The sequence below is a fragment of the Oreochromis niloticus genome, linkage group LG5 (assembly GCF_001858045.2).
Source record: "Oreochromis niloticus isolate F11D_XX linkage group LG5, O_niloticus_UMD_NMBU, whole genome shotgun sequence".
Lineage (NCBI taxonomy): Eukaryota > Metazoa > Chordata > Actinopteri > Cichliformes > Cichlidae > Oreochromis > Oreochromis niloticus.
The window spans coordinates 14,827,956-14,972,134 of NC_031970.2; the positions used below are offsets into that span (position 1 = coordinate 14,827,956).

Genomic DNA, 144,179 nt, shown 5'->3' on the forward strand with positions numbered 1-144,179 from the left:
CACTACAGGACTTTTGGCCCTAAGACCATCCTCATGAAGTCTGTCTCTGATGTTTGGTCAGAGACACTCACACCAGTCCTTTAAGGATACAGGACCTTTTTTTTTTACAGAGTATGTTTAAAACATAACTGAGCAATTAAAACATGATTACAGCCACAGGAGGAACAGCCTTCTTTCATACTGTTGACTGCCCCGATTTAATGGTAAATGGTCTACATTTTAACATCTTAACATTTTAACCGTTGTGGTCCTACAAAAGGTTTTCCAATGTGTTTTTCATTTACATTTTCTCTCTTTCCCTCTCTCTCTCTCTCACACACACACACACACACACACACACACACACACACACACACAAAATACCAGCGGAACCAGAGCATAAAATTAAAATCATGAAGATTACGTGATTGCCAATTTCATGTACATTTGAAAGATTATCTCAAAAGGGAAGACAATAACAGATCTTAAACTAGCATATTGATGATGGACTGAAAATAAACTAGCTCTCAGATACTTTGTGGGCTTTTGTCAGGATCTAGGCGTAATGTCAAGTAGTCAATTGAACTAGTTGCCAAGTGAGAAATGCATTAAAGGTCAGACATAACAACCAGTATGTTGGTCTAAAGCTCTTGCCAGAGCTTGAATATATGACTGTACTAACAATAAATCAACATGAAAACAGATCCAAAAATGACTGGTTTTTTTTTTCCTGGCGTAGTCAAACCAAAACATCCTGTTAAAATCCTGCAGCACTGCCTATTCACCCTGATGCTAACCTTTTGTGATCACGTACATTGAAAACACCGGCCCTGATTATCACCAAGCTGAAAACATAATTTGACAATGCAACTAAATACAAATACAATTTGCCAGATTCAGCAAAGCATGGAGATCAAATTATTCCCACTGGGCTTTAATTAGAAAAACATTCACCATGTGTAAAAATTCAGAATCTAATACACGAGGAGCTTACAGAGAAAACTCTTTCCAGATCAATCGTCACGTGTCAGGTCGTCACAGATATATCCCTTCTGATCGGCTGCACAAAGTTGTTTCTGGTCCATGAAAAACAACCTGAACTACAACACAGCTTGCAATAGTCAGACCGTGACTGTGACATCTTTGTCCTAGTTTAGATTATCTGACGATTGGTGTCATGGGAGATGGAATGAGTCACACTCTTGCTGTGAGAAGCAGCAGGTGCAAAGAGTTAAGCAGATGAACAGGCAACAGATGTTCTCAAGTTTAAAAAATATTACTGTGGGTCAAAACAAATATGGCTGGAGTAATGCTAAAACTGTATTAGCAATTAAAATGAAAGTTTAACAATAATAAGTATGATAGGGTACAGCCAATCTTCCAAGGAAAACACACACACACACACACCTCAGAGCAAGAAGGTCCTGGGTTTGAATCCACTTTGTGAGTTTAAATTGTCTGAAAGATATCATTGGCAGAAAAATGCTGATTATATTGATTGTCTCTCTGTCTCCATGTTATAGCAGCTTGTTCAGGATGTACCCTACCGCTCACCATATGACAACTGGGATAGACTCCAACCCCTGGATCAGACCCAGAAGACTGCGATTCTGCAGACACATTTTGAGATAGTCGTCATAAATTTCTGAAACTGTGATTATCCCTGGGTATCTTTGGTTTCAAGATCATTACAAAGCCCAACTCTTTCACAGTGCAATAAGAGAACCACCAGTTTGCAGGCACAACCAATATAATTTATTTGCACTGGTCACAAGGTGTTTCGTATGGGACACCGCAAACTACATACTATATAAATAGTATCAGGTCCAACATTGTACATTCATAAATGAACAATAAGTTGTATAACTGGGTAGTATTTCAAAAAGATCAAAAAGAGATCCTCAGAAGGAACTGAACATGGTTTATTGATGTGCAGAATTCAATTTAGGGTATTTGGCGTTTAGACTCTGATGGCCCATCAAAGCAGAACAGAATCCCAGTGGTGATAGGGATTAGGGCAGGACCCCCTGGAGTCTAGATGCTAGTGGTGGAGGTGAAGATGGAAGCTTGAATGGAGCCTGAATGACGAACGAGAGGTTGTGGTGGGGAGGAGGTGAGTCTTACGAAGGTAAGGGAGAATTACAGAAGATTTAAAGTATGTGTTGTGATTGGCCTGAAGAAGGCCAGCATTGATGTGACAATCAGCTTGACAGCGTGGGAAAGTGGAAGTGACATAAAGCTTAGATTAGCCACAAATACTTGGGAAGCAAAGATGTTTCAATACAGATCTTCCTTATTGAACTTACACATAAGTTCCTTTAATAATGAGTAAGGGCAGCAATATGTAACCATCGTGTAGAATTTTTGCTTGAAAGTTGAAAGTTGTGAACATTTTATCTGCTGCTGTAAATGTTGGGGCAGGGGATACATTTTCGTACCCATGAATCCAGAGTAGACAGTCGACTCCTTGCACAAACCTGAGAATAGAGTCAGTTATCAGCCATTGTTTTGTTTTTTTTCAGGACTTCTACCTTGCACTTCAGCTTCCTTTGGTTTGTTTGTATTTTTTCAGCATCACGTAACAGTTTATATGTACTCTCCCTGACATTAGAAATACAAAATTCTTTGGAATTTTTTTTCTCTCAAGGGATCTGTCTCTGGTCTGTTACTGTGTAACAAAAGTTGGTGCTTTTGCTGTGATGGATGAAGTGTCACTCAGATATAGAGACGCAAAATATTGCATCGTTAAATGTTTTTGTTTAATGAGTAAGCTGGCAGCCAGAGCAACAAGGGATAACAGAGACTAGGCTTAAGCCATTAATCCCCAGGGCTTTGTTGTTAAGTAATGAGATCAAGTTATGAAATTAACATTTTTCAGTTTCAGGTAAAGACAGCATGCAGATAAAAGTGAAACTCTCTAAGTGGGTCAAAAGGACAAAACACCTAGAAAATCAGACATGGTGAGGGTTGTGACTTCAAAGCCTGCCTCCAATTTGAACTGCTTTCCAAAAGCCAATTAAAACCTTCACTCACTATACTCTAACAAGTACAGTATATCAAATTAGTTGAAATGGCATCATTAAAACCTGAATTATTTAAGTGTTGCACACTCTCAAAAACTGCCAGCAAATCATTCATTTTAAAAGCGTGAGAAGGTCATTTAGAAACATAGAAAGGTTTCACACGTGCAAAGGTTGTACATGACTTACAATGTCACCTTGGGGGAAACACAGACAGCCACAGACAAACCTCATATATATATATATATATATATATATATATATATATATGTATGTTGGCTTTAGCTTTATTCTCGCCTAAAAAGCAGTGTGGACCCACTGGCTAACATTTTCTCCACAAAAATCTGTTTCAGATGTGAACAATGAGTATTTGCTTTTAATAATTTCGATGGATAAGTACGGTGTGAAATGTTATGTTTAAGGAACTCTGGTTGAATAAAATTTGACTTGATTGGTATACATTCAGTTTTTAACCACCACATTTTCCTTTATGATTAATTATTTGAATCATATATATACAGAAGAGGATTAGGACCATGGGAAAAAAAAATGTGGGGACAACTTTTTTCTCAGAATTCTGAGATTAAACTCTGAATTATTTATTTAATTGTTTTTTTTTTAATGTACAATTGACATGTTCTCTAAATGCATCACATGTATGCAATGATTTCCCAAATTTAGTGTCGAGTTAGGTGAAGAACAGATGCAAAGTGTGAGAGAGAATGGAGAGAATAGCACTGAGGAAAAAAAGCACTGCTTCACGGGGAATGTTAAGAATGTTAACTTCAGCTTATAAGACTCTGATCACAAAAGTCCTCAGACAACAATCACAAGTTCCAACCCTTTTATTTACATGTGTTGTAAAGGCCTCCAGCACCCTCAGTGCTGATGGAGTATTCAGTATCATCATACACAAGTCATTAAAAATAACAGCAAAGCCAACATCAGCATGTAGAAATCAGACTGGGATGGACTTGACTTTAGGGGCAGATAGAGGTGGGGAAAACGGGGGAGTGGGGGGAGGAGAGAAGAGAGCCTGAAACAAGAGCCATATACCATTTAAAACACTTTCAATTCATAGTCAGTTTTCATTCTAGGATGAGAAGTAAAGTCAGAGATCATTTTATAGTCAAACATAGCTCAATTTTACATGACGTGATGGGCAAAAATCTGCAGTAAGGCCTGATTATTCAAGGGTGTTTAATAACCATAAAAATGTAAATAACACCTTAACAATCAATACGGATCAAACATCAACTGGCTTCCCAATTTACACAATGAACTGGATATAAATAATATTGTTCTGTTACTTAAAATAAATACTGTCTCTTCATACATGAAATTTAAAGAAGAAGGAGAGGACATTCAGAATGGAAAAAATAAATAAAAATAAAGAGTAGAATGTCCAACAAGAAAAGAGGAAAAAGTTACAAATTAAATTAAAAGTAACAGATAAATATTTACACTAGATTTGGAAATATGAAAGTAAATATTAAAAAAGAATTTAACAGAAGACAAAATATGTTAACACATGAATTAAGTGAAGAAAGCAAAAAAAAGATATCATCAATCAAAATGGAAAAAAGAAAAGAAAATTGAAAAAAGCCATCATAAAGGTTCAGAAAGTGAAAGTACAGTGATGAGGCAGTACGGTCATTCAGAGACAAATTTACACCACCAATAAAGAGTGAAAAAAAATCAATGTTCCACCTTTTTATGACCTCTTTCCCCATTTTTCTCTTTACTATAGACACAGACAAAACATCCCAAATACTTCAAACTTTCAAGATGTCTTTGCTACCAGGCAACAGTAATACACTTCCACAATGGAGCTTCTCAAAGCAAAAATGACCAAGTTCTTGAACAGTTACATGACTGTGTCCCCACATCATTTTAGTTAGGTTATTCCTGAAACTGGTCCAAAATGAATGACTTACCATAAACACACACACAAAAAAACAGGTTTTCAGTAATTGTGTAAATGAATGTTGCTTCTTTTAAACAAAACACAGAGCAGCAAAAATATTCTCAGTCCACTCAAATACATGTTATAAAAACAATGATCCTTTAATAAATCTATGTAATCAAACTTTTTTTTCTTGTTTCTGGGTAATAAATGATGTTTTTCCTGACTGTTTCCTGTTGATGTCTCAGTGGTAGAGACAATGTGCACTGTACTTTTCAACCTTGGCGTTTTTCACCAAAAATCATTTTATGTAATTACTATTTTATAACCAATTAATTACTAGTTAATAGACAGGATCAAAAACAATCTTATAGTGTATATAGTATAATAGACAATAATGTTTAAGATTATATCAACTGGTGTCTGAGACCAGTTTATTGCTGCAGTGTAGGGTTGTTAAGGACTCATTCTGGGCCTCCAACCTCTTGATTTAAATGACGTCACCATCCAACTTCTACAGTGGGATTATTACTTTATTCATTGTATAAATTTACTCAGTATTAATAACAAATTTATATCAACTGAGCAATGTGATTAAAATAGTTTTTTTATTCCATAAATGTCAAATTTTAATATTCTACACTATGTCATTACTCAGTATGAATAAATATGTATTCACTTTAAATAGAAGAGTTTATGGTGGCCTAATGCATAAGAGAGGAATATACATGATGTCAGTTTTCTAATAATTTTTTCTGACATTCCATTTATTCAATTCGATTTTATGACTATTAACCTGGGAATACACTAGATGAAACTCTGTTTCATTACAGCTTTAAGACAACATCCCAGGATCCACCACAGCGCATTTCAGAAGCATCCAAGAAGCTGATGAAGAGGGCATAACGTCAGACACAGGGATGGCATAGAAAATCTGGTTAGTTTTAAAAATATAAAAGACCACCTTGTGACTAAACTGTCGACTTCAAAAGGCATCCAGTGTTACTTAAAGCCTTCATTGCCCAGCTTCAGACTACATCAGGAGCCTTTTAGGAGCAAAGTGTACTCTGTATGTATTTTTTTTTAATTGACTGGATTCTCCATGCTGTTTCTGTGCCCAGCCTCCTGGCCTCCTTATCAGCTTTGTGCAGCTTGATGTGGCCTCTGTAAAAACTAGAGCCGGCACAATTTTAAGTGATGTAGAGCTGCAAGTCTGTTCTGGGATGCTTTGGAATTCACTGGTGTATGTCTTGTGGAATTGCAAGCATTGTATTGGATGGTTTAATCAACTCAGGTGGCTGCATTGGAGCTGAAATGTGACACAGATAAGCCCAGTGTATTTCAGGGGTTTGTCTTTCTGTAAGCATACATCCCATAATCCTCTGAGCCAATTTCTTTGTAAAATCATACATGTTGATTAAAACCAATTTGTTTCAAAGACTTTTATATTAGGTTGAGGCTGAAAGCCTGAAGTTTGAAAGGGTTTTTCCTAATAGCTAGTCTTTTCAGGGCCTCAGCCTCAGTTTGTAATGGGACATTGAATTCATTATTTATTTATTTATTCATTTTAAAATAGAAGCTGAATTTCAAGTATTCGTCTTTGCTTTAATGCTTCCATTTACAGTAAAAATTATAATCTACTGAAAAATGATTGACTGTAGATGTTTTCCAATTTTTCATGTTCCCCTGAGCTAACGTGTACTGATTAAAAGACTCTGGCTTGTGTTATTTTAAGTAAGTCACTGTAATTGTATCAATAAAGCTACTTAATGATGTCATATTTGTGTAAAATGTGCTAAAAATGGTGAAATAATGATTTCACATGCACAGATATTCACTTCCACTTGAAGTTCTTTAGCATCCCCTCTCTGTCACATTACTCTGTTGTACATTACAGATTACATTTGTCGTACTTACCTTATTATGAAACCAAACAACACCAAGACCGAGAATGAAAGTATGCATTATGATAGCATAATTATTGTTTAATTACATTAAAAATGAGACTTGAAGTAATCCAGTGAGTTATCTGCACATCCTTTGGCACACAGCAAAAAGGTAGAGCTGACTTCATTTTCATCAACAGGTAAAGAAACAGGATGTGAACCGACATTCTTGTTGGTGTCTTGTTGTAATAAATAAAATGTGGTTAACACAGTCTTTCAATCATGGAGGCATGCATGTATGCATGTTCACACGTGTGTGAGCATGAATTGCCAAGCATATATATGTCCTCCAGCACTCCATCCATCAGAAACTGTCAAGTAAAATGTTGCTTCTTTGTGAACTTGTCTGATTAATTTTACATGTTGGTTTATTTGTGTAGAGCCTATACTACCCAAGCGACAGTGAATACATGCACATGTGAAATATTTGCTCATCAGCATCTTTTTTATGTTGTTTTTTTAGTTCATTGCATGATGTTCGGCATTAACCATCCTATTTCCCTTGCAATTTCAGCCCGACCTGGCAGAACACGGTCACTTGATATTTGGGATTTTATGAGGCTATAATTGTAACAGAACGATTAGAAAAGTCCTGGTGTGCATGCTTAGATTTGCAAAATGTGTCAAATAATCTACCTGTGCTGCGATTTGATTACAAATGTCATTACAAACATATACAGATTGAATACATGACTGATGTGGGCATGAACAAATCTCAGTACATATTTGAAGATTTTTTTTTACATGTTTACAAATCTGATTACTCACACACTGATTGAGGTATGCAACTCTCTGCTCAACTCTTGCAAATAATTCTGCAACAATAATAGCCCCCGGGACTTGTTTTTACCTTGATATTAAAGAATCTATACTAAAAATAACAATCTCTATATGTTGTCCATTGAGTCATATTTTATGGCCTGTAAAGCAGCAGACGGTCTGACAAGCTCCAGCTTTCCCAAAGAGAGCTTTTCTGCGAGTGTGTAAAACCTGTCAGTTTAAGATGTGTTTTGACAACAGCCTGCTGTCTTTACTATCCCCCTGTTGCTCTGACACAGTGAATCTGGCTCCATCGCTAAGTTTTTTTGTTTTTTGTCTTCTTTATATCAATGTGTGTGTTGGTGTGCTAGTGTGTGTAATTCAGTTTATGCACTCAGGCAGTAACCTGCTGTTTTATTATCTTCCTGTGGCTTGGACAAAGTGTCAAGTATGTCTCTTTGCTGTGTGTTTTTACAGTTTTGTCTGTGTTAGTGAGTGAGCTTGTGAGTCTCATGATCCCTGCTGTTTGATGGTCTTCCTTTTCTGTTCTCTAGTTCTGTCTGTCCAGAGCGCTTTTCTCTCTCTCCCTCTGTCTCTTCCTCCACAGTTCCTAATACCTAAGACAAAGAGGGAAGAATAGTTCACAAAAGTGGTACAAAACAAGCATCATTATCTCAGAAAAAGTGCATGCAAATTCATCAAAACATTCAGAAACCAAGCAGGGAGTATAGTCAGTGGATGTTGCATTAATGGATAGTCCAGTATAAGCTTAGTTGATGAAAGTAAAAAATAATACATCTTTAAAATTACATACTACTACTACTATTAGTAATTTCCACTGAAAAGATGTCCCAAATTATAGAAACAAAATCATATCAGTGTCACAAATAATACTAGTTAATTCCCAAACTCTGTCACAACAATGACTGTGTTGTGTCAATGTGAGTTTTTGAGGTTGTCAAGGTGATAGACAACTTCTCTTTTTCAAATATTTTATGACTCTCAGCTTATTATTTTTACTTCTTGACATTCTGAGAAACTGTGGCTCTAAAGATGTAATACATCAGGCACAGTCAGTTCAGCTTCTTGCACCTGTTCATGTTTAACAGGATGCAATATGTGTCTTTGAAAAAGAGGCAGGGAGTCATTCTGTTGAAGCTGTTGAGCAACTCCTCTATTTTTCCCAATAATAGATCAATAGAGAGGGAAGAGCAATAGTAGAAGAGTCTGGAAAACTTAGAAACAGAGCTGAAATACTATCAAAAATTCAGGGAATCCATGTCAGATGTAAAATTTTTCCGTGGACATGATTGATGGTGGAAATATCAGGTGTGTAAATCAGACTTACTAGCTTACTAGCTTTCAGTTATTTATTCTCCTCTCTTTACAAAGGAGAAATAGCAGTTAATATGGTGTTATTCTAAATATAGGACAGAGACAAATTACAGTACCACATACTAACAACAGTGCCACAGAACACTATAACATGGCTTAAGTCTTATAGGGGACAAATTTGATGATGATTATTATTACTGATTATTTTTATATTATCTTGAACATATCTCCTGTTCTGGTCAATATTTAAAGGTTTGCTTCTAAAACAGTGATATCTAAAAAAATATATAAATAAATTGTAAAATAGTTGTCTGTCATGCTGAAATTTCATTTGTGTTTTGTTTTTTTCATTACACAGTTGCTTATTTTCACGCTGATGCGTACATTGGAGCCCATATGTCAACAGCATGATGGACATGATGCCTAAAATATGACGTCTAGTGAAGTGCTACATCTGCGCAGGGTGCGAGGTACCCTGTGTGTACAAAGGCTTTGATGTGGGAGTGTGGAGAAATTGAAGAAGCTGAACAATGTAAGGCTAATACAGTAAAGTACTGAAGGTCATCAGCGCTGCTTACATGCACATAAAACTATTAGTGATTTGTGAACTGCTGTCTTGTCTGTTGATAACAAGGCAATTGTCTTTCTTGTGTGGTGCACAAGGAAACGTAACCTTTTGCTAGTGACAATGCACATTAATCAGCATGACTGCAAACGTGCCAGCGTCAGTGAAATTGCTGTTGTTAAATCAGACACTAAAACACTGATACGATATGAAAGTACAACATTTAAAACTATTAAAGGACAGAATGAGAAGAAAAGGTAAAAAAAAAAGCATAAAAGAATGTAAAAAATGTCATGTGAATGCCTCAATATACTAACTAAACATCTGTATCATAAGTTGTTTGCGTTTTGGAAAAAAATTTGACTAAAGGTAAAATAATCCAGAAATAATCCAATTTACAGTTCATTAATAGATGTTGTTGTCGATTTTAGTGATTTCTGCCTAAAACATTTTGTATACATTTTTTATTATGGTTTGGTAAATTAAGTTTTACCCGCTGTGTCTGCGCTTTTCAAGTTGTTGCATCATCTCCCATTTGATAATCTCATAATCTACAAACTCCTGTACTGATACATCATTGAAATGGCAGCAAAGAGTAACCTCCTCTTACACTTAGTTTTTCAACCTGGCAGCGACAACAACGCCAGCAGTTGTGACTTTTGGAGCATTGCCATTCATTAGGGTGAAAACAACAAGCTAGGTGTTAGAGAGTGCTTAATATCACTGAAAAACTTGAGACCACAATGCATATACATGATCGGTTCAAGAAGCAAAAGTTTTTTACATAACTTTGCTTGAACAGGAAAAAAAAAGCTTAGAAATTGTCCAGATCTTCAAACAGGAGGATTGATGATCTGTCAAAGCAGGTCCATGAGTCTCAGGCTGAGTGTAGAAATGATTCAAAAGGATTTGACAGTTTTAAAATCCCACGTAAAACTTGGTCCAAGAATTTCAGCGAAACCACAATAGCTTGATCTCAATTCCATAAGATTGAAGACCTGGGATCCAGTCAAGATGCCATAATATTGATGTGGATACCATTAAAAAGACAGAGAAAAAAAAACGATGCTCTTAGCACTGGAAAACCAATTTCGTCATCAGAGAAGCCAATGACCCATTATAGTCCGATTTATGTATTTCAAGGATAAACCTGCTATGCAGAATAAAGCCAAAAAACTTGACGGGATAAGGTATCTTCATCTATGATGTCGGGCAAAGATGGAAAGCTACTCCTAGCAATGAAAGTAGTTCTAAAGAGAGCTGCTTTGAGTTTTCCAACCACCTATCCAAAATTCCAACAAACACAGGCCAAAGTTCAGACTTTTGCTCCTTAAACCTCACATTAGGCATAAATTGAGTACTCTGATAATTTCATCATACTACATATCTACTGTACATTAATATTTACACACCTTATGAACTTTAATCTAAACTTGGATAGTAAACGTTTAGCCTTCATTGGTCTTTTTATCATGAGGAAAAAAATCACAATTTCCTAAATCGTGGAAGAACTCTCTCTAAAGTCACAATATGTAATGTTCTTAGTATTACTATTAGTATAAAAATTGTATTATTTTCATTATTTATCACATATCTTCTTGAAACATCAAAGATGTCAGGAAGACTCAGGAGATTTTAATATCTGTTATACAAAACTAGGAATCAATAAGGACTGCTTTTTTTCCTCCAAAAACCTGCAAACGTTAAAGAAAAATAATAAAGAAGAATTATTTATTTATTTACAAATCTTTAAGCAAAGGAATAAATCTGGGCTCTTGTACTATATTTTGTTGAGATGCCTTATATGTCAAGTACAACTGGGAATTCATTACACAGTTTTGGCATTATTTACATTTATTTATTTTACAGTTATAAGCTGATTTATGCCTGTACTGAATTTAACATTAACAGATTTATAACCAACCCAAACTTTGGCTATTGTTCTGCATTTATAAAGGAATCTTGGGCAACACTCACCATATTATCTGTTTCCTTTCTGTCTAGATAGGAAACATTACCATTACATCCATGGGTAAAGGTACTGAATCCATGTATTGGCTTATATCCAAAGCCACCTCTGCATGAGACCACAACTAGTTCCCAAGGATTTTCTCAGTTCCAGTGGAGTATGATATGGAGAGCTGTGTGTTCATGGAAGTCTTGGAATGCTGAAGAAGGTGAAGTGGAGTAGAGAATCCTGGATAATGGTGAATGGTGCCAAAAAAAGAAATGCTAAATGCTAATAAATACTGCACCTCTGAAAGCTGCTTATGCTGTTCTGCTCCACTGCTTTCTCTCGCTGTTGTACTGCTTAAATTTAAGGAGAAATTGCAGTGCAGTTTATTGTCAGTGGCCAAAGTGTTTCAAGCAACAGATCACTGTGAGACTCAAAAAACAGATGTTGTGGTTGAAAGTAAACTATACAAGCCAGCACACCTACCACTGGTAGACCTGACGTGACTGCTGCCATCTTCCCTAATATGACAAGCAGAACTACCATTTTGCCTAATATGATGTATAATGGCTTTACTGCTGGTTTTCATGCATGGGAACTGTAAATCAGTTCACCTTTCACATAAAATCTCAGCTGGAGTTCATTCTTTGGCTCCATTTTTTACCCCTTTTTTAAATTGTGCCTGAGGAGATCGCTGTCTGTGTCATAGCTGAATTCCACTGATTAAAAACAGGATTGAAACCAGGTTTTTAAATGGCAAAATCCATATAATGACCATGGTTGTAGGGCAGGCAAATGCTTTGCATTAGCTCTTTGCCGTCTTGTCCCACTGACCTAAATGAATCCCCAATTATTCCCACAGGTTCATATAATTCTAAATATGACAGGTGTGATTTACCTTAGAAAGTGTTCTTTTTCATAGAAGCCATAAGATGGTCAAAAGGACTATACCAGGGGTGGACAATCTCAGTCCACGAGGGCCGGAGTCCCTGCAGGTTTTAGATCTCACCTTGGGTCAACACACCTGAATCACATGATGAGTTCGTTACCAGGCCTCTGGAGAACTTCAGGACATGTTGAGGAGCTAATTTAGCCATTTAAATCAGCTGTGTTGGTTCGAGGACACATCTAAAATCTGCAGGGACACCGGCCCTCGTGGACTGAGATTGCCCACCCCTGGACTATACACATCTTAGAGAAGAAATAAGTAGAAATATCATAAGCCACTTTGTTAGGTACCTTGATGATAACGAGTCTAAATACACAAGTGTATGGCATAGACTTAACAAGGTGCTGGAAACATTCCTAAGAGACTGTGGTACATACTGATGTGATAGGATTACGCAGCTGCCACGGATTTGTCAGCTGAACACCAATAATATGAATCTTCAGTTACATGACATCCCAAATGTGCTCTATTGGACTGGACCTGGTGACAGTGGGGATCATTTGAGTACAATGAACTCATTGTCATGTTCAAGAAACGAGTTTGAAATGATTTGTGTCATGGGTTTTTTGTCTTGCAGAAAGTAAGCCATCAGAAGATGAGTCATGAAAGCATGTAGCCCATTGTCTTCCCTGATGGTAACGAGTAGTTATTTGAGTTAGTGTTGCTTTACCATCAGTCCAAAGCAGTCTAACCGTTCTCCCCTGACCTCTGCCATCAACAAGGTATGTTAACCCGGGGAACTGCCGCTAACCTCTGTAAAAACTAGAGATGACTGTGTGGGAAAAACCCACTAGCTCAGTAGTTTCCAAAATATATTAAATGTATTGAATTGCTGTCAAGATATTTGCATTAATAAGCAGTTAAACAGATGTAATTAACAAAGTGGTAAATGAGGGTATATGCCATAAAATGTCATACCTTCTTCTCTAATATCAAAATAATAAAGAAATCAACATCAGCCATGAGCAGGGTACAAATACCAGTCTAGGTACAAATATAAGGTTGAAATATGACCCTCTAAAATAATTTAAATAGTGCCAATTCACATCAACTGTTATTTCAGGCAACTTTTCATTGCAAGTATCTTACAATATCAGCAACACGCCCAACACACACAACAACTGTAAAAACAACTTTTACAGGAAAAACCTCCAGCTAAGAGGTAAAAATGTCCTAAAATAAAACTGAAACAGCTTTGTAAGAAGGACGAAGAAACCTTTTGTAAATTCAGCTGAGTTTTGATAATGTACTGACTACTTCACAAATTCATGATCGTACCACACATTTCCCTGCAATTATTCACACGGATATTTACTTCGCATTTGTCTTACAAGGAATGGCACAGTTGCAGCAGCTCTTGCACAGACGTTCTGTTTCTCTTTGGTCAAGATTAAAATCCCTTATTAAACGTATTGCCATGAAATAGGAAACAGATATTCCCGAGCTTCCAGGATGAATTCTGATGACTTTAGTGGTCCCTGACTTTTTCTTGCATAAACAAGAGAAACTGAACAAAAGCAAAGAATGGTTGTCCCCACAACTGATACATCTTTTGAATTTAAAATGGTGAAAAGTATTTGTAATGCGACAAATAAGCAATATATGATTTGCCAACTATAAAGTTGTTAGAGCCATTTTTGTAACTAAATGATGAATTCATATTGAATAGTTTTCAGTTTCTAGCCTGAACGTGCAATTTTAAACTAGCTAAAGCTTTTTAATGGACAGTTAAAATATTTGTTGAGAATAGTACTCTCTCTGATTGGTTTCCAATAAAGCAACTGACACATGATGCTTCATTTCACTTAATGGGATATAGAAATAGTAGAAATAAGGAGTTACTGACTGACCGTACTTTTTTAAGGACCAAACTTTGCTTTTTTGGTCCATCAGTTAGGTTTTAGATAAATTAATGTTAAAAAATTTAAATTAATCAAATAATATTGAACTAATACAAAAATTAAGGTCTGACTAACAATGTTTTTTCCAGCAGGTAAGGAAATCCCAGAAAATTGATTCTGTTCATTTGGATGTTGTGTTTTTAGTTGGAAAAAAAAGTTTTCGTCATTCTTTTTCACTTGGATGAGACTGAAGAAGTGACTTGGATGAGTGATGAAACATTTCTCCCACTGAAAACAAAACATCCAGATGAACAAAATCAACAGTTTGAGACTTTCAAACTTTCAAACTTCAGAGTACTGTGATTGTATGTAACTGTTTGATTTGCCTTTCTTTCTTTACTTGTTAGCAAGATTACTCAAAGGTTTATGGGCAGATTTGTTTACAGAGTTGACCATAAATAGGGCTTCACTGGAGCTTAGATGAAATGAGGAATTCTGGAATTTCTGCAAAAATTCTTTTCCAATGCAAGATGGGGTGGTCCAAGATTGAGAGACAAAAGAGAGACATCTTCAAGAAAATATCACAAACATATCTAAAACCAGGGAGACAATTCATGCGTGGTGGGGAAAGAATTTGCAGCCTTGCTCAAAGTAAGTCTTGGACAGTTCTTGTTATTATTGGTTAAGGTAAGAAAAAAATCAGCATGGTCCCAACTTGACCTTAAAATAGCTGTAACAAAAGATGCTTTACTTCTTTAACATAAGGGTTCATTTTGTATGGCATTTGACAGACACATGACACTACTGTGTCCAACTGTCCTCTCTTAGCAGTGAAATGATATCCTACTGTACATATTGTATTTGTTCTCAACACATGATTTCTGCAAAGAAGTGTGCACTCAATTCATAAACTGCTTTAGGCCCCTTTTCCTGGAAATAATCAAAAACAGAGATTCTGTTCAGTGAGGATTTGGATGTTGAGTCCATTAAGTCGAGGGGAAAAATTGGAGACGTAAGTGAACACTGATGGAGTGTGCAAGCATGTTTGTGAAAGAGAAGAACAGATCGATAAAACATTATGTTTCTCAGCACAAGACGAGACCGTAGAATTACTCAGTTTAACAGAAATAGGGGCGTTGTTAAATTTCTAACAGGAGGTTTTAAAAAAGAGTATATTTTCTGTTTTTTCTAATGTTTCATTAATGGTATCAGTGCCTCAGTTTTTACTTTAGTTTACTGTTGCATGCCGTATACAAATTGAGCACCACGAAAACAACTGTGTATGAAAATGTGCATTTCTTTTGGTGCAAATACTAAACAACAGCAATTTTGCAATCATGCATGTTAAAAAGATTCAAATCTGTCTTTTAATGTTTTTTTTCCAAAGTTAGCAAATCTCTGATGGACTGCTTTGTCATGTAAACTTTATTTGTCAAATAAATGAATAAACAAATAAACAAAAAATGTTGTAACATAACGAAATCAATGGTGTTCTGTTTAATAAAAATATTATAACTCCTCTGTGATTATATAAAACAATGTTGAACACAGAATAATTTCACTTCATGAATTTATATAAAATCAGCATGTCACATTTGTGTTAGAGTTTGATTTGCTTGTTTTACCTTCTCTAGCAGTGAGCTACTTTGTTTAGACAGTCAGATTTGCTCCACTAAGATTCTGTAAGCTCTCTTTTCACTGAGATCTGTAGATCTAATCAAACATAAGCTGAAAGAGACAGTTAAAAATATATACATATGTGCTCATGTTTCGTATATTATGCAAAGGCATGTATCAGGATTTATTTAGTAGTGTCTCCAAACAATTTCAGGGAATTGCATGCTGTGACAACACTCGGATCCAGATGTAAGAATTTCTAAGATGACAAAAACGCTATTCTCACAGGAATACAAGTATGGGGATCACTACACAGTGTAAACAGTGTTCTCATATTTATTATGTTGAATATTGTTATAAGGTGGAGTGGTGGTTAGCCCTCCTGCCCCACAGCAAAAAGATCCTGGGTTCAATCTGGCTGCAGCCCCTCTGTGTGGATTATGAATGTTCTCGCTGTGTCTGCATGGGTTCGCTCCGTGTACTGCAGCTTCCTCCCACAGCCCAAAGACATGCATAGTGTTAGGTCAACTGGAGAGTCCAAATTGCCCATAGATGTGAATGTGAGTGTGTACAGTGAATGTCTCTCGATGTGTTAGCCCTGTGACAGATTGGTGACCTGTCCATGGTTGCACTTGCTTGGCTGTTGAGATAGGTAACCCTGAATTGGGTAAGTGTAAGAAAATGTCTTGAATATTGTTATACAGATACAGATACAGATATACTGTACACTGTGTTCTCACCAAAGCAGTACTCATGTAGAGGAACATGTCTGTATACTGGCTCCAAAACCACACATGAATCTAAATATACAGTTACAGCTGGTCATATATGTTATGATGTGGTAGATAATGTGCAGGTAAATCAAAAGAAAGAAAGAAAAAAAATAGCATAGAGTGCCGCACTGTTTCCCTTATATACAACAATATACAGCAATATGTCTGTGTAACTACACATAGTCAGTGCAGGCTGCAGAAATTGGGGATTAAACCTGTATTTTTGATGTAACATAATAAGGACCTGGGTTTAATCAAATCCACAGCTTTGAATTTATGTTGATAACCATGAATGTTTTCAGTCACTCGTATATTTACGAAGGCACGCAAGAGACTGTGCTGTGTGTATGAGTGTGTGTGTACATTTGCACAGTGCTATGTGTTATTTTCATAACTTCTTGCCCTAAGCCTGCACAAATTGCAAATTTCCTCCTCTCTTATGAGAAAACAGTTTCACATTGTTCAGATTTTCCATCTTTTTAATATTATTTCTGACTCCTTTTGTATACTTCAACCACTGTCACATTTATGATGCTTTTAAAATGCCATCGGCTCATTAACTTAATATCAGCTGAATAAACTAATTTGTTTCAGAAGACTTAGAAAACAAGTCATAAATAAAGTTCCGGATTGGTATTACAAGACTGCGATGGTAAGTAAGAAAATGGATTACCGTAAGATAATTTATTTACTGGACTGGACCAGCGAGTTCAAAAGCAACACTCGCTGAGGTGGTCAAGTTTACTCAGCGGAGTTCCCAGTGAATCTGATCAAACTATTTCTGAATCAAAAGCCTAGTTCTCAGTGACATTTATGGAATTTTACATGACTAGTGCAAAGCTTTTGTTTGGTAATTTCTAGTAACTTCATCTAGTTTCAAACTAGATGAAGTCCAGACTGACTATGACTCGCCCCTTCAAAGCATTTCAGAGATTTTGCCTTCGAGTCTTAAAACACTCAATCTTTAGAACTGAAAATCTGGTAATGACTGGAACTGTTTGTTCCAAACATGATTAGCTACCCCCCGGGTTATTTCAAAGTTGTTTGATAAATGGGAACTGAATGTGTCTGCCATGTTTTGCACGAATCCTCATTGTACATAATTGAGAACCACAATAATGCAACACAAATCTACAAAAATACTGAAGTTTTTATTTTTTTCTAAGCAGGCTTTAAACAAAACTTTGTGGTTTAGCGATTTGTTTATCCAATAATAAACCAAACTCTCAAGTATGACTTTGCTGATACAGTTTTATCGTTTGTTTATTTTTTACTGAATTGCCGCAGGAACACAAATGTAATACACTAACAAATTACAGTGACAATAAAGGAAAGAGGGGAGCCTGGAAGAACTCACCTTATCTTTGACTATAATAGAAAGAGAAAGCCACACTGGTCGTGTTCCTCCTTAAAGCCAAAAGCCAGGGCTGAGGTAATTTGTTAATCTACCATGATGCATACAAAGCCACATCTTTGTATATCAACTTCATAATGAAACACTCACCGTTCATGGGTGAATGGAGTCCATTTCTGATGATAGGTGTCTGTTTTCCTGAACAAAAGAACAGAATATCAACCAAGAGTCAAAACACACACAATACTGATTACATCTATTCAAGTTTTGTGATTATGGAAAATTTTAGGACAAAACAAGGAACTGAAAATGTGGATATAATTAGCATTTCACATGATAGATTTTTCTTATTCTTTATTACAAATTATCTGTCATCTGTAGCTAAATTATGTATGGGACGTTACTAGCATTTAAGCTCCACAGTTTAAAAAGGCATTACATTTTGGAATAAGTATAGTATATCAGATACATTTTGCTCCAATTGTCACATACTGATGCATAATTGGGATCCCACTGAATTAAGTGTCTATAACATTTTTCAGCATATCTCACAGAGTGCAGCAGAAACCCCTCTACATCCTAAATCGACACAGTGAGACCTTTGACACATTTTTCCACTCATGATGTCACTGTTCTAGCACTTTTCACAGAGTTAAAAGAAAACATGAAGGAGAAGTCTGCTGCATGTGAAAAAAGTTTGCCTTCTGACACAGTAAAAGTTCAGAAAGGGTATATTTTAACCCAAACAACGACTTTTTCCTAAGCCTTTCTCAGTTTTTGTACCTTAATATAACTACAAGAGTAGACTACGAAAAGTAAAATCAAAACAAAACTAGATATTTTTAAAAAACAAAGTTTTAGACACAAGGATGCCTTCTGGGTGGGAGTTTGTACCACAAACTCCTCTGAGTTCCTCTTTTGGACTTTTGTTCATTTTTATACTACTTCTTTTGACAAGATTTTACTATGCATAATAAAAGTGAAAAATTAAAATCCTACAGTTCCAACAGAAGCTCTAAATGTATGTAGCATCAGTGTAAAATAATAAGATGCATGTAAGGCAGGGAAAATGATAGAAGATACTCTGATCACTGCAGTTCTGTCTGTAATATTGTAGGATATATAAGGCATCTTGTAATGACTGTTATTATAAACTGATACTGTTTAAATATAACTGAATTCTGTTGATGAAAATTAAGTAATTAGGGCTCAGATGGTTGAATCCTGCACTAAAATCATCTTTGTGTGGATAAGAAGTCTCGACTTAGGTTTCACCAGATCACACTACTGTTTGTCACATTAACTCACCATGTGGTTGTGGTTATCATCCTGTGTGTGCTCTCCCTCCTCTTCTTCATCTTCCTCCTCCTCTTCAGCTTCGCTGTTCTGTCTCTGCTCATCCTCATCTTCAAGCTCTGAACTTGATTCCTCCCCTCCCTGCCATGCCTCCTCGCTCTTGCACTCCTCTGTATTGATCAAATCTGCATGAACGCGAACACACACAAGAAACCCAAATGTGAGATGGACATGTCGCAGCTGCAGCTGCGAAAACTGTAGATCAGATTTTACAAATGCTGATGATCCATGTCTTTGAGGAAAGAAAACACGGCCGTCCTCACAGGGTAATCTGATTTGAAAATAGGCCTCATGGAATAATAAAGAAAGAATGGAAATTCAATCCAGAATGAAGGAGTAATTTTTGTTTGCTTTGCTTTTTTTTGCAGGATAACACTTCAATGGTCTTAGACAGGCAAGTGTTATTGTTACTACCCCTCTTGCATTAAAACTGTAAGGGAAACACAAACACTTAATTCTGTACTAAAAGCCTTGAACATCAGAACATATCTTTAAAGAGTTCTAATGGCCTCAGAAATCCCACATAAACTCAGGACCGTGGAATATGTCTATTGGCCTTTCCCTTAAAAGCTTGTAGATGGAAGAGCCTTTCATAGTTAGTAAAACAGAGAGAATAATGTCAGCATTAAAGTTCAAGTTCAAGTTCATTTGGGCACTTGACAAGTGTTGTTTCAGTGCTGTAGCAAGCCAAGATGTTAGCTATGTGGTACTTAATCATACAAACTTTTTTTTTTCCTGTGGTCCCTGTCTGCTTTGTTTATTTTTTCAGAAGCAACATTTCGTCTTACAAATAGATTTTATTTATAGTTTATTTTAAGAAAAATCCTTCACAACACCTACTCAAGTCAAAAACACTCATTATTGAGCATTATTGCCAAACTATCAAATCAAGAGACATCTTCATGTAAGTACAGAAAGTCAGTAAGCACCAGTAATCTCGTTAAAACAGATAGATTAAGGTTCCAGCCATCCTTAGCAACTTTCCTCTTGTGCATAGGCCGAATCTATGGACAAGAGCAAAAGCAGGCTTCAGAATTGTTTGGCAAAGTTTCAAAGGTGGGCTGCCATTCAGAAATCTGGAATCAGGCAACACAGACACTAACATTTTTGTGTTTCTAAAGCTGCATCCCAGACTCCTCGTACGGATACAAGTCAACTGTTTCTGATTTCTTCTCATCTTGGACTTGCTTGCTTGTGCCTTTGTATTTCTTAAGGTTTTTTTATTTGTATTTTTTTATTGTCAGTATTGTAATCACATATTGGTACAGTTTTTACTGGAGTGATTAGTCCTTTTGACCAATTCGGTCCTTTTAACCATTCTTTGTTCATGTTTTTTTCTCTCTAAAGTTTTACAATATAAATAGTTTTATAAGGCCGATGGTTATTTTATGGTAACACTTACAATTACTTTGTTTAGTTGTACGGCGAAGGAGAAAATTGTTTATAAGGTTTTGATTTATACTGTATGCATGGCCTAGTGAGGTTATTTCAATATAACATATGAAGTTTATTCAAAGCATTCAACTTGTGTTTGTTGGCTATCCACTGAAATTCTCAATATGAAGTCCAAGGAGAGGTTGATGCCAGGAAGGAGCCAATTGTTAGGCTGAAAACACAAAATGAACTATCAGGAAGAAACTTTACATGTGGCCAGATTAACAATGTGATACATTTTAAAGGAGAAAGAATTCACTGGCCAGCTCAGTGAGACCAGAAAGCCTGAAAGACCACAGAAGACAACTGAAGTGGATGATCAAAGAATTTCCTTTCCCTTTACCTTCCTCTTTCCTTGGTTAAGAAAAACCCTTCACAACACCTACTTAAGTCAAAAAGAGTCTTGAGGGTGAAGGCATTGTTGTCAAAGTCTCCAATGAGAATTCAGCTTCATGACTTTGAATACAGAGGGTTTACAACAAGCTGCAAACTGATGGTTATGCAGAAGAAAAAGCCAGCCGACCCCAGGGACAAAACCAAACAAAAAAACAATTTTATGATTGGAGTAACAGGATGAATTCTGAAGTGTACAAGGCTATACGCTCAACTCAAATCCAGCCAAACGTTGGAAAATGGACAGCACTTCACAATACAAACGAAAAATGACCAAACGCAGAAAAACGAGAAGGTGGAAAGAGGTGAGTGAGGAAAAAAAAGACAAACAAACTGGGACCATGCGTTGTGTGGAGCTCCCCGTAGCCTAGGCCTATTTAAGCTTAACTAAGCGAGGGTTAGTTAGAGGGATCCAGTCCTAACCATAAGCTTTATACAAAAGAGGAACGATTCAAATGCTGTGATTACTCTGGAAGTAGAAAAAGTCCAATAACATCTGACTTCCACCATTGCTCCTTTCACAAAACTGTGGCTGCCAGAAAAATAATTTTTTTTGTTTTACTAATTCTGATTCCTGAAGAGGACAGACTCCAAGGTTGGTTGGAAACACAACCAAAAAGCAAACAAACAAACAAAAACTGTGCTGTAATCTTGATGCTGGTGATCTTGAGCAGCTTTCTCAGTAAGCACACAAATATGACTGAATTTAATGGCCCCTCATATAATATGTGTATGGAAATGTTCTTAGGATGCACAAAAAGTGACTCTGCATGCAAAATTACTGAGTTTTATGACACGTGCACACTGGACAACTTTTTTCTTACTGCCATGTGTATGTTAGTAAATAAGACTCACTTTAAATCAGCGGGCTCATGCTCGCTGCCTCCAGTCTGCATACTATTTGTTTACAGCTAGACCCCCTTTGCTCTATACAAGAAACAAGTTTGCTTGGAGGTGAAGTGGAAACAATGTTGATGATATAAGAGAAAAGGCTGCACTAAGACACAAAAGAAAGAAGAAAAATAACAGATATTGGAAACAAATAATGGTTTCCAAGGTTCAAGGAAGACCTATACAGTTCAATAACTGATTTTACTCAGCTAGTGCAAAATCACAGGGACAAAGTCAAGGGCTGTTGAAAATTAGGTAATTGTTTGCATTTATTTAGTTGACCATTACTATTTTACTACTGTTTAACTCCGATTAGCATAATCAGAGTGTGCACTGGGTTTGTAGAGTTCCAATTCCTTGAATGCTTTCATTTATAATGTAAGGTATGTATGTGTGTGGGGTGGGGGTGTCACCTGTGGCAGCTATGTGTGGGTCTTCTGTGATCTGCTCCAGTCTGCCCAGCAAAGCCTCGATGTTGGCTTTAATCTGAGTCAACTCTGACTTTATCGCCTGAAGTTCTGTGCCTTTCACTGCTGATAGAGAGACACAGACAAACATAGACAGAGAGGAAGAAACAGAAACAGAGGGGAGGGAGGTGAGGAGGGATATAAGTGTCCATGTCCTGATTAATAAGCCTGCAAAGAAAGCAGCACACACTTTTACACACACTATTGTTTAAATTGTTATCCTTTTCCTTTTTATGACAGTAACATCTCTTTCATTTTTGATCCTATTTTGAAGTTTCATTTGTGCCTTTTTTCCTTTAAAAAAGTGCCCCCCCTAAACTTTGAGATTCTCTTTGATTTGATCTCATATCTCAGATTTCTAAGCAGGCAATACAAAACTTTTGCTAAACCCCTTGAATTAAAGCTGGACGTGTGCACTTTAATCACATCATGATCGTTTGATTTAAAATCCATGGCGGTGATGTACAACGACAAAACTGTACAAGAAATGTGTCACTGTCTCCAAAGCTATGGCCCTGGCTACATCGGGTCCCTCTTCTGATCACTTTGATGGAAATCCGTAAATATATTTTGATCTTCATCGTGTGCTAGTCAAAAACTTGATGTGTTAGCAGCACCGGAGATAAAATCAGGGGATCACCAAGAACATCTGGAGTCGCGTGTTGGGATTCATGAGCATCTGTGCCAGATTTTATGACATTACAGTCAAATATCCTGCAGTGGATCAAAGTGATGAATTGCAGTCTTATCCAGTAAATGTTAAATTTTTTCATCTTTTTCTTTAATCAAAGTACTCTGATGTATTTCTGTGAAACTTAAAAGATTTTTCTGATCAAACGGATGAAAGCTTATCTGTGTTTTGAAGATAGAAATGTGAAGAAATCTACTCAAGTTTTATACTATTTCTATTTAGCCTTCCATTTTCCCCTTTAACTCTACCAGTGTACCTCTTGTGTCCTCACTTCTGCACCCGTCCTTCTTTTCTGGTCTTTTACTTTGTTTTTCTGTCCTTTTCTTTTAGTTTTACATTGTATTTGTATTACATTGTATTAAAATTCTAGTTTTGTGTGCCTCTTTTTTTAAAGCACTTTGTGACTCTTGTTTGTGAAAAATACTGTATAAATAGATCATTTTTTCTTTCCTTGCTTGCCTTACCTTGCTGAGCCATGCCTCCCTGAATAAGGTTAAATGCAGACAATTTGGTTCTCTCAGCCAAAGTTAATTATTACTGTAATGTAGTAGTGACAACCTCACCCTCTTTGTTTAATCCCATTAAACCTATAGGGCAATTCAATTTTTGTTTTCAACCTTGAATTTCGACAGACTCTTTGTCTGGAAAAATTCTCCCTTTATTATTCTTACAGTAAAGATATCAAAGGCAATGGAACGGATAAGACGTACACATCCAAAATCCAAAAGATGCATCTCTGTTTGACATAAAAATAAGACAGTGGAACCCTTTGATGACCTTTCAGTGATCTTACAGGCACACACAGCCTCACACAAAAACAAACCTTGAGATAAGAGGCCTGCCAGAAGCTAGTAATAAATCGACACATTGCTGCAGTGACGGCGTTAGTTTCTCTTTACCACTTATCACGACCTCTAGGGAAGAGCTGTTTTTTACAGCATACAGAATCACCAAGATAAAAGTTTTCAAATTTAATGGGTGTTCTGCCTTTGATGCCTGTTAAGATTGTAAAGACTTCACCAGAAGCAACTGGACACAAGCTGCACTGAGGCTGTGCACGTTGCTGTAAGGACTGGGGAAAAAGACATTTTTTCTTTTAAGTAGACTTCAGTTAAAGATGGCTTGTCGTGCAGAAATCGATGATTGGATTAATGAAATTAAATTGTTACCAGGACTTCATGTCTTCACTCTTTCCACCCTTCTCCCTCGCACACAAACCCAAGAATTCCCATCCCCCCTGCTTTTTACAGCTTGTCTGTTCATTACAAGTTATACATGCAGGCACATCCTGAAGCCTTATCACAGAGGCTCTTTTAGAAGGTCGTTCTGACTCCAGACCCCAGGCGATAAAAGACTTGGCAGTCTTTTGTTGCCTGCTTGTGCTGCCATGGCTTTTTGCCTTTTTCCATCTCTGGTATTAGCCACTGGTGTCTGACACTTTTATTTTGGTCTTACATTTTTTTCTACTCAAGATTTTATGAACAATCTCTAAAACTCTGACTTTTGCTCTCTGACTAACTCATGTATACCTTTTTGATCTTTAAGCTCGAATAAGAACAAGCTCAATTCAATACAAAGAATCGACCTGAGCAACGCAGTTTCTGCTGCATTAATACTGCGCTATCTGGAGAATTGTTATTTTGTTGTCCAGCACATAAGATTCCTTTCACACTTAAAGAGTCTAATTTTGATTAATGAATTTATTAGAGTTATTTGACTTCAAACAAAAGGGACCCAGAATCTGCCTTTAATATCTCCCAGCCCACACACTGTGACGTCAGCTCCAGCCAACATTCAGCTAATCCGCATTGTTCAACCCACGCCTGGCGCCTGCTGAATTCTGGAGAGTGTCACCTCTTTGGACGGCTGTGTGAGAATAACCAGAACCAAAAAAACAACTCTGGATCCAACTCATGACTGTACCATAAAGGTAATGATGCACCATTCCTTTCTATGACAAAGACCTGCTGAAATTTTAATGTGATTTAATTAGTTTCCTGTAGCATTTTGCTCATATAGACCCCCTACCCCTTACGGCTGCAAGAGAACTGGGTATTCTAACATGGTACCGTAACATGGCGGAACTGAAAATAAAACATTATGTGTTATCATCCTCACTGTTTTTTTTAATAGTTACAGTGATAACTTAATAATATGAGTGTATTATTATTTCTGTAAGTAAAGAAAATCTACTAAATAATATCCATATTCTCTTAAAGCCGCAGGACACAGAAATAAACTGAAAACTATAAAAGAAAAAAGAAAAAGGCCACATGTAACTGTATGTAACAGCGTTTTTTTTATTTCACAGAACAAAATCATTTTTGTATGAAGCTATATGACTATATATATATTTTAAATGTGATACTGGCATTTGTTGTATTTGATGCAATAATTTAATTTTGACGACGCTTTTGAATTTAAATGCACAGATAATATTCTTGAAGGGGGTCAACAGTCAGCAGGAAAACAAAAGATACTACCATTTAAAACCGATGATAACTTCTTTATTTCAAATGGGAGGGGAAAGGGCTTAGTAAAGTTCTTTGGACACAGAAGTCGCCGAAGTTCACATCACTTCTATCTACAACTAAGACTTCTTAATCCAAGGTTTGTTAAAATGTCAAAGCTAAAGTCAAAACGCTAAAACGGGTCCATCTGTTTCCCATTTCCGTGCTGGAGGGAAGCATCTTCAAGGCAGCGCTGTGATGGATGTGACCCCATGTTAATGCTTTGTCTATGATAGTTTTAATATTAAACCCCCTCCCCCCAAAAAACGCTTTCCATGTATTAGTTTTTGGAATATACGGTGTATACATAGATGACTCTTAACAAAAGCTTATCACGACCTGAAAGGTAAAATCTTCAATTCTTCAAAAAATCTTCAAAATTGCATGAAATGTACTAAATTGTTATGGAAGTGAGTAATAATGGTTAAAGTATCCGTTAAAACGACTAAAACGCATCTTTTTGGAGTTGTATTTGGTTAACATTAACTGCTTTACTGCTCTGGTATCTTTTTTTGTGAAGCATTTTGTGATCTCTGTCTTGAAAGCTGCTATATAAATAAAATTTTACTTACTTAAAAAATGCTTAGAATGCAAAACAGGATACACAAAATCTAAAGTAAAAAAGCAAGAAAACCAAGATTTATTTTTTAAAGAAAAGAATACACAGCATGTAAATACAAATCTAAAAGCTGGGTCATTACTAGATAATTATTTAATTATCCTTTATTAACAATTTTAAAAACAAATATTCAAAAGTAAAAAAAAATGTTTTATTAGGCTGAGATTAGGGTTCACTGATTTTTATTTATATAGTGTATTTCATTACACTCAATGTGCTTATGTCCTCATGTGGGTTGTGTTAAAGCTGAGGTCCCTTGACGGTGAAGCAGGATCATCTTTAGATTTAAGTCTTGATTTGGAACAGCCAGAAGAGCCCCCAGCTGAAGCTCTAAGGCTGCAAACTAGTGGATATGACTTCAACATTTCTCCTGTGTAGCTCGGGGCCAGACCCAGAGGGGTTATGAAAGTGATCAGCAAAATAAAATTCCACCAAAAAATTAAAATCCCAAAATATATAGTACATAGGAACACTGTAGAGAAGCCAGGACTGGTTATTCTGTTCATGCTATCCGCTAAAGCCACAAGAAAAGATGAACTGCATTCTGAATTGGAGGCAAGAAAGAGAATTTTTTAAAATTTAGCCCAGAAAAGAGGTAGCAGATGTAGTCTCCAAAGCAAATAAAAGCATGGATGGCTTTTTCTATATGGGAGTATGAGAACGAGTGGTAATAGCGGTAGTAAATATTAATAGTGAAATGAAAATCATGTGAAATATAAAAATGTCATACCGTTAACCCTAGGTCCTGTTGTTTAAGGATGTCCTGTGTAACTGCAAGCACAACTTAGTTCATATCAGCGAGCATTAGGTCAATAGGAGGGAGAAAAAACTGTTCTGAGATCAAATTTAACTGCCAAAAAATGAGCAGTTAAAAAAGGCTTTTGTTTATTCTCTTCAAAACAATTTGTTATGTAAGTTTAATGAATACACAGAAAGACACTTAAATCTGTGACATGTAAATTGCTTTGTGAGCTCTACTTAGACTGAAAAATTCAGGGAGCTGACAGGGCCTCTGCATAATTTGTTTAGAATCTGAATATGCCTTCAATTCATGTGATGGGAAACTGGTAAAAAACAAAAAGGAAAGAAAAACACAAGAGAGAGACAAGAATTAACCTGATGTTTTGGCCTTCCACTGTCATGCAAAAGCGGGGCTTGAAAGATAGATGAAGAGGAGGTTTGAGACAGGGTGGAGCTGGTTAGAAATTAAAACAGAAGAGATAATGAATAAGAGAAAAGCAAGAAAGATATGTAGTCAGAAGGAAAACGTTTGGTGACAGAGCTGTGTTTTTTTCCTAAAATCAATATCACTGACAATTTGAGTATTTAACAATTTATATGTAAAGAATTGTATATCAATATATGTACGTGCATATTTACTTTCTTAAAATGTTGATATTTATTTTTACTTCTACTTGGAAAAGTAAACAGTAATAAACTAAAGTCAACACATCAGACTTTAATGGTGGATTAACCTGGTGTTTAGCACACATTATGATATGATGGTATTGCAGTGCTTTACAACAGTGTCTTGTAAAGCAATGCTGGCTGATAGTTTGTTCATTTCTACAAGTTGAAACTCACATCTTTGTTTGTTGCCGTTGCTGGTTGGGAGGATGGAGGCGTTACACGCCAGCAGTTTGACGGGCAGAGACTTGACCCGTCGTACGAGGGGTACAGCCACTCTCGGGCGTTTGACTGGCACCACACGTGGAACAGGAGACACTCTGCCACGGTACTCAAACAACCTGCGAAGAGGAAGGGGAGGGGGGACAGTAAGAAGGAAGAAGGGGCATCAAAGTAAAGAAAGACAGAAAGGAGGGTGGAAAGGAGGGAAACAAGAGGAAATGTTGAGATAGGAGAATAGAGTTCAAGTAAGGAGCCAATGTTTTGAAAATGACGTAGACTGTACCAGCATGCTAAAAAAACTACATTTATCTTTAGCTGAATCTATGAAAAATGCCAAAGATGAAGATAGAGTGTCTATGAAAAATTTGGGAAAACTGGACAAGTGGAAGATAAAAAAAGAAGATGGAAGCTTTAGATGTTGTATTATCGCTTATATTCTTTTGATTTTTTAAAGATATTTATTGGTGTTTGGGTGTGTGTGTTGTGTCTTTTATTTTATTGTGTATCCTTTATTTCATGTGCAGAACTTTGGTCAACTTTGTTGTTTTAAATGTGCTTTATGAATAAAAATTTGCATTAGAATGTACCGAGAGCCTAAAAAACCACTATCTGACAAATAGCTATCTGTACAATGCAGGGGAGGCTCTGTCATGGTTTGTGGCTTCATTTCACCTAGTGGTGTGGGGAAGCTTGTCAAAACTGATGGAATTACAAATTCAGAAAAGTATGATCATATTTGTATCCACCATCTGGAAAGCATCAGATTGACAACAGCTTCAATTTTTAATATGACAATGATCCCAAATACACTGCCAGTACAGTACTAGCATACCTGGATGAAGAAATATACAACATCTGTCATGGACTGGCCTCCCCAGAGCCTGGACCTCGACAGCCTTACTGAAGCAGTGTGGGATTGGATATGTGGATGTGTCTGGAAACTTGCTCTACTTAATCAAGATATTTTCCCCTAAACTTTGCTTTCTTTAAAAACAAAACAAAACTTTACATTCAAGTAAATAATTTATGCAAAAAAACTGACAGTAAAACTGAGAATGTCTGGCTTTGTGACTGTGCTGCTCACAGCTATACGTAAAAACAATACCAAGATTTAATGGCCAACATTTATTAGCTGCCTGGCTTTTTTAGTACTTCCATTGGCGACTGTTCAGCAAAGAATCAACAACAACTATTAAGGTATTCTATTAGCCTTGTAACTTCTCAGCAGAGCTTTTGGGAAAAACATCTGTTGCAAATGGTTTACTTGGATTTTATGAGGATAAAAACTTTGAAAAAAGACTTTATTACTATTGTGGAAAAACAGTATTTTTGATCTTTCTGTGTGGAACTTCTGGTAGTTTGTTAACCCCTGTGGCTTTAACACAGTGATTTAGTAATGTTTTGAGACTTTAGTAATTTCAAAGCCTGGCATCTGTGTTTTATTGAGCATGACATCTAAATAAAAGTGGTTTAGAGATTCTAAGGCAAAATAATTTACGCAGGCATCATTTTATCATTTTATGAAAGAGTCCAAATTGATGTCTAGTGCCACAGAAAGAGCCAGAGGAAAAACGTAGTTTTTGAGATCCAACATATGAGCCTCATTTTCTTGTGGTACACCCTGATGACAATCTGCTGATGGCTTGAATAAATTTATGAACTTCATGTTTCACAAGTTTAAAAAATATATGCAAAGTTATGTTGCCAGAGTAATGCAATTGGTTTACATTACAGTTCAACCAAACAGAAATAATCTGTAATAAATTAAACCTTTTGAAACATTTTCAGTTTTAAATCTCAGTTGTGTTTGAACATGTTGCTGCAAATAAAAGAAACATGAGCTCATGCTGTGAAACTGCTGAGGCAATTCAATAAACATCAAATGTCTTTAAACAAATTGGAATAAGCAGAATAAGCTGAAGAGCAGAAATGAATTACGACGGCCCAAACAAGTTGATTCTTAATTTTGAAATGTAAAATAATTTTGAAATAACTTCATTTAGCAATATCTGCCACTGGTTATTTATTTGGCAAAGATTAGCAACAACCAGGCTAATGTAGGGACAGAATGTCAGTTAAAGCCAGTGACTCTTTTATCGCATTAAAAGGTAAACAATTACATAGTTTCTATATCTGCGTTAAAGCCATTATCTCTTACTGAGGTTTTAAATTTTGTTGAGCTAGCTAATGGAAAGAAAGCCTGGCCATGTTGAACTTGTTTTGTGGGTTCAAGTGTAGTCCACAACCATAAGCAGCTTTACAAATTATAAGGCCAGGCCACATTGATTAGGAGAAACAGATAAATAATCTATAACATACATTTATTTTACTATTTTTTAATATATTTGTATTTATTTTACTCCGAGATTAAAAGCAAAGGATGTGACTGCCAGCTCTAATTATCTCTCTAGCTGAATAAAAAGCATGAACTCAACAGTTGCTTGTTTAATGTATTTTCAACAAAGGAAACTTTGTGGAGCTGCTCTGATTCAGCATCGCTGAGAAGAATGAATAATTTAAAGAGTAATAAATTTATAAAACTATGCAGATTTCTATAATGCAATCTCAACAACATAATCCCATTCTGCGTAACACACTGATTTACTTTAAATGGTAAGAATGTGGCCATCTCTTCTGTTTGTGTGAGAGCGATGAACTACTGCAATTTAAGTCTGAAAAAGGGTTCCATGAACCTCAGGTCAGAGTGCATGTTTGGGCATAGTTAAAAAGTTAACTGCTTAAATCAAAATCTTTATTTACACCCAGGAGAAAACATGTCATGAGTTGGTTATTCAACTCAGGTCATGAAAAATAATGAAAGTTTTTAGAAACCTTTTGGATTATGGTGATTTAATTCAACCACTCTGGGAACAATGACCTCCATTTGGCTTTACTAGATTATGTGCTATGAGACACAGTCCACCCAAGCCTGCAGTTTGAAACTTTTTGGACAAGCAACATAATTTTTTGGTCTGTTTTCAGTAATACGCCCAAACAAAGTCCATAACCTCCAGATTTACACACTCCTGGAGGTTGTTCAGATATTAGATAAACTGAGATTTTTGCAGATAGCAATAAAACTGTAAAGTCAAAGGGCTGATAATCATCGCAGATAATTTGTCCAGATGGCATGGCGATTTCCTCCCTTAACTTAATAAAAAACCATGAAATGGTAAATCATATTGTGTAATATGAAAACATAATACCACCATTAAAGCAAAGCTGTTCTGCTGGGCCACGCAAACCCTAGCAGAAGAAGTCCCTGATCCCCTGATTTACTGTAAAGATCATACTTTAGGAGATGGATAAACTTTGATCCCAGCTCAGGTGATGTAGGGTCATGAGTTTCAAAATAAATAAGATACAGTAAGAACAATGGGAAAAAAGATGACTGCAGAAGCATTCTCTCTCATAGAGTCCATTTTTGATATTGAAGTAGATCCACTTAACTCAGATTTTTCAATTTTAGGGTCATCGTGTTTTATTTCACATGTGCACAGCCTCAGCCTGAACACTCTTAAGCTATAAAAATACTTATAGCCTGGACTGTTTATAATATTTTTACAGTTAAAAATGTGAGTGAAAAAGTGAGATTGACACATGGGATGGGTGTAAATCAGTGCTGAGGTCTGCAGCCCAGCTGGTCAGCATGTTTCACCAACTGTTAACAAAACGTGTCTGTCCACTCGAGCTCAGAAAAGAATCTACAACTCTGGTTTCGATGCTGGAGGGACTGAAATGGGTTTGAGAACCCAAATTGTGGCCAAAAGGTGAGTGGGTGGAAACTATTGATTTGTTTTCTTCGCAGGGTGGCTGAACACCGGGAATATGACTGTAAACATCTGGAAGGAATTCTGTGTAGCAGTGCTGTTCTTTGGAAAGCTTTTGAAATAAGCCAGTTAAGGTGGCTGGTTCAGATACCTGATTAAGAATGGGACATGGATGCCGCCGTGTGGAGGCGCATCTTACCCGCCCTTTCCCAAGTCTGCCAACAGGACAATCCAGTCTGGAGCAAGTGTCACATAACAGAAGTAATAGATGGAATATTGCACATTACTAATATTAGACAAAAAATCTCACTGATGTAATGCTTTATTTGCAAATGCACAATACAATCAAGTTGTCATGTGTACAGTGATCCTAAACTTGTAACAGTAAACAAGGCTAGGTTCATGAAGCAATGTTTTTGCCAGTTTGGCCTGGAATAACTTGGCTCACATCAATCCCCATCAAACATTATTTGGGATAAGGCTGTGAGCGTGTTCCCAACTTTTGTCAGTGATCTTGTAGCTAAATGAAAGCACATTACTGCAGAAAGGTTTCAAAATCTGGTGCTAATCTTTTCCAGAGCAATGAATTATTATAACAGCATATGAATGTCCATAACTTTTAGCATCTTCACCAGCCACACAAGGGTGTTCACAAACCTTTGGCCATAAATTCTCTGTGTTGCTCCTATGCTCTATCTGATCTTTAGCAAAGAAAGCCCCGATTAATTAGAGTGAGGCTGTCTTTTGTTTTGTATTTTTAAATTTAATGTTTAATTTTAAAAGAGGATATCTGTTGACAGTAGATATCTACACTACGTGAGGCTCACAGCTGGTGTGGTAGAGATGTACTGAGAAGTTTTTTTCATTTGTTTATTGTTAAGACCATGACTTGTGCATGTGTAGTAAGTGTCAGCCTGCATTTCACTGACTTTGCTGTGGGTGTAAATGCACGAATCGGTTTCTTCCTGATTAGCTTTAAACGTGTATGGGGTCTACAACTGGGAAGTCATTAAATATGTGTGTTCTTGAAATATTGTCCTAATAGTATATACGATTATTAAATAAGTTGTAGGAAGCAACCACTTTGTTCAACATTTCTGACATACTTGTCTTTTAAATAAATTGGCAATGTGAGAGTCATGCTGTGGTAATCCTTGGATGAGGTGCTTATTTAATTTCAAACTGATGGTGCGTATAAATGATCTTTCAAGTCTAAACCACAGAAACTGGTTTACGCTGGGTTCAAAGGATTGCATATGCTATCCACACAAACGCCATTAATCCTTTATGGCATGCTGAATGAAATAAATTTAGACTTTTTTGCAAGTGACAGTATATTGGAACGTGACAAGAAATGTTGTCATTCAAATGTCGCTTCCACAGAAAATAACACATTTAACTCTAAACTTAAAGGAAAATATGAAAATATTTAGACCAAATAACTATTCACAACCAAATTGGTTAGCGACAGGTTTAGGTTAGATCTATGTTCCAGTTTCTTTGTGAGCACATACAATATTTACCTCAGCTAGTCTTCCAACAGAAAGGGGGTTAGAGTCATGGTCTCCATGTCTCCTCGGCTGACCTAGTGTGCAGGCCACATGTTTTTGTGTCTCTTTCTCTCTCTCTCTCCTGTTTTTCCTCTGTCTGCGTGGGCGGAGCTCACCTGGGCTAATCAACCACCTGCCACGGATCTGTCTGATTGCATTCTTTGCCCAAGCCACTATTTAAGATGGTGGTTCAGTGGACTTCTTTGCTGGATTGCTGAGTAACCTCAATTCCCTGGACCTGGCCCTGCTTCCTGACCTGTTTTCCCTGAAGTCTGGTAGTGTAGTGTGGTGTGGAGTGGAGCAGAAACGTGAGAATGAGGACGAAGGAGTGGAGTGTGTTATTTGGACCCGTTTCCCTTCCTTCCCTGGATCCCTGGAAATCCTTAACCCTTCGCACTGTATATAGTTTCACCAGGTGATTGTGTAAATAAAATTGTGACTTTTCTTTCTAACCCTGCTGGTCTGTGCCTCAGTCCATTCCGTCCTTGTGACTGCAAATCAAGCTACTAGAGCTTACAGTTTGTAGTCTTTTCTATACATTGGAATTCTATCGTTTCATAAAACATATTTAAACTACTAATAATTCGGTGAAAGAATAAGATGGGAGAAAGATGCTTATTTTCTCTACTACTTCTTCTGAGTTCATTTTTATATACTCTTGATATTAAATATTCTCCAAATATTGTTAGTTGCCCTGCAGGTTAGAACGCTCTCCTTGTAACTCTGATTTTTTTTTTTTTTTTTTTTTTTTGAGTGCGCATATCCCATAATCAGTGTTGGGTGTAACACATTACAAAGCAACATTACTTCAGTTATATTTACGCATACTGTAGCAAACAGTTGTGGTCAAAAGTCATACACTCCCTGACATTTCAAAATTGTTCACCCAGTTCTTGTTTTTTAAGGTCATTAAAGATGTCTTCTGTACAATCATACCACCCTGGACTACAAACAAAATAATTTCAGAGGTGGCAAGAGTAGAGATACTTAAGTAAAACAACATTTTTGAAAAAATTAAAAGCTGATGTACTCAATCAACTTCTTAACTTAGGTAAAAGTAAAAAAGTACAGACTCGGAAATGTACTCCAAGTAAGAAAATAAAAAGGAGCACTTTAAAGGACAATTCTACCAGCTATTTATGTGCAATGCTAACTGAGTCATATGCTATATTAATTCAGTATACAAGAATATGAAATGAATATGAAAGTTATTCAATCTAAATTCTAATTTTCCTGAATGTACTCAGTTTAAATCTGTTATGTAGAACACAGTGAAAAACAATTAAAAAATACCTTAATTTTCTGTTGCCTATATTGTAGAGTTGATTTTGCCTCCACAGTTAAACAGGAAAATGAGTAGGGTCAGGGGTTAAAGTGGGATTCAGCAGGTAGGGGAACACAAAGATTGGTTGTAGTGGCTCAGTGTGGGGAAAAGCCACGATAATTTCCATTGACAGTTCCAGTGTACAGGCTGTAATCAGCTGACTGCTGCTTGAGGTTTACTTTCTTTATAGTTTTACACACAAAGAATTCAACAAGAATTCAAACCCCATGCTTCACAAGCTGTCTTAGCTGATTTCCATTCTCTAAACTGGAGATGGGGTAAAGGCAGTCAGCCTTTGAGGGGGTGGAAATTTGATATTACTTGACAAATTTGAAACTGTGTGGGTGATTATTAGAAGTGGAAATTGTACGGATAAAGGAATACATGCCAATATACAGGATGGGCCATTTATATGGATACACCGTAATAAAATGGGAATGGTTGGTGATATTAAAGTCCTGTTTGTGGCACATTAGTATATGTGAGGGGGCAAACTCCTCAAGATGGGTGGTGACCATGGTGGCCATTTAGAAGTCGGCCATCTTGGATACAACTTTTGTTTTTTCAATAGGAAGAGGGCCATGTGACACATCAAACTTATTGGTAATGTCACAAGAAAAACAATGGTGTGCTTGGTTTCAACGTAACTTTATTCTTTCATGAGTTATTTACAAGTTTCTGACCACTTATAAAATGTGTTCAATGTGCTGCCCATTGTGTTGGATTGTCAATGCAACCCTCTTCTCCCACTCTTCACACACTGATAGCAACACCGCAGGAGAAATGCCAGCACAGGCATCCAGTATCCGTAGTTTCAGGTGCTGCACATCTCATATCTTCACACCATAGACAATTGCCTTCAGATGACCCCAAGGATAAAAGTCTAAGGGGGTCAGATCGGGAGACCTTGGGGGCCATTCAACTGGCCCACGACGACCAATCCACTTTCCAGGAAACTGTTCATCTAGTGGCCTTGAGGTTTCCATTGATGAAGAATGGACCCACTATCGTTGTACCCCATATACCTCACCAAACCATCAGTTTTGTTGTTCCAGCAGTCTTGGAGGGATCCATCCAATGTGGGTTAGTGTCAGACCAATAGCGGTGGTTTTGATTGTTAACTTCAACATTCACATAAAAGTTTGCCTCATCACTGAACAAAATCTTTTGCGTGAACTGAGGGTCCTGTTCCAATTTTTGTTTTGCCCATTCTGCAAATTCTGTGCGCCGATCTGGGTCATCCTCGTTGAGATGCTGCAGTAGCTGGAGTTTGTAAGGGTGCCATTTGTGAGTAGCTAATATCCGCCGAAGGGATGTTCGACTAATGCCGCTCTCCAGTGACATGCGGCGAGTGCTACGCTGTGGGCTCTTGCTGAATGAAGCTAGGACAGCCACTGATGTTTCTTCATTAGTGACAGTTTTCTTGCGTCCACATTTTAGCAAATCCAACACTTCACGAAGCTTAGCAAGCAGTTTGCTAACTGTAGCATGGGAGATGGGTGGTCTCGTAGGGTGTCTTGCATTGAAATCTGCTGCAATGACCCGGTTACTGCGTTCACCAGATATCAACACAATTTCGATCCGCTCCTCACGTGTTAACCTCTTCGACATGTCAATGGCTGTGAACAAAGAGAAATTTGTAAATAACTCATGAAAGAATAAAGTTATGTTGAAACCAAGCACACCATTGTTTTTCTTGTGACATTACCAATAAGTTTGATATGTCACATGGCCCTCTTCCTATTGAAAAAACAAAAGTTGTATCCAAGATGGCCGACTTCTAAATGGCCACCATGGTCACCACCCATCTTGAGGAGTTTGTCCCCTCACATATACTAATGTGCCACAAACAGGACTTTAATATCACCAACCATTCCCATTTTATTACGGTGTATCCATATAAATGGCCCACCCTGTATAATGTAGCACCAATTCACAATAACAGCTGCGTTAAGGCACTTCAAATCGCAATGTAAAGATCCCACAATGTTAGATGGAAACTATCTGAAAAGTGCTTATGAGCATGCACTTGGTGATACTGGCAAAGAAGATCTCCCTTCTCACAGAAAGTGACCTCCAACAATCACAGACAGGGCCCTAACCCTAACCCAGCCATCTGCTGTGACATGTCATGCAGCCATAACATATAAATGCAATGCTTAGTGCATCATGAGAAGTCCACCAGGAGCCAAAGCCTATAGCAGCATAACCAATGGATGGCTCAGGGTTAGCTGAGCTGACCATAAGCTTTAATAACAAAAATGTAAAAAATTTCAGCTTTAAAAAAAAGTTTAAAGCTGAAGGTGCCTGGCGTCTGAACCCAAATTAGGAACTGCTCCACAGGCTTTCAAGCTTGCCTTTTAAATAAAGAAAATTTTAATAGCTGTAGGCTATACTTTCCATTATGCTTCTAGCAGCTCCAGGAACCACAAGTAAGCATGCACTCTAAGAGCGAATTGCTCTATTGGGATAATATGACACTAAACAGCAGTGGCATGCGGTAACTTTTACAGAAAGGCAAACAGATCTTTTTCTGTCACCCAAATAGTGAAAGAAAGGGTTTGCATGGGTTACAGGAAGCATCCCAATGCAAGAAATTCCCACACTAGCCCACATTTTAGCCATGTCTTCAAACACCCCTGACAGCAAAATTCTTTGTTCACTCTTTGTTTAGAGGTAAGGCAAACTTTAGTGGAATTGTGATGAATAAGAGGATTAATAGACGCAACTGGTCTTCTTCTCTGGGAGACAGAGAAACCTCAATTACCCCCACTTCACTGCATTAGACTTTTGTATTTCAAACCAAAGCTTGACACATTTTGACAGCAGTCAAGAGGCTTTGAGAGAGGCTTTGTTTTTCTCCTGTTAGCATGACCATCCCGAAACACGAATGCTTGGCACCACGAGCTTCAAAAACCTCAACATATAATGACACCAAATAACCCCCTATTGTTTTAGTGATTTTCTTTCTCTGGGTAAATGCAAAGATTGTATTCTTTGATTGGATACAGATACTATTTTGACATCTGGTGTCATCTGGATGCATTATCATAGATTCTTCTCACCAAGCAATTTCTGCTTTCTGTTCTGCTCACACATGTAGTTGTTGAAAGTTGAAAGAGGAAAAGCCTCCCTGCTTGCTGAGTTACTAAGATTAGTGAATATGCTTAATATGGTCTGACCTCATATTGTCACAATTATATGTAAATACAGTGTCATTACACGCGAACAGTTGTAATTTTCGTGCCTTTTAATGCCGTTTCGTCATCACTCAGTAAAGTCTGGAAAAAATTATATGAACCCTTCAATTTAGTGATTCGTAGAACAGAACCTAATTTAGCAGCCACCACTTTCAAAGGACTTTCAAAGGATTTTTCCTGATGCTGTTTGCAGAACCTTGAAAAATGACAAGAAGGAATTTTAGACCATTTCCCTTCCATTTCAATTCATCACTATTTCTGGCATATCCTTTCAGAGCTTTCCTCTCTAGGCCATATCTGGAGTCAGATCATCAACTGTGTTAAACTTTGGCCAGTTCAAGATATGAACACTTTTTCTTATTTGAGTAGTTTTTCTTATTTTTTCCTGTGTGCTTTGTTTTTCTTTCTTTCTTTTTCTGTCTTGGTGCATCATGAAACTATCCCAAACGTCAGGTCACGAACGGTTTCACCACCACCACCTTCAGCCGTTGTATGGCCTGGAGGCCTTGAGGTAGCAAATGAAGTACAACAGCTGCGATGAAGTTTCGTTAATAGTGTGCACTTCATTTATTAATTTTTTTATTTTTGTCCTGAAGTGTTGTGGAACCTTTAGTCTTTGTAAAACTGATATATCTTTCATTTGTGGTATTGTTCATTTTAAAGCTTAAAAAAAACAAACAAAAAAAACCACACAAGACACAAGAATGAAGATTTTTTTGCAAATTGTAGAGGTTTCTGCTTTTTGGGTTTGTTTTAGCTGTTTCTCGCCTCTTTTAGGATTATTTATTGTGCTTTTGATGTGAATAGGAGAATAACAACAGTATTAAATTTCTTGCATGTCAAGAACAATCCTCCCTCTAATGTCCTTTGGAAATTAAGATTGGGGATGGTTTACACCAAATCAAATACAGCAGACACATCAAGGGCCATCTCTACAACCCACACTTTAAATTTGATTTCCTTAAATGGAATACCTGCCTCCAAATAACTTTTAAAGAGGTTGTTGTCACTTACATTCACTTTTTTCCCAGGGTGGACTGAAAGTGATTGCTCAGACTGTTCAATAAAATGAAAAAAGGTTACAGGGTTTTTTTTAGGATTGTGACTTATACTGCCTATTCCAAATTTTCTTTTCTTCCTAAAACTTTATTTATTCTTTTCAACAAGAAAAAAGCAGCAAAACCAAAAAAAATGCCCACCTTTCACATGTGTATTTGTCTACTTAACATATGTAAAGATTTTATTTTGAAGGCTTTAACACTAATGAAAATCATTTCAGACATACATGACTGGGAACAACAATTAGCTTAGAGTCTGAGGAATTCCTGGACTACAGATGAAGTTTTTCTTTTCTTTTAACCACAACTGCAATGCCTTTGATGATGACTTTCACCTGGTCTTGTCAGAGCAGTAATAGTTACCACACTGTGACCTGACTGCAGAGGTCAGTTTAAATGGTCTAAATTCAACCAGATGTTTCTCAGATAAGACTTTTTGAAAGAAAGGTACAAAAAAAGAGAAAAAAAATCCCCTTAAGGAGGATAATATTGTGTTGAAAGATTTTGTCTGAAATCTTGTAGATCTTATCAATATGATGAAAGATACTGTTAACCTTCGTGCTGTGTTAGCATTAAGTCTGATCAACTGTCAAGTTTTGCTGTCATAAATATCAGCTCATAGAATCTTGCTGCTGTAAGGATTTGTGACAGTCTCCACAGTGGGCACCGTAATATAAATCAGTCTCTTCAAAAAAGCTGCAGTCCATCAGTAAGTATAAAAGTCCCCACTGTTCCCACTAAATGAGATCCGACCCAGCACATGAAACAGTGAGAAAAAACCTCGTTCAACCATTATCACAGTATTTGGACTGTGTGGTGTGAAGTAAGGCGTGCATTTTTGCATTTTCAGTAGTTGCTGGTCATTAGGAGATGTTCTGGTTCTTTTATATGAAATTCCAACATCAAGACATTAGCTTTGACTTCATTTTTATTTTAGGGACGTGGAGAACTCTCTGGGATGCAAAAACTGGTATGTAAGACAGATGGTGAGCAAACGGTATGGTGAAAAAAGTCCTGAATTTTCGATGTGCTGGCACACGGTGGCACACAGCCGAGTTCAGGTCATTTCTGCTGAGTATTAGAACTCTGCTTTGACAGTCTCAGCCTGGAGGCCTCCAATAATAAAAAATGCTGAAAACGTCTGGGTCAAAGCCAGAGACCGAACTGTCATCATCAGAAAGATCCTCCACACATAATTTGTGTTCGTTTGAAACAGAAGTTGGTGTTGTCCAGAGTGAAACTGCAGACACGGAAGAGCAAATGGCACAGTTCTGCAGCACTATATACAGATCAACAGTATTAACAGAAAAAAATGTACAAATATCCAATCCAGTGTTAAAAAGTAAAAATGTAAATAATAGTGTTATGTATATACAATTTGGGTTATTGCACATATTGCACATATTGGTACTGCACAGTGGTGGTTTATAGATGGGGGGGTGGGACTGTGTTATCGGTGCGTGTATGAGCTAAGGGTGGTTATGGCCTTTGGGAAGAAACTGGGAACTCTAAAATAATGAAATAAGTGATATACTGTAACTTTTTCAAATTTGTGGCATTTTTTATAGATCAAAATATCCAACCCGATATTTTGACCTTTACAATTTTCGTTTATTCTAAATATATATATATATATATATATGTAGTGGTCAAAACATTTTTTCCACAATTGGAAACTAATAAAGGGCCTAAAACCCATACTTTCTCTGTTACTGCTGGATAGAGATGTCCATATGTTACCTGAGGGGTTACTATAATTAACCTGTTGCTGACAGCTGAAAACAGTCCATGTGTTACCTGTCATAGAAGTCTTCTCTGTAGTAGTCATAATCAAACTCATAGCCGCTGGGTAGAAAAAGCACAGCAGAACATAGAGTTATAGAGTATTTTTCATTACACGAGCATGAAACTACACATAAAGCACCATATGGCAAAAAAAAGCTTTTTGGCATTTCCATGCAGTTTATAGTTAAAAATACAAATGAAAAATAAGAGTGTATAAAATAGTTACAATCTCTGTGGGAAAGAAACCAGAAAACCAGACAAAAGGTATTGAAACCAGAGATAAAACAAGAGACAATAGATCGTCAAACAGACTGCTAGAGGCCAAGAATCAGTGCATTTATGACACATATTTTAAAATTCCTGTTAGCATCCACAGTCTGTTAGCATGTCCTGAGAAGCACAGTGAAGTGAAGCAGGTTGAAAAATAAACCTGTTCCTTTTATCACTAAAAATGACCAGTCACAGTATCACAGTTGGTAGCTATGAGCCTACTTTAGTATGCAGACAATGACAGGTTTAAATGGTAGAGTGAACATGACTCAGCACCAATGTAAATATAAAGAAAAGTCCTCAGTACTTCTTTATAGATAGATAGTGTGGCAGGGCGTGGTCGGTGGATCTTCTGCGGCGAGGCGGACACACCTGAGCACCATCAGCTATCACGCTGCACCCGTATTAAAAGGCTGTACTGGGTCCTGAGTGTTGTTGTTGGAGTGTGTGGCTGTGAGCTGAAAAGCTGCAGCCAGTGTGTAAACAAGCAACCGTGAATAAGGTGCTGAAAAGCATGAGTACATGGTCGGGTCTGCCGTGGGTTTATTACAAATTGATAGATAGAAACTTTATTGATCCCAGAAGGGAAATTGTTGTTATGCATTGTAGGTGGTTTTTGATGCTATACTACAACTTTCTCGTGTGTGTCCATTTGTTTATGTAGCAATGCCGTTTGTGGTCATATTACTCTCTGCCAGGCTTCCTAATTAATCCCTTGGCCTTAAAAAGAAGCTTTTTAGCAAGTTCCTGAAACACTCAAAGAGCTGCTTAGGAATTTAAGTGACACATTAATCAAATAATCGATCAGTCTGATAAATAGCAGTGTGTACCTGTAGAGAGAAGCTGCTGATCGTTTCAGGCCTTTGGGTCTGGGCTTTGGCTCTCCCGCCATGTTGATATCTGGAATATATATATATATAAAAAAAAGAACAAACACTCTGTTAACTACCAAATAAAATTATATTAATCGATTATTATAAAGTACTGTAGCTAGATCACAAAACAGTAACCCTATCTGTACAGTGTCTTTAACGTAGATCTAAGCCAGTTCCTGTGTTATCTTGTAACTTCCACTAGAGGTAGCTGTTGAGCTATTTTACAACAATAACAGTGCCAGCTGTTAGGTCAGTTCCCGCATACTGTACAGAAGGGGAGGGGAAAAAACCAAAAAAGTAACCCCTCAGCTGTGTTTGTTACTTCGCTCATTCTCTTATGTCAAAAAGGAATATAACAGTACATCCAAAGTACATGCTCTACAATAATTACACGGTTGTAGAAGCAATTACAAATATATGTAGCTGCTGTGTAGGCCAAAGAAAATGAAAGAAAATGAAAAAAAAAAAAAGAAATTATCAGCAAACTTTCTGAATCAGACATCCAGCTAAAGGTGTGGAGGGCCTGAGCTTATTTTAGCTGACTGGGATAAAAGCAGGCTATACCCTGAAGAGGTTGTCTGTCAACCACAGGTCTAACAAAGACAGACTGACAACCAAACAAACCTTGGAAAGCATGTTTTAACCCAGTATCATCTTCCTTTGAGGCAGGGGCAGATCTAGAAGGGTGGCAAAAATCATCCCTTGCCACCCCAAGTGCCACCCCAGTTTTGCATATGACAGTGTTGTTTATTAAAATAAGATAGCATTAACAGTTTGAGCGTAGTTACAGTCAACAGTGAATATAAATGCTAAAACTGAAGATATTGGATAGTGTTCCCCCCCTGCACCATTAACAAATGGTTCAGCCCATAGCAGGTCCGGCTTTTTTCTTGTTTTCAGTAGCAAGCGATGCTTATGATTGTGCCAGAGCACATTTTGAACAACACCATGGGAATTTCGGATTTTACACAGGTGGCTGGATGTTACACTCTGGAAATGGAAGGAAGGTGAGTGTTATTAACCCTCTGTGGTCCACGGACACGCTGCACCTACAAATCACATGACTATGTTAAGCTGACATAGCAAAAAAGCTGCAGCCATGCTGAGTCTCTATTTCAGCCCACATTGAAAGTTCGGACTTCAAAGTTTTTAAATTTTAATTACAGGCCAGTAAATCCAGAGTTATGATATGATGTGTGTTTTAAGCGTTTTCTAAGGAAAGCGAGAAAACAGTAAAGAAAGGAAAAGAAGCCACCTCTTTCCTATCAGTGGAAAAATGCACCATGTCGACCAATTTTTAAAAAAGTCAACATGTGGGATTTTGTTGTTTAGGAAGAGGGAAAAGTTTTGGGAGTGACGGTAACGGCAGCGAGACAGAGCGAGCGAGTGAGAGAGAGAGTTTTTAGATGTGGGAGATTTGTGACGTTTAGTGTGGAGTGTATACTTAGTGTATTGTGTTGTCTTGTGTAGTTGTTCTGTTGTGTAGTCGTTTTGTTTTGTGTGTCAGTGAGGGCACTAATGAATGTCACTAAGGCACATTTGCAACGTAAACACTGTCACTAAGTAGAAAACCAGCGGAGTGATACACCTCCTGTTGTCAGGCCTGCAGGTTTAGCCCTGTGCTGTTCTCCTCTGTCTTTTGGTGGACAAACCTTTTTTTTTACTGGCACACATCATTTAGGGGCATCTTATTGCAACACCTGATTGTTCTCTCATTTTAGTTTTAGTAATATTTTTAAATGGTTGTACAAAATGAAAAAACGGCAGGTGTATTGGCTGCATTTTTAGATAAATAGTTGTATCTGTTTACAAAATGTACATTTTATATTTGCATTTCAAGTTATAAAAATTTACTCAACATGTCTGTGTTTTTTTTTTTACAGTAAAAAATACTACTAGGATTTAAAGTTCTTTGTGTGATTTCAGATCAGTAATAGTACTATTAATAGTAATAGTAGTACTAATGCAGTGTGTCAGTGAAAAAAACAACTAAATTCAGTTGAGCTGAAAAGAATGATACCAAACAAGGCAAGGGGAAAAAATAAAATGAAACAATCTGAGGGTGAAATACAAACGTAAACTCAAAAGGAGTCAAAAATGGCCGGTTGTATTTCAGACAGTGCAGATTTCTGACATTTTGTGTAATTTAAGCATGTAACAATGTGATTGTTTTCTAACAAAAAACAGTGTGAAACTTAAGTTAGACTTGTGTTTGTAAATGAACCGCCCCATGTTGTGTAGCTTTCTGGATTTTATACTTATTGGGCTACATATTTATTTATTATACAGGCTATACAGTACATAACATCAAAACTCACATGTTTTATGTAACTAAAGTGTGTAATTATGTGGGCTACAGACAATAATTAAGTTATAGACTATATTTATATGAAAAACATGTATACTTACTGCATTTGAATCATTTTAACCATATGTAACCACCTGCATATGTGTTTGAAAAGAAAACCTTGATTTTGCCACCCCATTTGATTTCTTTGCCACCCTCTTGCCACCCTAAGAAAATTTCTCTAGATCCGCCCCTGCTTTGAGGCACAACAATAACCCGTAAATCACTTTTCTCCCCTCAAGTCCTGAAATAATTGTTGTGTTCTTCTAATGTTTTGTAAATACTGCAATATAAATTATGAACAACTAAAATATGAAAACTTAATTACACCAAGTTAGGATTAATGAAATATGTATGTTTTCAGGAGGCAAAATGATTTGAATGAATTGGGAGGAAAATAGTACAGAAACTAAGAACAATGCGTCCTTACTGTAAGATTATTAAAGACAGTTTGTTGAGACGGTTTTTTTGGTTCATATTTGTGTTGTTAATTACACAGTGAAAGGAAAACAAAGGATCTGTCATTATGAATGATGAAAATGTCATGAGCTGATTCCTACGTTGTGGTCTTAAATTTAACAGACTATTAGAGCTCATTTGCTCTATTTCCACCCAGCATGGGTAGATGGTTAATGGCTAGTCTGCTAACAGAGGGGGAAAAACAGAACTTGCACTGATGAATCACCATCCATCCATTTCTAAATCACTTCATGGTTCAAAGTCCCCAGAGCACCAGAGTCAATTCCAGCATGCACTGGGTCACGGAGCACCACAGCTCACCAGTCTATCACAGAACAGCATTTACTTTCCAGTTCACCTAACCTGCATGACTTTGGATTGTAGGAGTAAACCAGAGCATCTCTATGAAAGCCTTACAAAACTGGAGGAAACAAACTCCATACAGAAGAAAAGGCTTCAGCAGATTTGTATCAGACTGGGACCCAGAACTCGGAATGAAGCACTGATACTGCAGCCTCTCACAAATCAGTGAGATATTTAGATATTTCCAAGCAAAAATTACTGGCAACTTGGGAAAATACCTCTTCAGGTTTGATGTGCGGTGTTTACATGTGTTTTTTCACTCTCCAAAGTATCTTTAGATTGTAAAGTTTACTGAAGCAAAAATACAGGCAAGTGCAGTAAAGCAGTAAAATATACTCAAATATAAAATAAATTAAAAGTTTCAAAAATGGTTGAAAACCTGTTTGTTTAAAATTGCTGTTGCTTAAGCTAAATTAGTAATAAATCAATAATATTGTGATCTCAGTTCTGCAAAACTACTAGCACCACTTTATTAGTTTGTGATCGTATTTGACTACAAGGAGAGGATACACAGCACGTTGCTAAAATCAGAAATATTAAGTAAAGAATCAGATAAAACAATATGTAATAATATAAATAGAATCAGATAAAACAATATGTAATATTATTGTAGTTTTAACATTATTGTAATGTAGTGTGAGTTAAGGCAGAAGCAAAATGTTACATGGGGAGCTATTTGGGCTGGTTACAGAGGAAGCAACAGGAAACACTGTTGACACGAGCATTTTAGGAGAGCAAACAGTCTTAGCTCATACTGGCCGTTCTGTTCATCTGCTTGAGTATGATTGTTGATCAACTAACTGCTAATGAGCCAGTGCCTGTGAGCTACTAAAAAAAGCAGCTGATGCTAGTCATCCAACACCAGCCCCCCTTAAATCCTCCTCTGCTTGAATATAAGGTGATGCTCCTGTCTTGTTAAATTTTATGTAGTGCAGGCAGCACTTGAAGCATAAAGACATCACCACAAGTTGAAAAGTATATAAAAGGATTTGAAGCTGATGGATAAGCAAATTGCATTTGGATACTGTGGTTATGTTTAAGCTATGTTTGGCTGTACTGTGCATTTGAGTTTTCTGCTATGTTAAATACTACGAAGGCAGATGTAACATTTCTGCACTTACATGAGGTCTTATTGCCCAAAAAAACTGTACATTTTACAGTAATTGAAAACACCGAGTTACTAAATTTCGCAGACAAATTTTTTCATCTGAGAAATGTTGAAAGATGAAGACAGAGATGAAGAAAGATGAAGAAAAAGGATCCATTGAGGATAATAACAGGATGGAGCGAGGATGAGGACGGAAAGTGAGTTTTCAGCAACCAGAGGCTATAGATTCAAGCCTTTTAACTTCACCGTGAAGGAGAGTGTGCACGTGCATATGTGTGTGTGAGTGTGTGTGTGGGTGTGAGTGTGTGTGTGAGTTTGAGGCAGTGATCCAGAACTGTGACTCCAGCCAGGTGTGAAAATGGTTGGAGTCCATTGGTTTGCAGGAAACACACAAACACACATACCTTCCCCTCTATGACCTAGGGAAAAACACAGACACACACAGACACACACAGTCCACCTGCTGCTCCATATGCCTCACTGACTTTACCTGTAGGTCCTGCTATTTAAAGAGGAAGTCTGTTAGGGACACACACACACACACTTTCTATGTCCCTTTGAGGAGCAAGTCATTTCAGTCTGTAAAAACACTTCATCTGTCAGCTGATGAGCGCATTAAAATTATAGTGGTTTATGAATCAATACTACGCTGATATGATTACCTTGGCTGGAGCACTAACTTTGTGCTCTTGTCTAAAGCAAAAGGTCAAAATATGCGTTTGATGACACAACATGCTGGGGTTTTTTCTCATGTTTTACAGTGTTTACAGAAATTTGAGGACCATACTGAGGCAAATACCCTGTACAGTACTCTTTGTGCCTTAGAGGAGTACTAAGCCAGCTTTCTGATTTCTCCCTCCCTCACTGGACTAGACTGAGAAGAGCCTGGTGACAACAGATTTTATGAAAACTCATTTTGGACCACATAATTATATATAAATTCTTGTAATAATAATATGTGGTTATGCCTGCTTATGTGAAGTAATCCATGCTGATTATTTTTATAGAGTTTCTTTATTATAATTTGTTTTTAATTCTCACAAACTAACTAATACTGTGCAGTTAAAGTTAGCTATAAGCAAAGTTATGGCAGCCACATACGTCAGCCAAATTCTGTATTCTGCTTATTGATTTACTTTTTTTAATTTATCATTTAAATAGTTGGAAACAAACAGGATGAGCGCAATATACTACATGTATATGTATATATGTATGTTCCACATTAATTTTTAAAACTAAAGGTTTTGATAACTGACAAACATGTTGTACGTGTGTTAAAATGTACAAAAGCAAACCTCATGGGGCATTTTTAATTGCTGCATAACTGATTTTGTGATGTTACTGACCATGATTCAGGAATATTGTCATATTTGGAATAACAATATGATTTAAGAATTCGAGGACTGCAGCTTTTTTTTTTTAATACTTCAGGCTTCCCAAGTCTCTGAAACACATTCTAGTGAGTGGTCGTTTTACAGGTCAACTCTTAATTTGACTGTGTCTTAAAATTCCATGATTCTTCTTCTGATGATTTTCTTTTTTGTGCTGTATTGCACATTTTTTGCTTTTTTATGACTATTTTTTCAAGCAGTCTGTTAGCAGAGTCAGTCTTTTGACAGTCTCAACATAAACTGTCTTCATGTCATTGCATGTATTGTTTGAGTCTTCTGTTAAAAAGGAAACTGAATCCCCAAGGTATTGGCCATGCTTAAAAAGTGCCTCAGAGAGTGGAAAGGACAGGATAAGAGAATAAAAAGATATTTAAGTGGTACAGAAAAAGAAGATGGCTTTTATATGATTTCTACAGCAACACACGCACACACACACCTACCTACACAAAAGCTGCAGAGGGGCAGAGAGCATCACTTAGAGGCCCCTTAGCTGTCACAGCTTTATCCTCCATTACACATAAACACAAACACACACACACACACACACACAAAGAGAGAGAGAGTTTTGTTAGTGAAAGAGCAATTAACCTTTCAAACCACTATAAGAACACTAAGATACACACACAGAAACGCTTCTTTCAGTTACACTCATCCACGTACATTCTCGTTCTCGCACACGCCGCACTGAGAGAAGCTATTATAGAAATGTGCTTGGAGCCCTGCAGTGACTGAGCATAAACCAGTCGAGTTCTTCACACCAGCTCACTGACAGCTCGTCTCTTCCTGCTTCGCCGGGGGACCAGGCAGGGGGAGAAAAACACTCCAGCAGCTTAAAGGCACACTCCGCTTAACTGTTTTTGCTCCTCTGATATGTTTTTTTCCCACCGCAATAGCAAAAAAAAAATATGAGAGAGAGAGAGAGAGACTAAAGAGGAAATTGGATGTAATGATGCTTAAGGGTTGTCACAGGTTAGAGAGTTTTTTGTAGTCAGAGCTGCTGGATGTTGGATTTATTATAACAAAACTGTAAATTCTGAAGACATTCATCTATCAATCCTTTGGTGGGTTACAAGCTTCAGCTGAATATCTAATCCAATAGACCAACAGTGTGTTTTTGCAATGTGGAAGTCCTAAAAGTTTTATTCATCTTTTTTTATTAAGTAAAACTATAATTCACATGCTGTTTCACATCAACTCACCGAGTGTTTGTCCTGCCAGCACCCTGCCGTTCTCCCCAATCACAGCTCCCCTGGCGTGCCTCTCACTGGCGTACTGGACAAAGGCATAGCCCTTGTGCACAGAACAGCCGAGCACACGGCCATACTTGGAAAAGATGCTCTCAACATCAGACTTCTTGACCACCGCTGTATTCAGGTTGCCAATAAACACCCGTGAGTTGATGGACTTTGGGTCTGTCTTGTTGGTCACATTACTGGTTTGTACCTTCAGTGACATCCTGGAGAGAATGGCGATGGAGGTAAGTGCCAAATGGATGGATTGGAAGGCAGGGATGTAGACAGACAAGTATCTGGAGAGAGAGAAGATACATTTTTAGTTTCAGTGACAGATAATAGAGGACAGCTGCAGGAGTCTCACTGACAGACATTTAAGAATTATTCCGGTAACTGAGCAAAGATAAAAAGGTAAATGCTGATTTCTTTACCAACATTCTTCCCTTTCAACACACTAAAGGCAGGGTAGACTGATGGCCCATCAAAAACGCAGACATTTAAACATTTCTTCTTTGATGAAGCTTGTTTTTATTTCTGGATTAGATGATCCTAAACCATTTGTTAGTTATGCTGCTTCAGGCTCAAACCACTGATGGACTTCACCCAATACACTGTGATGCACTGAAGATTTTTTTCTGCACTCACCACAGGTTTATATACCACTGCAGCATGCTATTAAATTTTTGTCTTCTCCCTCCTATAGTTTGTATTTTGTCCCATCCCCTTATGTAGTCTTCTCTCAGTTTCTGTTTTAACAACAAACTGACATCATAAATGTTGTACCTGCCTGCCACACATGTTAACGTTTAAGGAGTTACCTATGTTAGCGATCTGTTACGTCGCCATTAAGGTAGCAGCTAGTGGCTACGACTAATAATCGAGTGATACGGTCTTGGCCATCTGTAGCGTTATAATAGACTGTGTTAATTCAACAGAGAACAAAATTATGTGTGTAGAAAAAAATACATCCATTTTTTTGCGCTTATCCTTATCAGGGTGAGAGAAGAGAAATGCTGAGGGCAAAAATAGAAGTACTGGCAGCTCCCAGTGTTATCCCTCAGCCTCCTAGTAGATGCACCTGTGTTTTAAATTTGAAAATCCTAGTGGATTTTCAGAAAAGCTGATCTTGAGGTCACTGGGATTTGAACTAGATGTAGCTGTGTTATCAAATTAAATTATTTTTTTCAATTTATTGTGTTCACAGGATTTTCAGGAAATTTGACTTCTGACCTTAAACTTGGGTTCAAGGCCACAGGGTTTCACCTATGGTATCAGTTTGAAAGTCTTATGTCACCTTGTTCTCGACTTATCACATTTACAAACTTGGGGTGCATGCCCCCCGCCTGTACAAATACTGCACTACTGCACATGCACGGAAGGATGTGAAACCAAACAAACTTTAAAAAGATTAAGAACACTTTAATCTTTCTTTAGAGTCAAAGTACTTCTGCTGTCCTCCACACCCAAGATTGCTTTGCAAACAGGAACTGCTGATATTTGATTCATACCGGTTAAAATTTTCCAAAACCAGTGTTAGAGTTTAAGCCCTAAACAAAGCCCTAAGTGAGGAGATCTCAGGTAACTTATCCACCATTGAGGAACTTTTAGCTACTTCTATCACAAACCGCTGTAAAACTCCAGGAGATCATTGCTCACTTGAAATTTGATTCATCATGGCTTCATTGTACTTGACATTCAGATATAAACTTGGCATTTACAAAAAGCCAAGGGAATCATGCAAATGAGTGAGTGATTTATGTAAACTACTGATAGCAGAGTAGTGGGAGTGAAAACTGACAGATGAGTCAGCAGACAGGAGATGGAAAAATGTAACTTGTTGTTCTGTCAACAATGACATGAAACAGAAGAACTTTGGTACACAGAAAACAGCGCTAAGTATAATAGACGAAGGAGCTCAAAGAATTCTGTGGGGGCTGGAAATCCTGCAAAACACCGGAACAATACAAATATTCAAAGCTTTGTCAGACTCATCAAATGATCAAGGTTAGAAAAAACTGCTCAGATCCTGATTTTAAAACTTTTGAGTTATCTTCGACCTTCTGTATGGACATTGGAACACTAGTTAGAACAATGACCCCTCACCCACTGCATATTGTATAATCCACGCAGAGGCACAAGTGATAAAAAAAAGGTAATTCTGATAAATATGTTGGTGTACACTTTTCTGTAAGCATAACTTTGGTCATAGTATATCTTCTCCTTTCCTCTCTATCAATAGAAATATCCAGCAGTGAGTTAGAGTTCCAGGAAGCAAGAAATTTTTTATGATTCAGCACTGTTGACTGTGTGTGTGTGTGTGTGTGTGTGCCTGTGTGAGTTTGGGGGGCATGTTTGTGAGTATTAAACCAAAAAGATTTTTAGTTTCAGACCTGCAACTCGAGAAAAGTTAAAAGGTTAAAAAGTCAAGTTAAACCAACTTCCTTTGTGTACATGTGCGCGTGTGTGTGCATTGATGATCTCTCGTCCTTTCTCCACTGACCTTCCCAGTGACAGAGCTGTCTTAAAACTGATTGGTGAAACTCTAATAAATCAAATTGAGCTTGGCCTTGAGGACCTGTGTGTGTGTGTGTGTGTGTGTGTGTGTGTTTGTTTGTTTGTTTTAGAGGTCCACAATTAGTGGACAACAGAATAGTGTTGATCCAGCACATCCAGCGTGTTTATGTGTATGGGTGTGTGTGTGGGGTGGTAAATGCATTAAGAAGAATGAATGACGACTTTGGTAAATGTAAACAGGTTTTGACCTGTTTTGAATTGCACATACATAATAAGGTTAAGGTCCTAACAATATGAAGCACCTAGAGGCAACTGTTGTTGTGAATTGACGCAATATAAATAAAGCCAAATTGCACTGAACTGAATTGAAGTGAAGGTTGGGATTTTATTTATTTATTTTGTTTGCCATTAATATAGCACTACTGCACTCTACTGCAGGAACTTACCAACATCCCACAGATGCAAATTACTACAAAAACTTTTAGGCACTAGAAATGTGTTTATAGTCTTATCCATCCCACAATACCATTAGCAAGGCATTTAACTGGTAATAAGTTCATACTACAGCATGAAAGCAACCAAACAACATAATTATAGTCATACAGTATATTTTCAGCAAAAGGAAGACAAAAACCCTCCAGAAAATAATTGATTGATATTGTATGTAGATACTGAAATAGCCTAAAATTACTGAAATAGCTTTCTGGTACATAGAGTGTTCCTGTGCTGGTACACATCTTAATATATTCAGACTAGGAGTCTATGTAGATTGACTTGCTTTTGGAACTATCTTTAAGTAGGTGTTGGAGAATATGCAGCTCTTGGCATTTACACAGTAACTTACTCTTTTAACCCAGAACATTGTGCTTGGTAACATCATGTTCTGAATGAATGTTTACATTTACTGCACTTAAATGTATTGATGCATGCGATGATCTTCCCTGAAGACATTCTGTTTAAAGTGTGTCTCCATATTACCATAAAAGGTTATACAAAAAGTACACAATGCACTATAAAGAGGCTCACACTGTACTGGGATGAGGGTCATAGGATCAAACATTATCAAGCATTAAACAACAAAATGCCTCAAATCTAACAGAAAGCTGCTTTGGGGGAAAACAAACACATTATATGTCTCTGCTTATCCTCAAGTTCGTTAAGCAAATTAACATCCTCTATTTGAGTTTTTTGGATCACTGACACATGCATCCAATGAATCTGAGAAATGACTCTGATTTTAATATCAATAATAGCGTTTAAGCTAAAATGAGCTTCAAGGCATATTTTTTTTTAAACAGTTTGGATCACAACCTTAGTTACTGCAGTGCTTCTGAAAACAAAGTCCTTTTAAGATCACGTCTGAAGATAGCATGTCAGGGATGCATTTTTGCCCCTCAGCTGTAAAAGTCAGTTTGAATCTCAGTTACTTCGACCTCAAGGTCAAAGCAAGTTTTATGAAAATCTTGTGACCAGAGCAATCGACTTCAAAGCTCAGCACATCTGTGTTGAGCAAAGTTGTATAACATTTTTAATGGCAGAGGCACAGTATTATGAACTGTAATAAAAACTAGAGAAATATTTGAATACAGATTTAGATTCTCAAAAATGAATATTTTACATTTTCTAAGGATGTCACAGTGTTGCCACTGTTGCCAGTTCCTGTGCCTCTGCACACAAAAGTCTTCAAAAGAGCATCATACTTGCTATCAAATAGACAAATAAACCTTAGACCAAAACAATACAAGTGTTTCAATGATGTGTCAATGATGTTAATGACTTTTTAGCACACACATACACATACTGCATATCCATTTAAAAATATATATATACAAAAAAAAGTAATACTTGTGTTAATTTAAATTTTTATTTGTCATTAATATTTGGAATTTTTACCCTTTTCATCTTGCAAGAAATAAGAGATTAACCACACTTGTCACACTGTTTATTTTCCTGAAAACTCATGTCATGGCTTGACCTCGTGCCCAAAACCTCAAGAAAAACAAGCATCCATGGTAGGTGCTCAAAAGCAAACGACACAGACTCTGCGAGATTAAGCTGACCTTGTGCCAAGTCCAGTGCAGGTCAATGAAGTCAAATCACCGCACAGTAATATGAAATGGACTTACTCCCTGCTCTGTGTGTGCAGGATTAACATGCAGATAAGCTCCCCAGGTTCAACGATTCGCATTCACTAAAATGTCCACCTTCTGAGTCTTGCAAGAGAAAAGCCCAGCTTTACACTAAAATTAGCTTTATTTCCTGAGTGTTTAATTATACCAAAGTTGGACATGTGCACGCACATAACTGTAAAAAAAAAAAAAAATAATAATAATAATCATGCAGGATGTTTCTCTCAGTGATCCCATGTGTGCAGGATTAGCAATTAAAGCTAACACCATACGGTAATTGGCTGTGATTATAATGATGGAACAAATGCCATCTCCAGGCACTGTTGGAAATATCATAATTAGGAATTTAGCGCACGTGCACACACACACACACACACACACACACACACACACACACACAATTTGCATGCATCAAAATCTTGATGCTGATATCAATGATTATTTTTTTACCATTAAGCATAGTTCTGACACAACTGGAAATTTATGGGAATAGATGAGAAAAAAAAATCATCTGCAAATAAAACATAATAAGGCAAATATCTGAGACAAGCTGACAAGTTAAATACTGTGGAAAGATTAGGTTTTTAAGGCACTCACCCTTGGGCCTCAGTGATACACGGTATGATCCATGGCGTGATTTTATATATTTCACCACGGCCATCCTACATTATGGAATTTCCTGTTTGCTCTACATTTGCTGACCTTGGCTTCGTTCAGTGTACCCATGTTTAATTCATGTTACTTTTGTAGATACAGTGCTGCGAAAAAGTATTTGCCCCATACTGATTTCTTATTTATTGCATATTTATCACATTTACCCTTACACATCAAACAGATTTGAATATTAGACAAAGTATACACAAAATGCACTTTTTAAATAATGATTTAATTTTTTAAAGAGCTATCAAAACCTAACAGGCCCTATGTGAAAAAGCCCATAGAATAAATTCTAATAACTAGTTGTACCACCCAGTAAGAACTGCACAAATTTTTGATAACTGGCAATGACTCTTTCATACTTCTGGGGAGGGATTTTGGTCCAGTCCTCTTTGAATCCATTTATTCTCTTCTGCTTATCCTTATCAGGGTCACAAGAGGGCTGATATCTATCCCAGCTACCGCGAGACATGGAGTACACTCTGGACAGGTCATCACCCTGATACATGGCTAACACAGAGAGACATTCGCGCTTCCATTCACACCTATGGGTAATTTAGAATCACTGATTAACTTAACCCCACTAACTGCATGTCTATGGACTGTGGGAGGAAGCCAGAGAACCCATGCAAACACCGGGAGAACATCCAAACAGAAAAGCCCCGGCCTAGTAGTGGAGTCGATCTTAGGACCTCCTTGCTGTGAGGCAACAGCAAGAAGCCTGCGTCTCAATGATCATCAAGATGTTTTTTGGCAAATGTGAGACGAGCTTAGTAAAAAATGTTCTTTTTGTTCTGCAGTGGTTTTCACCTTGGAACCCTCCCATGGATGCCATTCTTGCCTAGTCCCTTTCTTGTTGTTGAATCATAAAAACTGACCTTAACTTAGACGAATGAGGCCTACACTTCTTTAGATGTAATATTAAAATCAGTCTAAATGATCAGCAGTTCATTATGTTATGTTTCAAAATCCCTGCCTTACAAATACTGATCATGTGAAACGCCTGAAAAAGGGAAGAAATGTGCTTTCAGGAAGATCTGTCAGAGAAGTGAGTGTGAACTGAAAGAAATTGTGACTCGGAAGGGAGACCACAATGTGAAGTATATCATAAAAAGTTGAATTTCAGTCTGGAAGATGACGAGTGATTCTGCCCCCAGTGAGGAAAGGTCATTTCACCACCAGGGGAGGCAGCAGGGAGAAACACTTCATAATGATAAATAGATGAGACAGCAGCACATTTGGGATTAGAGTTACTTCGACAAACTGTGCTCACAACCAAAGGTGGTAATGCCGTGATAGAAAGAATCACTATGGGCTTACAGTCAATACTCTCACAGTCAGCCCCATGGCTCAAGCTCAGATATGTTCACAAACATTATTGACCTTTAAAACTATAAAGATGGCTTCTGCATCTCCAGAGCTTTGCATTATAGAGAAAACAGGTCTCTCTTTCTCTATAAAAGAGAAAGACCTGTCATGATGGTTATGGGAAAAAAAAAGTACTGAAAAACAAGCAAAAAGGATTGTTATTTCCTTCTTTAGCAACTTATATTTGGTGATATAGCTTTGTCCAAACAGTTCCCAAGAGATCACTTTACACCTTTCCAAGTAAATTTCAAGAATAGAAGAAGAGAGCCTGAGGCATTGAGGCCCCCGTACAGTAGAATAAGACATCATAATGACAGACATGACATGATTCAGATATAGCATAAAAAAGAGGAGGTTGCAAAGGGGCTTTCGGGTTTGAAGCAACTATGGGCAGTTTAAAGCAGTTTACACAGCGGCCCTCGAGAAGATCTGCCAATCGGTCGTTTGGAAGAACATCAGTTTAGCCATCGGCTGATCTGGGCTTTGGAGTTGCCAGGCTTGCAGATTAGCTTAGCTGTCCTCCATTTAAATGATGCATTTAACAAAAGATTATATGAGAACAAATATGTATATAAAAATGTATAAAGAAAACTAATCGTGTATGACTTCTTGCGCTGCAAGAAGTTCTGCAATGACCATCAAACTCTTCATGATGCTACTGGCTGATACAGTAGCAGGAGGTACTAAACCTAAGACTGTTACAATTTTGTCTCGGTTATCAAACTAATATTAACCTTAAACCTAAGAGTAAATCACACTTAGCAGCATAAAACATAGAAGAAAGGGAAGAAATAGGATAATGAAATCAGTGAGAATAAGTATTAATTGCACAGGAAGTGATAGATTATTTGACCAAAGTGTAATCTGTTTTTGACAGCCATGCGCAACAACACTGCAAGTAACTTAAATACAATTCATATTGCCCATTTCAGTATCGCTCCTGCTCTCATCTGTCTTCAGTAGTTACCCATCCGTGTAATGACTCCAGGATATAATGCTATAATGCCAGACTGTAGGGAAAGGCCCTCGGGCAGAGTTTAAGATAAAAGGTGACCAGCGTATTTGCAGTTAATGCCTCACAGCTGTTGAGCTCATTTCTGGGTAACCGAGGATTGCAAACTCAAGACATTTAAATCACCTCTAATCACATTAGTCCTATTTTTTTAAAGTTTCTGTTTAGTGGCTAACCATCTATACAGTTGCTGGGTGTAAGATTGCACACATGAGTCTACTGCAATCCAGAGCAGTTTCCCTGCAATAAATCCTACTTGTGAGCTGCTTATGTCGATATGACAGATTCTATGCCAATTTCTGAGACAGTAGTTAAACATATATACAGTGTGCATGGCACACATTTAGACAGCTAATGATTATCAAACAGCAGTGGGAAGACTTTTGAGATGGAGCTGGTGTTCAACTCATTAGGTACGTATGAAAGAAGGATCTGAACTTTTTGAACTGCCAAGGACAGTGTCTTAACCCTTTTTAGTGAATACAGCTGATTTGCGCATTTGTTGCTGTGTGTGTGTGTGTGTGTGTGTGTGTGTGTGTGTGTGTGTGTGTGTGTGTGTGTGTGTGTGTGTGTGTGTGTGTGTGTATGTGTTTGACAGAGAGAGAAAGAGGGAAAGGGAAAGGAAACGTATGTGTTTGTCAGGGATAACAAGACAAAACTGGACTAATGTGGTAAAATGAAGAATCTCCCTACACACACACAGACAGGGTGATACACTGTCATGGTGTGTATGAGATGTGCCCATTAAATAACAGGAAAAGGTTTATTTAAGTCGAACCAGCCTTAGTCTCATTATGTATTAGCCACAACCCATGTTGAATATGTTGAACATTTGACCTTCAAGCAGAGGCTGGCAATTATTTTCTTCCCTTGCGCTCTCTTGGACACACATATGTTTGGACTTGAATGGATGATGTGTTCCACAGGCATAAGGAATATTTCCATCACTCTCTCCCTCTCGTTCTCTCTGTAGCATATATACCTATATATCATAGAGTAGCTAAATCTGGTGAATGTAACATTTGATGAGTGCATGAGCTCAAATCTAAACAAGAGTATTTGTAGTGATGCATATACAGAACATGCATATACAGGGTTAATACCTTTATTGGAGATGCTTTTTTTCCCTACCCAGTCCATTAATAAAGCCCAAGACCTTATGACACAAGTACCCATACAGCCTCAAATGTACACAGAATTGTTGCTAGAGGTAACAGCTGTGGCTGGATGTGAGGATAAACTCAGATCTTTGAAAGGCACAGAGACATACACTTTCACTTGGGTTTTTGGCTTAATGTATAACTGAAGAGTCAAGCTGCACCCCCGAGCGAGGCTAGAGGCTGGGCTAAAACACAGACACACACACTTGCACATACACACCAGTTCACACTTCACACATAAATCTGCATGGAAATGAAGACTGGAAATTCACAAACAATCATGAAAATTACATGTCAAGAGCCTAACTCAAAGAAATGCAAATAGTTTATTAAAAATGACAATAAAAGAAAAACTCACATCTTTGTACTTGATACACGTTTAATCTGACCTGGTTTATTTTGACCTTGGCCAGCTAAATGCCTAGCCCTACCTTACCCTAATTTGACCCAAGTGTAATTTTAACCCTAAAAACAGCCTTTAAAAGTCTTTTTGAAGGAAGAACTGGCCAAACATCACACACAAGGTCAGAAATTTTACATTTCTCTTCATAGATAGCTCATGTTCTAAAGTTAAATTCTCATAACTCTTTACCAAAGCACTGTAAGTTAAGCTTTTCAGTTTGAGAAGTGAAGGATAAAAACAACACTGTCTATTTAAGCTAATGCACTTCATCTCCACCTCTACCCTTTTGCATTTTTCTTGGTCTCTTTCTTTAGCCCGGTTTGTTTGTCATTCCTTCTCCTAACGCCACTTTTTCCCCATTGTTTTACCAACAGATCAGCACAGAGCCAAGTGACTGATGCCACTTCAAGTCCCAGCAGCCTACGAGTTGCATACATGTATAATCACTAAGATTTGGTGAACTGTGCAGAGAAATGTGCCTTTTGAGTCCAGAGCAAGAGAGAGGAAAACAGGGAGAGCCCATTTATCTGTTACTATAGAAACAGTATCTCGTTAGACTATAACCTGAGCATGATAAATATACTATGAATATGAAGTCCATTCAAGATTCATTACACTTCACTGCAGTCAGAATCTTAAACGTTTACAGTAGTCATCCAAAAGACACATACAAGTCGAGTTGATCACAACAACCCATTTCTGGCCTTTGACTCTTCCAGTGAGGTTATAGTGAAGTTCATATCACAAACCATTTTGTTGAAGTTAGAGAAAGAATGCAGCCGCCCACCTAATGCTTTTCTTCAAAACTTTTCGTGGTGCAATAAAAGTGTCACGGTTGCCTTTTCTACTCTTACTGGAAGAAGACAGTATCTACCCACTGCTTGTCAAAAATCGTCAGGAAAAGTGAACATAAAAAAAATAAACAAAAAATGACTGAAAAAAATAGTACACAATTAAAAGAATTGAATGCAATGCATGAATGAGTGCATGAATTAATGTTTGAAAGCATGTATAGCAGGAGTGGGCAACTGCAGGCTTCAAGGGCCGGTGTCCTGCAGGTTTTAGCTAGCACCCTGGGTTAACACACCTGAATCAAATGATTAGTTCATTACCAGGCGTCTGGAGAACTTCAAGACATGTTGAGGAGGTAATTTAGCCATTTAAATCAGATATGTTGGATCAAGGACACATCTAAACCCTACAGGACACTGGCCCTTGAGGCCTGGAGTTGCCCACCCCTGTTGTATAGCATAAATTGGGGGTATTGAGTGAGGTTCAGTGAATTGATGCATATAACATTTGGTTGTGCTACGCATTTCTTTAAAGGCAAGTTAAAGGAATTATATGCTGATGAGTTGAAGAAGGCTACTTTAGTTTTGTTAATCTGCCACCCATCTAGTTTAATACAATAAATATGTCATACAAATTATAATTTAATTACCTTCATCTTCAGTATGAATTAATTAATAACTAAAAAAGTTGCTCAAAAATTAGTTTAAGGGAGGTGCTCATCAGAACTACAAGCTGGGTTAGTATAGCTGTCATGGTTTGCAGGAATTTGACCCAAACAACAGACTCAAAACAAAAGAACACAAAAACTAGCCTTTATTAAGGTTGGCTGCAGAAAGTACAAAAAAACTCAAACAGGAATGAGACAATGAAGCAGTAACAACCAGTGCAGGCTAACACAACAAATAAACACAAGAGCAGGGCTATATACACATACAGAGACACTGAGGGTAATCAGGGCAAAAGAGGACACAAGTGGGAAATGAGGAACAGCTGAATCGAATCAATACAAATGACACAAAGGAAATAAAACTAACAACAAGGCACAGAAGACAGAGGACTATATAAGTACAACTGGAAGTAACTAAATGAAATACAGAGATGACAATTTGACATGAAGATATAAGAAGGTACAGGTGAGGGAAGAATAAACAAAAACACAAGAAATCAATTATTTACACCACGAAATGCAAAAGCCTGAACACTAAATCAGAAAGGTATAAACTAAATATCAAAATGGAAAAAGAAAAAAAAAAGATCATGACATTTGTAATTAGCATCAGTTTTTGTTTTTATTTGTTTAGAGTCTTTGGGTGATTCCCAAGTTGTCTCATTTCTGTTTAGTTTTCATTTTAAAAAAATATTTACTTTCATTTCAGCTTTTATTAGATTTTAAAACAACATAAGGTGTTAAAATAAAAACACTTGACTCATAGTCATGTAGTCATCCCTGTATGAATAATCCTATATGCACCAAAACCTCCTAATTGCAGATTGATTTGACCAAAATGACTAAAGAACTTTTACAAAATACATTAACTGTATTCAACTGTTGTGATTCAGCACTAAATGGAAGGCTCGAGAACACGTGGCATAGACTGTAATTCTTATTGTGAGAATGGCCGTCAGTAATACAGTCCGATGATGCACGACTTGTTTGTATATCAACTTTTGTTTCAGTTGTTAACATATTCAGGACTAGCCAGTGAATTTTGTGGAGCGAGAGCGCTGCAATGAATAATAGATGTATTTTGGAAAATGAGTGCGATCCTTTAATTTCTTAAAGGAAAATAAACAAAATGGATAATTTAACAATTACCAGAAAACTCTTGTTGCCTTTCCTCCAGTCTGACTCTGCCTTGTTTGGTTTTTACGACTTTCATAGTAAAGTAAAACACTACTCTAACACCACTCTAAACTCGGTGGTAGGGTACCTTTCATTTCTGGCCTCATTTTGTTGTTTGGTGGTTTTTCTTCAGGCAACAGGGACCACAATAAGCACATTACAGCCTTTCATCATAAAATAATTTCTGGAGTGCTTTGAACATCAGACTGTGATGATGTATGTTTAATATTTTAAAAGCAGCTTCAGGGTTTTGGGCACCATATTTCAATAGTTTCCGAAGTATAGATAGTTCTCATTTTACAGTGTCCAACCAAATTGAACTTCCTAGAAACAAACACCATTACTTGCGAGAGCACGGCATTGTTATTTGCTATTTATCTGACGTTATTTGAAATTCACTGTAAAAACGTAGAAAGATTTTCTGGCAAAAAATGTGGTTAATTTGAAGAAGTAGAACAGCAGCAAACTGCTATAAATCCCAGTGCTGAGGTCTCACTGAGTAAGCCATTTAATATACCACTAAATACTGGCCACTGGAGCATGCTGTCTTTGTATAGAACAATTTGAGATGTATTATGTGTGTGAGTGCAGGGATTAAATGAATGCATTGCTTTTATCCTTACTGTTGTCATTTGATTGAATTTCCTCACCATATTCATTGGGATGCACTTGGTCCAATCCTGCAATATGTTTAAAAAGATTTCCCTTACAACCATGAACATATTGTCACATAAAAGTCTTTTAAGTCCAAGTTTCTTTGACTTAAATTAACATAAAATAAACCCCCCACAATTTTAGAGAAGAAATGGACAATCCAAGTCCAGTTAGGCCTTGAGCAAAACAATACAACGGTCAAGGAAAACAGGACAAGACAAAGGGTAAGTTCCTTCAGACATACAGTATCACTGCAGTGTAGAGAGACCTATTGCTGAGGCACAATTAACTGTTACAACAATTAAAGTTACAACAACACTAGCTTCATCAAGTTTACACTAACTACCTGCAAACTCTACTTACCACTGTGTGACCTTTGGCACAATGGCAATTATTTGATGTCCAGCACCCTTTGCAAGAAGATCTATTATTTACTGTCACTAAATAAGAAAGGCAAGTAAGAAATGAATGAAATAAAAGAATGAAGTTATAGAAGCTGCATGTGTTTGGTAAGTGTCTGAGACAAGGATTCTGACGATATTACAGCTTCTAATGGTGATAGTTACATGTTCGACAGCCCACCGTTCACCACTGGCTTCATCACAGATAAGTCTTCAATTCCCACTCAGGGCAACATTAGCTGTCTCCACTGCCTCCACAGGTTGCCTATAAATCATTGCCATGCAGGCCAACAAGGCAGTAATAGAGACAGATAGACCCTCTTAGACTGCATTAATGAACTGTTGTTCCTGGAACCAGGGAAGCCAATGAACGGATCAATACTGCATTGTTTTCTGCTCTGCAATCACTGCAGACTCAACATCTGTTCACTATGAGCTCAGGTAGGCAATTAATAAGAGGGCAACCTACGTTTCATTAAATAAAAAATTTATAGATCCTCAAGAATGAATGTATCCGCCTCCATTTTGAGCTGACTAGAGGTGGAATGGCTGTAGTCCAACGTTCCTATTCGGGCTGCATTTATCTGCTCATTTCAATTTTTTCAGTTCCAACATTCATGATGATATTTTTGAAAACGCACAAGTGTACACAAAATTCCACTTAATTTGTAGCTCAAGCACAAGCTTGAGAATCAGCATATATCAAACATTCAAATCAACTTTCCCAATAAATACTGAATGAATTACTGTATATTTTAGGTCTTTCTAGAGAACCTTTTACATTTTTTATCACAATGCAGCAGATAATTTTCTAAACCAATACAGACTCACACATCATCAATAATCAAGGTTCTGCTAATTGATTTTTCTGATACCCTGAAGAAGTAAATCAATACCAATAGCTATACTAGTTCAAATGTAAATGACAAAAAGTCAGTAAAAAAAGTCCTATTTTTTTTAATCTTTAGCTTATCTACCAACTTCATAATTCTTCATAATTTTGTGGTTGACCTTTTTTCTTTTTCATCTCCTGTAATGTCTGCTGTTCCCTCCCTGACTTTCCCTTCTTTCTTCCTTTCCTTCCTTATTATCCCTCCTTTTTCTCTTCTAACATAGAGTTCTTGTTTCACAGAACCCTCTCCTTTTTCTTCTCTCCCTCTTCCCTCTCCATTTGATTTTCTACCCTTTAAACTTCTGCTCTTTTCACCCACCGATTTTCCCTATCTCCCCTTTTCATGACTTTTTAATTGCATTTCATTCTCTCTTCCTCCATCTTCCCTTTCCTACTCCTGTGTTCTCTTCTTTTCATTCTTTTCTTTCACACTGTCACAACTCTTCTTCCTTCTGCACCTTCCCTTTCTCCTCCATCCTCATCATCATCCCTCCTCTTCCTCCCTCCCTTGTGTCCCCTCCCCTCTCTCTCACAGCATTTCCTGAATTCCTTGTTCTCCAGATGATGAACGACTGGTTGTTCCACTCATCCATCTACCGGGCAGCCTCATCTATCTATCTACTGCCTGCCCACACACACACACACACACACACACACACACACACACGGCATATAAAAAAACCCACAAACATGCACACTGGAACACACAACCAACATGAAACCCAGACACAAACTGAAAGTGTCTACAATGAAATGAAGTGTATTTGAATATACTTGGCCCTGCACGTAAACATGCAAACACACACACGTGTATATATCCTCCCTCAGGATGTGTCAGTACAGCTTCTGATTAAAGAGCCTCTATAGAAAATCAATACCTCTTTCATTACAGCCTTACCTCTCTTTGTCTCTCTCTCTCTTTCTCCACCTTCAGTCCTTTTCTCTCCATCAAGGCTTCCCTGCCTCATCCCTCCAGCTCTTCACTTTGCTTTGTTTCAAAAATGTTTTATTGTAAAAGCATTGGAGTGGAGTACAACAAATTGACTGTTGACAAATCATAATATACAAACTGCTGCACAATATAGTCAAGTAAATAAAAGCACGAGTTCAGTTGTGCAGTTTTTATTGATTTAATATCAAGTTGTACTTGTACCAAGTTCCTCAAAAAGCAGACCTTACTCTTAGGTCGTATAATGAAAAAAAGGGCCCTTTTTCAGAGCAGCCAACAAACCATTTGAAATCACTCCTGATTTAAAGTTGCTCTTCTTTGTCCATCAGAAGAATGAAGGACTAAAAGCATAATAATTCTTCACAACTGAGGCACCAGGAAATGAGACACAACAACATCATCATCTTTTAGTCTGTCTATTGATAAAATTAAATCATCATACCAATAAATAAATACATCCATTGCTCTTCCTGCTTGGTAAACAACCATGTCATCAAAGTGCCACACCTCCAGTGCATAATGCAGGGTCTCCCATAGAAATTCTAGGCCACCACCATTCTCACAAGCTGAGTAGTGTTTAACATGAAAATCAGTCTGACCATAATGTTTAAGAATTGCAGTGTACTCCTTTTAGAGAAGAAATTTTTTACATTTATCAACTTGAAATAGCAGCTTAGCAACCAGTTTGCCTCCTTTGGTCAGCTGTAAGCTTTTTATTGAACCCCTTATCTCTCAGTTCATGTTACATTCATAGCTGAATAAAATAACCCTGGTTCTTTTTTTTAAAATTCAATTTCTTTTCACTAGACATTGTTCAAGGGAGCACAGGAGTAGAACATATTTTAACCTGTTATTTCACATGCCACAGAGCTACTGGTAGGTTGAAGTTTCACGTGTAGCTTTGTGGTAGTCATATAATAAATATTAGTAAAAAAATGTAAGCAGTAGTGAACCGATTAATTAGATGTGATCAGACATTATCAAATTGTTCTGAAAATGCTTTAGTTTTAAGTCAAGAGTGTGTCTTGTGTTTTTATCGTAGTGATGGCCGTTGAGGGTCATGTCAGTGTGGTAACTACGCCGCTTTCATCAAAGTGAGCTGAAATATTTTACATGGCCACAGAAATACACCTGGTCTGTGTCCTTGATTAATAAAAGTACAGTCATAAATACCTTATAATTTATATACATATGATTTATGTCTAAACTGATTTCTTTCTTGTGTTTTACTTGTTTTTCACCACCTTCATCTTTGCAGTTGTGGATTATGGGATCAACACTTAAGGAGGAAATACTAATAAATGACAAAGGGGCTTTCACACAAAATACACACTGGTTCTGGGGTTGGTGGTGGGGGGTGTTTAATTCAGCCCCCTAGAGGAGATTAAGGCCTGAGCTGTTAAAATCCGTCCACTCTGGATTTGTCTGGTAAAATAACATGTACTCCTATAAACCTTGCATCAATTGGGATGAAATTTATGCTGTAGTGACCTGTTTTAACGTATTTCCATGACAGAGTGCGTTTTTTTTAAGCGTTTCTTCTAAGCACTGACAGAAGACACTACAGCTGAGTGTGGGTTTTGCAGGTTACAAATGCATCGCAATCTTCCCATCAAACAAATGAACTGAAAAGTAGGAGTTTTTTGTGTGATTTGCTTCATTACCACAAATGCAGACTTTGTCGTTATTCATACCGCATCACTTAAAAACTGTGCAATTGTGGGAAGAGTCATGTTATTTTTTGCATTCCCTCACATATAGTGTGTTGTTTTTTAAAGTCACTGTCAGTGGACATATTCTGATGCATTAGTATAAGGACATGTTTTACAGCAACCTTGAATTCTAATGAGAAACTTTGAACGCTCTGATTATAATTCCTGCTCAATCACACTACATTTACACATAATCAACATACACCCATGCATACATGCGTGATTACCACACGGGGATACTTTGGATTTACTATAGCCTACTCACCTAGACTCACCAAAACACACTCATTCTTAAAAACAAATGCTCCAGTGCTACTTGATTTCAACCGAATCCCTCACAAACACACTCATACTGAAGGCTGAGTGCTTTCTGTCTTGCACATGGATCAGTGCCGGTCTAAGTCAATTGTCATTGGCAGCGGATTCCTTTCTGTCTCTCCTAACCAATTCATTTGCAGTCCACTCCAATCAAAACAAACTGAGATGGACATGCAATGCTGGGCTCATCAGCTGCTTCTTATTCACATCAGCCCATGCGCGGCACACATCTCAATTATTTTCTAATTTTAGCTTGTTTTTCATCTGGACTACTGAGGCCCGAGGTATAGGCAGGACTATAATGTATTTGGGATTCTTGAGAATAAACTTATGCTACATCCTGTGAGGTAATGCTCAGATCAGGATCTATCCTGATTTGGACTTATGATACTTATATAGGAGAGATACAAATCCCCCTAAAGATGGGCCCCATAATTAGAAGACATGCTTTGTTATTTTTATATTAATATAATTCTTACACATTTTTTAAAATTACCTTGATTTGAAATATTTCTCATCAAAATATGTTAAAATTAAAGATATTCTATATCTCTAGTTTGTATATTTTTGATGTCTTCATGATTAAAGTACCCAACAAAATATCAAACATTTGAAAAAACCCCTTTTTTTAATATGTTTAGCAGTCAAATTTATACAACCAGCATAACAATGATGGGAAACATTTTTCCAGTGTAATATTGATAACAAAAATTACTCATTTTACTATTTTGCTGCAAATCATACACAGATATTTGGTATTCAGCTAAATAGCAATAATACAATGTTTCACCCAGGAAATATGCAGAAATGTGAGGACATCCAGGCAGAATGCAGAAGGGTGCTGGAGACTGTGAGCATACATGAAAGGATAAAGACAGTATGCTGTAATCTGGTTCAATGTGTCTTTTCGGAGTGTTAAACAGTGGAAGAACTGACCTTGTTTCTCTCAGCCACAATACAAAGTTGAAATAAGTCCCCAAAATCATGATAAATGATAAATAAATAAATTAACCTATTTTTGATAGAAACAGTTGACAAATGCACATTTAAACTAGCTACTTTAGTGCTCAAAGAAAACCTAAATCCATAGACACAATCACCACTATGTATCCATTACATTACATCAACACCAAATTGAACCCCAAAAAAGTAAAACAACTTTCATAATGACTAACCTAACTCTTCTTTGGCATGTTGGGAAAAATCAAGGAAGAGTAACCAAGATGAAAACGTGTGGTGAAGCTAAGCTGAGTATAAGATTCCTCTTATTTATTTATTTTTTAAATTTTTGTTAATAGAAATTTTAGAGTGTGGCCTGTGAACCTTTCTCTGCTTATGAAGTAGGACATGCAAGGAACAGTTTGAGAAGCACTTGTGTAAATCATTCATCTTTTTTATTGGTATGGTACAAGGCACATGTTCATGTCTGACTGCAGTGTTAGCTCTGATTTTGTGTCTTAAAATAACCAATAAATTATATAATTCCTTATACTCTAAAGTGCTCAATCTATTTCATTAGCTAACCTTGGTAATGTTAGAATACAGTGTGTTGCTTGCTGGGGAACTGCTGGTGGAGGTTGGTTGATGAGAGAGCCAAACGTAATAAAAACTGTGGGTTTCAAAAGAATGAATAGTAGAGCCACTGTAGAAAACTGAACCACATCTGAGTTTCTCTCTGATATTTATTATAACCATAAACCATACTCCCTCAGAGGAGCCACTGATTTATTACTAAAGATGACGTCTGATATGAAAGTTTCATCTAAAATATGAGTGTGCATAGAGACACTTTACAAAGTATTTCTGTTGTCAGTTGATGGTGATGGAATCAGACTATAAATGTTGATGAATTTAAACTCATTAAGTTAATTTAATCATTTTTACTTCTAAAGTTAACACCAGTCAAACGAATTTCTTTTTTTCTATTTGCTTATTTAGAGTTAATAAAACTGTCACAGCTATCGATGTGAAAAGTGACTTCTGAAACAAATAACAGCAAAACTGAATGATATAAGAATGATGTAAGAGTAAGATGCCATTTATTTGAGTCTTTTATTATTTATTGCTTCATTATTATGTAGAACCACGATATTCATTATTTTTCTTAACAAACATGCATAGCTGCACTCTAAACAAACACATATATATAGAGAGAGAGAGAGAAAGAGAGAGAGAGAGACTGCACAACACACGCTCCTGGCACTCATCATTAAACAGTGTAGTTGGCATATTGCTTATACTGCAGCCTCTTTGTGATCAGTCTCTCACCATCTCAGCCCAAAGCTGAGGCTGGATGTTGCACCAATTAGAACCAAACAAACAAATAACAGGCAAACTGAGCTGACAGGGGGGCTGATGGGAACTCAGTGCTCATTTAATGCCCTTTTGTTTTTTTCCTGGAAATTCTCAGTGTCATAATAAAAGATAAAGGAGATTTCACAGATAATAAATAGAAAACACTCAATCACACTGAGTTATGAAGCAACTTTAGTTATGTTTTATTTCCAATTTAGATTTATTTTTTTGTTAATTAACAGCCCCACTGTGTCACGGCGGGACACGCCGGTGAGTTTATGAAACGGACCCAATGCAGACACGGAACTGAATTCTAACAAAAAATGAGCCGTTTATTTGGTCGAAAAAACATGAATACTAAACAAGGCAAAAACGAAATGAGGCAAAACCGAAACTAAAACCTAAACTGGAGAAATCTAGACTATGACAATTATGACAAAGTTACATGAACATGACCTCAACAGAGTCATGAAATACTTTAACCTGACATGACATGGAGGGAGATAAACAGACGACCTGACAAAGACTGAATGAAAACACACAAGAGCTGATCAGGGGAAGTGGAAACACTTGGGGAAACAGCTGACTGGAATGAACATATTGATGCCACAGGGGAAGTATAGCAAAACACATACAACATGGAAACACCTGACTCTTCAAAATAAAACAGGAAACATTGAGAGATGTAGACATGGCAACACAAGCCTGACAATATGGAACACACAGACATAAAACACAAGGAGAGACACATGAGAACAGATAAGGGAGATGAGAGCACGGGCACAACTAACAATAAAACACTGAGGACAAGACAGACTACATAGAGGAGTAATAGAAGAGTAATAGAAGAAACGAAAACTAGAATGAAAATCAACTACATCCTAATTGATAATAGCAACACAAGAACTTAACATATTTTCAATATAACATAAGAAATCAAAAATACAAAATAAACTCAAAATGCTAGGTCACAGACCCAGCCCGTGACACAGTATTCATTAACATGGGAAGAAAGGTAACAATGTAAAAATGTAGGTTACTGTTTCCACTACTTTGATACTAGGTAGAAATACAGTGATCCCTCGTTTATTGCCGGAGTTACGTTCTACAAATAACCCGCGATAGGTGAAATCTGCGAAGTAGCCAACTTTATTTTTTACAAGTATTATAGATGTTTTAAGGCTGTAAAATCCATCACTACACACTTTATACACTTATCTCAGACAGGCATGAACGTTTTCACACTTTTCTCTCTTGTTTAAACACCCGCAAAGTTCAAACCTACATAGAAACATAAGTCCAGTATTATAGAATGAAACCAAAGATCAAACCCTGTTTTCAGGTCCAGAACACGGGAATAGAGCAGCTGCGAAAGAATTCAACATTAATGAATCAATGGTACAGAAGTAGAGGAAGCAAGAAGAATGACTAAAGTTTGACTTATCTGACTTTTGTTTCACTTAATGCGCCTTATAATCCAAAAAATACAGTAACTTCTACCATCCTTTAGCATGTCCAGAAGTCCAACATTTTGTGCGATGGTTAGCATCTTCCTCTGCCTTTTGGGTGCTACCACAGTTGCTTTTGACGGTGCAAAACGTTTCGTCGACATTGTTGTGTTTGTTAAGGAGAAAACTTACAAACATACAGTACAGCACTTCAGAGTCACACTACTAGCGATTGAAGATTTATGTAAATTTGACAAGCTGAACGCATTCTGTACTGTACAGGAGACACGGCACGGAGGAGATTGATTGACAATGGTCTACAGCTGATAAGGATGCAGAACACAATGCGCTGTGTAAAAAAGAAAAAAAAGGCATGCAAAATTGCACATAAAAATAATCCGCGAAACAGTGAGGCCGTGAAAGGTGAACCGCGTTATAGCAAGGGACCACTGTAACTCCTTAGTTGGTCGATTTCTGAACTTTTTGTTTCTACCTAATACAATGGAGGAAAATAAAATTTAGTTTAGTTTAGTTTTTTGTGCATGTTTTTTTTTTTTTAACTTACAGTTTCCTGCCGTACCAGAGGGACTTTTTCCTGTGTTGCAGGAAACCATTCCTTGTGCTTCCTCTCCACTGGCACTAGCTTTCATTTTTAAATGAAATCAACAATCCACCACAAGTGTGTATTTTTTCTTTTAAATGTGTCACCACTTCTTTCTGCCCATGTCCTCTCTTTATCTTTCCCTCTACAATCCTCTGATTGTCTGTATGCTTCTCTCCATCTTTCTCCCTGCAGGAAACAGGAAAAAGAAAAACACTACGATAGTAAGATACAACAACTGCGGCTCCTGCCACTGGCTGTAAACTGGCATTCCAGTTGATTGGCACTGCAGGCGGTTAACACTGCAGCAGATACAGGATGTTAATGGGAACCACAGCCCGGGGATAAAATCACAGTCTTGACTGTGTGTGTGTGTGTGTGTGTGTGTGTGGGTGTGCGTGTGTGTGCGTGTGTGTGTGTGGGCATGTGTAATTGATGGGCACTTTTAGCATTTCTGTGCAACACTTGTATTTTTCATGCAGAAATTTCAAAATCATTAAAATGGACATCTCAGTGTTGTTGCATTTTTATCTATATTACCACAGGCTACAGTTGTACCGTGTGTGTCTGACTGATTAATTCTTGAAAAAAAAAATCTGTCAAGCCCAGTTATCTGTCAGTTTAAAGTCTTCAGATTCTGTCTTTCGGCCTCCTTGTTTCAGGTTTGAATCGAGTGATGAGAAAGTTGAAAACTAATGCCCTTTATGATCGCTGAGTCTCTTTTGTTGGCTGAAAGTTTGCATGTCTGTGTCTCAAAAGCAGTCACCCTCAGGTGAAGCTGCTCAGTCCAGTGTTTGTTAGCATGTGCTTAAACATATTTGTTAAGCACACGCCACTTTAAATAATTTTAACACTTTCTGAGTGGGATTTTTTTTCACTTTTTCCTCAAACTGCTTGCCACTTTGCAGATGCAGATTTTGCTTTATAAAATAATTCATATTGGTAAGCAATACACAAATACGCCAATGCAACTTTGCAAATAACTGGCAGAACTATTTTGCTAGGTTTCAACAAAAAAAGAACAAAAAAATGATTACAAAGCCTTCTGGTGAGTAAAACTGAATGTAAACAAGAAAATGCTACGGGGCACCTTGAAGGAAAATTTGAACACATTAAATTCATAACCACTCCTGTGTTTACTCATTTCCCCATCTCCCAAGGACAACTCTTCATACTGGATGATCCTACAGGACAGGTTTTACATTAACAAATGCCCACACTCCCTACTACTAATGCAGGAAGTACAATGATATTATGCAGTGCGAGGTGGTAAGATAGTAGATACTGGGACTGGGGATGTGGGGGTGGATTGGATATGAGTTTATTCTTTAAAGTAACCCTGTGCATGTAGCATCTGCAGATGCTGCAACATTGATAATCAATGAAAGAGGCTATACCAGAGTATAAGTGGAGCATATGCACTTCAGGAATGTTCTTCTCAAGAGTAAAAACGGGGCAGTCATTAGTTTTTTACATGTGTGCACAGCCCTTTTTACACACATATGAATCATATAGTGTTTGCTTTGACTAAATGATACTAGAGAGAATATGGGAAATGTCTCCAGGATTTGTTGTCTGTACCAACTGGCAGTTGCTTAGTAACTTTACTTCTCACATAGTTTACTGCAGTCTGTACACGGTAATTTAACTTTGCTACATAAACTCAGTGGAAAAACTTCACAGTGCAATGCTGGGTCCACACACTAAAGCTCACTGTCTTGTTTTGCCTGTGACTCACAGCCACAGTGTGCTGCACATAAAGATCCTGAAAATATGCGTTCAGTGTAGCCAGAGGGTAAAACTCAAGTTTGCATTGCATCTTCCTTAACAATCTCTTTTTTTTTTTAAATTTCTTAAAATATTCAACCTCACTACTCTCAACCAAGTGTATCTAGTCACCTCATCTTAACCCTGTTATATGTGCAAGTATTATTTGAGCAATCGCAAACTCTGTCGAGCATCATCTAAAATTTGTCCTTCAACTTCTGCTTTATTTGTCCTATTCTTATGCTCTTCTCTGTCCTTTTTCCTTTCAGTATTTTTTTTTTGTGTTCAGCTTCTCTTCATCGTTAGACACACACACACACACACACACACACACCTGTAGAGAGATGGACATGGTGGACAGAGCCCTGGGGTGAACAATGCTGAATGTTCAGTCAAGTAAGAAACAAGGTGTGGGGCCCATTTGACCTCAGTTCCACATTCTCTTTTTTCTCCAAAATCACCAGCCTTCTTTCTTTCTTTTTTTTTCTGGGAGTAAGATTAGATGAGAGGAAACTTTAGTGGGTATGAAGGCCATTCCATATAGCATTGCAACAGAAATAGCACAAATATTAAATAACCAACATCACAAATCTGCTCTTTCTGATTTAGATACTAATCCCTCATCCGGGTGAAACGTTAGTGGTTTCATTTGTAACAGCACCATCCTGCTGACACATGACCGTGTATGAAATTTAAAGGTTAGTTTGCTGGTCAGGATAGTTTTTATTTATTTCAAAAGCAAAACATCAATTGAAATGTTGTTGGGGTTTTTTGTCTTTATTATTTTTCGCTATTGTAGTAAGAGAATTTAGAAGCTGCAGCATTTGGTATTATTTAAAGAAAACAAAGAGTTATCTTGCATCAAGATAAACAAGTACCACCAAATTATTTTTTAATCTCACCAAATAACTACATTAATATTTAAGTAGGGGAGGAGACAGCTCAGCAGGTAGAGCGTTTGCCCCATGATCAAAAGGTCGGGGTTCACCGAACGGCTACCCTGAGGTACCCCTGAGCAAAGTACCATCCCTACAAACTGCTCCCCGGGCGCTGGATTGGTGGCTGCCTACTGCTTCACTGAGTGAATGGGTTAAATGCAGAGAGTAATTTCCCTACAGGGGATTAATAAAGTATGCCAAAAAAAAAAAAGAACCCAAATGTACACAATTATTTACAACATAGTATAAATGTATAACTTGAAATATGTGAGGTATGAACCTTCCTGCACAAATCTTTTGTACATCTGACTCTGTTATTTTTGTTTCTAGACATTTTTTTCATCCCTTCAGTGAAGTCCATTCACCCTTATAAACCTACCAAGGGCCTTCCATATTTGCTCTTTTTGGAAGTTGTTTCCTCAGTAATCTCTAGAAACACAAAGCTTCATATAAATATATGTTTTAAGGGACATATGTTTTGGTACTGGAACTAATTTGGTTTCCATTTGTGGCCAAGTTTAATTGATCATTCACTTTGGGTGCAACAGGATTTGGGTGCAATATAAACAATCAGTGTGGTAGAACAAGAGATGTCTGTCTTTGCTAAAACTCCATCTTGAAACTACTGGCTATCATCCAACTACAAGTGAGCTTTATGTTCACTTTTTGAATTTATCTACAGTCATAAACCAGTGAGCAAAATAGGAAGTCTTGGTCCAGATAGTCACTATGTTGAAAGCCCTACAATAATGTGACAGAGGCCAAGGGTTAACTCAAATGAGGCACGGTTGTCTTGCCTTATTACACTGGTGGGTTGCACTCACACTGCCTTTAACAATCTGGGTGTGAACCATGCACAGGCTTGTTATGGATCACAAGATAGTGCAAGTGCACCATATTTCACCACATAAAGAGTTCACATTGGAACTAAATCAATTTAAAAAAAAAAAGATAATAAATAATATTACATTTATTTATAGTTTGCTTCTCAAAAATAGGTTCACAAAGTGCTTGAGATATGTGCACCGATTCTGTGGCCTCTAACCCTGTTATTTTTAAATCCTTGATCTTTCTCTGTCTCTATCTTTGTTTCAGTTTTTGACTCAAACACAAGTTACTTTCTGACACACAACTAAGCCTCAAATAACACACAAGCACGGGATGTGTTTAAACAGGATTAGATCCATACCAACCAGCAGACTTATGCTTAAACATAAGCCTGACTAAATACCATAATGAGGCAACTGGATGCAAAGTCATGGCGCTTTTCCTCTATGTGTGGCAACCCACATATACTGCAAACTGCTCATGTATGCACACTTCCTTGTAAAAACATTTATAAATCCTGTTTATATTATAAACATTTAAATTCAGGTAAATACATTCAGTGGCTGCACACACACAGATACACCCTAAAGTGTCTTAAAAAGGAGCAAGAAGAATAAAAGTGGGTGTGGAAAACGACCAAAAATAACAAAGAGTGATGGCTTAAAATGCAAACCAGCATAGGAAAGGGAAGAGGGCAAACAAGGCAAAGGTGAAAGACAGCGAAGAACATGGGAAGTAGTAAATGAATGTGAAGAGACAGGCGCAGGAGACTGAAAGTCAGGAAGTGTTTCATTAAGTATGGTGAAACTGAGTGACTGGCATTTGATGGGTGTTCAGTTGCCATCGCCAAGGCAACCAGGCAATCATGGAGGCAAGTTATACAGAGAGGAGAATGAGACAAGTTACGCCAATATTGTAACAACAAGATTAATTACCATAATCATTATTACTGTTGCTCAGTCATAAACAAAATACAAAAGCTCAAAGTCCAACCTAGTCTATGCACAGTGAGCTTAGAATGAGAAAAACTGGGGTTTGAAATTTGCTCCAGTGGATGTTTGGCATTTTACAGCCGGGGCCAATAAGCAACAGCGACATAAATGAATTACACTAGGAGCAATTAAAGTAATGTAAATAATGCAAAGGATTATTCTGTTCTTGGGAGGATTTTTTTTTTCTTGTGATAAAAGAAGCAGATTTGGTCTTTGAGTCATTAAGTTAGAAAAGCCTGTTTTTATATGTGATGATTCAGGAGCTTTTCTATTAAAACACTCGCAAAAATGAGCTTTAGACTTCTCAGATGTTTGCTTATGTTTCTTCCTTCACTGGTGTTACATTCTTTTACTCTTGTAAGACCAATCACACAGCATGTAATTAGGTTCAGAATACATTCATTGTTTTTGCATACATTTTATATTCAGTTCCTTTATGTAAAATTACTTTAATCTATATAAAACCACAGCTGTTCTTATGATTGAGATTTTCGGTGTGAGTGTGAGTGGTTGTGTATGAGTGTGTGGTGGTATTTAAGAAACCTGTTTATATTTAAAGGCAGCAGGAGTGCAAAAAGGGAAGGACTCTAGCCACTGACACTGTGTCTGTGCAATTAAATATAACTGACTTGTATGAATAATAGCTATAGGTTTTTATAATATCTTGTTAATATCTTTATGAAGCAAAACCAGTGCATTTGTCTCTTTGCCATTGTTACCCTGAAAGTTTTCCTGTGATGTAGAAATATGTACTGTGTATGCATAAATACACTCCAGTAACTGTAAAATGCTTTTCTCATTCAGCAGCTGAACACATCCCTGTGGAATCCTTTCTACAATCCAAAGTTCATTCCAAAACTGTTTGCAAAGTTCCCACAAATGTATTGCTTTGGTTTTGATAGGATTTATGTCTGGAAATTATGCTGCTCTTCTGATATTTGAAGCTTTTTCTTTCAAGGTTTTGGATCACATTATAATGCTGAAGGACAAATCTGTGACTGATAGGTCTGTATTTCCATGGGACTTGGGTTTTTTTTTCGATACAGTATTAAGCACTTCAGCACAACATTACCCCAATAATACAGGACATGGAGCATCACTGTGTGGTTATACACTCTTTGTTCAGAGAGTGACACCAGTAGGAATTGTTTATATTACATTTCAAGACAAATTTGAATCACCGAAAGTCGCAAATGAGCCAATTTCTTAATCATTAAAAAGTGCTTCTTTTGAATACATTTTTATTTTAATTTACTAAAATGTTGATGTTTTATCATGTTTTTATTGCAACATGCTGACATCAGCCTGATGGCATCAGCAGTTTTTGTAGATAATTTATGGTAATAATAGTACATACAATACATTTTGTTTCTAAAAACCAAGGTCACTGTACAAAGCATAGAAGACAAACAGTAAAAAGGATAAAAACAACATTACACAATAATTGGAGGCAATGTTTAAATAAAATAAAATAGAATAGAATAGTCCTTTATTGTCACTGTAGTACATGTACAGTGAAATTATGGGAGACTAAGACTAATTATAAAGAGAGTAAGCCAGTTTGAAGAGGTGGGTTTTCAGTTTTGACTTGAAAGGGAAGAGAGCTGGTATTTCTAATATCAGGAGAAAGTGAATTCCAGAGGTGGGGAGCAGAGCGGCTGAAAGCTCTGTTCCTCATAGTGGAGAGACGGGCAAGGGGAACAATAAGGTGAGCGGTGGATGAGGACCTAAGGGAACAGGAGGGAGTAGCTAATGTCAGCATTGGTAACGTGGAAATCAGGTGTAGTATATTAATCGTTTTATGTCATTGTGAAGTGAAACAATATATTGAAAAAATAGCTCAAACAAAGAAAGTGCTTATGTCCCCTAATGACTAATGTATTGCTTTAAATTTTGGAGATGATCCTGGCTTGTTCCTAATTCGTGTGACCTTGGCCTTTGACCTATGACCTTCAAGCATGACATATGAAAATAGTGTGCTTTATTATATTTTTCCCTATGATTGGAGCAGAACTGTCTCAAATATTTGGCTTATATAAGATGTAAAAACCTGATTTTTTAAAGATATTTTTATGCAGTGTGCGATTTTGCGAAACTTTATGGCCTCATTGTGATGTCATAGTGTGTTGTGCAGCTCTCTCCATGCCCTTTGATATGATATATTATACTCAATATGTTTTTTTTTAATTTTTCAAGATCAAGATCAGCTTTGACCTCGGTCACTAACATTAAAGGTCAAATGCTTAGCCAAAACAGGCACTCATGTTCCCAAGGTCTAGTAGTCCTCATAAAAAGTTTAAAACCACTTGAAAAATAGCAAAAAATTCTATTTTTCATGGTTGGATCTTAACAAGGTTCCAAGTAGAGCATGAAAATGCAACAGGAAGAAATGGGAGTGAGACAAAACATTTTTTGAAGATGCAATTGAATACAACATTTAAACTGAAACAGGCTGTTTTATAGCTGATCAACAGTTTAACACCACACCTCCAAATAAATCCGTAAATCCCCCAGAACAGAAATCAAAGTTCCAAACATGAACTCAGTAATGAGTAGCTCCACCGTGACTGTTTTCAATAAATAGAATGCTCACTCCCATTTGATCTGGTTGCATTTTGAAGCTCTAATGGGAACCTTGTTAAATCCAACCAAGCAAAATATGATTTTTTGCCATTTTTCAAGTGGTCTTAAATTTTAGATCGGGACTATTCTTTTGAAGTTTAAAGATGATGCAATAAAAAAAAAAAATTCTGGGTAAAATAAAGTTTCTACTGATTTTCACATTTGGTGATACCTTGATCCAGTTTTCACCAAAATTAAAATCAGCTCGAGTGTCATTGGTCTTGAAAACTGTGATTACTAAACTGCTGAAGGACAAGCAGAACCGATTAGATACTCAAGAATTACTGCCTGTCTTAACCATTATATGTATAAATGTGCATCTCAATAATTTGCTAATTGATAATATGACCCATTAAATAATTGATTTGCACTTGATAAAATACTCTATTTAGAAATGTTAATCCATCATTTATAAAGTATATAAATGATTTAATTAAACAGACATAAATTAATGAAAAAAACCCACAGTGTTTACAGCTCCGTTTGTTCATTAAATACTAATGAGTGCTAATGTAAGACTAATATGAATGTAAAAATGTAATAAATGTAATTATAAATGATTAATTAAATATTTTGTAGTTCCTTACTAATCTGTAATACTAATGCTTAAAATACTTTATTATTACGTTTTAAGTGAAACTGAAAAAACATTGTGATTAAAATGAATTGAAATTAATTTCAGGAGAAATACAGTTTATGTGGGTGCTTTTTGCTCCAGACCCTTTACACTTGATGTTGAACCAAAGTACAGGTGAGAAACCTCCCCCACACTACAGCAGAGAGAAAAAAAACATTGGTTGAATAAGGCAGCATTGTTAATGTGAAATAGGCTTCTGTTCATTTTTGAGTGTGAAAATGCTGTTTGGACAGTTACAAATTTCAGACCAATTACTAAAAGTGTGGCACACCATTGATCAGAAAAAGGAAAAACGAGAAGCGGCATCCGACAAAGAGAGACTCAAAGAACAAAGTGAAGATCCCACAGAATTGGTTGTCTCTTGGTTGGAGGTCTGGTGATTGCATCATCCACTAATCTGCCTCCTAACGTGCTTCCTCACCACTGTTTCAAAACATTTATCAAGTCTGGCATGCTTCCAATATATTACCTAGGGGTCTTCCAGTGCTCAAAGTGCAAAGACAAAAAATTTTGATCAAGCAGCCTTTAGTTTTTCGAATGCTGAAAACTAAACTGCTGTGTGGAATAAAGCTTTTACGACTTTCAGGAAAAGGCGGTTTTCTAAGCATGGTTTGAGTTTTGTCCTGTTTGTTTTTTCTTTTTCACTCCCTTTACTCCGTACACATGAACCAACAGAGTTTGACCTCTGATCACAGGGATCATTGAGTTTCTATCTCTACAGTAAGATATTTGCCTTAAAACATGAACCTCATTAAGACAACAGTTAATTTTATGTTGTGCGACATACTAAAAGAGTTAAATTATTCATCCTTCACAATATGTAATATGAATATCCTTTGCAGAGCATTACAAAATTATAATAAGAAACACAAAATAGTTTCTAACAATTGGCTCTTCTGTGCGTGCTCGCTAACAACCTCTACGTTAATGCAAATCTATTGTTTCTGTATGCTGCTTCTGATCTCGCTCTTTTTCTTTTCTGTAAAACTTTCAGAGCTCTTTTTAACCTTTTCTTCATCATTATGATTCCTACCTTCTAACAATGCTCACTGTTCACAAAGTAAATAACGCCTTTGGTTTGTGGTCACAGTTAATGCCAACAACCTTGTTTATTTCACCAAGACAAGAAGAGAAACAAGAACAACAGGAGTTATTCAAGGGAGGAATGCATGCATGTTGCCACGCAAAGCACTGAAGTGAAGAAGTGGCAAGTCACTCAGTAACACACGCAAACATACTGTTTTTCATAAATGCATGATGAAACCACAACGCAAATTAAAAAGTACCTCTGTTGTGCTCCAGTGAAGGGGTTAGGTCACATCACTATCAAACACAACCAGAGTTTGAAGGGGTTAGGACACAACATCTTTTCGTAAATCAAACTACGGTTCAAACTGAGCTTCATCTCAGTTTGAACCGTAAGGGTCAATTCACCAAGGAGTGAGAGAAGAGCAATACAAATACAGATGGGAAATGAAAAGCAATCAACTGGAACCAAAATGAGATTGTTGTAGTACTTCCCCAAAGTTTTAAAACCTTCACAGCTCAACCATATGTTCAAACTGCTTCATTGCTCTTGGAGATGTAATAAATTAGGATAAACATATAAAATATAAGACAGCAGAGGCTTGAAAGGCTTCTATACAATGGATCCATTGCAACTGATGAAAAGCAAGCTGGGTATTTGACATTCACAACACAAATTTGTGGGGACGAGTGTCTTAAACCCACCTTTGCTGCAGGGTGTGCACACAACCAGGGCTGGTCTGGTGAACATTTGCCAGGCCCCTACACCACCTTCCTGCTCATGCACCTCATAGAACCAAGTTTAGTGTGGAAGGTGTGATTGATAAAGACTGACAAACAAAAGCAAAAAGGTCGAGCTGAAAGGGTAAGACAGAAAACGAAAAAGAAATTAAAAACAGATTCATCAAAATGTGTTAAGCAAACTGAGATGTTGGCTATCGAGGCTGCTGCAGCTGCACTGTCAACTGCAGTACCAGCGACAACGAGTAAACGAGCCCTCACAGGTACTGGTCACTAGTCAAACTGCTGCTGCTGCTGCTCATAATAGCAGTGGAGAAGTTTCAGAGGAGGGTTAATAAACGTGGATGAAAATAGATGGAGGGACATAATTAGGAAGTAAAAGATTCAAGAATTCAAGTAAAATGAATGGCTTCTTTGACCATGAGCTACTGCTAGTAGCTTAAGTTTAGCTTTTAATTGTCACATGCTGCACTCCAGTGCAACAGCCGTACCAATCTGATCAAACAGACGAACTCTTTCAGTATCAATAATCAAACATATATGCATATATTCAATTTGTTTGTTTTTGTTTATATATTTTTTTCGTGTACTACTACTCATGTAGCTGTACTAGTGCTTTGAGGAGTTGCACAACTATGTCGTCATATTTAATTGGACCATTTGGGCTATTTTGACCAATCACGAGCCAACTTAACTAAAAATCCCAGGGCTGATTTTTGTCCCAGTCCAGACTTTCACACAACCTTTATCAAAAAACTAGTTTTGATCTTCATTTCACTCATCATTCACTTATTCTTTCTTTGTATATGTTATTCTTCCATACATCTTAAAGTAAGCTGTTTTCCTCTGAGCAGTACAAGCTGAGCACCATAGCAGCAGTCAGAAGATTTTTTCTTTTGTCTCTATTTGGGCTTAATAATTCATCTTCTCATTCCAGCCTGTTGTAAATGTACTCTGGTGGGAACTGGCTACGAACTAATGGATCAAACGCCGCTAGGAACCAATGATCCTTTTTCACCACCAATACCCACATTACTGCAGTATTAAACTTTCAGTACAAACCTTATTACTTATTTAATTCGTATTTATCCCACAATAATTTATTAAGCACTGGGTCTTTGGTTCCCAGTACCATTCAGCTGCTGGACATGTACACCTGAAGTTGACCTCTCTTGTTGCAAGCACAGTCTATTTGTCAGGTACGTAACTCCATTAGAGAAGTTTTAGAGACTTGCTAAAAGGCAACTATGCAGGTTTACGCAAATAAAGAATACTATTCCTGTAATTATCTGGATATCTCTTTTATACCAAGATGGGCACTGTATATTGAAATGCAATGTAAGAGCAGGAAAAGGGATAATTTTCTTCTTTTTGCATTACAAATAATTACTTACAACTAAAGTATTAACAGAAAATTTGCACAAATACAGTATCTTTGAATATGATTAGATATATTTTATGTTTAACTTGTTATAGCATACTAAGCAAGTAACCACTCCCTATAGCTCATCTTGGGAGTCACCAGAAATCCTAAACAATTAACTACCATAACTCCTATATAATCCACTAAGTCTTGTAAATGGGGTCTTCTCCCACAAATACGAGTACATAGTCAAATAAACAGGCTGCAAATTGCTGCAATTGTTGCATATACCTTATTTTACAACTTCTTTTTTGGACTAACAATATTTGTAGTTGCAGTTGCTGAAAGAAGGTAACAGTCAGCAGTAAACCCTAAGCTAAAAAAAGATGATTTTACAGGGATAATCATTTCCTGAGATGAGATGGTGGTAGAAACTTGGCTTGCAATTATAGAAATATTCAACGCTACAAATGCATTCTTTCAAAAATCACAGTTATAATGCAGTTTAGCTGCTTAACAGCTTACTTTGCAAGCACACAAAAGTTCATCAAAGGGCACAAGATGTTGCTAGTCAGCCACCATGAATGGCTTCTGGGGACCTTTTGAAAGTTGAATGCATGACATAAATTTTAATAAAGCACTCCTCTTTCTCCCAGCTCCCTAACCTCGACCCAAGTTAAGTGTCTATGAGCAAAGACTGCGGAGACACAAAAACACGACATCAAAAATTAATTAACTAAGCTGTTTACTTTTATTGTTTTGCTTTTACAGAGAGATCACGACACATCAAAGATGCTTCAAGTGAGAGTTTCTAAAGCAGAAGGCACAGCTGGAACTGTGCCCTCACTGTCTAGTTCAGTTGTGGCCACCATGCTGCTTCCACTTTGCAAGAACTAAAGATGTTGAATTATTCAGGTTTGTGCAACAAGGGCTGTTTTTGTTGTAACCACACTCAGATCAAAAAGCGAAGCTCTGAAAGTCACTTTAGAAGATGTATGTTTAAGGTAGTTCAAGTGCTTTTAAGCAGTATGTCCGTTTTAATATCATTTTCCCTCACACACACATATAAAATGACACTCTCTTGTGTGTTCAGCATCTACATTCCCTTCCCTTTTGTCTATCATCCAAGTCATTCTCCATTCTTGCCACCTGCCCTCTTACTTTGTTTTTATTCATCATTTTTTCCTGCTGTTTATCTTATTTTTGGCTTTAGCCCATTTATTATTTCTAAAACGGGTCCTTTTATTCTCTTTTCTTCATCACTCCTTCTTTCTCTTCCCTTCTCGATACTTCTCTCTTGTCTTTTTCACCCCATTTATATTTCCTGAAGGACAATACTTTTCAATTACTTCCCCTCTTTGTGTGCTTCATCGTAACCTGCACGGCCATTTTATGTTATTTTCTGTTAAATTGCCAGCAGAATGAGAAACTTCCACAGTAATTTGGACTTAAATTAAATGTTTCTAGGCCAATTTCTCCAATGAAGTCATCCGCATCTGGAGAATTATGCCTGCCTATTAACTTCACCTAATGTTATTAATAATGGGCTCAGCTCACTTTGGTGCTAAAATGACACCTTTTTTACCCCTTTAGGATTCCCTGGAGATGAAGGCGAGAGATGTGTGGGCGTCATGTGACCCTCTGACCTCTTCCTGATGGATTCTAGTATTCTGGTATGAGGTAAGAAGGTTACAGAGGGAAATTACGGGGAAAAAAGGAAATGTAAGTGTATTGATGTATGCCAGGGTGTTAGCTAGGGACAACCGCTGAACAAGGCACTAACAGAGTGGGAATATGTGTGAAAGAAAGAAGGTCAAGGTTTAGGTTCTGGATGCAAAATTATGACAGAAAAGTAGTGAAACTGAAAAAAGTAAGTCTAGTGAGTCTGTGGTAGAACAAAGTCAAAGACTCACAGTGTAGTTAGCGTGCGCAGCGGTCTCCACCACGTCTGAGAACAAATGCCATCTACCGAAACTCAAGCGGCACCATCAAAAGTAGCAAGTACGCCAGCACAGTTTGATTGACAGGCCAGAACATTACAGTAAAGAAATAATGAAAAACATCACTCTTTTGAAATGCTCCACATCAAATCCAGCAGGCATAGCAGTACAGGGAAATGCTAACTGCACAGATCAACAGCATGTTAATAACGGATTATGTTTATTTGTGCCTCCTGTTTAAACCACATATCAACAAATTTTCACGTCTAGCCATTGCTCTCAATCTTTACATCAGTTTCTAAAATGTATTAAGTTTTATTCAGTTACATAGAAATAAGCAGAAGATGTATGTGTTCCCCATCTGTTTTTCCTACATGTGTAATGTTGAACACTGCTTACTTAAATTCTAAGTGCCGTTTTTCTGGGTAATCAAAACTGCTTCTGTGGTTCCACCAGTAATATTACTGGGACTTTTCCATTTGTGTAAATTGTTGAGTTACTTTTGCCATAGTAATTTCAGAATCAGCATTACTGTGTACTTGCAGGTGAAATATGGCAAATCAGTTTGCTGCCCAGTGCACTACTTGCAATGGGTTTCTGTTATCAGGGTGCTTCATTCTTTCATTCTGGCCGGATTGTTTTTTAGGTGTGTTAATAGGGTCAGAATGACAGTACAGATGTATTTAGAAAGCCTTGCTATGAGGACATATAGGAGGAAATTTTACACATAAGGTTTGTGTAAAATTTGCAACTAACATGCAGCTACTGTCATGGGCAGACAGAGAAGAACAGCTACGCTCCTGAGTGAAAAGATCAACCCTAAAGCTGCCTCCTTCCATGCATGGAGATTTGATTAAAAAAGGGTGATGGGCTGCAGAAAAGTAGAAACAAATGTTGTTTTTTAAACTGGCATCATTGCATATTAAATACTGAGTTTAAGGAGTACAGCTGGCCAAAGCACTAAGTTGACAGGGGATTTAATTCTGGCACAATAAACTGTGTGTATTCTTGAGTCTGACTGCAATTGTGTCTGAAGATGCAAGTCTGTGACTGGGAATATTCTGCATATTATTGTAACATACTGTAATATAAAGAAATTAATCTAACACACTAACACACATTCTTGTTGATATCGAGGAATGTAAGAAAAGAAGCATGAATGTCGCTCGATGCATGCACATGGCTGAGAAAAGAGAGGTTTTCATTGTGTAGAAATACTGGAAACACTGGCACGTGCTATCCTCACTGTAAAAGTGGCAGTTTTATTTATATAGCACATTTCACTATATTTAAACTTAATACAAATACAAAATACCAGGGCTACTCCTCAGCCTCCTGGTAGATGCACCTGTGGTATCAGTTTGAAAATCCTAGCTGACATCTTTCTCGAGTTATTGTATTGACAAGATTTTCAAAAAACCTTAAGGTCACCTTAAGATTTTTAGTAGAAGCACTTCTGGTATCAGAAAATGAAAATCTGACGTAGTGTAATTCTCAACTTATTGTGTTCATAAAGTTGGGTCTCCACGACCACCTGAGTCAAAAAACCTATATAGGTTTAAAAAGCCACAGATAGACACTGAGCAAGTAAGAGATGCACTGGGGACCCAAACCATTGACATCTTTATGAACTAACTGAAGAATTTTAAAGGCCATTTTGGACTGAACTGGGAACAAAGGAACTGGTTTCAGTACTGGGGTTATGTTTACAAATTTCCATGTAGTCTGAATTGGGTTGAAGTTGTCCTATTTATTTAGATAAACCTGAAAATAGAACATTACACTATTCTAACCTGCTGATATGAATTCATTGACCAGTATCTCCGAGTCAAGCTAAGAATTTTCTAACTTTGAATACATTTTTCATGTGACAGAAAGCTGTTCCAGTGACCTTATTAAAAAGACCATCAACACTGAGCTCACTGTCCAAAATGATGCCAAGGTTTCTGAAAAAGGTAAGCTAGATATATCCTTGAATGTATCTTGCATCTGGATTCTCCTCTTCTGTTACTCTCATGCTGTTCTGTGTGGCTCAGCTAGAAACACTCTGGTGAGTAAAGAGCAACAGGACAGAGTCAAAGTTTTGGTTCTGCACTCTAGTGCCAGTTATTCCAGTACTCCGACAGCATCTCCTTCTCCATTCCAGATAAATACTCCTAGTGGCAACTATTACATGAATATCTGGTGCAAAATAAAACGTGATTTTTAGCACAATTTACAGTAAAACCTGTGCCCACAAACCTTTGTGCGTTTCATTATGTTATGGAACAGATGAATTGCACTCCTCAGAGCAAACTGCTAACATACTGTAACCAATAAAAGTCAATCAGTCTGCGTTTATATAGTGATTAATTGCAAATCTTTACTAATCTGTTTGTGAGTGAATTCAGTTATTCCAAGTCAGACTCGTCTTCCAAACAAACGTGGTTGCCCAGAGGTTGTCGGTCCTGCACGATTAACCTCTGGGTGAGTAGTTGGTCACTGCAACTACTTGCAATCAGTCTCTTGCTCTGACACATCTGTTACTAGTTTTCTTTCCTCAGTCACTGAAATATTTCACTTACCTTTGCCATATTGTGTGGCTCTCTTTGAATTTCTTGATTCGCATATTCATTCCAGTTCTTGACGCTCAGAAAAATCAACGTTTCTCTTTCTCTAGTTTAAACTGTTGTCTTTTTTCATTCATGACATGATGGTTTTTCAAGTGACAGCTCAAACCCTTACTGAATTTCTTTATATGGTGTAAAATTGAAAGGTAACCCTCAGATTAACTTGACTTTACAAGTTTTCAGCATTACAGAGTTAAAGCGCATTATTGTGGGGGGGTTTTTCAAAATTGATGTTGGTTTTTTTTCTGAAATAATTCATTTACATGCACATAAAAATAATTTATACTTTCTAAAAAAATTACATTTCATAGTAGGGCTAATACTTTTCCCCCACATCTGTACATTCCTATGTCGCGATCAGAGATGGGCAGTAACGCGTTACTTGTTACTTGTAACGCGTTACTGCAATCCGATTACTTTTTTCAAGTAACGAGTAATGTAAGGGATTACCATTGCAAAAACAGTAATTAGATTACCGTTACTTTCCCGTAGGAACGCTGCGTTACTGCGTTACTAAAACCGTGAGTTTTTTGCGAGAGTGTCTCATGACAGTGGACGTAGCTGACTTGGTAACATCTTGTTACCAGAAGAGCCACCTTTGTTTCTCCAAGCTGGCCAAGGGTTGGGCATCTCTCCTTAGAAGCTCTACTCCCATGACAGCCCCTACCCTGCCTTGGTAAGTGGCAGAAAAACGGTTAAAATGGAAAGATTGATGGATACAAAAAATAATGGCATTTAGAAAAAGTGTCAGGTTTCCCTTATTCGTCCCCTCATAAAACATGAACCTTTAAAGGTGGACCAGAACCAAAGCAGGGCAGTGGACCAGAGTACCACTCATCTCATTCAGGCATGCGTATTTTTTCTTTAATAAATGTATGAAATTTGCCTTCTTATTTGTTCTTGTTTAGACTAGCTGTACTGTAACTAAAACCAAAATAGCTACTTCATGTATTCAGTGGCAGAAAACAAGTCAAAAATGTTGAATACTGAACGTCCAATGATTTGTGCTTCTACTGACTTAGTTGCCACCTAAAAGCACTGTTGTAAATTGTTGTTATTTTTCACAATGCAAAATGCTGTTTTACACTACACTTTAACACTACTCGCTGCAGGACAATAGGGGATGCTGGCCAAGTGTCAGTACATGATGAGTTGCAATGTTTTATGAGAATTTGTTGACATTAACAGAAAATATCCCCAAAATTAAAATGAAAGAGCCACCCAAAACAGCGAAGTCAACATTAGCACAAAGTAAAAGGACAAAAAAGAAAATAAGTCACAACAGGATATATAAATTATATTTGTTAAATACAAGCCCAGAGGAACAATGCAAGTGTTCAGAGCTCACACTCACGATATGCAACAGATATGCAAACCTTTTGTTTCATTACATCCAGCCTACCTCCCTGTCAGCTCTCATCACTTCTGTGTGTCGTTACGGAGGTTGTGTTTTTAATTTCTATTTCTATGTCTGTGTTTTGTGCTGCCACTGCAACCCCTGTTTGCAAACCAAATGTCCCTGAGCGCTTTAGTGATTTAAATTGAATCCTGCCTGTGACCCGGAGCTCTGAATAAGAGGCATAACAGAAAGGATGGGGAAAAGCAAAGAACAATGATTGTTTCTCAGAAGGTTGTTAGTCTGAATCAAACTCATCCAAACACCAAAAAAACGGCTTTCTGTGTTGCATTCTCTCTTTCACGTAATAAAATGCTGGTATTGGCTATTTGTCCTTTGTAATTGCAAGAAAACACACAAACATACACAGCGATGAGATGAGAGCTACTTGTGTATTTCTCGTCTCATTACTGTAGCCAATAACAAATAAATAGTGTATGTGTGTGTGTGTGTGTGTGTCATGGGGGTGTGTAACTCACTTGGTATTCAGTCACTTGTGTTTCCTGGCAATGTATACACATAAATACTCGATGGACGGAGTCAGCATCTACTACAAGCACTTAAGATGGACAGGACAGCTGGCACCACAAAGGCAAGCAAATCTATTTTAACTCACAAATCTCTAACTTCTAAATCATCTTAAACGATCTAGCCCCGCCCTTAATTACAGTCAAGTTGTTCAAAAACCTTTTATATTTACAGTAGCTTTTTTTCTACCCGAGCTCCTTGCATCCTTGTGAGAAAAAAATTCTTGGAAGGGACAAACTTCCTCCTCATGGAAGAACCTTTCAGCTTGATATTGGCCATATAATTGGTGGTAGCCATAAAGTCAGTAAAGACACACAGCTGTGTTTCTTCCTCTTTTCCTTTTGAGACACGATACACTGACAAATGAATCTCAAGGTTTCTTGATTTGTTTTCATTTGCTTCTTCACATTCATTTGGCAAATTAACTTTGGTTCGGCCTTGTCTTCCATTTGGGCTACGTTCACACTGCAGGTCTTAATGCTCAATTCCGATTTTTTGATCAAATCCGATTTTTTTGTCTGCTTGTTCACACTACACATAAAATGCGACATCAAACGTGCTCTAGTGTGAACGCTCAAAGCGGCCCGCATGCGCAAAAGAAGATGTCACACACAACGCGCTCTGTTTAGACCCAGAGCAAACAATATTGTTTGACTGATTGGCCTTAATATAAAGACTTCGGACTTTATGTTTCCAGATTTTTGCTTTAAGTTATTTTGTTATTTACATAATAATGCAAATAACCTAATAATGATCCTTTTTGCTGTTTTAGAGGAGCGGTGCTTCAAAGGATAGTTGCAGATTTCTGTCAGAATCTGCAGAAAATACAGTAAAAATAAAATGTTCACATTTCTCCAACGTGGTCTTCCCAACAGTTTCACCGGATGGCAAGAAACCGTTCGCGATGTCCTATCGGGCGCTTCTCCGGCGCTGATAATTGGCGTCTGTCTTGTGTCAGTGACGTAAAAGACGGATTTAATGCGACATGACCGTTCACACAGCAGTCGCTTTCTAAAACATCGGATATGTATCGGATTCAGTACCACATACGAAAGTGACCCAGATCGGATTTGAAAATATCGGATTTGTGCCGTTCACACTGTCATACCGTGATCGGATATGGGTCGCATAGGGTCAAAAAAATCGGATTTGATGCGCTTTTGCCTGCAGTGTGAACGTAGCCTTAGTTCATACAGAAGTATTAGCACAATGACACTGATGAAAAGCGTTTCATTTAGATATTTGTTTGGAAAAACTCATCGTATATACAAGCAATATAATTATTATTTCCAAACTGAAGCATTAAATGCCAGTGTTAGGACAACATACTGAGTACATAATATAAATAACAGGAAAAAAAGACACAACAATCACACGGTAACTTCCTGTGTTTTCACCAGAAAAGGCTCAGGCTGATACACGCCACTACTCCAACGGGACAGATTGTGTTGTCACTGAATGTTCTTGTCGATAAGTGTAGAAAAAAAATGGGTTGAATTAAAAGAAGCAGTTTCTTGGTTTTGTGATATTATTATTGAACAACGAGGTGAAGGCAACGCGATGGCTAGGAAATAAACAAGTCTCCGTGTACAGATTCTCATAATTTTCTATCAGTACTGAAGTGTGGTGCATTGCTGTCATGTGATAACTAAACTGACAGCCATATTGAAATCTTTGTTTCACAGGCTTTAAGAGACTCAATATTACTACTACTTATAATAATAATAGTGATGATAATAATAATAATAATAATAATAATAATAATAGCATTTGAGTCAGACTGCCCTTGTTTCACAGCATTAGGCTTATAAGGTGACAAATCAAAGAGCTCAAAGAAAAAATTGCGTTTGTATAGGCTAACACAATTTTCAGCTTCAGCTCCAAAATACCTTTTTTTAAACTTTCAGTTGCTGGTTAAGTTTAGGCAGTATAACATATAATATAATAAAACAAGTTTGGACACAGCTGCTGAACTCTTTTCATAGACAGCTGTTGCACACTAACAGTGAACTAACACTGAAAATAGAACGGTAAAGTACTCTTATGAGGTGTCTTTTTATTGCATGTTACCTTTCAGAATTAATTCACTTGAAAATGTCAGTGAAAATAAACTGAAGATGGAGTGAGAGATTACTAACTATTGTGAAGCAAACCTTTGACGTTTTGTATGAGTTGTACAGTGTCACAAATTCTTAAAAACGAATGCACGAAAACAAAGAGCCACTATAACCTAACTTTCCATATAGCAATTTATGTTCCTTGGTTAATCATGAATCACTCAAGTAACTCATACACACATACTCCACAAACGCAACAAAGTGCTCTATGTTTTTATGGTTCATAAAAGCTCAAGTATTTATATAAGTCCAGACTCTCAAATGACTCACAGTGACTCACAGTGGCTCCACTCCAACGGTGAGCAATGGGATTCTGCAACTTTGCTCAGTGTTAATCAAATAAATATTGTTACAATTAGTTGAATTTAGTCTTTTAGAGGCAAAAGATTTACTGTGATATGAAATCAATCTTTTTTGTAAAGCCTGAACCAAGCAGCATTAGTGAATAATTTAAAATAGAGGGTGGAAATGTTAATGTAAGCATATTTTTCTTCATTTTAGATGTAAAATTCGTATTTTGCAATTCATTCATTTCATGAACACACAAGTAATAACACAACAGCAACAGGTCAGGTTGCAATCAGTTCAAGTTAATGAAGGTACCATTCACCCATTTTTTAACCAGTTATCCAACCAAGGGTCAATGGTGTGGTTTACCCTGGCCAGGACACTAGATCATCACAGACCTCAGAGAGAGAGGATCAGACACTCTCACATTCACATAAAATCACATATTAGTCTAATGTGTATATGTGAGAGGCTAGTGCTGGAGGAAACTCGCAGGCCAGGGACATGACACAAACGCCGCACAGAAAAACCTGAGCTGACCAATATGTTCTAAGTGAGAACCTCCTTGCTGTAACAGTGTTAACCACAGCACCACCATGCCACCCGTTGTAAATAAAATTATTATATTTCAGTAGCAGAAATAACTTCCAGCTCTAAGCTGAGCTCCCCCTGCTGACATCTGGGCACCATCCAGGCAGACATGGGCTGTCAGCACCATTGTGAGGGCAACAGCCTGCTAAGTCAATAGACCGACACTGACAATGCTAAGGCAGAAACCGCTCATTAGGGAGCCTTGTTAAGAACCCTGCTTAATAAGGGGAAATCTTGAATCGAAGAACACGTGCTGTTCAACTGATTAGAGAGTCAGAAATATTGTGATACATGCAGGAATTGTGACATGTAACGAAAGAAGCTTGAAAAAGAACTGAACAACTTATTTTCCCTGCCTTTACGGCAATCATCTGTTTATCGTTATCACAAAGATCATGATGCTTATTATTTTCACCTAAACATGTTTTCTGTAGTGTGATTTGTTTTTTGCGTTCTATCACTGTGTAAAAAATACACTAAAGTTCTCGTGTATGTTAACACTAGAACTGCCAAATAGGTGATTAACCCCTTGGCTTTTTAAAAATCCTGTAACTGCGTTAAATTAAAATCCCGTCATCTAATATTTCATAACTTTTCTTAAAATGGGCTTACTCATCAGATGCTGAAATTTAGGGAGTGTAGGATAAAAAGAAACAAAAGGACCATTTGTACCTAGAACCAACAAGGGCACCATTTTGAACCCATAGAATTTAATGTAAAACCACCACTGCAGCAGGCTGGGTTGCCTAGTGACATGATTGTTTACACACATTTTGATTTGATGGCTGCTCTAACATGAGCCTAGATGTGATAATTAAATGATAACTAAATATATATGGGACTGTAGTTAGATAAAAGATGAATAACTACTGCGAGGAGGAGGATGGGATTTTGAGGTGGAGCAGAGCGGGGAGTGTGTGAACGAACACGTGGAGAACGTGGAGAGTTGCTGCCTAGTGCTGGATGATACAGCAAGCTTTGGTATCGATCTGATACCAAGTAAATTCAGGGCAAGTTTTACCAATATCAACACTGATACTTTTAACCTACAAAGACAACTTATGTAGGAGACAGAAGTGTGTCGTGATTTATTGGATGAATCTTCATTAATTTGCAAGTTCTGTACAAATTTGTATGACCACTAAATCATTGTGATACTTTCCACAATATTTAGTAAATACAAAAAAAAACAAACCACACAACTTTCACCTTTTCGTGAATTTTGAAACATGTTTTATGGAGGCCTGGAATCTAAAGGTGTTCTCTCTTAAGCACTTTGGGTCAACTTCTGATGTTTAAATATGGTATAGGCTATAAATAAAATAGATGTGACAGTCAACAAAAAGGTGCAGACATTTTTTATAGTGCATGTTTGAGGTATATTTTTTCATTTCCAAAAAAATAATTTATTTGTCACAATTCAGTTTACATACTGAATTTAAAACAGAGTTTCAATCCTATTATGCTACCATCGATCCAATACCATTACCAGCTGTTTTTTCATATATTTGCTATTTTAACATAGCTAAATACAAATCGTTATCCAAAATTCATTTTAAACTTTTCTTCTACAATTTTTTATTTTTTACATGTATTAGGTATTGCATTGTTGTGCCATTTGTTTATTAGTGTATTCTAAAATATATCTTACCTTTACAATCTGTAATGAATAATCTAAATTGTTTCAAAACTAATATGCCTAAAACCCATTTCCTCCCAGAATGTCACAGTTTTCACTGGGAGAAACATTTTGTCACTCATCCAAGTGACTTCCTCAGTCTCAGCCGATCGCAGGTTTCCCCAACCTTAAACACTACATTTGCACAATAACCGAAACTAGCCCATTAAATGCACAATGGGCTGTGAGGTCAGTTCCTTGATCATTAATATGCAAATTGATGCGTACCACAAATTTACACATACGGATCAGTATTTAAGCTTTGACTCTCATCATCCACTGGATGAAACTGAGTGTCAACAGGACCTGTTGGGATTCACTTACGTGGATGATTGAGCATGCATCAAGACAAAATCACTTAAACTAAAACTTAAACTTCAATCATTGTTTTGTCAAAACTTACTTATAATTAGCAAAAACAGATGAAAAATAACAGCTTAACCTCTTCAAGAAACGATGTTAGCATTACTGCTGTTGTTGCTGGACAGGTTCAAAATGACACCCTTTGGTGCTTCTAGTGTTAGGTATATAACACTATAGTTCCACAACATAACGTTATGATATTATAAGATATAGAAGATAAGCTATAACAAAGATGTATCTTGTATTATCCATCTGAGATAGATAAGATATAAAATCAGATTATAAAACCCCAATTTCACTGGGTCTCTTCACCTTTAAAAGCCAAAACTATGCCCTTGCCTATCACACACACACGCAAATGTGATAAAGTGAAGCCGACAGTAATCAGATGCACCCACAAAGGTCAAGGCTTTCCCATTTCAATGAGGAGTCTTTCACTGCCTAAACACATTACTCTGTGGATCAAATTCAATAACCTCACTCCCAAATGCATATGATTGAGTAATCCATATTAATAACACACACCATTATTATGACCCACACATTTATGTCTATTCATTATTCACAGCTTGATAGTAGATTGTGTTTCTGCATGTTCACATAATCAGAGTCAAAACTCTGTCATTAAGATAATACAAGCTGGAGTGCTGCTGAAATACAATGAAAAAGGGAAAGACACTTTGTTTACATTTGACCTTGATGAATAAATAATATAAATACATGTGTATTCAATTGCTATACACTATTCCAGCAATGTCGTTAATAAACAAAAAGACATGGTAGCCAAATAGCCGTTGCACACCAATATATATTTATTACCAGTCATATCAATATTTAATCATATTTTCATACATCGTTCACTGTTTTGTCATAACTTGCAGGAGTTTTACATGACACAATTAAAAAACGAGAAACCACAACAGCAGTTTTTATATTTAGTTGCAGACATCAGTCACAGAGACTTCTGGTGTTGTAACTGTGTAGGTGTAGTTACATGTTATAATAAAGGTATAGGTCATTTTTGTATCAAGCAATCTCCAGAATTTCTGTACACCTAAAAGAAAATGATAAACTGTCTACATTCAAGAGAGAAATGTATTTTGCATCCTCTTGAGTAAATCTTGATCTTAAATTACAACAATGTTGCTACCTAGCTACCCTGTCGAGTGGTATCTTAAATAATTTGTTATCTCTGAAACACACCGATGATTGAAATGTGCTCAGGATTTACACAACATACACACAAACAAATTATGAGCTGGACAGAAAAAAAGAAGAGAAACATTAAAAAAGCAAAAGAAAGTTTCATAAAAGTTTTACTTCTACTGCTCAAAACCAAAATAATAATAAAGATAACTGAGATCTCAGATTGCAGTCCTTCTGCTGATGAAATCTGAAGATGCATTTATTTCTTAGCTTGTCTTACCCCAGATGTACCACTAGACATTTATCACTAGTGCACTAGGAAAAGGAGCATAAATAAGAGATACAGTAGTATTTATCTAGTGATTTTCTTATCTTACCAAGTACTCAAAGAGCAATGTGGAACAACACATTTAAGCTACTTGCTAACTTGTTACCATTTGCTGCCAACTCTGTATTGAAACTATAAAGGAAAACTTTTTAGACAAGGCCAAGTAATTTGAAATTTCAGGTCGATCATACAAATTATTTTAGAGCAAGTCCCAGTTGTACGTTTCAAATATTTTACAATGGAAACTGTTCAGGTCTGTTCAAAACTAGGGTAGCCAACATGTTTTGATGACAACAATCAGCCTTTTTTACTTTTGTTTGTTTCTGTTTTATTAATTTTTTTTTTTAATTCATGTCGTCCAAGAGAGACATAGTCTGCTGCATGTCCTCTGGGTTTTGTTTTCAGAAGTTTCAGAAAATCTAACCAGTGACAGAAGAGTAGCAACACTTATTCACACCTGATGTCTGGTGAGAAAGTTCACATCGGTGGGGAGTAAGAGATGGTGGTGCAGTTGCAGGTAGAGTTTTACAAGGTAAAGCGGAGGTCTACCATTCATGAAGTCAAACTTGACAAGACAATATTATGTTATTTTAACATAAACAATATTTGTTCATATACTAAGGTTGGGGGATATGTAAAAATTTTCCAAACGAGAATCGTCAGTCCAATAATCGACGATGGGCGATACAATTGTGCGTGCAATCGACCGGGAGGAAGCAAAACTGAATACACTGGTCACAGGACAAGGAACGATCAAAATAAAACAGGAAACAGGAGATAGGCATGGAGACACGGACTTGACAAGGAGACACGGCTGACTGGGGAGACACAGGAGATGAACTAACACAGAGTCGAGGGTGACTCGACAAGAAACGAGGAACACAAGAACAGCCCAGAGAACACACGGAGACGGAGACTAAACACGGGTGAGATAAACACTAAGGGAGGGAGAAGGAAGATCACTGAGAACTAAAGAAAACTAAAACCATGAAGAACAATAATCAAAGCATATATTTCTTTGAGTCTGAAACACAAGTACTGGGTCACACAAGAGGCTTACAACTGAGAGGAGAGCTAAAGGAGGAGGTCTGCCTCAGTCTGCACCCCCCCATTTAGATTTATGCCTGTTGAAGCTTTAATTTTTGTTGGCCAACGCTCTGTTAAGGGTAATATAAGGAGCTTGGAAAGAAAAGCGACTGGTCCTCTTTTGTCCTGTCGCTTTTCCTTCCAAGCTCCTTAGATTACCATGACCTGGATGACTGAGAACCTTCACAGACCTCTGTTAAGGGTATTTTTGCAAGTGAGCCCAAAAGTGAAAACACACTGTAATAAAACATTCAGTGTAGGCATTTAAATTTTTATCTGTGAATTACACAAATAGTTATGAGGCATTTTATGTCAGAAACAATATTAATACATTTAGCAACTAAGTATAGAAAATAATATATCTATTAGAGTACAACTAATAAATCCAAAGCCCTCGATTGCCTATTTTTGTTTGCGAAACGAAACTCTCAGTATGACCAAAGAAGATGTGCCGCTCTGAAACTGACAAGTAGCTGTCATTTATTGGTATAACTACACAGGCACACTCACCTTCTCATTCGCTCTCGCAGAACTGTACCCTTTGTTTCCTTTGTTTTCACATCAATCTCTATTTCTGAGTGACAAAGCCTATTAATTCAAATTCTTCAGAACAACATTTAACATGATTTGTATCACATTCAAAACATCAGGACCGTCTGTTCCCTGTTTTGACCTTTTGCTCATTCTAATCGAATCTTGTTAATGAGTTGCAAAACTAGATGCCAACAGTGCCACACAGGAAGTGCAGTTTTGTGTTCATGTGTATAATTTAATTTCTTGCTGTGGATTTGTGGATTTGCCCTTCAGGCAGAGTCAATAAATATTTAAAGACCTCAGCAATCGACTGTACAGTGATGTGATTATTTTAACAGATAAGCATTTATAAGTAACTAAAGGATTTAAGATAAGGTGCAAAAATAAGTTGACAATATAGGCGTTTATATGTTATATATTAATTGTTTCTCAAACTCAGTATTAGAGCCGTAGCTCAACTTCTCAGCACAGCCAAGTACTTGTGAAGTGCTGCAAAGTGAAATGTAGCAGAGGGATCTGATACTGTTGTGAGGCTGATCCTATTAAAGTCTGTGATTTCTCATTTTACAAAGGCCTAAATTTTTAATATGGAAATTTAGTTGGAATAAATACGTGGAATGACTCCACAGTTTACTTTCTGCTATGTTAACATCATATCCAATCATTAGTTTCACGCAATCATTCACTCACTTGATGTCATTTTCTAATCACTAGTTCAGAGAGGCCTTGGAGCTGAGTGCAACAGACAATGCAGTGCTCAAATAAACACACTGTTGGTTTTAGTCTTATTGGATTTGCTGACACTGAGACAAGTAAAGAATATTGCCATCCTTTCCTTTAAGCAGTGTCTGGGGGATTTCTTAGCCCCACCAAAAAGTAACATTCACAGCAAAGCTAATATAACAATTTGTGGAACTTTCTTCATTAAAAGGCAGTTTTGGTCTTGTGTGTCCATAATGAAGGGATTGTGTTGATGCCTTATTAACTATTCATGCAATAAGTGCTTTAAAGTTAAAGGAAGAGTGCCCTTTGTATGTTTGTTCGTTTTTAATTTTGACAGCCTTGTCTTCAGTTTTCCTCCCAGAATGTCACAGTTTTAATCAAAGAGCATCGCCTTTTCTTTGTGCTGCAGTGTGTACCACACAGGCTTAAACTGAAATGTCACAACAAGGATTGAGGTTTCATATCTGGTTATATTAAACACAATCTTACTTTGTTAGGAGAGGGGATAAACATTCTTCTTCAGTACTAAAGGTGAGAGAAATGCTGGATACAAATCATTGTTCTCACTTCTCTCTTCTGGTTAAAAAAAAAAAAATGAGGCCCAGTGGTTGCAATCACTGTAGTTGTACAGCTCACAGGTTGACTTTCAGACTTGACCAAACAATTGTGTCAAAATTATGCAAAATTCTGAAGCATAAAGACAGATATGGCTACTCTAATCCATAGGCTGTAATGTAAAGTCTAAATAATTAAAATTATATAAAACTGTGGATGTTAAAATAAAATAGTTCATGTTTCTAAAATTAAAATTACACACCTTACACTCTTTTTTTCTATTTTGGGGTTAAACAACAATGATACAGATTCACTGTTAAAAATCTTTACTACAAGAACGCATACCTCCCAGTATCAAGGCAAAGCATGTATCAGACACTGTGTCCATTTCAAGCGCTAATTCATGAAATGCACACGCATGCAGAAGTTACACTAAGTCGCAGTAAATCGCAGTACCAGCAGACAGAGATAATTTAATTACAAGCCAACTTAAAAATAATCACAGGAAAGTGTTTAAACAGACATTACTAACACATTTCCATGTAAATACATATTAGCCACCTAGCTACATAGTTTCTGGCATAGAAGAACCCTGCAATCCACTTCATACCTTCTTTGGTCACTAGTGATTTCTTGGCTTTAAATATATTAAATATATAAATATATATTATCTCCCCCTGCTGGTACTGCAACTTAAGTTGCACATACCATGCTCAGCATGAAACATGAGCTAATTTTCTCAAGTAGAGAAAGTTCCACACATAGAACAGCATAAAAAGGACGTGTCAAGCCGTATTTGAGCAAATTACAAATTTACAAATTTACACAAGCTCATGCATTTCAAACTCATTTTGCACATTAAACACACAGCATCCCCATGGCCTTAGCATTTGAAATCTTTTATACATGTTGTTTGATCCTTTGAACCAAATTCACATTCATACTGCTCCACGCTCAAACTGACACATTACACTGAAGACAAATTTCATTCAGCATGAAACATTTTATTTCACTGGCTCTAAGCATGCAAGACTCAAATTCTAAATCCCTCCGATAGGCCCCTAGAGGCTTCAATGTTCAGTGTAACCCAAGATATAAAGGTAAATATTGTGTTGCACATAATTTCCTTCAAGGTTTATATCCACTCTTCTGTCAAAAGAATAACATCCAAATGGGGTGGGTGTTACGCATATGACAGCAGCATCTTCTGGCTGTAAAAACCAATCAGAGCATTCAGGATTAAAAACACAGAGATAATTTTTTTACACTGATGCCCAGCTATGCTTACAATTTAATAACTTACAAAGTACCCTGAAAATGGGGTTAAATATAAGACAGAAACAGCTCCGCATGCTGATAAGTTGGCTTTCTGAAAGTCTTGATTTGCATACTTCTTCGATCAGAGTGAACAATATTATGTTAAATGCTCCAAACAACCACTCTCATTGAGTCTGTGTCAACTGAAAATGACATGAAGGATTCATCATTAGCGACTGGTTAGGGGCCAATAAAGTCAGACCTCCCTTTTCCAGTGAGAAACACATCGTAAATCTGAATGAATGCAGTTAAAGGAAATGGTCATTTACTTTGCTGAATGACCATTTCCTTGAAATGCTCATTCAGCAAACGTTCAGCAAATGGTAATTCAGTGAAGTGTCCACTATAGGTGCCATAGAAGTTCTGTTACACAGTATTACACGTTTTTATAACAGCATGTGAAGCTCCAAAAATTAAGAACCCTTAATATTCTTTGTACCACTGTGCTGCTAAGTTTCTTCAGTCAGTCTGATTTTTATAATCGGACCCTGGATAAAAGTTATTACATTTAAAAAAAAATACTTTCAGGTTAAATTTCAACCTGATATCGACGATACAAAAAAAGAGGGATTTCAATTATAGAGTAAGACTTTGACAGCATATATTGATTATACGTTGTCATTACAGAAATAGTCTACTTAATCTACCAAAGTATTAGATAGATTTGGATATATATTAACACTGATGTAAGGTTAAGACCAGAAACAGCACAAGAATGCACTCATTCAATTACCATAAACAGAAATGTGCCACGTTTTAGATTGACATGAGCTTTGCCACATGTTGTTGTGTTGTGTTACAAAGTAAACCAACACTGTGAGCACAATGAAATGAATGAGCAAACTCCAGCCTGTGATACACTAACAGTGGTCTTGGCATCTCCACAGCACTCCTGACTGTAACACAAAAATTTAGAAAATGCAAATCATCATCATGGAACTGCACAGATCAGAAAACCCATTTAGCCCCTCTATTTGAGTCTGAAGTTCTTTGTTGAAAATAGGCAACACAAGAGTCTAAGCTTGATTCACATTATTGTACATAAATGGTGCCACATAAATCCTGGTCCTACATTACCATCCTCCCTGTGTGTGTGTGTGTGTGTGTGTGTGTGTGTGTGTGTGTGTGTGTGTGTGTGTGTGTGTGTATGTAGTCTATGATTTGTGAGGCCCTTTTCAATGCAGGAGGCTGCAGGACCAGATTGAACTATAATTCAGCACTTGGGGCATGGCACAGCACAGCACACAGATATGCAAGTGCACACATCAGATGCATGCACACACCTGCAAGAAAACACTCAGAGCTGGTGCAGCTAAACTAAGCAAACTCATTTAGACGACTAATTCTTACTTTCCTTGTTTCCTTTCTTCAAAATGACTGTCCAAGAGCAAATTGACCACGCTGTCTCGAACAGATGACAAAATAAATCGCAAAATATCCTCCGGCATCCACCAATATACCTGGGCAGCTTGCCCAAGTAAAGTCTTTGTGTGGGTAACAGTGAATACATAAATCATGGCAGCCAAAATGCAGTGCAGACAAGATTCAAATTAAAAGCTTGGTGCTTTATGTGGGATCATCTCAAAGTTCAAACTATCCTGTCTTCATGTATGCTCCCTGCTTTCCCCAGTTGATAAAATGTGCACGTTCACATGTCCTAAGCATGTAGTATCCAGAGATAAACTAAATGTATTCTTTGGCCTGAGTACTTGAGGCTCGCACACATAGACTACAGTTCACCCACAGGTATAGGTAGCTGAGGTACCTAGACTAACCTCAGCGTTTTATTTTAAACAGTATCAATTTTATGACTCATCAATGAATAAAACATTAAAAACCTCTCTAGACTTAGCAGGTGATTATAAGCTAATGCATTCCCTTTTAATTTGTTGCCAGAGTGTGCGGTGGGATGCGTCATAGGCTGAGATTGCCTAGCACCCACCTCTAAATTAGTCTTTAGTAGGAGTCAATGGACATGAGCTGCTGCCTTTCTGCTCAAATTTTAAGACCTCAGTATGCTTCTAACAAAATGTGTTACACATTTAAGTATTTAAACCCCTCTCGTATTACACAGAAACCCATTTTAAGCACTTTTATGTTAATTTTAAATCTCATCATGTACTGTTTAAAAATGGTAAATGAACTGGTGTTTATATAGCATTTTCTTCTCTTACTGAAGATTTAATCGCTGTCTTTAAGAGCTTTTTACACATCATGTCCACACTCACAGATGCATTGGGGGCAATCTCGGGTTCAGTATCTTGCTCAAGGACATTTCGACTTATGGACTGGAGGAGCCAGGTATCAAACTATTTAAGATTCAGTTTTCATGACATGCTCTATCACCTCAGCCCCAGCTGCCCAATAAAACAACAAAACCCCCAAACACCTCCAAAATGGAGATATGGACTGTATAAAGGTTCTATCCAGTATGCTAGCTGTTCCTACAACTGTACTCGTCAGGACAGAGAACTCCTTTTTTGTGTCTGGAATCTCTCAATTTGGGGGTTACAACCCCTTATGCTGTTATTATCACTGGGACCACTTTACACTTCACCCTACACATCTGCTCCAATAGTTGCTTTAGCCCCTGGTACTTCTCAGTTTTCCTCATCCTCCTTCCTTATGATATTACTATCATCTGGGACTGCCACAACTGCTGCCTTCTGCTCTTTGTCAACCACCACGATGTCTGGTTGGTTACCCAGCAGCTGCTCGTCTGTCTGGAATTTAAAGTCCCCCAGGATCTTAGTCCTGCTGCTCTCAACCACTTGTGAGCTTGTCTCCCATTGGGACTTGGGGTCATTTAATCTTACACTAGGCCCATTATCCCAGTTAGAGTACACTGTGCCTGCTTGCATCTTACATCCTGCTCCTTCTACTGCGTTTTGGACTGCCTCTGGGGCACCTCTGCACAGCCTAAAGGTGTGATAGGCTCCTGGCTGAATGAATCTGTTGTTTAGGACTTGTTCTTGTGCTGCCGTGATCGAGCCATCTATCTTAGAGATAAAATAAGTCATTATTTTATTTCTTATTTTGCGCACCTCTTTTTGAGTTATTTTCTTTTTTTTAATGGAACCTTAACTTTTTTAACATTTTATGTACTAGATTCAAATAATTTGAAATATATACATTTATTAGTTTACTATACATTTGTTAAAGGAGGGAAACACCTGGATCATAATGCTAGTTCTATAATTATCGACATTCTGGAACTGCTTCCCAGTTTTCATTCCTTCACTTTCCAAATTGAATTTGACACCAGATCATTTTCCCCATTGTTTCTTTTTCCCTTCAGTTCCTTCCTCCATTTTCTTCTCTTTATTTACCCTTTTATCTTTTTATGAGGTGGTAATATTAAATTGAAATCATTTCATTTCTCATGATTTCGTTACATTTTTGCTGCATTCACTCATTTGTTCCTTCGCTGAAAGTGAGGATATTGGAAACCAAGGCAAAAAATATTTTGGTCTAATTGCAGGAACTTTTTCAACTCTTTAATTCAAACTGACAGAGCAAACGGACAAAGGATTTGGTCTGCATGAAGAGCACTTTCTGGAAACTTTCTTCCCAATGCCCTTTCTATTCGGATTATGTTCACTTTTTATGGTCTTTGATTAAGAAAAGTAGAAGAGAATAATCAAAGTAAGGTCAAACACTCAACATACTATAACTTACAGTATATTTTAAGACAGCTAGAGTGTCTTCTAAATTTTGCACTGCATACTGTTACATAGATGGAAAGCTTTGATGAATTTAGACTGGGGAGTTTATTTCAGTGAGCACTGGTCAAGAAGTGTGAAGGAATTTATTTTGACTTATTTGGTCACATTGCATGGACAGACAGATGTCAAACTAATTTTATTAGAAGCATGGAAAGTCACAATATTTGCAAATTTACCAGAGTTGAAAGTATTTCAGCTGAAGCAAAAAATCTTGCACTTGTTCCAGAGCTTTATAAATCTGCTTCATAAATGTACAGAGGCAAGTGGAGCATGGAGCCAGACTGGAGGGAGATGGCATCTGTTTGAAGATAATGCGGAAACAGAGAGGAGAGAATTGTTGGCACATCCCTGCAGTTCTTACCCAGAAACACAGCTGATGAAATTTAATGTTTTGGCAGTCAGAATTATTCAAAACAAAATAATCTGAAGACTCGCTGTTGTCTGACTAATAACCATTACACAATAACTAATGCAGTAAATAAATAAAGCTGATTGTATAGTCACTGAAGTAATACTAAGAATACAAATAAAAATGTCTAAGCAGTGTGGTTACGCTGGTATTTTGTGGGAACTGGAAGGCCACGGGAAAACAAACTGGTGATGTTGGTTTTAACAAGCAATGGTATTTTCCAGACAGGGAGGCTCTGAAGAATGAACCCATCAAGAAGTGTAGTAAGTAATGCTTTTCCATAATGGAAGTGCATTACTTACTGGAAACCCCCTCACTGTAAAATCTAATTAGTTCCCAGAACTCAAAAAAATTATGGAAACTCGTTGCCTCAAAAAAATTGAGTAAAGCTTAGCTAAAAATGACTAAGTTAGGACAACTTATTTACTTTGAGTACTCTGTACAAGCTCATTTGTTCCCAGAACTCAAAAAAATTGGATCAAGTTTACGTAAGATGACCAAGTTAGGGCAACTTACTCATTTTGAGTACACTGTACAGCCTTGTTAGTTCCCAGAACTCAAAAAAATTATGGAAACTCATTGCCTCAAAAAAACTAAGTAAAGCTTACTTAAGATGACTGTTAGGACAACTAATGTATAAGTTGTCCTAACAGTCATCTTAAGTAAGCTTTACTTAGTTTTTTTGAGGCAACGAGTTTCCATAATTTTTACTACTTAATACTGCAAGTCTGCAGTATTAAGAATAACTTGATATTTCTGACTGTACAATACTAATTGTTTACCTACTGACAAACATGTTAAGTTCAACTAAATGAAAAAACAATTTGTGGTACCATGAATATTTTTAAAAATAATTAACAACAATTTTTGTAATGACGTTAAAATGAGCCCAACTTTTATTTTCAAACACAACAAAGTATAACAGCCAACATACTGGACACTGTTCTGCTGAACAACAAACAATTATATTGCCATCACTGTTATAATCTTACAATGAAACAAAGTCTCAGATGTAATTATTCTGAAAATAAGTTTAGGCCTACCACAAGTTTGTTTTGTACTTACATTACTTATATAATCAAAATAAAATATTTGTTGTTCTGTCACAAGTGCAGTCTCTAATTTAAACAACACATTTGTTTTCCATTCCAACACATGAGCTGGAATGTTGTATTATTTTAAGGATGCTTGTTTCCAGTCCAGGCATCACTGCCTGAATGACTGTCATGGATCGAGGTGATCCAAATGTAGGTGCAGAAGAAAGTCTTTAACTTCCCTTAAGTACAGTGGCAGTGGATGTGGGTTGGAGATGCAATGAGCTTGAACCTGCAGGCGACCATCTTCACTGACCACACCATCTGTGACGGAGGACTCATCTCTCCTGTTGTCCTGCAAGCAAACAATCAGATTTTTTGGAACATGAACTTAATTGCTTTCTTAAAACATTTTTTTTCTGCATTTGGTATAGAACAGACTCCAATTTAGACGATCTCAGGCTCCCTCCCCACCGGAGAGGTGACATTCAATGTCCCAAATTGTCAGTCTGGATAGCCCTGACCACCACCCAACACACAATAATGTCATGAAAGCATCATTTTAAAAAAGGGCTATGCAAACATGGCCTCCCCTCTGTCAGTGTGCCCCAGGGTGGCTGTGGCTACAACGTAGCTTGCCATCACCAGTGTGTGAATGTGTGTATGAATGGGTGAATGACTGGATATGTAAAGCGTTTTGGGGTCCTTAGGGACCAGAAAAGCGCTATATAAATACAGGCCATTTACCAATAACTTTCATTCTAATGATGTGTAAAATGATTTTGGGCACAAAACAGATTTTGCTGTTAGAAAACTTGCAGACTTCACTATATACAGTGTAGACCCTCTAAACTAAGTTTGGGGGATGTGATCTTTCAAGAAATGCAGACCAAACTGTTGTTGTTTGTTTACTTACACAGCATGTCTTGTAGAATTAACTGTGGTCACCAGCAACAGCATAGTGCAGTCATATCTCAAGTCTAACAACAGAAGACAGGAAAAGATCAGTAAAGAAACAACTTCCCCAAACCAAAGCACAAATAAAACAACAAGTAAAACAGGCTGATCTAAAGTATGATTAAAGTTCAGCCTGATTAATATAAATGTCACTGACAGTTGCTAATATATTGGAAAACCAAAATACTTACCACTGAGTTGATGTCTTTCTGTCCAACAGCAGGAGTGCTGGTCCCGAGCCTCAAAGACAGTAAGAAGCAAGCAGAGGGAGAAAAAAACAGAACATTTTTCAGAAACTGATTTGATCCTTAATGGCTGTGCAATCATTGTAACATAGAGTTTGCTTATGTTGTTAAATAAAGGCTAGATTTGACATTAATAGATGCCACATATGTTCTAAAGCTGCCACAAAGCATGAAAAAAAATAGACGTCTCCGAAAACGTCGGAGCATTTTTGCAAATATGTGATGTCTTGATAAATCGAGCAGATATTTGAAATTTACACAGCTACATTCTCGCCTGAAAATATCTTAAAAGTTTATTTTGTGACCCAGAAAAAGTAATGTTTTTTAGCCGCGCTCCTCCGCCATTGCCGCGCTTACAAGTACGCACAGGCTCCGACAACCGTGGCCGACAAATGCGATCCTCCTTTTCCCCAGACTACCCTTTCTGGGTCACAAAATAACCTTTTAAGATATTTTCAGGCGACAATGTAGCTGTGTAATGCTCAAATATCTACTTAATTTATCAAAATATCACATATTTGCAAAAGTGCTTCCACGTTTTCGGAGAGCTCTGTTATCCACCCCCCACACCCCACACCTACCCCACCCCTAATGGCTGCACCTCCCGAAGAATTTTGTCTGGGCTCTTATCTCACTTATTTATTTCAAACAATCAACAGAAAATTTCACCACAGTTTTATGTAAGGTTTTTAAGGCTGTGGTGTTAATCTTTAAGTAACATGAGCCCAGCGGCAGCAGCAACGCTAGGCTAACACTAACTAGCTAGCAAGATTTTAAACCTGGTGCTAAACTAAGAGAAGCCACAAAATCAGTTTGAATAAGAGTAAACATTTACTCACCAAGTCAGTGTATCAGGTAAAGATCCACAGCAATGACAACAATAATATCTTGAGCTGAGGCTTCTCCAAGTTTGCTCAACATATTCCATAAAAAATGCACCGTGAACATGCGGACTGATCCGAGAGGGAGGAGGACGGTAGTCACGTGGCATTTTCAAACCACATCTTTCATCCTTCCGCACTGAGAAGCAAAACTTCCAGCTTACTTAGTTTTTCTAAGTTAAGACAAATCAAATAAATGGAGTTTATCAGCGTTTTTGCATAAAAAGTACTGGTAACTTATTTAAATTGAGTTCTAATAACAAATTGATAAAAATTGAGTTCAGCCTATTTAATATTTTTAATTAAACACAATATTACATTTTACAGTGCTCCAAAGAGAGTAAGCATAATTGCCTTTATCCTTTTTTGATGAGAATTCTTGCCATATACAGAGTTGCCCAATCACTCTGAAAATATCTTTAGGCGACAGTTTCAGCAAATTCAGCGATTCATTCATTAATTTTGCCCATTAAGCACACACATCTTAATAAATGACTATTTATTAAGATTTATTAAGATTGTGGGACATCACTGTGAGATGGAAGTTTTGTAGTTAACTGTAAACTTCCACCTCTATCTTTGCACTCTTTCCTACTTTACTGCCTCCTCACTGTATCCATCAAAGCTGCTAATAAAAACCCTTTGGTGGATGCTGGTCCACTCAGCCTCCTTGGGGAAAAGGATAACTCATTTCTTCAGAGAGAAAATATATATTTAGAGAGAGGGGGCAACTACTCATAAGTTTTGCTGACCAGCAAATTTCCACCATGGGGATTGGAAGGGCAATCTTTTTAAAACTTTATACTTCTTCAGTTAATTCATTATCTGAGGAATGTAGTATCATCATACCCCTGGGGTATTTGTCTAATTTCATGAAAAACATTTATTCTCCACACAGCAGGCTCAGAGGCAACTAAACTACCTAAGTGGTTTAAAAAAAATCATGCCAGTTTGACGTTTGAATGCAAAAATGTCTTCATATTTAATAAATAAAATTAATCCAAAATAGACATTTACACCAGTTTTTACATGTTATATATGTCAGTATTTAATGCACTGATAAGGCCAGTGACAAATTTTGTTATACTGAGTAATCAGCTTCTTAAACTGCTTTCGTAGCATTAGCACTTAAGAAATGTTAGCTAGGGGTCATATGAACATACTTTCATAATTTAAGACTTCTGACATGAAAAAACTTCACATCGTAATGCAAATTGTGTTTGCTGGGTCTTGTAACATACAAGAAATCATTAGCAAAAGTTAAGACAACAGACAACTTGTAGATCCATTTTGAGTTGTCCTACTTCATTAAAATACATCATTGTTTAAGTGGTAAAAAAACATGAATCTGTGACTCCACAGTAGTAATCTCAATCATTCGAGGCTGTACTAGCACAGAGCAGGCCATCTAGAAGGAATATGCAAACATTAAAGTGAACCAGCTCAATTTTGGGACTGTGAACTCAGTACTGATCTCTGAATTATGAATGATCATTGTGAGCTAGTTGACTTTAATCTTTACGGCATGAGCTTCGAGCTAGTTCTTGCAAAGTGTGAACTTGCACAACATTTGCAGCCACCCGACTGCTGTTACATACTGAATGTGCTGATGAGAGTTTATGCACAAAACAAATGATCTCTTTTTCCATTAACAATGATTAAGTGATGCAGATGACGTTTGATGTTGTGAATTATTTAACCAAACACACAAAATAAAAGAGTGTACTTTCGATCAAATTATCTCTACGTGGTGCAGCAGTCAATTTCATCGGAATCAATTATCTCCCCACACAGGGGAATAAATTACGAGTGGTTCCTCTAGCCATTGCTGAATTATGAACCAAGCATGTTAATAACTGCCCCCCTCCTCAACTGCCCCTAAATCTGTTAAAATGTATTCCCAACACATTACTTCTTTAGCTTTTATCATGTTCAAATGTGACATTCCCCAAGGATATTAGTGTTATATTTGTTTTAAATTGCAACAGAAAAGTTGCATTCAGAAAACCTCCAGCTGGGTTTGTACCAGTGATAGTGCCAACAGTCTTTCTTTTCAGGATAAAGTGACACAGTGAAATCTGATATATCGTTATTGTTATTGCAGTTGGACTAAATGTTTCAGGCAGACATGGATAAATAATACACAGACACTCACATCAGTGTGACTAACACTGATAAACTCTAGGGGTTTTTATAGACTGTGGTTGGTGGCTGGATGAGAGGACGAGGTTTTAGGATGGATGACTGAATGATGGATGGAGGAAATGGGAGCCAAAGCAGTTGGCAGCATTTGAGCTGCTGGGAATGACAGGGCAATACTTTATGGAACAAGATGCATCTCTAAAGCAGCCAAGCAAAGAAGTGCAGACAGCCACTGAAAAAAAATACAAATGATGAAGCTGGCTGATAATTATCATCATTAACAATCACACCTCTCTTAGTTAGCATGAACTAAAGGTCAAAGAAATATCTAGAAATCCATTTTTCCTCAGTATCGCTTGTCCCCATTTTGCAGGGAGCAGCTGTCAGTCAAACTGTGTGGGTGTGAGGCCTGTTGGTGGCTGGTGTCACTTAGTGCACAGGCTTACAATAGCATAATTCTCTGCACAATATTCCTACCCTCACAAGTAACAAGTACTAACTTAGAAATACTCATAAAAAAAACCATGATGCTGCCTTTCTGAACTATGACAAAAATGAAATTTAAAAAAAAATGGTTTGATAAAACCTTTAGAATGGGCAGTTCGTTAAATCACCAAGTTAGGATTATTTAAATGAGTCTCTCTTCTAGTTTGTATATTTTTATTTAATTAGCGGCTATAAACGTACTAATGATGTCTATAATACACCAAACTATCCACATCACATTTGTAATGAAGATCACTGATAGAGAAAGACTATCCTACAGAAACAGTTCACTAGAACCAAACACTGGGACAAACCTTACTACAATGAAATGTCCTCAAACCAACAAAATATTGTTTAGATTATTTTATAACATACAGTCCAGAGCTGGAGAACTTAAAGAAATAAACTAAATGGAATTGGGGAAATTGAGAGTGGCGATATAATGAGCCAGATCTCCCCTAAATCACCATTAATCGGGTTCATGGGACTTCCCACTATACATGATAAACTGGTCTGAGGCATTTTCAGCCAGACTCCCAGCTAACATGGTTGAGCCCACAGACTAGAGGATCCTGTGAGTGGAATAACATTATTTTACACTGGTAGATAAAAAGACATTTGCAGGATAGGTTAGCATAACAAAAATATAAACACAATTAACATGAATTACGCCATGAATAGTCACTACCAGGACACCCACAATATTAACAAAACAAATAGAAGCTGTTTGGATTTAAAGGCCACCAAATACCCTGACTTAAATAAAGACTTGGATTTTACTAATTTGCCTTCAGAGATGCATTTGATGCTGTGTGTGTTAAACTGATTTAGATTGACACTGACTGGAATTGGCTGATTTAATTTGGGATCCTGCGTTTGCCCAGGTTTTGGAAATTCCTGCTACCGGTGGAGTTTCACTGGTAGAATATCCTCACTGTAGGTGGTAACTTGCCATTGGTGGAGCACTATAAGTGGAAAAGCCCCACTGGTGGAAGCAACTGGAAAAAGTGATTTCATGAACTTTATTTTATTCTGTGAAAAGGCTTGTGCGCTGGAATATTTTATTAGGTTAAACATAATCACATTGGGAGAATGTTAATTATCATCAGGAAATATTTACACTTTCATTTGAACAGAAAGTGCTTTCCAGTTCTTTGATGATTTAGCCGATATATACGTTTTTAGCTTGAGTGTTTATTTTGTTTACCCAAAACTGGCAGTAAACCTACAGAATAAGTAAATGTTCAAGTTTTTCTGCATTATCTCACAGATAGACACCAGTTTATCAGCATCAATAACCATATCTCCTCCAACAGCTCCCATGTCCTAGGGCTTCCCCAAGGCTTCTCCACTTGATCCTCTTCAGTTCACACTGTACTTGCTCCATGCAAATGAATGTTTGATTGGATGTCCGCCACGACTTAATGTACACAGCACATTAAGTAGCAGCAGAAGCATAGAGCGTTCTGCTCTGCTCTCTGCACTCTATAAATTATAAGAAAATTAACATTAAAATTGTATGTGTCTGAGTAATAGAGTAAAACATCAACGGAAAGCACAGGTTTTTTCCGTCTATCATGCTCAAACTGTTTCCTGAGGCTAAATGGTAACTATATTATATTTTGTATAAATCCATGTTCCACTTGCTAAATGTAATTTTTATTTTTTATTTTAAACTGGAAAAGGAAGACACGGGCAAGCACATCAGATGATCTTGTTTTGGTGAGACCGCATATTTTATTACTTCACATATTTTTGTTGAAATATAACATATATTTCACTGTCACCGTGTTCATTGTTAGTGCTTTGTTTGGAACAGCAGTGTTTTCAGCAAATTAGCTTGAAACAACAAAAGAGACCATGCTAAACAGATAATGAATCTGTTAAATGGAAATTAGCAACAGTGATGTTATTAATGCAAATAACCTATAATGCCTGGGGAGTGTAATTAGACTATACACACGTAAATACACACAAAATTCCCCATTTATTCCAGGATTCTGCCTGCGCTGGGAGTCGGGGTGTTGGACAAGGGTCATAATAATTAGCTGCTTATCAGTTTAACTGTATAAGGTCAAAACACAGAAGGAAATGAACCTGAGCATTTGTGTCCTCCGCTGCAGTTCCACAGCTACTGGGAAATGAGCCTGAACCAATCAGTGTTTCTTCTGACACATGCTTTTTAACACACTCGTTAACAACACTTCCAAGTCTTTCTTGGCTCGCCCATCTTTCTTTCTCTTGCCATTGAAATGCAACTGTGTCTGCGAGATATACTCCTAATGTCAGGTTTCCATTAAGAGTCATCAGGCTGCAGAAAGCTGGAAACTTGTGCAACCCAGAGTAAAGTAAAGAGGTGTCTGGATTTTTTGTTTTGTTCTTGTGTTTTTGTTCTCAGTTAAAGCATTTCTGTTATCCCCTCCATACGTCTCGACCTCTTTATTTTACCACTATCAATTATTTCTTCCATCTCTCCTTTTTATCTCGCCTCACCCCTCTTATCTTTCAGGTCATGTTTTAGGTTGTTTGACTAATCTTTGAATGGCTTAGTAACATTTTCATAAAAATTTGATCTCAAATGCATCTATAATTCAACACCAGCCTCACTTTATCAGTCATTAGACGTACATACACAGAAAACTCTCTGAGTTCTCATACTCAGTGTTAGCCTTACTCTTTCCTCCTCCTTTTCTATGCCTTTCATCAAGTTTTCATCTAAGTTTTCGTCCTACCTTCCACTACATTCTTTGTTTTTTTTCTCTTCTTAGTATCTCTTTTGATCTCTCCTACTCTCCTTCGCTCTGCTTTTGTCTCGTCTTTCCTTCCATTTCCCACATCTTCTCTTTCTTTTTTGAATGTAATCATTTTCTTTTTTTTCCCTCCTTTTCTCTTGTCACTCTTCTTTGTTTTCCTTTTCCCATCATCTGCTTCACTGGACAGCTCTATTTCAAGCTTGTTTTCCATTTCACTTTACAAGTTAAACCACACAGCGTTTGTCCCAGTCATTCCTCTCTACATCCAGCATCACATAAGAGTCAGAGAGTAAATGTTGTATGTGTATATGTAATCTATATCTTTCCTGATATAGAAAAAAAGCACACTGTTTTTCCATTTTTGTGCTTTTATGGCAAGTAAATATTTAGTTTAGTGGTTAATTTAAAAAAAAAAGTTATATGGTAGTTTATTAATTAAAAGCTTAACAAGGAAATAAATGTGAGTTCAGGCAAACCTACATCAGCTGACAATGAGTGTGTGCTACTATAATTATTATACTTTATATTCAGTGAAAGAAAACAAAATGAGACAACTCGCATAGTCATTGCAAACTATGTCCCACAGCTAAAATGTTTACAGCAGTAAATGTTATAAATGATCAAGATATTATAAGGCTAAAGTTAGATTTTGTCAGGCTACTTGGCAACCATGCTAACATTTCAGTCTCTGTCTTATCAACAACTCAGCTGACTTAGTCTAAATGCTGCACTTAAGTCTTGCGTGGCCTATTTTAAAATAATAAGTATTTTTATTTTATTTTGTGTATTATGTGTTATAGTAGATTACCTCATCTACTTACTTAGCTATAGCTTTGGTAGACACGTTTGCTGTTTTAACTCCCCATTATAAAGGAAAACTGTACAATGCAGTGGCTACAGAACTATGAGGCCTTAGACATTTACATCACTTTCATATAAATCTTGCTTTTCACTAAGCAGTTCTGTTGGTGGAACAATGGCCTGTTCGCACTCAATGTGTCATTCAGCCCTTAAACTCAAATGAAAACTAAAAACTACCAAGACCATTCCCACTGGATGAGTAAAATTCATAGAGTCAGAACATCAAAATTTAGGATTTGCACTTGTCAGAAGTGTTCAACTTAAAGAAAACTGGTGAAATATGTGACAAATGAGACAGTACAGATGGAGAAGAGTACAGAGTGAGAAGAGACACTGAAAGGGGATGAGAGATAAAAGAGGAAATAAGCAGATGATGGAGAGGAGGAGAAGGAGGAGGAAGAAAGCTCTCCATCTGTTTCTGCTGAGTCACGAAGGTGGCTGAGTTCTGAAATGTCAGGACTCCTCTTGACTCTTGACCGCGCACACACACACAAACACACAGTATCTGTACGTAGAGCAAAGCTACAGAGCATTAATGACAGTAAAGCTGAAAGCTTTGGCAAAGCCAGAGAGTCGAGAGAGAAAGAAGATGCTTACAAAGACGGCAAACAGAGGAGAGAAAGCAGTCTCTCAGTTGACTATTCAGTAAACAACCAGCCAGCCAAGAACATCACCAGTCAGTGTACCATACAAGCATATTCATGAGCTCCATTGTCAGAAAATCAAACACAAGAGACACAAACAAACAAACAAAAAAGAACTGCATTATAAAACAGGAATTTGTGAACACGGTCGTTTCGGGCATGACATTTTTTTTTTTCGAGTAGCTGACAACAAACTTGTAGTGAAGAGCATCAGAGTTTTCAGAACAGCCCCCTTTCACAGGAGTATTATCATGATTGATAGCTGTGTTAGACATATAATTAACTGGATTATGTTTCTACAAACTGTTTTTAAAACTATACCAAAAATAAGTGACCTAAAATCTAGGAAATCTCACACAATCTGAACGTGTGACATGCAAACTGTGCAAGTATAATCCCATTCTGACTGCTTCTTTACTGCTTCACCACAGTGGACAGCTACTACACTATGGCACCATTATAATCTCATTTTTAACAATTAGTGGAAATGTATACAAATATTTAGTCAATCTATTTGCCAAAATAAAGCTTGACAGCTACTAACGAATCAGGTCAAAAGCCCACAAGCTGAATATTCTAGCTCATTTAATGGACATGAAAACAATTCTCAGTAGAATATCACAGAATGCATCGCATTACCCAGGTTTACTTATCACAGTGAGAAAAAAAGGTTTGCGTGCCACACTACCATTATCTGCCCGCTGGCTAAGTGTGCTAGTGTGTATCCGGTCTGCATGCAGGTGTGTCTCCAGGGGAGAAAAGGATAGACCTGTGTGAGTGGGTGTCTGTTTGCATGTGATGTGTCTATGTAAGCTTCAGTGGGTCAGTGTATGTGTTTAATGTTGAATGTGTTTCAGCTCTGCAATGTACAATTTATAAAAGAAAGTTAACATCTCCCATAGAACAAAAGGATAAATCATATCACATGCATAGTTAAAATATGTGCCAATTTATTTAATAAAGAAGCCTAACTGAAGTCAAGGTCATGCAACAGAGAAAAACATTAATATGGCTTGTTTGCATGCGGCTGGTAATGCTGTATGTCATCTCGTGCTCCCCCACTTCCTGCTCACTTTCTGCTCTAGTTATCCAGTAAACATTGAAGAAGTTTTTCCTGAAGCACAAGTGTAGGAAAAGTGCTCTTTTTTTAAGTGATGTTTTTGGGAAACAAGTTGAAAATCACTGGAAGTTTGTTGTTAGCAGATGGTGGAAAATGTGAGCCTGTTGTCATTTCTAGGGTGTCACATGCTGCCATTCTGTCAGATAGAAAAACTGTACTCTGATGTCATTTTGGTGATATTTACTGCACTAATGTGGCAGATCTTTAACTTTTACCCCATGCATGTGAACGCCTGTAAAACACTCCTTGATGTCACCTTTAAACACACCCAGGAAGCATAATTGTTCTACATGGAGTGTTACTATTGTGACGGAACAAAACTGAAGTTTTACTAAACATCACCACATTTTTTTTAGTTTCTAAATGTAATCAATAAGTGAAAGAGAAAGAGGAAAAAAGTGAAAGCTCCAAAATGAGACCTGAACTATGGCCTCCTGGATGACAAACTTGCAACTTACTTCTCTTCCTCCCACTAAACAGATCTTAGTAGAACAATATTTTGGGTGTGTTTGGTTTAGGGAATAGTGCAAGTCATCTGCTAATTACATGTAAAAGTGTCTGTGAGCAAGCTAATGAATCCAAATTGTCCCTAAACCATCCAGCATAGCAAGGTGCTCGCAAAAAGACATCTACGTTTTCCTCACTTTTAGAACTCATTAACTTGACAAATGACATATTTTCAATCTAACCACACGTTCCATTTTGTCACATATCGTTTCCACTCTCCTGTGCATTATTTGATTTTTCTCTCCTTTGACTTGTTTTTTCCTTAATGCCAGCTACACTTATTTTTTTTGGTATTCATACATCGTCCACCTGCCAATTTTAGCTGCCACTTTAAACTCTGTTTTTAATATTGCACTTCTTGAAACATTTTTTCATCCAAATGGCATCTCTCATTCTGACTCCCAACCCTTTCATGCATTAATATAAGCTGCTGAGGCTTGAGGGAGGCACTGACAGTCTTTACAATCACAGAAGTTGATGGGTTCAGTCCTTGTATTCTCTCACGTGTCATCAAACAGCTGCAAGCAGCTATAATGGCTCTCGGAAAAACCAGAATCCACTGAATTACTGCAACAACAGAACAAAAAGCTTCATCATTTTTAAGAGCAAAAGGAGTTTTTGAGAACACATTAAAAAGGTCAATTAAGAAAAATGTGTAGGTGTCAAAAATGTATTCTGTTTTGTGTACACTCCAATCAACAAAACTGGTGTACTTTTTATTTAGTCTTGGCTTGATTCTAGATTTAAACATATCTGCACCTTGGTGTACGTGCTGCCATCTCTACATGGAAATGACCATCATTACCAAAGAGGACAGGAAGGTAACAAGAAACAAAGGAGAGCAGGTTTTACGTTTCACATTTATGTCATAGGATCCAGTTCTGAGAGAAACATCTGGAGTGACACCTGCACTAGAAAAAAGTAGCCTGCTCGACCAAAAAACTGAACTTACCCCCCAGCTTTACTGCTACAGAGAACTAGAGACAAAATGGTGGACATTCACCCTTCTGTACGTCTCTATTTTATAGTCATTTCAAAACACTGAAAGCCACGAAGCAACAACAAATCATTTCCTGAAACAAATATGACTGATTTGACATCATAGCCATTGCTATAATCTGTGAACTTTCAGTAAATTAAATGGAAATCCAAGTGCCTTTGAGCAACCAAAAGGCAGCTCCGGGAACCGGAAAATAAATCGAGTGAAAACTGTACTTTCTCCAGTAGAGTGACACTTGACACTTGAGACTGGCTCCTTTTGTATCCATCCATCCATTCTCTCCCAGTTATCCAATCCTAGGCAAAACTTTCTATCCTGTACTATTAATTCGTGCTTAAAAAATGCATGTGCAGGCTTGAGAACTGCCTTTTTCTCATTTCAGTTGCCCCCTTAAGGCAGATCATCTTCTTCCATCTCATCTTATCCCTAGCATCCTCTTCTCTTACACCAAGTGTCTGCATGTCCTCCTTCCCTATATCAGTTAACCTCCCCTGCAGTCTTCTCTTTTCCTCTTACTTGGGAACTGCATATCCAGCATCCTAGTTATGGACCAAAGGATACTGTGACATGAATGAGGACCCGCACACACAGCTTGCGAGTTACTACATGTTTTATTGTTTGGGGTTTTTTCAACAATCAGGTGCAGCATTCCAGCTGCCACCCACACACAAAACACCCCACCTCAGGTCCCACCACATGCTTTATAGGGGAGACATGATCAGCTGATGGAGCTCAGGTGTGTGTCAGCCTCCCCTGACACCACACCCTGAACCCACTCCTCCACCCCTCCTGAGCCACAAACCACACCCCGCCACAGATATTTAACAGTACTGTATAAATGTCTGTGCAAACATCTTGAGCCACAGTTCATTTCTTTTTATTTTGCTTGTAAAGAGCCAGAATTTCTTCTAGTTTTAAGAAATCGCTCTATACGCTTTCTGGCTTTTGAAAGTATTTCTTTTCACATTGAATGCTTTTTCATTCATTTTCAGTCCAGCCCTTGAAGTTGCTGTTATCCTTCTATAACAAATCACACATGACATTTGCCTCCACCCACTCCAACCTCCCTGCTCTCTCTTCTTCACCTGTCTTATTGAGTGTATGTTTCTTCTGATAGTTGACCCCAGCTATTTAAACTCAAGCACCCTCACTACCTCTACTGCTACCCTCTCTCTCATTTCCACACAAGTATTCAACCTTGCCGTTACTGAGTTTTGTTCCTCTTCTCTCCTGAGCATGCCTCCAACTCTCCAGGAACCTGCTCCCCACTCTCACTACATACCGTTGCATGCAATCATCATAGTCCACAGAGACTCCTGCCTGACCTCATCTATCAACACCACAGCAAACAGCAAGGTGTTCAGAGCTGATCCCTGACCCAGTGCTGTCCCCACAGTATTCCACTATATTACCTGGCATAACATGCTAATGCTAACTTTGTTATTTATCCACAGTCAGTGTAAACAAAAACATGACAGCTTCAGCATTAACATATTCTAATGAAGTGATACACCTCTAGTGTGACAATGCTAGCTTGACCAATAATAATTAAACAGAGGAATAAATAAAAAATACTCAAATTGTAATTAAGACTAGATTTTTTTCCACTGGTGCTGATAAGTTGAGCAAAACTATCAATGTAGAACATGGTTTATGTACATGTAACATTTTTAATACACAGTTTTAAATGATAAATTTTTAAATAAACCTCAGTTACTATTGATACAAATGAAATTCATATGGCTAATTCAGGATCTTTTGATATGGACTTGGATCCTTGCCACAACATTTCTAAAAAAAAAAAAAAAAAAAAAAAAAAGCAGCTATAAAAAGCTATAAATATTTAACAAAGAAATGTGACATAAAAATGATTTTTCTCTAACCTGGTATATACATGCTTAACAATACTGGATCATTCCACTGTGTGTGTATAGCTAAACCCCAGAAAGGAAAAAAAATCACTAATTATGCTACCATCCACAAACACTAATGAGTTTCTACATATGGAGCCAAAATGCAGTAACATCTATTTATCATCGGCTCAGAGTACTAAATAATTAACAAAACCATTCTAATAATTCAGAATCATTATTTATTCATCCATGTTTTCGTTTTTCTCTTTTTCTATCAATACAGCTGTCTGAACACATGCGGTACAAGAACACTGTGTAAAAGTGAAAGAGCATCTAATTTTCACAGTGCTGTAGCTCTCACTGTGACAGGTTTTATTATGTCACTAAGCTGTGAGTCTGCGTTCACCGAGCTAATTTCAAGAGCAATATTGTCGCTGTCAGAACCTTTCATCTCTCCTGTTTTTTTTTGTTTGTTTTTTTGCTTTTAACTGATCTGAAGGTTTGCATGCAACTCTGCGGGGTGAGATATTTTTTTAAAATGCTAAAGGCTATTCACGGACTAAAAAACCTTTCAGCAAATGAGTGCAGAGGTCTGCACAGAGATGTCTGAGGAAACAGAGAGAACTGAACAGTTTAAAAAAGAAAAAAAGTTCTACATTTGTACAGTGCAGTGACATGGGCACTCCACCGGCCTATCAAATATGTGCAAGCTTTTTATAAGATATACCTCATATTATTATAAACTACTAAACACTGTTTTGGTATTAGAGAACCCTTAAAACCTGCGAATTTGAATTGCAATTCATCCGCTCTCTTGCGCTTCAGTCATGCACCCATCAATAAAGCATTTTGAAATACAATGCCTTTCTCAATCTGAATGCACAGCAAGGCTCAAAAATGCCTTCAAAGCCTTGCAATTAATGCCTAATGTGCTTTGTTATTCAGCAGGATATGTTCCTTAGTTCCATTTTGCATATAAAAGCTTTTCACCTGAAAACACCACCTGCCAGGACTCATGCCTAAGCACTAAACACTGACAAGTGAACCAGGACTAAACAAAGATATAATTTTGTGACCACTTATACTGCTATTAGATATGTGTGCTGGGGTTAAGGTAGCACTATTCTACCCATACATAGTGTGGCGCACAAACAAAAACGAAACAGCCACTGCTGCTGGTGAGTGAGACACACTGGGGAGTTTATTTCCTCGCTTCTAGGATGAACAGAAAATGATGTCGTCTATGGCAGTGAGAGGGTACCGAGTGCTGGTTAACCTCACTCACATACTAAAATGGTGTATGTGGTAGTTATCATAATCATCCGAGCAGGCGAAACAACATTAAGTCACAGCATTTGCCTCACTGACTTTGAAAAATAAATGAACTTCTTTAAACTTTGAACTTTTTTAAAGGCCCACTAAATAATTTGAAACGTTTTATATGTGCAAGAAGGCTAACACTCATTGGCTCTAATAATTACATCCTAACAAACAAGATGTCAAGCCTCAGTCGTAGAACCAAGAAACCTGCTGGAAACTCTGTTGTTGAAAGGAAACAGGACCCATACTTTTCCACTGCAGGGAATAAATTCTATAAAACAGGTGAGCAGTAGCTCTCTACCAAGAAATGAGTCTCTCTCCTCCAGACAATACAGAGTTTTGTGTTTGTGTCAAACTGCAAACTGATTGATTTCTCTGCAAAGAGGCAAACCTCAGAAATGTATAAAGAGGGAGAATTTGGTCTGGTTTCAACAATATATTCAGCATATCCATCAGTCATCACTACAAGCACAGTACTCATACCTATGCATTGATATAAGCATGTTTTTCTATGCTAAAGGCTTTGTCTAACATTCACGCACACATTTTGAAGGATGTATCAGGAGCAACTTGGGATTCAGTAACTTGCCTCAGGATACTTTGACATACAAACTAGAGGACCGGCTCTACCTCCTGAGCCACAACCACTCTTAATCAAACAGTTCTTGAAAGCACCTGCAAGACTTAAATACACAAAAGTATTAATAAGTGGAGCTTTTGGAGTATCAGATACGTGAGAGTAAAAGTTAAATATTGTGGCTGCCAACTTATTAAATTGTTTTTGAGAATCTGTCCGTAATTGAAACGTAATGATTATAATTCCAAATATATCTCATTTCTCATCAAGAACAGACAGAGCAACACAAACTAACCCAGATTCATAAATTTATTATAAGTGCTCTCTGGCAATATGACGAAACACATTTGCAGAATCAAGCAAACTAAGAAACCACAGCTGCAGCAGCCTGAATCCTCACTGATCTGATAAGTAACTGAACTGTCAAGAGTTTAGACGAATAAAAACAAATGCTGCCTATAATAATGGGGAACAGAAAAAAATCTTGATCACTTATGAAGCACTTGATACAAAGTTTTCTGTGTATGTGGAGGAGACGGATGTCTCACCAAACTGTTTATATAAATTTACACCTTCGCTTACTTCTTATATTAGCAAATGTTTCGTTTTTTGTTTGTTTTAAACTCTCACAGACTTCATTTTGGCACAGAAAAAGAAGTTTGATTTTAAAATCCAGTACACACAACGGCAGGTTGGTGTATTCAGGTTATACAGCATGTCAAAACAGCTCTTAAAGGAGCCAAGTACAGAGTGACGGTTTACAAGAGCAAAAAAGCTCTCAGCATGCACTGAAGCTCATATCTGCAAAAACAGGAATAAACAGCCAGTCTGCTGATATTACACACCAGAAACGCTGAACAGGACATGACAGAGTAACAAGCCCAGCCTGTCAGCTCCTGGTCTGCTTCACGAGGAACGACAGTAAAACAGACTTTAGTGTCTGTTTGTGTCTCTGTCTGTGTGCAGCTGCAAACACGTATTCACAGAACTGAGATCACTCTTCGGGCAAAAGCAGTCCCGTCAGAGACACGAGCAGTTCGGTGGAATTTGATCGGTCCATGAAACACCTGCCCATAAGCAGCAGCATCAGCAGCACCAGCATCCCCACATCTGCCATGCTGCACCCGCAGCATTCAAATATAAGATACATAAAAATCCATTTTGGACTGTACAAGAATTTAAAAAAAAAATGTTGTGTGATTAAGATGGGGTGGGCAAACTGAGGAGCCAAACTCATGAAAATCCAAATAAATTTGTAAGAGATTAAAAAAACAGCACATTTCATTTAAAAAAAAAATTGAACAAAACGTAACAAAAAAAGAAACTGAAAATAAAGACAAGAAAAGGCAGAAGACTGGTTTTCCCTCCAACAACAACACAAAGCAGAGAGTAAAGAGCTCCGGCAAAGACTTGCAGGATAACAGAGAAATCCAACAGCTAAAAAACAAGGGGATGGGGGTCAAAAAAGAAGACAAAAAAAAGAAAAAGAAGGGATATCAAACCTGAAAGAAAGAAAGAAAAAATGAAGACAAGAGGAGGGGAAGAACTGACCTTCCAACGTAGGAGGCAAAAACGCTGAAAGAGGCTGACGGTGAGAAGGTGAGAAGAGCTGACAGCGTGCGGGGACGACGTCCGGAGTGCGCTCGGTAAACGGGCTGAAGCTCTGAGTGCCGGAGCAGCCGCTGGAGCTGCGACAAACAGCAGCAGCGTGTCGACTGGAGCAAACCACTGAGCACTGGCAGGGAGGGGGAGCTGCTGCTGGGAGCTCTGTGGGTAATTTGGCACCTGGATTAAAAAGCGCACGACAAAGTCACTTGCAAGGAAAAACCAAAGAAAATTTACTGCATGTGTCTAATTTTCCATGGCTGCTGGTAGCTCATTGCCCAGATTTTCCAGTAATCATAAAGCAGTCCATTCATTGTTCATTCACAGAACACAGGCTTAAAAAATGTGGACCCATTGTTAAAAAAAAAACATACATTTACATAGAGAAAAAATATCATGTAATTGTTGGTCTATTACTTAATTACTTTGTTGTATTATGAATGGCCACGGGGTAGGTCTGTATCTGCATAAAGACGTAGAGTTTATGAACACAGTCAAAAATCAAAAATTTATGGTCCAGATTGGAGTCTGTGCCTTTGCACCTTATACTGGACACCACTGGTTTAGTGCATTGGCAGATTTAGACCTTTTTTAATGGGTGCTCAAGCACCCATCCCTAAATTTCATTATAGAGCCTCTCAAAAACACTATAGTAACAATAATAACGTATTTTACTAGTATTTTCTGACATCATCTTCTAATGGTCTATTTTGTCAGCTTGTCTATATGGAAGATTAAGTTACAAGGAAAACAAGGTAAAATGTTCTTTGTTCTTGATGTCACGATGTTACATAGCTCTCACACACGCTGTGGCTTCTTAGTAATAAACAAGACTTACGTTATTGCTGTTAAAAGGAAATGAAGAGATCATTCAAAGTACATTTTACCTGAAACATCAACAAGAAGAAGTGCAAGTGGTTCCGGGGGGTCACAGCAATGACCCTGCATTTGGTTACACAAAGTGCTGATTATGTATATTTATTCTCTAAATAGCATCAAAACATTTGGTAATGCGGCAGAGATTTTTAGATAACTTTGGCTTATGAGCTATAAATCTGCTACCATATTACCAGTTGCCAGCCAGTGAGCTGATGTGTTTTATTTTATTTTATTAGTTCAATAAAGTTTTCTAGTTTGACCGAATTGGGCTTCATTGTTTGTTTACTGATAGCAGAGCCTCCGAGTGCAAGTCAGAAAGATGTTATGTGTCAATGGCCAGCAGCAGCCATTATTCAATTCAAATTTAGTTATGTAAACGTGCTTCTTTATTGGATGACAGCATGAAGATTGAGAAAAGAGGATAGAGAGGGTGAAGAGAGAGAGGGGGCTAGATGAAGACGGCAAAAAGGCAAAAAGAAACACAGGAGTGGACTAGTCAGAGTCATCAAAAGTTATAAAGCTGAGGTATCCTCTGTTTCACCCACATTCATTGATGATCACTGATTTGTATTCATATTGCTCTGAACATGGCTTGAACAGGATGGCTGCCAATAGATTTGAGTGAGACACTGCTAATCTATTCTCCACAGTTGGAGCTGGGTACCTGGGATCATGTGTTTATTGTGTAATATAAAAGAAGGGTTTGTATAAATTCAAAAACTTTAATGTAAAAGCATGTAAAGTAAAATGGACTGCAGTTATGTGTTTGAGAGACTGAAACAATGCTGTGAATGATTTTCCTCTTATGTAATTTGCTACAAATTGTTTGTTAATTTACTACATTTAATTCAACACAACTGACCGCTTTGGCTCAGATATGATAACCCTAAAACTGGTGTATTATATTAGAACTATGATTATTTATTCTGAATCATTTCTTCAACGTTAGAAAAGATCATCCAACAAGTTAGATTGCTTTTGAAGGTAACAGTAATGTGTGTTCAGTTAATTTTAGATTTGTAAAAGTAAAAAGGATTCAGTTTGTTTGCAAATACCTTATTCTATTAATATTAACTACAAGGCACTGTATGACATTGTGACTGGGTGCTGAGCCCACCTGAAGCTTTGATCCTAGAATCACCTCTGCTTTGGTGTTTCAACAAGGGGATAGTTTGTTAGTTGCACCCTACCCTGGACATCACCATAAACTCTGTTGACCTGTTCTTCCATTCAAACAGAGCAGCTGTCCAATAAGCTATCGAATCTAGAACTCTTTGAAGTGATGCAATGCTGAAGGGGAGATTTTGCAATTTTCATTTAACAAGAAAGTCTATAGTGTGCTGGAAAAGGGATATGAGCAGAATTGGCTTTGCAGCACAAGGAAAGATTGATGTGGTTAATTACACAGTGTACAGTAGTAAGCAAAGATTTGGGTTTTGATAGTCCACAGATGATAAAAGGTCAAACTATTTTAAAAAGTGGTTACATTGTTCTGTCCCAGTTTGCTATGAAACAAGGTTACAGCAAACAAGATTTCTATAATTGGGAAAGGTAAACATTTATAAAGAATATGGAGTGGTTAGCGCTATCACCTCCCAGTGTGGAGTTTGCATGTTCTCTCCATGTACTTCCTTCTTTCCACAGTCCAAAGACTTACTTAATTAATTAAGTAAATAATTAACTATTCTAAATTAGTCATAAGCATGAGTGTGAGGATTGTCTCTCATTCAGTTTTGGAATAGATTGGCAACCTGTCTCCTAACATGTCAGGTCATGTACAGTAAGTGTCTCCCTGTTTGTATTGCTACTCTTGTTTACTCTGTACTGCTGCTGCAAAGGTGCCAGGGAGACTTTATGAACGCGAAGCATTAAGCTGTTTGTTTTCTTGACATCAGTGAAGTTGCAAAGTCTTAAAAGCCAAAGGGCAATCCTGAACACACATATACACATAAGCACGGTTATCTGTGAAAACATTTCAGCTGAGACAAGGAGAAGAGGCACGCGAAGACAGGAAGAGCAAGGTTGTTTATAGTGTTGTGCTGTTTGTTTCTGGGTTTTTTTATTTGTTTGTTTTCATTCAAGGGCAAAAAGAGGAGCCGTTAAAATGAGCGTGAGTGAGGAAGAAAGAAACAGATCAGCAGACGGAGACGGTGAAAGATACCGACAGCCAGAGAGGATGAAAAACAGATGCAGAGAAAGAGCACATCCCCAGCTCTTTGAGCAGCCACGTTCATGAAGAAAATACAAGCAGACAGTTGTAACTGGACTGAGTAAGTCAAAATATGAGCCAGTGTTGGTGTTACAAAATATACTGCTTTGTCTGACCTGTTCACCTTGATGGAAAGACATAGACTTTATGCATTTATATAAAGAAGAGTCTACTAGTCTTTAAGTAGTGAACCAGTCAATTTCTACAAAACTTCATTCACTCTGGAATCCACTTTGTGTTAATCTAGCTGATGTTTTATAGCTAGATTTACTCTCCTTAATGGAATTTGTCGAGAAAGCCAACTAAATGAATGCTAATGTTTGACACATGAACTGTATATAAAAGATGGTTATAACTTTCCAGTATGAGTAGTGAAGACAATGTTATTTTTCTTCTATGATAAGATTTGAAGCTCTATGAACTACATCAATACCAAAAAATACATTTGTTTAAGTGGAATCAACCCAGTCAGCAGGCTTAGCCCCAAAGGTAAATGAAAGCTTGAACTCTGGTATACTTTATTACATGAATGTGCTACTGACCAACTGCAAGCTTGATTTGACAGTGCTGACCTTTGAGAGAACAAAGAGTGTATAACGGTTGAGACCATCATATTAGCAGTGTTGAAACCTTTTTACTATATCCTACACTGCAAAATGAGAAAAGAAATACCAGGAGAGTTTGTTTACATCTCTATTTCAGTTTCAGTTTTATTTCAGTTTTATTTGTCACATGTAATTTAACAGAGGTTAGGTTAATTGGTAATTCTAAATTGCCCATAGGTATGAATGGTTGTTTGTCTCTCTGTGTTAGCCCTGCGACGTACTGGCGACCTGTCCAGGGTGTACCCTGCCTCTCACCCTGTGATGGCTGGGACAGGCTCCGGCACCACCAGGACCCTGATAAAGATAAGCAGAAGAGAATGAATGGATGTAATTCAACAAAGGCTCAACATTACAATGAAATGTGTTTACCTTAAAAGGCAAAATCAACAAGCTCCTAGCACCACTTATTTTAGCAGACAGTGTGCTGTATTTTACATTAACTTAGATTTTTTTTTAGAAACTATACCTGCCAATATAGTGCAGAAACGTCAGAATCACAAGTATCTCTTAAGTTTTTAAAAACTGTAATAACTCAACAACAGCAGGCTTAAAAAGACAAAAATGAAATATGCATTACTAAAATATGAGATTAAAAGTTACTTTTATGGTATAAGTCAGAGGGATTTCACACTGGATGTTTTAATTAAAGTCTCTCAGAATATATTGTCTCATATTCCTTCACTCGGTGCTGCACTCAACAAAGACAGTGAGCTGAGGAGATTCTCCAAGTTATGTGATTTTCTTCAGTGTGAAGTCCGATTTCAAAGCACAAAAGAAACAAAGTTCTCTGAATCCAAATGCTGTTCCCCTTTTTTGTCAGACAAAAAAAAGACTGGAGGAGTTAGAAAGAGAGTTTCTTAATACAGCTGTTTGCTTTGAAAAACGATATGAAGGCTCTGGAAGGTCTGATTAGTTGCTAACCCAAATAAACAAGAAACCCAAGTGTAACAAATTTGTGAAATTTTAAATCAAGGACAAATAAAACCTAAAGAATTTTTTTTAAATTTATAACATAATAAAAACATTATTTGAAATAAAAAGGCAAAAGATTAAAGAAATGTTGGAAAGAGCAGTTATGAAAGAACTGTGTGTGTGTGTGTGTGTGTGTGTGTGTGTGTGTGTGTGTGTGTGTGTTTCACTGTCAGGGAACACAACAGTCTTTGGCCAAATGTACCCATGTAATTGCTTTTAATGGTCTGTCCTTCTTAGCCATCCATCAAAATACGTTGGTTGTTTTTGTTCTGCGTTAAATCTGTACAATTTCAGACACAGGCCTAATATATATTACTGTTGCGATTGAAACAGAACAAGTTTAATCAAAGAACACATAATTAAAAATAATCCAGTTGCTCAACATTTTTCATTGTTTTGTAGAATCCCCAAAAGGTCCGAAACGGAAAACCTAAAAACAAACCAGGTGCACTGTGGTTCTAAAAGTCCTTTTAGATAAATTAAATGGTTTGGGTCACATTTTCATGAAAGGAAATCTGACTGGAGAAGACATTAAGCTCCATTAAGGTCCCCTAAGCTCTGGTGAAAATATTTTGACCTGGTTTCCGCTATCATATAAAAATGTCTGCCTTGCTTGACAAGTTTATCTTTGGCCCTTCAGATGGTCCAGAAACATAAGAAAATACATATGAATTAAAGTTTTATAGAAACATAGACCTTCATGGGCAGACATCCCTCTATGTCCTCCAAGTGACATTTTACTGTACAAAACAGATGGGACAGGTGTGTGCTGTAGTCCAGGGAGACCTTTAACAGTGTTAACAGCTGTGGGTGTCAGTGAAGTGTGCGATTTCTGCAGATGTACAGTAAAAGAAATTTTAGAAAGTAACATTTTCATCTTTGGTTTAAGACTGTAGTAGTTTATACAACAACACTGACAGACTAGAGAAGCAGTCTCCAACCCCCGGGCCACGACCGGTACCAGTCCGTGAGTCATTTGGTGCCAGGCCGCGAGAGTTGAGACTTGGGTGTGAAATTTATGGTTCTCAGGGTTTTTATTGTTAATTCAGTTTCCCTGGGTCTTTTCCCGTGTTGTAGTTGTGTGTCTTATTTTGAAAGAAATATTTACGCGTAACCATAGTGACCAGAGACCATTAAGGGGCAGAGAGGAGGCTGTTACTCTCAATGTTGTTGGTGCATTTCAGGAGGATGCTGCTAATAAAGTTACACAATTACACAGTGAATTTGCGTTTATTATTATATTTACAAAATACCATAGTTGTTGTCTTGGTCGTATCATTTTATTTTGTTGTATTTATCCGCGACACGTTAAAGGCTGGTCCATGAAAATATTGTCTGACATTAAACCGGTCCGTGGCACAAAAAAGGTTGGGGACTGCTGGACTAGAGTACTATAGCTAAAGAAGATACATCCATATAGGCAAAGAAGCCCTTTGCCAATTTCACCAACATCTTTTTTTGTAAGGTGCCAAATGTTGTCAGATGTGCCTGGAATCCCAAACATTTGCGCAAAATGATCTTTGGCCTTAGATGCTGGGAGATCCTCTTTAAAAAACAAAACAAACCACATGACTATGTCCAAGTTTGCCAACCAGCGATCTCCTGTTTGGCAAAGTTGGTCCCCAGCCACAGTCCTCATAGGAAGTCATTTTGTTTTACTTAAAGGTTTTGGGTGCCCTAAACATCACATTGAATAATGACTCCCAGCCACCCTTAGTCAGTTTAAACATAATCATGAGCCATCCTTTACCAGTGTCCATATATTATGTGTTTGGAGCTTGAGACCCATATCACTATCACCGCAACCATTTCCCAGACATAAACGACCATTTATAAAAAATGTGTCTGCAGTAAAAAGTGTGGACCGCACACATAATTCAGATGATGCATACACTCATTTTCTAGAGTCAAGCCTGATATGGATGGAAATATAAGACCAGATGGAAAAGGAGCAGGAAAAATGGGATAGGCGGGACTAAATGTAAAAAACAATTTTGCAGGGTTTGCATTTGCCTTTCTTATGATTGTTTTGTTCTCCTTTTTATAAGCTATGATAGTGTGTACACACAGTGCTATGCCTCTGGCTCCTGGTGGGTCTTGGCACAGGCATGAAAGGACAGCTTGTTTGCATTTGTGAAATGTCACTGCTTTGACAGAATGGCACTATTTGACACTCTGGTAATAAGAACTGTCTCATTTGATGGTACATTGACAGCATTATAAAAATCAACACAGCTAATTAAAAAAAGGAAAACTCAATATACAACTAAATACACAAGTGTGAGAAATGCAGAAATGCAGGGCAAGCCCAGAAATCACAACCAGTCTTTTAAAATTAGGTGCAACACATTTCACAATTTCATTCTTTATTGCATACATTTTAATGTCTTGAATTTTCTTCTTTTTGATACTGATGCTTATTTTTTTTATTATTTTAATGAAGAAACAACTGCAGAAATAAATAATTTCAGTTGGACAGATCAGCTGTATGAAGCCAAATGTTAAACAGCTTTATTTAGTTGCCATATATAGTTTACCAAGATTTAACACCACACAAAAGATCTTGCCATAAGAACACAACAGATTAAAAAAAAGACAATAATTACATTCTCTCCTCAGTTAGCCCCAATTAGAGGATGTTACAGAAACTTTGAAGATTAGACAGGAAATCCTACATCTTAGTTTTTCCCCCTAAAAGCTTCCTAACAAGTTAGTGTTCCCAAAAATATGTCTGGGATGGCAACTTTGGTGCCTAATGAGCTGAGGAAGTTGTGCGTAAGCAAGTGGGCTTTGCCTGATGTGAATAAAGCTTAACTTCACTTTAATACCCTCTCCTGGTTTGATTTGTGATGTGTGAGAGACACACAACAAAGAGTACCTTGTTAAGGCATAAAAACATCCTGAAAATAAATTGATGGGAACACATATACAGGACAGAGGAGTGGGCTTGTGAGCAGATTATTAAATCCAAGCGTAGGCTGAGTATACAGAACAGTATATTCAGTGCTAATTTTTTTTTAACCCTTTATACCTGAAACATAAAGAAAGTTAAACATCAAAGTCAATTAAAAAAAAGCTCTGTTAAGTCAGTGATTATACAACATCTACCATCAATCTGACCTTGTGGACCATCTAACCTACTCTCCACTTAGAGTAAATGGCTAAGAGAGGACCTGAGCTGTAATACCACTTTAGTTCTCGTTAATAAATAAATAAATAGAAAAGCTTGAATAATCTTAAATAATAATTAATCCAAGATTTTAAATATTTCCTTCAGAGGTTTTAAGATTGAATTCATGTTCTTATGAGAGTGAAGAACAGCAACTTTGATCATTTATTGTCTGAATATGAAAAAAACCCTTACATTGTACAGTATGGTACATTTTTAGATGTCCGAGACAGCCAGTGCATGATGTGATTAGACAGACAGACAGACAGACAGACAGACAGACAGATAGACAGATAGATAGATAGATAGATAGATAGATAGATAGATTTTACTCCCACTTTTCTCCTCTAAAAACAGTAAGGGAATCCAGTTGTTCTTGTATACTGAAAGGATGATTTGGTTGGCATCATCAGAAAGTTGTTCTAAGTAATCACCATGAAATATTTATATCCTGGCAGAAGTACCTTCTTCCAGGATGACAATGGGCCCATCCATAAGCCACAAAGAGTCACTGAGCTGTCTCTATTAGTAGGAAATGATGTGAATCATGTAGTGTAACCTTCCCAGTCAACATATTATGGGCTGCTGATTGCTCCACCACCACCATATGAAGGTATATTTTGTACAATGTGCAAGATAGCCACTATGACATCACCCACTGGTTAGTCAAAGCCTGTGCAGCCTGAAGCTAAGTGTTTCCATAGTCACACACTTCTTTTTGTCGTCTTCTTCTTGTTTTGTCAGTCAGACAAAACAAGCACGTCTGACTATGAAATTAAGGGAGACCGCATACTTTTCTGTTAACAACTCGTCAGTCATTTATCATACCCCTGTTAATCGTCAATTCTGACTCTAATGGAGGCCATTATTTACAAAATCAATATCATTTTGTAATCAGTAAAACTTGAAACAAGCTTTCAAGCCCATAACTCATCAAGATAGTGTTTATTGAGGTTATAGAGAAACTAACTTCCCCACAAACTTCCACACAGTCAGAAATCTCTTTGAAATCAGTTTTGCCCTGTTGACTGTTAAAATCAATGTAAATAAAAGTCAAATGCAATGATGTCATAAATCAAAATTTATTTGCAACAGAACATAGAAACATGTTAAACTGAGACATGTTACTATTTCATAAAAAATATTTTGAATTTGACGGCAGCAACATGTCTCAAAAATTAGGACCTGGGGAAATAAAATGCTGGAAAATTAAGGAGTACTTAAAAGAAAGCTCAAGCAATATGTTGCAATTAATTAGGTTAAGTGGTAACAAGTCTCTGTCTTCAAATTTAGTATTATGTCCCTAATATCCTAAAAACAGTCCAACAATCTTGAGAAATCTATATGTGCAAGGAATAAGGCCAAAAATCAATATTGTATGGATATGATTTTGGGCCTTCTGGAGGCCCTTCATTAAAACCAGGCATGATTCTGTCATGCAAATCACTGCGTGGGTTGAAGAACACTTCTAGAACATAAACATTGTCTGTGAGCACAGTTCACAGTGCCATTCACAAACACAGGTTAAAGCTCTGTCATACAAAGAAGAAGCCATATGTGAAAATGAGCAACATATGCTCTCAGCCAGATGACATCTTTTTCGGGAAGGTCTTGCATATTTCAGCAAGATTAAACCATCTGTTATAACAGCATGGCTTCGTAGCAGAAGAGTCTGCATGTTGAACTGGCCAACCTGGAGACCAAAAACATTTGTTACATCACAAAATGAAAAATGCACCATAAAAGACTGTCACCGTTGAGCAGCTAGAATCCTATATTGGAGAAGAGTGGGATAAATATAAAGAATTAAGTTTAAAATATAAGTATAGCCTCTTTTAGTTTTGAATATTTGTATTTATTATTAATTGTTTTTGAATGTGACGCTTTATAATTTTTCACTTTGCTAATTTTCAGTTTAGTTTGATTCTTATTTTCTATTTTTGTTTCTTTTTCTCAACTTTTATTATTGTACGTTGATTATTTAGCTTTGTAAAGGAGCTGATTGCTCCCACTTGTTATACAAATACATTTTGGTTGTTTGAAATCCCTAAACTGTGTCTGATAGGCCAAAATTCTGTAACTAACCACTCAAATGACCGTCATATTCTCTAAGCTCCCAGACTGAAATTAATGTCTGACAATGGAATGTTAGCATGGCTGCAGGATACCAAATAAAGGTCAGTGGGATTAAACCCATGTGTGGTTGTATTTAAGTGTATTATTATTGTTTTGCTTTTAAAAATAATTTTAAAAAATCATTACGCACATATGCTGTTTCTCACAATATACTGCATTTATGTCAGCCTGCAATGCACATGAACAAGGTGTGCATTGTGCCGGCATGTAGCCTCGCCTCGTCTCCAGGAACATGACAGTTTAATTTTCTCCATCTGACCATCTGATACAACACATTCACTGATATGTTCAGGTAAAGCCCACATACATTCACCAGCCCTATTCACAGCATTTAGTCTATCTTCTTCACAGTCAGGTAACCTTGCAAAACACCAATAAAAATCAATGCCATGCAGAAATGCTTCACACACCAACCATTTCATTTACAGACACTGATGATAAAAAAACAGAAAAAAAAGGAGAAAAAAAGGCTGAATGATTGTTGAGTTGGTATGTCTTTGTCATGTGTGTGCAAACCACTGTACATTGAAAATACACCATATTAGTTTTTACATTTACCTTTGTAAAACACAAAACATGGCATTTTAAATAAGTACAGATCATATAGAAGAACAGAACTCGACTCATTGAGATAATTTATTTGGCGGTTAGAGTCTGATGATCATCATGGAAGAATGGATGAAGATGGAGGCTTGGGTGGAGCTGTGAGTCACTCGGGTGAGGCAGAGATGGAGAGTGAATCAGAGACTGAAAGGGAGAACGGTGGAAAAACACTGAGATTTAAAGAACACAGTAAGGAGGCTGATTGACTCATAGTAGGTGGGCAAGAAGATGATTGGATTAGTTTAATGATGTCAGCACTGAGTTTGACAGCGTGGGAAAGTAGAAGTGATGTAAAGAACAGCGTAGCAGCTGAAAACAGAGGAAAGCAGCCAGATGAGTGATTACAGATCTTCCTTATTGAACTTGAAGTGGAAGTGGAGTGCTAAGTTATCAGTTATCACTAATGATAGGATGCTGTATTGGTCAGGTCAAGTTTATTGACTTAAATCAGGTGAGGCATAGAGACATTTGTTGAATATAGGACCCCGTGTCAGCACATCTGTCAGGTAAAGTGTAAACAGCCCCGTAAACATGTTTATTTAATAACTACCTCACTATGGGAAACCATAAGGATTGGATCAGATTTTCAAATCCAAGGCACCAGCACTTTGAATCAAACATATGACAGTGCTGAATGACAAATAAACGAATGTATCACTGACACAGCCTTAAACCAAGACTTTACGTTTTTAATTACATACAGAACTTGTTTTTTTATTTTCAATAGAAAACACGCTCAGTCACAACCTTTTACCAGCTTTGTGGAGAATTTAATTGAAAAACACACTGCTGTCAAATCCATTCACCATTACATATTGCACTGATGGCAGATGTCTCAAAGCTGCAAAGGATATGTAATATGTTTATGACTTTATGGCTGTACTTTCTGAAGTGACTTTCCAGAAAGTACAGTAAACTGAAGAAGTGAGCATCTGCCAAAATATCAGTGCTTAATTTTTTTTTAAAAAGTCAACATTTAAATCTTCATGCAGCCTGCTCTAAGATTTAAATACTAGCCCTCACTCAAACATTAAAACTCTTTTTAAAACCAGATGTCAGTGCTAAGTATTTATCACAAAAACCTTGGAGAAGACTTGATCAGTACAAATGGAACATTTAGGGAATGTATGAAACTTTGCCTGTGTATTAAAATGTATGAGCGACTCTGAAACACAAGCGCTAACAAAGATAGAGATTGTTTTTCTGTTTGTTTGTTTTTTTACATGCTGTCCATCAGTTTTTACATGTGTTAAGATGCCTTAAAAACACACACACAAAAACACACAAAAGTCAACTGCAGGAGTCATCACAGGAATTATTAGAAAAATAGGGTTTTCATTTATTTAACCCCCAAAAATTATATTTACAAAAGTAATAAATGTTGAGCTCATAAAAGAGGTCAAAGAAACAAAACTGAACCCAGGCAAAGAACTACAAACTTAACAAATCAAACAACTGCCCAAACAAATATAACTGACCTAAACAGGAAATGACACACACAGGGAGGGTATATATAATGGCTGATCAGACCACTATGACACACAAGGGGTAACTAACAAAACACAATCATAAACCACAAAAATGATGCATTACAGTCTAGTTTGTTAATAAAATAAACACCAAAGAAGAAAATCAAAACCACTGAACCCTAAACTCAAATATCTAATGAAATACAAAAGCTTTTTTTAAATTAAAGAAAATACACATTCTCCCCCTTCAGCAGGAAGTGGTGGTGCGGTCCAATTATCCCTCTTTGTATTTAATGGCTTCAAACCCTGGTCACCAACTTTTGTCTGGCAACTCTCAGGTATCATGGCAGGTAAGAAGCAAGTAAAAGAAACAAAGGTTAGTCAAAAATCAAACAAGGTAATGAACTGGTATGAATGCATAAGTAAACTAAATGTGCGCGCTTACAAATAAAACAAATGTATCCAAACCAATCAATAAATTTATTGAAAACTAGAGTGTGTTATTTTCAGTGAAGAAATGAATACATAAGAGTTACCGACTTTAGAGTGTGGCCATGGGTTTGGCCATCACAGTTTTCCTGTGTTGTGCAGTCAAAATGTTTCGATCAGTTTTGTGTTTAGGATTTTTTGCGAGCACACACAGGCTGAATCTAGCAGAAAATGGCCATCTGCATTTTATCTATGTTAATAAAATCTTCCTTATTTTCCAACAGTGATTTATGACAGTTTTGTAAGTGCCTGCAAGATAATGTCATCTGTCAGTGTTTTACAGTATGTGTGGATCTGGATCTGCTACAAAGTCTATATTTGCTTTGCTTTATCATTAGTGGAGTCTGCCTACAAGGTTATGTGGTTGTTCACTTTGTCTTCTACCTCAGCGGTCCCCAACCTTTTTGGCACCACGGACCGGTTTGTGTCCGACAATATTTTCACGGACCGGCTTTTTAGGTGTCCCGGATAAATACAAAGACATAAAATCATTACCCTTACCAAAAAAAAGATGATTTATTGATAACACACGGGAAAAGACCCAGGGAAACCGAGTTAACGATAAAAACGATAAGAAAAATAATGCTAAAAACCAATAAAACCCCTGAAAACCATCAATTTCACACCCGAGCTTCAACACTCGCGGCCCATGACCAAATGACTCACTGACTGGTACCAGTCCGTGGCCTGGGGATTGGGGAATCCCCTGCCTGAATCACCCAAAAAGATATGGAGTGATTTGTATGAAAGTTTTACTAAAGGTGGGGTTTGGCCCAACTTAGATGGCATTCATGTTTGGAATCATTCTGCAGATGGATTTAGGAATTTCTCTAAATACTCTTGACCACTGAGAGATACAGTATCACTGGGCATTTTATATCATGTCATACACATTAAATTGAAGTAATTTGCCAGCTGTCAAATATCCAGATATCAGCAATTCAAGAACTAGGGACTGAATTTGTTCATGGTGTCAGGGGAATGTTCAGCCTTGGGAGAAGTATGCATTTGCAGAATGTTGCTGTAAATGAACTGTTGCAGGAGAGTGTAGTTGTACATTGCCATTTTAATTCTGATGACCTGTTAGTGCATGCATGATTGGGACAGGACACTTGCAGCCAAACGCTGTGTGAGACAGCCTTCTGTCATGTTCTTGTTTGCTTAAGATCTTATGAAACACTGGAAATTATGGAAAAAGCACTGAAGTTAGTGTGTATAATTAAAAAAAAAATATTCAGCTGATTGATTGACTCCTGCACTTGCCACCTAAATGTGTTCTTGGTCCACTTTTTCATCACTTTCACTGACAATTCACTTTAAAAGCAAACCAGATGACAGAGTGATCGATTGATAACACACACACACACACGGTGAAAAGCTATTATGACTTTCATTATCTTTAGTGTAATAGATCCAGCTTCAGTAATGACACTTAATCATCCCAGACAGCCTTTAAAATGGTCTTAGATCATCTCCTTTTTATCCCAGAACTTCCTCAGAATACATACAATTGAATGTTTTAGGGATAAACTCTTCAACTACGGTTTTTAGTATCAAAATAATTACATTTAACTCAGAGGACTGCAGAAGACTGAATCCAAATGTAAAATACAATTTATACTTTTGCATAGCTTTTTTTATTACTGTTTTACCTCCAGGTGAAATTCTTACTGATACTCATCTTATTATATTTAAGAATGTGACCATGTTCACCATGCTCCCAGATCTCAGTAGGAGAGATGGCTCTAAAACTGTGTTACAACATAGTGTTGTCTAATAGATTAGTTGGGTGCATTTTAGTCCTCACACATTTGTACACTCTATAGTGGTTAAAGCTAAAGTTCCTGTCAGGTACACTTTTCATTTGCTTTTGTTGCTGAATTACAGTGTATTGATTTGCAGAATACTGAGGAACTACTGACTGTTAGAAACATAAATTTAACACATATGCAGGGGAAAAAAGCACCACATCATCAAGCAGTACTTTGACCACATTTGATGTATAAATTAGAGCTCTTTGGTGTGATTTTCTGCAGAGACACATTCTGCTTTCAGACCAGGTGCATTGCACTTTTGTTGTTCAATATGTTTGAACAGGATCACACTTCTGATATCTCATAACTACTTGATTAACAGGTGTGCGGTTCAATACCTCTTACTGTGCGGTCTGGCTTATTAAAGTTATTTATCATAATTTCTTGTTATCCTTCAGTTCTCTACAGAGTTCACCTCTTATGAATTTCACTCAATACTATCTAAATACACTTAGTCAACAAGACATATTTTCTATCTCCCATTCATCACGTCCAACATAATACCATGCTTTCAGAACTTGACAGCATGGTGTTAAAAAGATTAAATACTTTATTAATTCTTTAATTCAACTGTAATTGAATTCAAAAACATATATGGCTGCACAACACCACATAAGTAGCACTAATCCAGGCTGCTTTTTATTTAATTTAAAGAATTGGGGTTTTTTTGTGGTAAATGTCCAGTAATAATAATCCTGTCAGGGGTAGGAATTGGATGATAGAGCAAGAATTTCTTTTAACCTTTTTTTGCCCTGGGAAATGTAGTGAAATCTGAGTTTGATCTTAAAGCTTTCTGAAGGTTTACGTGTTGTTCATTAACTCTCCTGCTGAGATGAGAAGTCTATTTAAACAGACTAGGCATAGAAAGCTGGATCAAGACAAATACAACACTGTGAAGATAAACATTATCATAGCAGTAATGACAAGAATTTATGAACAAACCTCGTCTGGTACGCTGGAATTTATTGAAGAGTTTTAAAGAATAATAAATGCAAATAGAAGATATGGAAAGATTTTAAAAGGTCTTATTATGAGTGAGTCAGTGTCATTGTTTTTGCAATTCAATCTTTGAAAGTGTGCTCCTGTTACTGCTTGCTTATTTATAGCCTTTTTACTTTCGCTAAAAAATCTACTTTGTTAGGTTTAGGGAAACATGATTTGAGATCAAATACAGCTATTGCAGCCAAACTTTGATTCTTAAAAGTTGGGAGGGTTTTTTCTTCTGAATCTAAACTGGGAGCTGATTCCACAGGAGAGGGCCCTGATAGATGAAGGCTCTACCTCCCATTCTACTTTTGGAAACCTGCACTATGAGAGAAACTTGACGGGTAATCAGTCAGCAGAGGATGAAATTGCTGCACCTCATGGCCATGGCTATTGAATGTAATTCAAGGTTAGACTTGTTAAATGTACCAGTATCAATATAGCCAAATAGTGCTATAATTGTATATATTTTTGGTAATGCTTAAGATGATGACACTAATTAGGACCTGGTAGATAAAGATGATCCAACCCTCATCTCCAGTGAATGTCAAACAAAAGATCGGTGGCTAAATCCTGGCAAGATGTCAGAAACCACATTAAAATAAAATAGGCTGTTCATAAATGTTGAGCAGGTGGAGGTGTTTGATTGAACTGAACCTTTAGGCAAAGATGAACAACCAGATTCTCTAAAGACAATGATGCTGAAAACTTTTCTTATTGATTTGTTTTTTTACTGAAAATGTCCCATTCGTGCTGTATCTCTGTGGCTGTTTCTGTGGTAATTGCAGCTGCCGTTTGTGTAGTGAAATGAGCTAATCACACAGATTAAAGTTATAGTTTGGGGCAAGTATTTGGATGTTGTGATGATTTTTGAATGTTTGACTCTATATCCTACCAGAACAACTTTAATTCAAGGCTTTTACCAAAAGTACTGCATCATCTGCTTAGGAATTAGTCATTTTTGTACATACTACATAATTGAACAATTGCCTGACGAGCAGTTTCATGGCCAATTGTGACCTTTTCTCTCTGTAGTCTATCGTAAATTTATTAGATAAAAGATCTTGTGTTGATTCCAAGTAGTGAACTTGTATTTGGTAGCTGTTTACTCAAACTCACACTATGGGGTCCAAAGATATCATTGCAAATGAAGTCAGCCATCATTAGGCTAAAAGCCAAAATAAACTTGGCAGAGAAACACAACTTTTTGAATGGCCAAATCAACAATCTGGAACATTCTTAAAAAGAAAGATTGCAGTGGACAGCTCAGAAATCTCTCCAAAAAAGGAAGCCTCTACAATATCTAACCAAGTCAAGAACACTTGTCAAGAACCAGAACGCCAGATAAGAGTTTGCCTTAACACATCTTTAAAAAAAACTACCTACTTCTGGAAAGAATATGTGAAGAAATTAGCTTGCACCAGAAGTACCAGAATGAGCTCATTATATGAAGCATAGTGTACTGCATTATCTGTCAAACATTGTTAACACGGTTGAATTAAACTGAAGTAACACTGAGATGTGCAAAAGAGTAGTGCAAATTAAATTATATAATAAACTATATGTACACTATAACGCTAAGAAACAGCTTTAAGAAGGTATTATACAGAAATATGTGTGTGGAATCTTATGCCTGACAGGTGTGTTCACCTGTCATAGAAGAGTGTTATTGTACAGTTTTATAGAGAATGGTAGGAAACAGCAGGGCTATACTCTGCTCAGAATCCACCACAGGCTCAAAAACTGATCAGACAGGGCTTCACGGGTATATAAATCTTTGAATCTCAGATTATTTGACAAATGAAAGAACTGTGGCTCACCCACCATAAAGCAAACTAACTGGAAGGCAAGCTGAAAATGCAACAGCAATTCTTTAAAAAAACAAAACAAAAAACGCATGTCAATGATCTTTACTCTCGCTTCTTTATGTATACTTATGGTTGAGTTCATTGTTATTAGTTTTCTATAACTGGTCAACTGATGAACATTCATATAATCATAAAGAGATGGAATAATATTTTCAAGTTCATTCATGACAAATGTACCCAGGTAAGAGGAAGAAAGAAAGACAGAAATGTTTCTTCAAGAAGCCCAGTGATCAGATATTAAATATTAAAATGCTAAAATGGTGAATGTGAATGTAAACTAACTAGCTACAAAAAAAAGAAACTGTCAGATTTGCACTTTAGCATGCTGTATATATATTGTCATTAGTACAAAAATTTAGAAAACTCATGGATAAAAAAAATATTAGCCACCTCTTCTATAGTTTCAAGCCACGAGAGATGTCTGCTTCACTTGGCAAGAAACAGTTATTGCTCACTTATATTGTTTTACTGTAAAAACCACTTGCTAAAGTTTGCTTTCTTCTGCCACTTCTTTTCAAAAAAAAAAAATCCCACAATATTGAATTCCCTGAAGGCAAGCATGGAGCGATACCTTCAACCAGAAATCTGCCTGAAAGTTGAACATCTTTGATGTAGTTTCTTTTTTTTTTGTTTGTTTAAACACTATTTGAATTCCCTCATTGGCTGATTACTGTCAGAGCTGTAGCGAAAAATCTAGGCCAGGTTTGTCAGACAACTCACTACAGACATTTTCCCTACTGTTCATCAATTGCCAATGAAGATGTTTGGTTCTAGATTTGTTTACTTTAAACAAAGCCCCATCTAATAAAGGGAAAATTTTAAGGATATGTGAAGCTCATATGTTCTAGAAATTTCTGTGAATACTTGTTTCATATTATGAAGCACTACATGTTGCCATATTAATTCTGTGAAAGTATCAAACACTCAATTCCCAGTGAAATTTGCACAATATTCAGAAAGCGAGCCTCTTAAAAAGCAGACCAAATTTGCTAATGCTGTGATATCAGAAGTATACAGTCGCTGCCCTCAGCTATGTGCCTGACTCAGACTATACCTCTTTTTGGCAGTGATTATTCAGAAATGTCTCAGACACAAGCAAAGTGCAGCCAAAGGACAAAAGTATATTAAACACACTAATGCTGAGCAATAGCAAGGCATAATAACCATTATAGATAGATGTCAGCCACCTCCTGTACATGGATGACATCAAGCTGTATGCCAAGAGTGAACGAGACATTGATTCACTGATCCACACTACCAGGATATACAGCAATGACATCGGGATGTCATTCGGGCTGGAGAAGTGTAGTCGGATGATAACAAAGAGAGGGAAGGTAGTCAGAACTGAGGGGATCGAGCTACCAGAAGGCAACATTGCAGACATAGAGGACAGCTACAAGTACCTGGGGATCCCGCAGGCGAATGGGAACCATGAAGAGGGCGCTAGGCAAGCTGCAACCACCAAGTACCTGCAGAGGGTCAGGCAAGTCCTGAGGAGTCAGCTGAACGGTAAGAACAAGATCCGGGCCATCAACACCTTCACCCTGCCCGTGATCAGGTACCCAGCTGGTATAATAAGTTGGCCAAAGGAAGAGATAGAAGCCACTGACATAAAGACAAGAAAGCTCCTTACCATGTATGGAGGGTTTCACCCCAAGTCCAGCACCCTGAGGCTGTACGCTAAGCGGAAGGAAGGGTGCCGGGGACTGGTGAGTGTCAGCACCACAGTCCAGGATGAGACAACGAACATCCAAGAATACATTGGGAAGATGGTCCCAGCTGACCAAGTGCTCAGTGAATACCTCAGGCAGCAGAAACCCAAGAAAGAGGAGGGAGACGAGGAACCATCATGGAAGGACAGGCCCCTGCACGGTATGTACCACCGGCAGATAGAGGAGGTGGCTGATATCCAGAAATCCTACCAGTGGCTGGACGAAGCTGGACTGAAAGACAGCACAGAGGCACTAATCATGGCAGCACAAGAACAAGCTTTGAGTACAAGATCCATAGAGGCTGGGGTCTATCACACCAGGCAAGACCCCAGGTGCAGGCTGTGTAAAGATGCCCCTGAGACAATCCAGCACATAACAGCAGGGTGCAAGATGCTAGCAGGCAGGGCATAGATGGAACGCCATAACCAAGTGGCCGGCATAGTGTACAGAAACATCTGTGCCGAATATGGCCTGGAAGTTCCGAGGTCAAAATGGGAGACGCCCCCAAGGGTGATGGAGAATGACCGAGCTAAGATCCTGTGGGACTTCCAGATACAGACGGACAAAATGGTGGTGGCTAACCAACCGGACATAGTGGTGGCAGACAAACAGAAGAAGACGGCTGTAGTGATCGATGTAACGGTTCCGAATGACAGCAACATCAGGAAGAAGGAACACGAGAAGCTGGAGAAATACCAAGGGCTCAGAGAAGGAGAGGATGTGGAGGGTGAAGGTAACGGTGGTCCCCGTGGTAATTGGAGCACTAGGTGCAGTGACTCCCAAGCTTGGCGAGTGGCTCCAGCAGATCCCAGGAACAACATCGGAGATCTCTGTCCAGAAGAGCGCAGTCCTGGGAACAGCTAAGATACTGCGCAGGACCCTCAAGCTCCCAGGCCTTTGGTAGAGGACCCGAGCTTGAAGGATAAACCGCCCGCAGGGCCGAGCTGGGTGTTTTTTTTTTTTTTTTTTTTTTTTTTTTTTTTAAAAATCTATCTATCTATCTATCTATAGGGAGTGCAGAATTATTAGGCAAGTTGTATTTTTGAGGAATAATTTTATTATTGAACAACAACCATGTTCTCAATGAACCCAAAAAACTCATTAATATCAAAGCTGAATGTTTTTGGAAGTAGTTTTTAGTTTGGGTTTAGTTTTAGCTATTTTAGGGGGATATCTGTGTGTGCAGGTGACTATTACTGTGCATAATTCAATCAATCAATCAATCAATCAATCAAAGCTTTATTCGTCACATGCAGGTTGCCCTGCAGTGAAATGGGGACCCCCCCCCGACCTTACACATACAACACAGACATTACATGGGGATACCGGTCGGAGATTGGTAGCATTAGAGAAAAACATTGAAATGTACATTACAATGGGAAAGTACAAGAGGAAAAAAAGAGACCCCTACTCATGCTGTGCTTCCATGGTAGGACAGCATGAGAACAGGAAACAAAAAAACTCCTCTGCACAAAAAAGCACATGAATGTCCACAGCACAACATTATGAAGGACATGACAAGCCACGGGGATGGGTGGGGGGTGAGGAGTTATCCGAAGCGAACACAGCAGCCGCCCTGCACAGCGCTATCATTCCAGCGCGGCACATAGACCCGCCGTGTTCCCCCGCAGGAAACAAGCATCGAAGGCGTTTGGAAAGGGAGGGGGATCAGTGTTTGCTTATCAGTGTAAGTGTATGTGTATGCGTGTCCATAGTTCAGCGGAGACAGTGTCCTTCGCCCTGCCAGGCTAAGTAAACAGTCTACCAGCCAACCCAGGTGGCCTTGCATGGGATGGGAAGGAACAGTCTCAACATAGTCGTTATCAGGGATTGTTTAGATCAGCTCCAGCCTTGAGCCCGCAGCTGGCGCCGGAAGGGTAGTCATATTATGATTGCGATTGTCTTCCAACAACTCATGAGAATTTTGAGCTGTTTCTTTTAGCACTCCGACACTGGTCCCTCCATCACCCGTTGGATAGTTGCGAGTTTTTCCATGATGTTATTTACCTTCAATTCCGTGATCTTGTCATTCTTTTGCTCACAGATCAGATTCTGAGACCTCGCGACCGCAGCCAACTGATCCGTGATGTATTCCAACTTCCGCCCATAGTTGTTGATTTGAGCGGATTCTTCCCTGATGTGTCCCAATATCCGCTCAGAGATGTTATTCTGAGTATTCACTGCAGCCGCAATCGCCTCCAAGCTCTTGACCACGTCCCCGTCTGTGAGCCTTTTCTGAAAACCCGCACCTCGTCCCGTCAATTCAATCTCAGCGGGCAGCTTTGTGGCGGTTTGGACAGCCGGTCCCGCTTTCTTAATTCTCTGATAAGCCAGGGCCAAGCCAGCTCCGATCAGCAAGAACCCTGTTATCATGGTTCCGAATAGGTAGATATCTTCAGCGTCCTCGATCGACAGTCCCGCCAGGCACACGATCCTCCAAGTCTGCCACCCGTCCATCGTGTATCCGGCAGGGAAGGTCCCTCCAGGGCACTCGGGCTCTCCCGAGCCCAGACTTCTCGTTGAGAAGAGGGTGTCAATAGCATTCAGAGACCAGTTGATCAAATCCATAGTTCTCTTTAGGTTTTTAGACACAGACTGTGAGAGAGTGTTCCAGGGAAGTGATAGAAAAAAAACACGAGACAAGACAAGGACATAAGCAGCTAAGCAGGGAAGATAGGGGAAAGGAGGAGAGGAGGAAAAGTGCGACCGCCTTCGCTGAGAGCCAAGAGATGTGTGATTATTAGGCAACTTAACAAAAAACAAATATATACCCATTTCAATTATTTATTTTTACTAGTGAAACCAATATAACATCTCCACATTCACAAATATACATTTCTGACATTCAAAAACAAAACAAAAACAAATCAGCGACCAATATAGCCACCTTTCTTTGCAAGGACACTCAAAAGCCTGCCATCCATGGATTCTGTCAGTGTTTTGATCTGTTCACCATCAACATTGCGTGCAGCAGCAACCACAGCCTCCCAGACACTGTTCAGAGAGGTGTACTGTTTTCCCTCCTTGTAAATCTCACATTTGATGATGGACCACAGGTTCTCAATGGGGTTCAGATCAGGTGAACAAGGAGGCCATGTCATTAGTTTTTCTTCTTTTATACCCTTTCTTGCCAGCCACGCTGTGGAGTACTTGGACGCGTGTGATGGAGCATTGTCCTGCATGAAAATCATGTTTTTCTTGAAGGATGCAGACTTCTTCCTGTACCACTGCTTGAAGAAGGTGTCTTCCAGAAACTGGCAGTAGGACTGGGAGTTGAGCTTGACTCCATCCTCAACCCGAAAAGGCCCCACAAGCTCATCTTTGATGATACCAGCCCAAACCAGTACTCCACCTCCACCTTGCTGGCGTCTGAGTGGGACTGGAGCTCTCTGCCCTTTACCAATCCAGCCACGGGCCCATCCATCTGGCCCATCAAGACTCACTCTCACTTCATCAGTCCATAAAACCTTAGAAAAATCAGTCTTGAGATATTTCTTGGCCCAGTCTTGACGTTTCAACTTGTGTGTCTTGTTCAGTGGTGGTCGTCTTTCAGCCTTTCTTACCTTGGCCATGTCTCTGAGTATTGCACACCTTGTGCTTTTGGGCACTCCAGTGATGTTGCAGCTCTGAAATATGGCCAAACTGGTGGCAAGTGGCATCTTGGCAGCTGCACGCTTGACTTTTCTCAGTTCATGGGCAGTTATTTTGGGCCTTGGTTTTTCCACACACTTCTTGCGACCCTGTTGACTATTTTGAATGAAACGCTTGATTGTTCGATGATCACGCTTCAGAAGCTTTGCAATTTTAACACTGCTGCATCCCTCTGCAAGATATCTCACTATTTTGGACTTTTCTGAGCCCGTCAAGTCCTTCTTTTGACCCATTTTGCCAAAGGAAAGGAAGTTGCCTAATAATTATGCACACCTGATATAGGGTGTTGATGTCATTAGGCCACACCCCTTCTCATTACAGAGATGCACATCACCTAATATGCTTAATTGGTAGTAGGCTTTCGAGCCTATACAGCTTGGAGTAAGACAACATGCATGAAGAGGATGATGTGGACAAAATACTCATTTGCCTAATAATTCTGCACTCCCTGTATAGTCCAGCATATGAGTGTGTGATGGTGGGTCCTAGTAAAATTTCATGGTATTCCATACAGTAAGGATGAAACTATTGTTGCTTTAAAAAATATATATTTTTTTATTTTAAAATGTTTTTTTTAAAAAGAATTCTTCTTCTTCTTCTTCTTCTTCTTCTTCTTCTTCTTCTTCTTCTTCTTAAAATTATAAAAAATATTGTTGTATTTATGAAACATGCACACTGCTCTGTGTTGTTTACTACTGTTCATATGTTAGTAAATCTGAATAATTCTGAACCAACAGGCTTGTGCAATCTAAAAAGCATATGCATGCCTTCATGTCCCCATTTCTTAGGCAAACCCTTCCCAAACTGATGGGTGGTGACAATGGGTTCTTTAAAATTATTTGTCAATGCTTTTCCTCCTTGACATTTTGTTCACATTTTCAAGACGCCCTAAAATCATAAATTTTTTTTAGATTTGAGCCTCATTGTTTTGACATGGTATAGCCTCAGCCTGTCAATGTTCATCCAGGGTTTTATTTAATTAATTTTAAAACCTGCTGTCTCCTGCTGATTTATTATGTGCTTATATGGAAAAACTTAGAAGGTGAAAAAGGTGGTGTGTTTTTGCATGAGTCAAGTATATCAAGAAATCAGAGAAATTTTCATTGAATTTACTGGAGAACGAAATATGATGGAGACCACTGGCAGGTTAAACCAATAAGAGCCAGAGCCAAACCACAGAAGGTAAGACACTAACAGAAGGAGCTTTGCATGAAAGAAGATGGTTGAACAAGAAGGTAAATGAGTAAAACAGATGGACAGAGAACTAACAAAGTCACTTACTGTGCTATTAATAAAAGGAACTAATCTGAAAACAAGGCACAGGTGAAAGAGTGAGAAATCAAAAAGGTGTGAAAAAGTAAATAAGCAAAGTTATAACTGAGGTTCAAAATAGTCTTACAAAGAGAAAAAACTAAACAAACCTACAATAACAAACAAACAAAGCAAACAACCACTCATAGCACTGAATTGACCTCAAATATTTTCATGGTGTGACACTTGGCTGTGCATGTACAGAGCA

At 37.5% G+C, this 144,179-nt stretch overlaps 1 protein-coding gene and 1 long non-coding RNA gene across 4 annotated transcripts; one reads left to right on the plus strand and one right to left on the minus strand.

Annotated features, from left to right (window-relative positions):
* Positions 1 to 7,170: 7,170 nt before the first annotated feature.
* Positions 7,171 to 120,270, minus strand: raly (RALY heterogeneous nuclear ribonucleoprotein). 3 transcript variants are annotated; one of them, XM_003448436.5, is made up of 9 exons: positions 120,047 to 120,270; positions 48,688 to 49,016; positions 41,776 to 41,845; positions 40,688 to 40,735; positions 27,944 to 28,107; positions 22,486 to 22,602; positions 19,307 to 19,479; positions 18,149 to 18,196; positions 7,171 to 8,227 (listed from the first exon to the last, which is right to left on the minus strand). In XM_003448436.5, the coding sequence occupies exons 2-8, from the start codon at positions 48,941 to 48,943 to the stop codon at positions 18,152 to 18,154; spliced, it is 873 nt and encodes a 290-aa protein (XP_003448484.2). In that variant the 5' UTR covers positions 48,944 to 49,016; positions 120,047 to 120,270; the 3' UTR covers positions 7,171 to 8,227; positions 18,149 to 18,151. The 3 variants fall into 3 exon arrangements, with proteins under 3 accessions (XP_003448484.2, XP_005453669.1, XP_025763174.1); XM_005453612.4 differs by having other exon boundaries at positions 22,486 to 22,605; positions 120,047 to 120,250; XM_025907389.1 differs by lacking the exon at positions 120,047 to 120,270 and adding an exon at positions 79,384 to 79,434 and having other exon boundaries at positions 22,486 to 22,605.
* On the plus strand, positions 8,351 to 11,953 carry LOC112846948 (uncharacterized). Its single transcript, XR_003220174.1, has 3 exons — positions 8,351 to 8,939; positions 9,304 to 9,477; positions 11,515 to 11,953. It is a non-coding gene; the product is annotated as an uncharacterized LOC112846948 (long non-coding RNA).
* Positions 120,271 to 144,179: the final 23,909 nt, after the last annotated feature.

Coding starts and splice junctions, on each gene's coding strand:
- raly (XM_005453612.4), bottom strand. CDS start 48,943: ATGTCACTGAAGGTACAAACCAGTAATGTGACCAACAAGACAGACCCA. Junction 41,846..48,687: donor GCTGGCAGGACAAACACTCG/GTGAGTTGATGT, acceptor TATATATTCCAG/ATATCAACATGGCGGGAGAG. Junction 18,197..19,306: donor ATGATAACCACAACCACATG/GTGAGTTAATGT, acceptor TCTTTTGTTCAG/GAAAACAGACACCTATCATC.